At 45.7% G+C, this 133,076-nt stretch overlaps 3 protein-coding genes across 3 annotated transcripts; 2 read left to right on the forward strand and 1 right to left on the reverse strand.

Moving 5' to 3' along the window:
• Positions 1-15,692: 15,692 nt before the first annotated feature.
• Gpx7 (glutathione peroxidase 7) lies at positions 15,693-23,121 on the forward strand. Its single transcript, XM_041652583.1, has 3 exons — positions 15,693-16,005; positions 20,396-20,657; positions 22,420-23,121. The coding sequence occupies exons 1-3, from the start codon at positions 15,871-15,873 to the stop codon at positions 22,581-22,583; spliced, it is 561 nt and encodes a 186-aa protein (XP_041508517.1). The 5' UTR covers positions 15,693-15,870; the 3' UTR covers positions 22,584-23,121.
• Positions 23,122-39,314: 16,193 nt separating this feature from the next.
• Positions 39,315-55,247, forward strand: Shisal2a (shisa like 2A). Its single transcript, XM_041651104.1, has 3 exons — positions 39,315-39,539; positions 45,144-45,283; positions 55,000-55,247. The coding sequence occupies exons 1-3, from the start codon at positions 39,358-39,360 to the stop codon at positions 55,245-55,247; spliced, it is 570 nt and encodes a 189-aa protein (XP_041507038.1). The 5' UTR covers positions 39,315-39,357.
• Positions 55,248-82,845: 27,598 nt separating this feature from the next.
• Positions 82,846-95,154, reverse strand: LOC121448827 (cytochrome c oxidase assembly factor 7). The gene is made up of 3 exons (XM_041653065.1): positions 94,929-95,154; positions 93,045-93,185; positions 82,846-84,969 (listed from the first exon to the last, which is right to left on the reverse strand). Exons 1-3 carry the CDS (start codon positions 95,032-95,034, stop codon positions 84,521-84,523), a joined length of 696 nt encoding a protein of 231 aa, XP_041508999.1. The 5' UTR covers positions 95,035-95,154; the 3' UTR covers positions 82,846-84,520.
• Positions 95,155-133,076: the final 37,922 nt, after the last annotated feature.

Raw genomic sequence — 133,076 nt, forward strand, 5'->3', positions numbered from 1 at the left:
AGAAGAAAGAGATTATGGAATTTGCCTCCATAACTAAGAAAAGCCACTGAGACCAGGCATGTGTCAGGGATCTCCCTGAATGGAGGCCTAGAGAGGTCATTTCATGAAGCTGTGAAGTTGAAACCTGGGTTGCAATGGAGATCCCAAGATGTTAGAGATGCTAGAGCCGTTGGGAAACCTGCTGAGGAAAGATATCCCTGCTGCTAACAGGGAGTGGAACCAGTTCAAGAGAAAGAAGTGTGTTTCAGTCAACAAAGCTGAAAGGAGTTGGAGAGCTGAAGAGTGTCTTGACACCAGACTGAGGATGAAGAGTTTAGAGTTTGCCCAGCTGATTTCCAGTCTTACTTTGGTCCAATAGTTCATCACTATGCTCCCTTCCCTATGTTCTGGAATGATAAAATGTTTATCTTGAACCATTATATGTTGGAAATATGTGACCTGCTTTCTGATTTTGAATTTATAGGGGATTACAGTTAAGAGATTTCATGAATCTCACTCAGAAGATTTGTTTGATTTATGTAAGCGGAAAAATTCTCAAACAAATGAAAGAAAGGCTATATGGGATAAGGCCAAAGGGCATCTCAGCTCGTGAACCAATTTCTGACTTAAGGTAGTTTGCAGGCTCAGAACCCCTGTAACGAAGGGATGGCCAGGTTCCCCTGAGGAAGGACCTTGACAAAATACCTAAGAGTTTTACTGTTAGCCTTTCTCAATCCTTCCCCAGAGGGACCTTTGGTGGTTCACAAGGGTAATTGTACACTAGGGGAAAGGGAACAATCAGCTATTCTGGATCTGCTGGATTCTGGTTCTGAACTGACACTGATCCCAGGACACCCGAAGAAATATTGTAGCCAGCCAGTTAAAGTTGGGGCTTATGGAGGCCAGGTGATTGATGGAATTTTGACTGAAGTATGATTCACAGTAGGTCCAGTGGGTGGGTCCCTGAACTCATCCTGGGGTTATTTCCTCAGTTCCAGAATGTATAATTGGGATAGATACACTTAGAAGTTGGCAGCACTCTCACACTGGTTCCCTAATCTGTGTAGTGAGGGCTATTATGGTTGGAAAGGCTAAACAGAAGCCTTTAGAGCTGCCTCTGCCAAGAAAAATAATGCCTCAAAACCAGTATTGCATCCTGCAGGAATTGCAGAAATTAGTGTCACCATCAAGGACTTGAAAGATGCAGGGGTGGTGGTCCCCACCACATCTCCCTCTAACTCTCCTACCTGACCAGTACAGAACACAAAATGGATACTGGAGAATGGCGGCTGACCATACTCTGTAACGGCGTAAACGAATGCAGACAGATTGTAAAAATATATATAGCTTTAATGGCGAAATAGACTTACAGAACCACCGTTCCCGCGGAGACCAGGAAAGCAGAAAAAGGGACGGCTGGGAGCACGCTTGCCAAATTTATAGGGCAACATTAGCACGAGGCGAACACACCCCCCAAGGGGCGGGACTTATCCCTACATCTCCCCTTTTTGTCTAAATAAGACAGAACCAAACCAAATACAACTATATACAATAACAACAAATAATAAATATAACAAACAATATTGAGAACAAAATCTTTGCTAAACATTCTATCTCAAGGAGTCCAAATAATGTAGAGAGTAACTACAATTATATAATCTTCAACTCCGTCAAAGATCTGAGAAGGGAATAAACACTACTCAACAAACGAGATATATCCAAAATGTGCAACAATTGACAGAGACAACTGACTACCTGGGCAATCACCCAAAGTCTCGTTTGCAATGTTGAGTCAACCAATTTTGGCTAAGGCCTAACATAACTGACATACCATTATTAAAGGCAAGGAACTTTTCAAAACTATCTTACCCTGTCTTGGCAGGATATGACAGTCCTGCTTTATCCATTGATGCACGCTCTGTATCTCTGTCAGTGGTTGAGGTATGGGCATTTCTTTGCCCAAAGGCCAGTTCTGCCAAATAGAAAGGCTCCAGGTGGAGTGTCTTTGGTGCTCAACATTCTCTCGGGAATAGAGCGGTGTTGCCAGGAGCAATTGTGTCTCACTATTACGAAACTCTGAGTTAGATTAAAGGCCATTTTCTATAGCTCTTTGAAGAGGTCGAAGATTATCTATCTATACTGAGTATAATCTCTATATATCTAGAGAACCTGATTAGTCTAATTATAAATGACAAACTTAGATGACTATTTATCTATATAATTCTCAATATCTATCTAACTTAAAGCCTAAGACAATAAACAACTGTGTAACAAATGAGGATAATGACCTCCAAATATAAACACTGTACAAATATACATTGCAATATGGTAAATATATATCAATACACAAACATTATATAAGTATCTTAATCAGAGGTAGAAATGTACACTGCAATATGGTAAATATATACAATATATATTTATCAATACAATATATGTCAATACATAAAAAATGTTTTAAACAGAGATAGAAACATGCATGCATACAATAGTCAATATAATTTAACTTTGTACCAATATATAAGAATCGATACCAATATATTTGTCTAAAAGCAGTAACTCACAATTATAAATCTATTATCCCATCATTCCCTTTTTTTTTTTTCAAAATGATCCCTGAGCTTATAAAATTCCTCCCTCAACCTCCCAACCCCTAAATGATGTCCCTAAACCCAGGGGTAAATTTTACTGGGAGAGGTGACGTCGTCCTCTAGAATTACTTCCAGCTGTCATGGGGGCGATGTTCTTTCTGGGGGGATCCTGTGAAAGTAAAATGATGGTTAAATTTCAAGATCAATGTCTTTTAAAATTGCAAATAGTCTCTGAGTATTTTGTGGAGGTCTGGCCAGAATGTTGTATAAGATGTGCACCATTTCAGCTAACCAAGTTGGAATCGTCTTGTGCAGCTGGTATCCAAAACAGGTCTTGTAGTAGCGCTATCAGTATCATGACGTCATATCAACCAGGTAGAGTTGTTGTTGTGGGGCCCCATCTTCTTCCTGGAAACTTCAAATGTCACTTCAGGAAAAACTCATTGTTCATTGTGAAAAACTTAAACATTAATCATATATACATATATAGACATACATATATATATATTCAATGAAAGGCATGATAGATATATTCAATGAAAAGTATGATAGATATGAAGAAAAGCAAAGATGTTTTCTAAACTCATATTTCTTTCTGTCCCATATCATGGCTCTTGACATGAGACAGAAACTCCAGAAACTCTGGGTTGTTCTCTTACTAACAGGCTTGGAATTGGAGAGGGACTGAGCCAGAGTCCAACTTCAAAACCAGCTCTATATATTTATAAAGAAATGTTTAATAAGACATATATATATGTATATATATATATAAATTAATACTTACAAAATGTGTCCATCCATCAGTAATTAAATATTCAGGGTCCCTCAATTTCTTTGAAGATGAGTATTTTCCTGTGGAGATAAGAAAAGAACCCTGCCTTCAACCTATCTGTATTTCTTACCATCAGTATGTTCGCCATCCTTATGAAAGAATTGTTATTTATCTTTTCCAAGTGTCTTCTCTTCTTCAAACCGAACCTTTATTAATTTTGATGGTATCCACAATTTTTCCTCACCTGTGGAGATAAGAGCAAAACCCCTTCCCCAACGTAGCACATCTCCTGGCTTCCATTGTGAGGTCAGCACATCCTTGAAATAAACTGGTTGATTTAGTTCAGTAGACTTTTCCATTATCCAATGTCTTTCTGCAGCCGTTGTTCCCTTCTCATTAGCGTTGAGAAAATTCAAGGTTAACAAAGCATTATGTAACCTATTTCTGGGGGTGTTTTCCACCCCTTTCTGTTTGTTCAACATATCCTTTATAGTTCGTTTTGATCTTTCTATGACTGCTTGACCTGTAGGATTGTATGGTATACCTGTAACATGCTTGATATTGTAATAATCAAAAAACCGTTTCATTTTCCTAGAGACATAAGCAGGACCATTATCCGTCTTTATTTGTGTAGGTATACCCATGATAGCTATGACTTCTAATAAATGAGTGATTACTGAATCAGCTTTTTCTGAACTTAAAGCAGTTGCCCACTGAAAGCCTGAATAAGTGTCAATGGTGTGATGAACATATTTTAATTTGCCAAATTCTGCAAAGTGGAACACATCCATCTGCCAGATTTCATTCCTTTGGGTGCCCTTTGGATTAGCCCCTGCAGGCAGTGGCGTTTGGTTATAGAAAGAGCAAGTAGGGCATTTCTTTACAATCTCCTTAGCTTGTTGCCATGTAATTGAAAATTCTTTCTTCAAACCTTTGCTATTAACATGATGTTTTTTATGAAATTCAGAGGCTTGTAGTACACTGCCAATCAATAATTGATCAATTTCTGCATTACCTTGTGCTAGAGGACCTGGCAGACCCGTATGGGATCAGATGTGTGTTATGTACATAGGGCAAAGCCTGTTCCTGATCAAATCTTGAACCTGGAGAAACAATGAGGTTAGTTCTGTATCATCAGGTATAAATTCAACAGTTTCAATATGTAAAATAACTCTTTCTGCGTATTGTGAATCAGTGACTATATTAATAGGTTCTTTAAAATCCCTTAGCACCATAAGAATGGCATATAATTCCGCCTTCTGGACAGAATTATACGGACTTTGTTCCACCTTACCCAAGTCTTCTGATTTGTAACCTGCCTTCCCTGATTTATTGGCATCAGTATAGAATGTATGGGCTCCAGTTATTGGAGCATCACGGACGATTCGAGGAAGAATCCAAGAAGTTCTCTTTATGAAGTTAAGCCTCTTGCTTTTGGGATAGTTGTTATTAATGTCTCCCAAAAAAATTAGCACAAGCTCTTTGCCATGGTTCATTATCTTCCCATAATTTCTTTAGTTCATCAGCAGTGAAAGGCAATATAATTTCTGCTGGGTCTATGCCTGCTAGTTGACGAAGTCTCAGCTTGCCTTTTATAATTAACGCAGAGACTTTCTCCACATAAGTTTTCAGTTTCTTACTTGGTTTATGTGGTAAAATATCATCTCTCTGCATTAAAATTCCTGTAGGAGAAATTTTTGATGGTAGTATGACGAGAATACAATCAAGCTCTGGATTCACCCTGTCCACATGTGCCTGTTGTAATTTTTCCTCAATCATTGTCAGTTCCTTTTCTGCTTCAGCTGTTAATTCTCTGGGACTGTTTAAATCTTTATCACCATCCAAGGTTTTGTTCAAATGAATTACTAGATCAGGTGTTATTCCAATAGCTGGTCGTAGACTGGAAATGTCTCCTAACAGTCTTTGAAAGTCATTAAGAGTCCGTAGGCGATCTCTCCTAATTTGTGCTTTTTGTGTCTTAATTTTTTGCAAACCTATTTTATAACCTAAATAATTAACAGAATCTCCCTTCTGAATCTTTTCAGGAGCGATTTGCAATCCCCATTTAGGTAAAAGTATCTTTATTTCTTCAAACAGTCTGTTCAAGGTATCCCTGTTTGAATCGGATAACAAAATGTCGTCCATGTAATGATATACTATAGATTTGGGAAATTTCTTCCGTATTATTTGCAATGGTTGGTTCACAAAATATTGGCACAGGGAGGGGATATTTAACATACCCTGGGGGAGAACGGTCCAGTGGTACCCCCTCGAAGGTTGAGAATTGTTATAAGTAGGCACTGTGAAGGCAAATTTTTCTCTATCTTCTTTTTGCAAAGGTATAGTGAAAAAACAATCCTTTAAATCAATAACTATGAGAGGCCATCCTTTTGGTAATAAAGAGGGCAAAGGAATTCCAGATTGCAGAGGGCCCATAGGTTGAATAACCTTGTTGATGGCCCTGAGATCTGTCACCATTCTCCATTTACCTGATTTTTTCTTAACCACAAATACAGGAGAATTCCAAGGGCTGGTAGATTCTTCTATATGTCCAGCATCTAATTGTTCTTGTACCAGCTGTTCTAAAGCCTGTAACTTTTCCTCAGCTAAAGGCCATTGCTTTGTCCATATTGGTTTCTCAGTCAACCATTTTAGAGGCAAGGCTGTTGGTATCTCTGAAGGGACATCAATTGCTTGTTCTTGTACAGCTCCAATGGCCGGTTTTCTCCGTTTGTAATATCTTTTAATATTATTCTCAGAAATATAGACGCTAGAAGTAGCAGGAATGTTAATTTCGGTATTCCATTGTTGTAATAGGTCACGACCCCATAAATTCATTGCGATATTGGCTACATATGGCTTTAATTTTCCTATTTGTCCCTCTGGCCCTATACATTCAACCCATCTCGTGCTCTGCCTTACTCGAGATAGGGTTCCAATTCCCAGGAGCTGAACATTTACATTCTGAAGAGGCCAATACGGATGCCAAGATTCTGGGGTAATGATACTTACATCAGCACCTGTGTCCAGCAGGCCAGTAATAAAAATGCCATTTACACACACTCTCAGTTTAGGTCTTTGATCATTTATAGAAGTTTGCCAAAACACACGTAACTCATCTTTCTGATCATTATTGCTTGTAACAGTAGGCATGGGGCTTCCTAATTGTCCTGATGAGGCACATTCTCTGCAGAAACTGGAAATGACTGAACCATGTTTGCCATGGGGGCCTGTGAGCCCCCCCCTCACGTTTCCCGACTGTATCAGGTTGCCTTGTCTATCTCTTGAAGACCTGCATTCATTCGTCCAATGTCTGCCTTTTCCACATCTTCTACATAAACCTGAAGGCTGAGTTCTCCTATTTCTGTTATTTCTAGAAGATGCATTATTATTATTATTTCTGAAAATCCGTTGTCTACAATTCCTTTTCATATGACCCATTTTGCCACAATTAAAACATTTGGTATTCTGGTGTCTCCTTTTACCATTGGAAATTGCTTCTTCTACCCATGCTTCAGTGCCATAATCAAATGTATCAACATTGAGTGTATGCAAGACCCATTCTTCCAAGGGTGCTGATCTGAGCTTTAAAGGCCCCAAAATCCTTTTGCATTCCACATTTGCATTTTCATAAGCCAAAGACTCAATCATTATACGTCTTGCTCTGGGTCAGATATCCCTATTTGTACAGCCTTAGTTAATCTTTGTAAAAAATCACTAAAGGGTTCTCTCTGACCCTGTTTAACTCTGGCAAATGATTCCATTCTCTGTCCTGGGTCTTGTACCCTGTCCCAAGCCCTTAAGGCTGCTGTAGTACACATGGAGAGTATGTTTTCATCCAAATTAGCTTGTTCCTGAGGGTCGGAAAAGAGCCCTTCACCTAGAATTTTATCTAGGGAAATGTCAATTCCCTTCACTCTTTCCTGCTGTTCTAAGAGTCTAGCCTCTTGCCTGAATAAGCATTTCCATTTCAATTGTGGTCCACTCTCAAGTACCGCAGAGCTCAGCTGGAGCCAGTCCGAGGGGGTTGCTCTGCTTGTCGTGGCCCAAGATCTTAGCATCTCTTTAGCAAAAGAGGCTTGCATCCCAAAAGTCATGACAGCCTGTTTAATTTCCTTGAGGTCATTCATACGGACAGGCTCCCATGTATCCTCCTTGATGACCCTAGGGTTTCTGGAACCAATCACCGTCTCTGTTGTTATTAATGGAAAGGCAGTAGGTAGAGCTTTGTGGAAATTGTCCTGGAGAGATTTACCCACAGATGTAGTTAAACTTTGCCTTTCTACCCTTTGCTCTTCTTCATCAGAATTTAGAAATTCCTCAATCTTTTCAATTCTATTCACCATTGCCTTCTGCAATGTCTGAATCTCCTGTCCAGAATTATGTTCCAAAGCCTTCACTGAGGATTCTAAAGTATGAAGTTTGTCCGTTAGAGATAACATCTCATCTTTGGACATAATTTTTATGGCATAAACTGTGCCTTCTTGTATTGACAATCTTTCCATCAATCTGTCATAAGCTTTAGACAAAATCCGATTGTCACATTCAGCAGTTTTGATTCTCAGTTAATGTTCATTTCCTACAGAAAGGGACTGAAGCTTACAATCCAAATCAGCTGTTCCCTCTTCCATAGTAATGAATTTCTCCTTAACATCAGCCACTAATGTTTCAGTTCCTACAGAAAGTGACTGAAGCTTACGATTCAAATCAGCTGTTCCCTCTTCTATAGTAATGAATTTCTCCTTAATATCAGCCACTAATGTTTCATTTCCTACAGAAAGGGAATGAAGCTTACGATTCAAATCAGCTGTTCCCTCTTCCATAGTAATGAATTTCTCCTTAATATCAGCCACTAATGTTTCAGTTCCTACAGAAAGGGACTGAAGCTTACGATTCAGATCAGCTGTTCCCTCTTCCATAGTAATGAATTTCTCCTTAACATCAGCCTGGAGAACTTCAAACTGATTCTCAATTGTTTGTAAGCGTTCTATCTCTGCCTTAAGAATCCTGGATTCGTCTCGTAAAGACTTTATCATATTTCTATTATCAAACCATTTAGTGCCAATGAAAACTACGAATCCCAGAAGGATCCATAGATGTGGGGTTATAGACACCTCTTGTAAAATCTCCCACATGGTACAATTAAAAAAAACTGTTAAATTCTTGAATAATAACGTTCAGACATTTTATTTATAAAAGAAAAAATTTTTTTACCTGCAATGATCGATTCCTACCAGTGATGGTCTCTGTGTTTTTGGTTCCTGTCCTGGAACTAGCTCTTGTAGACCAGTCTGGCCTCGAACTCACAGAGATCCGCCTGCCTCTGCTTCCCAAGTGCTGGGATTAAAGGCGTGCGCTACCACTGCCTGGCTGGCCTCAAACTCACAGAGATCCGCCTGCCTTTGCCTCCCAAGTGCTGGTATCAAAGGCGTGCGCCACCACTGCCCGGCCAAGTCACTTTGTATCAGACCAAATCTGCCGCTGTGGCAGCTTTTGTTGCAAAACCGCAGGTACTTGAGCTTCTGCTAATTCAGGCAGTGGGGTTCCACTGCAAACTTAGCGAAGACAGGCAGAATGGGCCTGTGTTGCCGAGTATGTCTCGGACTCGGCACTGGGGCCGGAGTCACGAACTAAAAAACAGCACCCGGGAGGGTGCTGTGTTAGCTAGCGGGCTACCCGCTTGATTTGCGGCAAAATAGCCCACGTTGGACGCCAAAATGTAACGGCGTAAACGAATGCAGACAGATTGTAAAAATATATATAGCTTTAATGGCGAAATAGACTTACAGAACCACCGTTCCCGCGGAGACCGGCTGGGAGCACGCTTGCCAAATTTATAGGCCAACATTAGCCCGAGGCGAACACGCCCCCCCGAGGGGCGGGACTTATCCCTACAATACTCAATCAGTTAGTGACTCCAATTGCAGCTGCTGTACCAGCTGTGGGTCCCTACTGGAGCAGATGAACACATCTCCTGGTATACGGTCTGCAGCTATTGATCTAGCAAATGCCTTCTTCTGAGCACCTTCCCACAAAGACCCCCAGAAGCAATGTGCTTTCAGTTGGCTAAGGAAGCAGGGCACCTTTCCAGTTGTACCTCAAGGATATATTAACTCTCCTGCTCTGTGTTCTAACTTAGTTCCAAGGGATCTTGATCATCTGTCTCTTCCACAAACTATCACATTGGTCCACTGCATTGACGATGTTATGCTAATTGGACCAAATGAGTAGGAGGTAGCCACCACTTTAGATTTGTTGGTAACATATATGCACATCAGCGGATGGGAAAACACCCAACCAAATTTGTAGGCCCTTCTCCGGCCCTCTACCTCAGTGAAATCCTTAGAATGTGGGGCATGCAGAGATATTCCTTCTAAGGTGAAGGATAAGTTGTTGCACCTGGCCCCTCCCACCACCAAGAAAGAAGCTAGTGGGCCTGTTTGGATTCGGGAGGCAGGCATCACATTCCTCACCTTGGTGAGTTATTCCAGCCCATTGAGCATGTGCCTGAGAAAGCTGCTAGCTTTGTGGGGGGCCTGGATCAGGAGCAGGCCCTTCAACAGGTCCATGCTGCTGTGCAGGCTGCTCTACCACTTGGACCACATGATCCAGCAGACCCAATGGGACTTGAGGTGTCAGTGGCAGATAGGGATGCTGTTTGGAGTCTTTGGCAGGCCGCCATAGGTGAATCACAAAAGAGACCATAGGGATTTTGGAGCAAGGCCCTGTCATCATTTGCTGGCTACTTTCCCTTTGAGAGACAGCTCTTGGCCTGTTATTGGGCCAAGTTATCATGTGACCCAAGCTGCCCATCAGGAGCTGAGTGTTATCTGACTCACAAAGCCATAAATAAAGTGGGACGTGCACAGCAGCAACTTCTTATCAAATAGAAGTGATGTATATGTGACCGGGCCTGTGAAAATTTCCCTTCTCTGGAGTCTTTTAGGATTCTCACAGAAGGGGTCATGATGCTGCAGCTGTCCACTTCTGGGTGGTGCCTACATAACGTCAGAACCATCAGTAAACCAGGCCCTAGTCTTCTCTTCCTCAGTCAGCCGATCATAGGGCACACCCCATGAGGCTATAGGTGCATGCTTGGCAGCAGATGGCATTGTAACAGGACTAGAAACCATAGACATCTGGGCAACTTCATGTACCTTGTTGTGTCTTCAAGACCTGCTCAGGCCCGGTCACATATCATACATTTTGCTTGGAAGGAGTACTATGTAATTGTTCACTGATTCATGGTGGCAGATTGACTATCCTGGACCACCTCCTCCCTGGAAAGGACAGGGCTTTGTCCCTACTGGAATAGATCCTTATTCTGGTTATAGCTTTGCCTTTCCTGCACATAATGCTTCTGCCGAAACCACCGTCCATGGACTTACAGAATGCATTATCCATCATCATGATGTTCCATGTAGTATTACTTCTGACTGAGGGACTCATTTCACAGCCTAAGAAATGTGACAGTGAACCCACAATCATGGAATCCACTGGTCTTACCATGTTTGCCATCATCCTAAAGCAGCTTGCATGCTAGAAAGATGGAATAACCTTTAGAAGACAAACTTACAGCATCAGTGGTATCACCCTGGAAGGCTGGGGCAGGGTTCCCCACTAGGCAGCATATGCTTTGAATCAGCATCTAATATTATGGCACTGTTTCTCCCACAGCCAGGATCCATGGGTCCAGGAATTAAAAGGTGGAAAAGGGAATGGTTCTACTCACTGTCACCTCCAGTGACCCACTAGAAAATTTTTGCTATCTCCTCCAGTAACCTTAAGTTCTCCTGGCCTAAAAGTTTTGGTTCCATAGTGGGGAGTGCTCTTATCAGGAGACACAACAGTGCATTGAACTGGAAGCTCAGAATTTCCCCTGAACACTTTGAGCTTCTGATGTCCTTAAGTCAACAGTCTGAAAAAAGAAATGACAGGGTTAGGAGGGGTGATTGATTCATATTATCAAGGGAAAATTAGATTGCTTCTCCACAGTGGAGGTATGAACGATTATGTCTAGAGTGCAGGAGATTCTTTAGTGTGTCTCTTGGTGCCACCATGTCCTGTGATCAAAGTCAATGGGAAACTTCAACAGCCTGATCCAGGCAGAATGACAAAGGGCACAGACCCATCAGGAATGAAAGCATGGGTTACTCCTCCAGGAGATGAGCCAAGACCTGATGAGGAGCTTGTTGAGGGTCAAGGAAATACAAAATGAGTAGTAGAGGAAGGTAGTCACAAATTCTAGCTAAGGCCATGTGACCAAGTTACAGAAATGAGGATTATAATTGACATGAGTCTTCTGTTGTATTTTGTTAAGGATATGCTTGTACAGATATTTTCTTTCTTTCCTCGATAAAGCATGTAATGATGCTAGACGATGGTGGAGCACACTTAATCCCAGCATTCAGGAGGCAGAGGCAGGAGGATCTCTGTGAGTTTGAGGCCAGCCTTGTCTACAAAGCAAGTTCCAGGACAGCCAGGACTGTTACCCAGAGAAACCCTGTCTTGAAACAAAATTTATCATGTAATGCAACATCAACTAAGAGAATATCTGGTTATCATAGTTAAGTTTTGAGATACCAAAAGAATGTCCTTCAAGGAATATTGTCATCTATTCTAAAATTTTAATGTATTTTCAGTTGTACAAGAGATAGTTATTATATATTAGGCATAATTATGGCCTGCTTATTGTTTTATTTGGAAATTAAGCCTGACATAAGGAGATCTGATTGTCAGGTTGACAAGGTGTGGACTTGTGGTGGCTATTCTTGGTTGTCAACTTGGCTACATCTACGTTAACTAAAACCCAAGCAACTGGGTACACCTGTGAGGGGTTATTTCTTACTTAAATTAAGTAGGAAGACCCACTTTTAATCCAGCTCGTTTGAGGTGGGAAGATCTACCTTTAATCTGGGCCACACCTTTTGCTGGCAGCTCTATAAAAGACATGGAAGAAGGAAGTTTCCCCCTTTGCCTGCTTGCTCTCATTTTCATTGGCAAGCCCATTCGAGCCTACTTCAGGATTCCAACACACGATGACTACTGTACTCTTGGACCGTCCATTGGAAGACAGCCATTGTCGGGCTAGCTGGATCACAGGCTGTAAGCCATTATAATAAATCATGTTTGTGTGCGCGCGTGCACGTGTGTGTGTATGTGTGTGAATGAATTCATTCATTCATTCTACCAGTTCTATTCCTCTAGAGAACCCTAATACATATATCCACTGATAATTGAAAAAGAATACATACTGAAGGGAATGGAAGAAGCCAAGCCCTCAAAGAGTGAAGTTCTGAGTGACGGTGTATTTTGGCATGAGCAAGTCCTGTTGAGGACTCTGATACCAATTGGCCCATAGGAAACTGGGAAAGCCATTATCTATGGACGAGGCTCAAAAGGAATGGCAGAGTTTTCTTCAGGGGACTGGGTAAGAGTGTTTATGAAGGAGTAACCGGTATGTGTGAAGACTAGCAACTGCAACTTCCTCCTTTAGGATGCTGACAGCCTGAGACTGCCCGCCTACAGAGACCTTCTAGGAAGACTAAGCCAACCCTTCCCCCTGTGCTGTACCTAATAAACATGCTAAAGTTTCAGGTTGCAGCGATAGCAGTAGTGTTAAAAAAAAAAATCATTGTGTGGTGGTGTGCTCACATTTAATCCCAGTACTCCTGAGTCAGAGGAAGGTGGATCTCTGGGTTTGAGACCAGTCTGGTCTACACAGTGAGTTCCAGAACAGTCAGGGCTACACAGAGAAACCCTGTCTCAAAAAACAAAAACAACAACAAAAACAAACAAGCAAAACCTCCATCATCCAGCTTCATACATTGTGTGTGTGTTTGTATGTCTGTCTTTTCTTCATACCCTTGCCACCCTGAGCCAAGGTTCTAGGACCCAAACTGTAAGGGACAGGGCACCACACAGCATTGCGATCCCTCTTCCTCCCACATACCCCTCTACCCTATCTCTCATCATCTAAAGTACTATAGGTTTCCTATTACATGGTTTAGTCTTTAGTCCTTTTTCCTCCCACAGGAACATAAATTCAATAATTTTATTTTGTTTGTTCACTATATTAAAAATTCTTCAGATAGCTTCCTATTAGGGACCCAATCTGATGAACAAATATTGTGAGATTCTTAAATATTCATGAATAATGTTGTTGAGCTTATTGTAGGAAAGAGGAGGACTAGGGATCCTAGAGTGAGTGCCCAACCCTGTCACGTGCTCAGCTGGGGTTTGGTGTCATTTGTCTGTGTCTTCGGGTCTCCTAGCTGTGAAATGTGCCACTTGGAAATAACTGTGCTCTTTTAAAAATGCCAGAAATATGCAGTGGACTGAGACTAAGGTGACAGATTATATCTGTTGGACAAAATCAACAGCATCTCGTATCGGTCACCAGAAGGGTTACAAAGAATGAACATTTATTGAGTATCTAGCATATAAAAAGAGGATACAAAGATGATCCAGACACAGGCCTTCCTTGGAGGTGCTCCTAGCCTAGTGGGCAAGGCAGTCATGGAAACAGACAGCTATACAACATTGCTGTCGGCTCAACTGTTTATGCTATTACCCATCACAGGTCTCAAGGCTCCCACAAGATAGGGGTAAAGAGGCAGAAGGGCAGGGCACTTGCTTAGGCCTTGGCCTTGCCTGGAACACCTTTGTCCTGTAATCACACCTCTGCGGACAAAGCCGTCTGCTCGTGGAGAGAGAGGCTAACGATGACACAGAAATCTGAGGACCTGGGTTTTAGATCTTGATGTGTAACCTTGTATGCAGCTTCAAGTCTGCTAGTTACAACCTACAGAGTGACACATAGCACACACAACCTTTCCCCAGCTGGCCCCTGAAGACTCATCTGCTCCACCCCTTTCTTACCCACAAGCGGCCAAACCCTCCTCTTATGCTCTGTGCCTTCATAGACACAGCTCCTTACTCTGACACCTTTGCTTAGCCTTCCCAACATTAACAGTCCCATTGCTCTCTCTGGCTCTGCTGTCACCATCTCTGGGCCCTACTGCTCCAGTTTCCTCTCCCCCAACATCTGTCCTTGCCTTTTCCTGTCTACTCACCACAGGGAAGCCAGCGGGATCTGTCTTCAATATGTAGGACTTTATCGTGATGCTTATCCTAGCAGAAACAAATATAGAACTTCATTTCTTGATTTAAAGCCTGTAATTTTTTTCACAGCTCACCTGGATCTATATAGACCAGGCTGACTTCTAACTCAGGGATCTGCCTGCCTCTATTCTTCAAATGCTGGGATTAAAGGCATTGGCTACCATGCACCACAAGTCCATAAACTTTACTGTGGCCCACCAAGCTTTGTAATACCCTCCACCCTGCCCCATCCCCACCCCTGCATTGTTCTCTCCACTCCAGCCAAAATACTCTTTCTTGCCTAGTGTATCATGTTTCCCTCTCCCTGGCGACCTTCGCGCATGCTTCCTGCTTTGACTTGAATAATGTCTACTCATTTGTCAGAGTTCATTTCAAACCTCCTGTCGTTCCCCCAACCCACCCTCAGCTTTGTCAGGTACTAATTTGCCATAACAGTGGTTTCAGAGTTAACTGTGAACCACTTAGTGCCCTATCTCCCTCTGAATAGGGACCACATACCTTGCTCATCACTGGAGAAGAGGCGCCTTGAGCTGAATTTAGCATAGGACAGGTACCCCAAATATGTAACGCACACTTAGTCACCAATAGATGCTCAGCTCCTTGTGGGTATCAAAGAGTTTTCTGTGCCTGCGAAACAGTGTAGTGCGCTGTCCAGATCGCCTGTCACTAAAGATGACATTCCAGCTGCTAGCCATGTTAGTGTCCACAAAAAGCCTTTAGCTGTCAGCTGCTCCAGATAAGGAGCCTTCTTGGCTCCTGTCCCACCTCTTGCCAGGAGACACTAATCAGTGATTGGCAAGACCGCAGTGTAAGGGTCTGCTATCTCAGAGACTCTACAGGGTGAACCCGAAAGCAGTCTCCCCTAAACCTGCTGCACTGCAAGAGTCCAAACCGCTGCAGACTCAGGCTCCTTTGCCTTCTCTGACCTCTCCGTCTTAAGCTAAAGTTTGTACACATCGTTCAGCTATCCAGGAGTTTCCCATCATTTTTCTATTATAGTTCAGGACTCTCGATTCTATACTATGTGTATTATTCCCGTGAAGAAGCAGGATCAGAGTAGTGAGCGATCTGCCTTAGGCCAACCAAGCATTATCTAGGAGCTAATCTCACACAGATTTTCCCCCTTTCTCTCCCTGTTAAGTCGCTGTATCCTGAGCATGAGCAACCAAATTCATACAAGCGAATTTTGGTCTCAGACTCAAGAAAACGGGATCCTTGGATCTCGAGCCGACCGGCGCCGAACATCTGGGGAAACTGAGGTCCAGAGCCAGGACTCCATGCCTGCAGAGGCGACTGCGAAGGGGGCGCGTCCTGGCCCGTGGGCCGCCTCCTTCCGGGCCCGCCACGCCGGGGTCTCCCCTCCCTGTCTTTTCCCTCGCCAAGCCGCCACCTCGGAAGCGAGTCATGGTTGCGACCGTGGCGGCGGCGTGGCTGCTCCTATGGGCCGCGGCCTGCGTGCAATCCGAGCAAGACTTCTACGACTTCAAGGCAGTCAACATCCGGGGCAAGCTGGTGTCGCTGGAGAAATACCGCGGCTCGGTGAGTGACGGCGTCCTGCGGGCCCGACTCGGCGGGGGCAGGGCTCGATGGGTGCACCCAGCCTGGGCTCTTCGAGGGGGATGCTCCCCTCGGGTACATCACAGCTCGGGGATGCTCCCGTTGGGCACCACCCCGGGGATCCCAGCCCCGCGATCCGTCCATCCGGCGCCCCCAGGCCCTTGCCCACTCAGGCCCGCGGCTACGTGGCACAGCCCAGGAACCACAACGCGCTGTCTGCGCTCTCCGGGGCGCAAGATCTCGCCCTGAAAGAGAATGCCCTCCGCCTCTGCTTTGCCTCTTCTAAGAGTAAAAGTAACCCTAGCTTTTGACCCCCCCCCCCCCCAGTCTGACTTTTGCGCCTGGAACAGTGAGAGGGTTGACAAATAAAAGTGCAGGGTAGGGAGTGACCATCTAAGATGGACCTTTGCTTGGATCTTAGAATGCACACTGAGAACGAAGGCCTGGGCACAGGACCACACAACAGTAGAAAGCAACCAACTCCCATCCCTTTGGTCCTCTCAAGCCCCACCCCTTAGAGGGCAGTTATGATGGAGCTATTAGCCATCCAGCAGGACAGGCCCCTCCTTACTAGACTGAGGGAGTGTATCAGGATTGGGTCTTAAAAAAAAAAAAAAAGATTTGAGCAATGAGCAAGACAAGGAGAGCTGGCCAAGTCCAGACGCAAGCAAAACTGCACGGGGGCAAAACCGCACGGGGGGGGGGGAGTGGGGGAAAAGTGGGGGGGGGCAGCAGGACCAGGGCTTTCAACAGGAGTACCTGAAGGATACAAACCCCCAGGCTAATGGTAGTAGACGGGACTGATGGGACCAGGGAGAACCCAGAGGGACTTTGAACTACAAGTTCAGAGACCCAGTGCTATGCTGTTTGTGACAAAGAATCCTCTCAAGGTGTTGCAGGCCTTTAATCCCCAGCCCTACACTAGGGAGGAAAAGACAAGCTGGCCCATGGTTTCAAGGGCAACTTGGTGTCCTCTTAGGGAGTTCCAGCCAGGGATACTATCTCGGAAAAATAATAATAATTAATTTTTAAAAAATCTGTCAAAGTCTTCTGCCTCTTGAGATGGAATGGGAGACCCTGATGTGAAGATGTATGATGTTGGACATTAACGGGCCTGGGAGCCCATCATGCAGGCTTGGACGAATCACAGAAGAAAGGCTGTCAGTGTGCTTTTCTTGGGAGCAGGGCCGTCTTTAAGGACAAAACTGTTTTCAATCGCCTTGACATTCTCGATTATACTGGGAGTCCTTGCTCTGACCGGTGTGAGTTTCAAAATGAGGGGACACTGTGGAAGCACTTGGTGAGCTATTGTAGGTCTCGTCGGTGACCTCATCCAGGATCAAAGAGTTGCAAAGAGCAGGGTCCATTCCTGTCAGGCCTCCCCTCCCCTCTAACACGGCTGGACATAGTCCCCAGATACACCACCCGAACAGCTCCCCCAGTCATTAATTCATTGTTTATTATTTGGCACCTACTGTATACTAGCTAGAAACCCAAGCCCTGAAGATAAATAGTGATGGGCAAAACAAGTTGATGTTTTAATCAAGCTGATAGGGAGGAAAGACAATAAAGAAGACACTGAAAACTGAGTCAGGCAATCCCAACAGCTATAGGAGATTAAAAAAAAAATAGGCGATATTTTTCAGCTCCTGATAGGAATAGTGTGTAGAGTTAGCCTGGAACAGTGATACATACTTTTAATCCCAGCACTTGGGTGGCAGAAGCAGGCAGATAGCTGTAAGTTCAAAGTCGGTCTGGTCAATATAGCCAGTTCTAGGCCAGCCAAGGCTATGTTAGGCAATGAGATCCTGTCTCAAAAAAAAAATTAAAATAAATAAAAAAGGTAACGTTAGAGGGCCAGTAGGATTGCCCAGTGGGAGTGTCGAGGACCTGAGTTCAATTCTCAGGACTTATATGGTAAAAGGAGAGAGCCACTTCCTGGAAGTTACTCTCTGAACTCCGAACAGACATACTGTGGTGTGCAGGATCATCCCGCCCCCGGTTTGTTTTGGTTGTTTGAAGAGGGGTAGCGTTAGAATTTGAACCTCAGCAGTACAACTCAAGAGTCTCTGCCCTTAATCACTAAGCTCAGAAAAAGAACCTGGGAGCAGTCAGTCCAGGGCGGCTGGTTGACCTGAGCTGGGCCGTTGCCTGGGGTATACCTTCATTTGTTCGTTAACAAACATTTGCCCACTCCTACTACATGCCTGACACTGAGTGACAGTCATAGATGTCACGGATGACGTCACTGAGTCCATGGCTGGGCATGAATGTTGAGGTCGTCACTTGGCGGTGTGCTTACTTCCTGGGTGGAATGTGTGAGTGAGAGAAGGGGGTGGGTAATGTGTTTTATTGGCTTGCTTCTCTGTACACATCTGAGTCTATTTCTATGCATGTGTGTGCACATGTGTGGATAAGCTTTTTGGTTTCCTGGATGGAATGAGAAGCAAGATGCTCCCCTTCACAAAGCCTAGGGAGACACACATGATATAGGCTAAAAAGAAGCATCTTAAAGTGCACTCAATAAAGGCCCAGCAGGAAAGAAGGTAGGAGAGCCTTACCTGGAGAAGAGAATTTAGAGTCCCGACTTCTTACCACCCCAGACAGAGTGTGCCGTGGGTCAGATCAGCTCACTGATTCTCAGCAGGGGGTTTTCAGAAAGATTTCTTTTTAATGTTAGCTGGGTGATGGCGTACACCTTTAATCTCAGAACTCAGGAGTTAGAGGCAGGCGGATCTTTGTGAGTTTGAGGCCAACTTAGTCTACAGAACTAATTCTAGGATAGCCAGGGCTACACAAAGAAACCCTGTCTCAAAAATTAAAAAAAAAGGTTTTTTCTTTGTTATTACAGTGTGTGTGTGTGTGTGTGTGTGTTTATGTGTGCTTGCTTTTGTTACATTGTGTGTGTGTGTTTATGTGTGCTTGCTGTTGTTACATTGTGTGTGTGTGTTCATGTGTGCTTGCTGTTATTACATTGTGTGTGTGTGTGTTTGTGTGTGCTTGCCTTTCATGGTGTCCAGGTGGGGGCCAGAGAACAACTTAGGGGAATCATTTCTTTCCTTCTACTTTGTGGGGCCCTGGGATTGAACTCAGATTGTCAAGTGTGGCAGCAAATGACTATCTCTCCAGTTTGTTTTGGTTTTTTGTTTTGTTTTGAGATGCGGTGTCACATTGTGCAGTAGCTGGCCTGGAACTTGCTAAGTAGACCAGGCTGCCCTTGAACTCCTGAAGGTTCACTTGTTTTTGTCTCTGCCACCTAAGTGCAGGGATTAAAGGCATGTGGCATTTTGTTTTTCATTGAAGAGACGGTCGTACTGTGTGGTTTAGGCTTGTCTCCAGTTTATAATTCTACTGCCTTAGTGTCCTTAGAGCTGGGATTACAGGTATGTGCCACAAACCCCACTGGGAAACGTTTTTGGTGGTCAAGCCTAGACATCGAGTGTGTACGAGCTAGGATGATGCCAAATATTCTGCGATAAACAGGACACTCCCCGCAACGAAGACCTGTAATTTCAGAACTGCTGAATTTGAGGAGTCTGTCTAGTGTGTTCCAGACTGACCCTGGGAAGTGGTCAGTAGCCAGGTGACATTATCCCAGCTTGTCTCAAAAGCAGCCACGGAGTTAGGGGGCCCAGGCAAAGGAGTGTAATCTTTCAGGAACACATAGCTAGAAGCTGGGAATGTGGCATTGGTGCCAAAATTCTAATTACATTATAACTCAGTTCCAGCAGCTAGCTAGCGCTGTATTTATTGCCTAAAGTCTTTAATAAAATTAGGGCTCAGTAATCAAAGTATTTGTTTGCTGGAAAGGAGGAGATAAAAAGGACTGTCCTGGGGGTCGTTCTGTCTGTGTACTCATGTACTGGCAGTCCCAACCTGGGGAGGGTACAGGGAGGCTCTTTTGCTTCCTTTTCCTTTAGAGACTTCTGGGAAAGAGCCCGCCTGAATTCCTGGAAGTACCCAGCTGACAGAACCAAATTGAACCCACGTGTGCCTTTCTCCTCCCCAGCATCGCCTACTGATACGTAGTCTCTGTGTGCATGCCTGTCTGTGAATGTACTATATGTACTTGTGGATTTGTGTACTTCTAGCTAATGTAGGTTTGCATCATAGAGCATGTGCCTATTAATTTAGGTGAACTGTGTGCTTACAGTCACAGATACTCATGTATGTGTGTACATGTGTATAGGCCCCCCACATGCTTGATTTCATATGTGGGTGTATTTTGTGGGAACATTATACACATATTTACATATGTTCATAGCATTCTTGCACGTGTGATGTAGGCATATCAGAGTAGACACAGGTGCATGCCTCCTCACTGGATTGTGTATGGTTCTGAGCCTTCTTCTGTTTTGTTTCTACCACGCAGGTTTCTCTGGTGGTGAACGTAGCCAGCGAATGTGGCTTCACAGACCAGAACTACCGAGCCCTGCAGCAGCTGCAGCGGGACCTGGGTCCCTACCATTTTAACGTGCTCGCCTTCCCTTGCAACCAGTTTGGCCAACAGGAACCAGACACCGACAGGGAGATTGAGAACTTTGCCCGCCGTACCTACAGTGTTTCTTTCCCCATGTTTAGCAAGATCGCAGTCACGGGCACCGGTGCTCACCCTGCCTTCAAATACCTGACCCGTGAGTCCTGTCTCTTCTCCCTGTCACCTTCCCTCCCTGGCTATCACCATGACTCCCTGGGCAACAGAAGACTGAGAATAGAGAAACTAAGGCACAGCCATGAGATGCCACACACCTGGAGAAGGGTGACCAAGATTACTGAAAGTCTCTTGTTCTGACTTAAAGTCTATACATAAACAGGGAAACCTCTCCAAAAGAATCAGCTTGATTGCCATGCCTGGAATACCAGTGACAGGCTCGAGGCATGGGCTGTGAATGAAATCACCAAGCACAGAAAGGCAGTAGAGTTTGTTAGGTACCCTGTGGTCTAACTGCAGCAGACCAGACAGTACAGAAGCTGTGCAGAGATGGTCTAAGGGGAGGGGGTTTTTCTGTGCATGGAGAGGGAGGCTCTGGGGACAGTCAGACAGTGTTTCAGTGTCACTGCGCTGTTTAGGTCTTACTCGGTGGGACATCTGCTCAGGGCTGTCTCCCTGGAAGGGTAGGCAGATATCACGTTATTTGGTTGAGGAATAAGTTTTACAGCATAGGTTATCTCTTCTTGGGACTGACTATCTATGTGAGAGGCAGGTTTGGCTCACCAAGGGTCCAACATTGAATGTTCTAAGCTTGCTTATTAAAAACTGGGATGCTCCCAGCAGTGGTGGCACACACCTTTAATCTCAGCACTTGGGGGCAGAGGTAGGTGGGTCTCTGTGAGTTCTGCCAGCCTGGTCTACAAAGCGAGTTCCAGGACAGCTAGCACTGTCACACAGAAAAACCCTATCTCAGGGAAATAAATAAATAAAAAGTGGGATTCTGAGATTCCAGAGGTGACTCCAAGGTTAAGAACACTGGCTGCTCTTCCAGAATCAAACCCAGGTTTGAGTCCTGGTGCCCACATGGCAGCTCACAACCCTCTGCAACTCCAGCCCCAGAGAATCCAATACCCTCTTCTGGCCTCCTCGGGCATTGTACACATATCATGTACAGACAGACATACATGCAAGCAAAACACCTATATACATTAAAAATAGAAGAAGGAGAAAAGAAAAGAAAAGAAAAGAAAAGATAATCCCAAATGCCTGTCTCAGCTGCAGCCCCTGTGAACTTTGGAATCTGGAGAGCTTTGTGTATTTGTTAAAGTCATCCTTTTCTCCCCCTCCTGTGTGTTTTGTTAGTGTTCTCCCAGTTCCCACGATTGTAGATCAATCTGGCCTTGCATTAGAAGCACCTGGAAAGTTCTCATAATTGTACAAGCCTGAACCCTACTCTATCAGAGCCCGGGAATTTTTCCGAAGGCCCCACTTCCTGACAGTGATTTGGATTCAGCCAATACAAGGACTAACCTTTAGAAGCCATTAAGGCTTAATTGGAAGCGGGGAGTTGTGGTGTAGGCCTACACGTAGGAGTTAGAAGCTAGTAGGATACGGCTTTCCAGATCCTCAGCCATGTAGCAAGATGAAGATAGCCTGGTTACATGGAATCCTGTCTGGAAGCAGAACAGCCTTCGAGAACAGGGTGCAACTGTTTGGGGTAATTAGGAGAGGATGACTGGTGGGTTGTACTGTATCGTGTACTTCCCAGCATCCTCTCTCAATCCGGATCCCCCAACTGGAATCTACGGAGAGCTTTTGGAAAGTGCTGGGAGCTGGGGCTTGTTCTCAGTGCCGCTAATTTAAGTGGTCTGGGTGGGGCCTGGTGCGAGATAGACCGATAGTGGGATCCAGGAATTGGGCACGGGGAGGCACACTGTTTGTTCTTCTGCTTCCTTTTTCTTTAGAGACTTCTGGGAAGGAGCCCACCTGGAACTTCTGGAAGTACCTAGTGGCCCCAGACGGAAAGGTGGTGGGGGCTTGGGATCCAACCGTGCCCGTGCAGGAGATCAAGCCGCGGATCACAGAGCTGGTGGCAAAGCTCATTCTTCAGAGACGAGCAGAGTTGTGACCCGGTTCTCTCTTCCCCACCATTCCTGTCCCTCAGCAATTTCAAGTGGTGCTTCACAGGAAGAAAGCCTGGGCTTCTCATCCCTTTGGTCACATAAAGGAAGAAGTCTAAGACTTGGATGATTTGAATCCAAGAGCAAAGAATAGGAACGCCTGGCCAATGAGAGGTCTTAACAGCCAATCAGCAGCCACTAGGCCGATAGCCAAAAGAAACATGGCAGGCTATGAGAAACCATGTAGAAGGGTATGAAGCAATCATCCCCTAGCCAGACTTGTGTAAAGGGAGCCAAGTCTTCCCTCACAGGAAGGCTGTGAGGATTAGCATCTAATACCTGTGAACGTGCCTGGGGCAGTGTTAGCCAAAGATGAAGCATTCAACACATGCTTCTGCCTATAAACAAAACAGCACTTGTGATAATAAAACTTGAACTCAACACGGATTTCTAGCCAAAGGAAATCTAGGCCAAACGTGTTTGTTGTCTTTGTCTTCTGTTCTTGTGTGTATTATTTTATTTAATTACAAAAGATGCCAGTTCTTGGAGTGGAGTGGGAGAAGGGCTCGGAGTTCAAACACTTGCAAGACTCTGGACTCCGTTCTCAGAAAGAAAGGCCTGGAAAGAGAGAGAGCAGCTAATAAAAACCCAAACCAAGGAACGGAGTTAAACCAAACAAGGCTCAGCAGTTAAGAGCACTGGCTGCTCTTTCAGAGGACCCCCGTTTAATTCTCAGCACCCACATGTCAGCTCACAACTGTCTGTAACTGCAGCTGGAGGAGATAAGACTCTATCACACAGACATGCATGCAGGCGAAACACCAGTGCACACAACTGAAAGTAAATAATTCATTTTAAAAAACAATACTGATTAATATAAAATAAAAGTAAACATTAAAGGCTTCCAGCCCTTTTAATTTTTTTCAGTCAAGCTAAGCTTTAATGCTCCTAAAAATGTTACAATCAAACATACATTACAATAAAAATAACAAGTGAAAGATATTGTAAGTTTAAGTGTGAGCCGTCCCCCGTAGGCTCTGTACCTGAGCCTTTGGGTCCCAGATAGTGGCACAGTTTTGGTTGCCGGTGGGCGGGTTATGAAACCCATTATATATGGGGCAGATGTATGGCAATAGGGGCAGGTCTTCAACCAGGGTTCTAGCTGGACCTCAGGCTCTTCTTCCAGACTGCTCTGGTAGCAGGACCCCAGCCATCACACACACTGTGGCCAGGAATCAATCCCACCACTGTGCCTTCTAGGTTATGACAGACTGATATTCCCCAAAACTGTGAGCCAGGAGAAATGTTTTCTCCCTTGAATTGCATTGGCCAGATCATAGCCAGGAGAAAAGAATGAAGACAGAAATCGCAGACTCCAGTCGCTAGTCAGGACTCCAAGTGTGACAGCTCCTTTGGGTGGTATGTTCTCAGGGACCACAGCTGGGGCCAGACTAGGACAAGGCCTTATTTCCCTGTCAAGCTGCACCTAGGGGTTTTCAGAATTTATTTATTTTTAGGCAATGTCTCTCTATGCAGCCCTGACTATCCTGGAGTTTTCTGTATAGACCAAGCTGGCCTCAAACTCACAGAGATCCACCTTCCAAGTGCTGGGATTAAAGGCCTGCGCCACCACACTTGCCTCTAAGAACTTTTAATAAGCAAAGTGGAGTCACCATTTAAGGTTTGCTTTTCTTCTCTTATCCCCAATGCAGGAGAAATTTAACTGTTTAATCCACAGGTTTGTGGACATTGCAATACCTATAGAACACAAAATCTTTTGTGGAAATCTGGGGCTTGCTGATTAAGCCAGCTTGCAGGCCAGTGGCCCTGGGGATCCTCCTGCCTTTGCCTCCCATGGTTCATGCCTGATTTTCTATGCTGGAGACCAAACTCAAGACTTCACGTACTTTATCAACTGAGCCATTTCCCTAGCCCCATTTTGATCCATTTAGAAATATTATCTTCTTGTGTAGCCCCAGTTGGCCTTGGACTTATAACCCCCACCTCATAGTCCCTAGCACTAACTCCCCGAATACCGTATAAAAATGCCTGCAGCTTTGATAAACCAAGTTTTTAAATTATTATTTCTTATTTTGTTTTTGCAAAATTTAGAGTGATAACACAGTTCCTCCTTTTGTCTTTTGAGGAAGAGAATTAGGGGTGTGATGTGCTGAAGACCTGTGTTGGGGTGTGATGTGTTGAAGGCCTGTGTTAGGGTGTGATGTGCTGAAGACCTGTGTCAGGGTGTGATGTGTTGAAGGCCTGTGTTAGGGTGTGATGTGTTGAAGGCCTGTGTTAGGGGTGTGATGTGTTGAAGGCCTGTGTCAGGGTGTGATGTGTTGAAGGCCTGTGTTAGGGTGTGATGTGTTGAAGGCCTGTGTCAGGGTGTGATGTGTTGAAGGCCTGTGTTAGGGTATGATGTGCTGAAGACCTGTGTCAGGGTGTGATGTGTTGAAGGCCTGTGTTAGGGGTGTGATGTGTTGAAGGCCTGTGTTAGGGTATGGTATGTGTTAGACTGTTATGCTGTAGCGATAAATTGGTGTAAAGAATGGAACATACCTTGTCTCAGGAGCCTCACAGTTGGGCACAAGTGAAGTATGAGGGGTTGTTCTGTCCTACCCAGTCCCACAGTCATTCAGGTCCAAATAAACACACAGAGGCTTATATTAATTATAAACTGTTTGACCTATTATTCAGGCTTATTACTAACTACCTCTTTCAACTGAAATTAATCCATAATTCTGATCTATGCTTAGTCATGTGTTTTGGTACCTTTTCTCAGTAAGACATTCTCATCTTGCTTCCTCTGCTTCTGGATGATGACTGACTCTCTGCCTTTCCTCTTCCCTGAATTCTCCTAGTCTGGTTGCCCCCTATACTTCCTGCCTGGCTACTGGCCAACCAGCATTTTATTAAACCAATATGAGTGACAAATCTTTACAGTGTACAGGATCATTATCCTACAGGAAGGGGTTAAAGTTTATTCTGTTTGTTTGAGTTTTGTTGCTTATGCATTTTTGCCTTCTCAAAGAAGAGACAGTTTGCATTATGGAAGGTTTGTACTCATGGCTTTGATTAAAAGGCCCTGGGGCTAGTGCTCAATTTAACCATTCTACTAGGACTGAAGGTGTTCTAAAGAAAGACACCATGTCGTTCCCTTTGCCTCTCAGACTACTGTAACAATGAACTCTAAGAAATTGAAATTCTCTCCCAGCTCATGTTAGTAGAGAGATAAGATGGGGACCCTCAGCCAGAGGGGAGCCGGTCCCCCAAAAGAGATGTCACACTGTATGACACTTGTCAGACCACCTTGCAGGAGACTAGTGCCCAGGCAATGATGGGGCAGTGATGGGTGGGACCACTCCTTTCCCAGAACTCTTCGGTTCTATATACATCTTGCTTTCTATTCAAACCTAAATCTTGCATCAGATTCTGAATGCTAACTTGGGGAAGGGTCACTGGGCTTTGTTCCTTTTCCCAATGTGGCCATATTGGATATATATACGGACACCAAAGATTAAAAAATAAATCATTTCCTCAAAAGTAGTGAGTCCCACTGATGATTCTACACTTCTCATAGGACATGTATTTCTTTTTTTTTCTTTTTTTTTTCTTTTTATTTTTTCTGTTTTTTAGAGACAGGGTTTCTCTGTGGTTTTGGAGCCTGTCCTGGAACTAGCTCTTGTAGACCAGGCTGGTCTCGAACTCACAGAGATCCGCCTGCCTCTGCCTCCCGAGTGCTGGGATTAAAGGCGTGCGCCACCACCGCCCAGCTCAGGACATGTATTTCTATAGACTTTACTAACTTCCGGTTGGCTCTAGTTCCTTCTAACACACATGAAACTCTTCTTAAGAAAATGACATTTTAAATCTTAATCAGCTCTCACCTTAGCCATTAATTAGCCATTATCTGCCAATATCTACATTTTTCAATTAAATCCCTTGACTATCAGTTAACACTTGAGTAACTGATATATGATCATCTACTAATGGTTTAATTATCTCCTGACACTGGCTTATCATCTAGATTCATATTCATTAGGCTGTATTACATGACATTTCAGTTACATGCTCAGCCTTAATTATTAATCAATAGCTTAGTAACTTGCTTTTAACGTATTACTGATACTTTAGTTATCTGCCGTTAATTTAGAGTACAGTAGTCCTCCCTATTCATAGGGACAGTTGGGGACACATGGGAAGAGAGAAAGAACCCCTTCATTTAAGCCTTGGCTGAAGCCTCTAGGCAGCTGACAATTTGGAACACCCGCACAATCACACTTGTTTAAGGTTTTACTTCTTCCCAGCTAGAAACCTACACTTTTCTGGGCATCTCACCAGAAACTTTAAAGGAAAAGGGGATGTCCTAACCTCTTTGTGTCACCCCTAGTGGCTCCTACTTTTATTTTAAAGGATTGTAATCTATCCAGGCCATCCCAGAGTCCCCCTCTAAATTCCACTTATGAAATAGAGAAAGACTGGGGGATGGCAAAGCTGATAAAGACTCTTGGTGACCTTGGTGACAAGCCCCGCCGCGTCGGCTCAATCCCAGAAAGTGGAAAGAGAGAAATGACCTCCACAGGCAGTCTTCTGCCCATGTGCTGTGGCACATGCTTGAGTGTATGCCTGCACACATCAACATACACAGACAGAGGTACAACTCTTTTTTTCCTTTTTCTTTTTTTCTCTTTCTTTCTTTTCTTTTCTTTTCTTTTCTTTTTTTCTGAGACAGGTTCTCACTATACAGTCCTAGCTGGCATGGAACTCAGTGTTTAGACCAGACTGGCCACAAACTCACAGAGTTCCTTCCTGAGTGCTGGGATTAAAGAGTTGTGCAACTTGCCCGGCAGTGGAGGCACACGCCTTTAGTCCCAGCACGTGGGAAGCAGAGGCAGCAGGCAAATCTGTGGAGGTCAGCCTGGTCTACAGAACAAGCTTCAGGACAGCCAGAGCTACACAGAGAAACCCTGTCTTGGGGGTGGGGGGGGGGAGAAAGAGAGAGAGAGAGAGAGAGAGAGAGAGAGAGAGAGAGAGAAAGAAACTTGAGAGCCCTGAAGATGGTATATGTCACTAATGCCAGGACACCTAATTGCTGCTCTCCCTTGAGAATGCCAGGCTCATGTGGGTAGGTCTTAGTCTTCTCCTAAGCACCTCTTTCTCTTAGCCTTTATACTTAAAATCTGTACCTAAATATCTTTAATAAATCTGGCTTCATACAGGCTAGTCCTGGAGTTCTTTTCTGGGTTAAAGCCAAGGATCTGATTTTACCCGAATCAAGGTCCCCAAAAGGTTTTGGGAAATTCTCAGGCTGCTTCTAGTAACAGTGTGGAGTTATTATCTCTAGGTTCCTGCCACCACTGTCACTAAAGACCACGGTGGATTCCTGAAACTGCAGATCGTACCAACCCCTGAAGACTCTGTTTTTTCTACACACACCTGAGAAAAGGCATAATTGAGCACAGTAAGAGAGTAACAGCAGTAGCTACTGATAAACCATCGTAACAGGCTATAATAGAAGCATTGTCTCATTCTCTCCCCCCCCCATCATTAGGTAAATAGAACATATAGTATGAACACACTAGTCACATTTGCTCCACACCTGGGAGAGAAGGAACCAGGATTCCCTTGTGTAATCACAACAGCAATTTAAAAATTATGACTCCGACTTTTATCCCAGCACTCAGAAGAAGGTAGTTGTAGATGGGAATCTATGTGAGCTTGGGGCCAGCCTTGATAACCAGAACAAGTTCCAGGACCACCAGGGTTCCATAGTGAGACTGTCCCAGAAGAAAAAAAGTTACGAATAGGTTAATTCTGGAATTTTTCATTCATATTTTCAGACCATCGATAACCGAAGTTTTGGAACAGGCAGCTGCAGATAAGGGCACTACTGTAGATTATCTGCCACGGATTCTGGTTAGTAGGTTTTAGGGTGAGGGGCCATTGGTGGCTGCAGCCTTTGTCTTTGGTTGAACCTCCCTTGCAACTCCAGATGGTTTCCTTGACGCATCAATGCATCCTGTGGTCCAGGCTCATCACCACCTGTGATTTTGTCCTTGGGTTGGACAGATGGACGATGAAGAGAGGGAGAATGGACAGTCAGGGCACTCCCTGGAGATTGATAGTTAGAGGTGATGGTCACACATCAACGAAGGTTTTTTTGGTCTCTGCTTAAGCGGTAGACTCTTGCTGTGTTCTTAGGGCGCATCAGTGGACAAAGCAGGCACCTTTCCAGCTGTGCAGGATTCACAGGACAGTGGGAAAGACAAACAATTACACCGATTATTTCATTATTACAATTAGGATAAGCACCAAGAGCAGGGAGTCGTGTGTGTGTGTGTGTGTGTGTGTGTGTGTGTGTGTGTGTATAAGTGTTGTCACTTGGCCCGTTCTGGCGTACAGAGAACACCTCCCTGAAAAATGACTTTACGTCTGAGAACTCTAATTTTCCAAAGAACTAGAGGTTAAGGTATGGAAGTCCTAAGTGGATGGAGCATCTTGGGCGAATGCCCTTAGGAGGAAAGATGCTGGCTTTACTGGAGCCAGTAGTACTGCCTGCAGCCGAGTGATAAGAGCCTGGCAAGGTAGCCAGCCAGGCCAGGAAGGACTGTGATCTAAGTGAGCTGATATGAGTCAGCACGGCAGAGCCTGTCTTCCACAAGAGTCTTTTTCCAAACCCTGAAAGGAAACTGTGGGGCAGAGGAAGAGATCGCGGGTAGAAGGCTGCTCTGGGGACTTCGTGGAGCACAGGTAATCCTGGGAACACCGGAAGAAGGAACATCCACCAGGGTCAACCTAGGCATTGCTAGAGGGGACTATTAAAGACCGAATCCTACACATCACACCTTTCCTGGGTCCTGCTGAAGTGGTTATTAAACGGGACATGGTCCAAAGGCCACATTTTAAGGCCAACTGTCCAGGGTATAACAAAACAAGTAAAAACAGCAGGCAAGTTTCCGCTCTTCCCCACAGCTCCACAGCGCCTGTGTTTGGGCTTCATGTGCTGTTTCTATGACTTTATGACAGCACACATTTGCCTGCTCTAAGAGGGACCTAGAGGGGGAGAGGTCGTCTACTCATCCTTTGCTCTGCTGTAACTTCATCAAGGGTCCAGCCTGATGACATCTCTGGGATACTGCTATGAACTGCACGGCCCAAGATGGCTGTCCATCTCAACCATATTCCTCCTATGCTGTGCTTTATCACACAAAATTCAGTCACCTGGCTACGCTCAGCTCTCTAGAACACAAGATGTTTATCCTGTGTGATCACCCAGTGAAAACTGGGGATTTAAACAAGGCAGATGGCACATGCCTGTAGTTTCCAGTACTTGGGAGGTGCAAGTAGGAGGATCAGGGGTCCCCTCAGCCTGGGACACATTAGAACAGAGGAACAGAAAGAAGGAAGAAAGGAGCAGGGCGATGGTGGCACACGCCTTTAATCCCAGCACTCGGGAGGCAGAGGCAGGCAGATCTCTGTGAGTTCGAGACCAGCCTGGTCTACAAGAGCTAGTTCCAGGACAGGCTCTAAAGCCAAAGAGAAACCCTGACTCGAAAAACCAAAAAAAAAAAAAAAAAAAAAAAAAAGGAAGGAAGGAGAGAGAAGAAGAAGAAGTAAAAGAAAAAAGCAAGGATTTCATTAACGCAGAGGGGAGAACAGACGTTGAGGGGGCAGGGACAGAAGTCATCTGTACCTCAAACCTTAACATCCTTCAGATCTCCTCCCCTTTTCTGCCTGCTGCTTCCTGCTTTTATTTGAGACTGTTCACTGTTGGAGCAGCAGCTAAATCTGTATCCCAACCAGAGGCAGAAGCCGAAGAAGAGGATTAAGATGGAAGGATTAAGGGAGACGTGGGAATTCGTCATCCCTGGAACTCATCTCCTTGGTCTCAACGACTCCTCCAATCCATCTTTCCTACTGCAAGGCGAATGGCATTCTAGGAAGCACAAGCAGAGCACCCATCTGCTCCCCTGCACTGTGACCCAGATGGCCTGCTGGGCTCTTTCCCAACTTCTTTCCATTGCCCAAGAGGAAATTCTTCTCCTTCTTGCCTCAACATAGCTTTGTCTTATCTCTCAGGGACGCCCGAGCACAGCAAACAGCTGACTCACAGCAGGTGTTCAAAATACACTGGGGTTGGGGGACAAGACGGTTCCGCAGATAAAAGTGCTTACCACCAAAGATGGTGACTTGAAGTCTATCTGGGACCCACAGTGGAAGCACGGAGCCAACTCTAACCATGGCATGCATGAATCCTCCTCACACACACAATATAAATATATGAAATTTAAAAGTTTATAAGTGCAGTCCCACACACACACTCCCATGGGGTATGGTGGCTCATGCCTGGAGTCCTAGCATTCAGAAGGCTGAGGGAAGATACTTTCTTTGAATTCAAGGCTGCTTGGGTTATGTAAGTCCTAGGCCAGCCTAGGCAACAAAGTGTCTCAAAACCAAAAAGCAAAGAGCATTTGTTTGACCAACTGCCCTTGCTATTATCCATTACAAATGTCCTTGTACCAGCTAGGTTTCCCTGAGACTTGGATGTCCCAGAGAAGGGTTGAGGGCTCTCAGGCACAGGAAAAACTGTTGTCAAAGCCCCTTTCCTCTTAGAACCTTAGACCCTAAGTATTCTCTGGATCTAAGAGCAACTGCCTAGCGTGTGCAAGCCCTGGCTTCGATCCTCGACATCACAAGAAAACAAGCAAAAAAGAACCTGAGTAGTCTCCTCTTGCCCGTGAGCACTTGAGATGGCTCACCTTTCTCCAGAGGAAGTCTCAGAAACACAAAAGACCTAGTATTAGTGTGACATTACATTATGTGTAACATTAAAATGCATTCATAGGAGCCGGGTTGTGATCCCAGCACTTGGGAGGCAGAGGCAGGCAGATCTCTGCGAGTTCCACGTCTGCCTGATCTACAGAGTGAGTTCCAGAACAGCCAGGGTGGTTACACAGAGAAACCTTGTCTCAGGGAAAAAAAAAGTATTCATACTAGTACTCAGGAGGCAGAGGCAGGAGAATTTCTGAGTCTGAGCCAGCCAGGTATACACAGTGAACTCTAGCGTATTTGCAGAGGAGCAAACTAACTTACACTGAGCCCTCTCTCCAGCCCTGGAAGCATTTTTCCCAGTGTTCACACGCCTGTGTCTCATTCTTATGAGGCAAAATCAAAACCACAGGAAGTCAAGTGCCAAGGAGCAATTAGAATCTGTGCCGGTGTGATCTCAAAGACCTTGCTTTCCCTCCTGTCCTCAGCTTCCTAGGTACTGGTGACACTCCAGCAGAGTCAGAGCGGGCAGAAGACTGGAGACACTGATCTCAAGAGAAGGTCAGCTGGGAGGAAGTTACAGAAGTGACTGCACCCGTCCTTGTTTGTATAGTGGTGAGAAATAAATAAAAATAAGTGACTGCACCCGGGCTGAGAAGGAATCAAACAAAAGGGCTTCATAACATGGAAAATGCATCACTCAAGGCTGGACCAGAGAAGGAGAGAGAAACATACAGGACATTCAGGACACAGTCCAGTTCCTGGGACTCCCTCCTGGGTCCTCCTGGAAGGTCCCTCCCTAAGCCTTACTATCTCTCTATATAAATGCCTACTGGGCTGGGGAAAACGACTTGGCACTGAAGGGTGCCCACTGCTCTGTGGAAGACCCAAGTTCGTGTCCAGTACCCACACCAGGCTGCTCACAACTGCTTACAATTCCAGCTCCCATGGCTCCAACAACCTCTTCTGGCCTCTGATGGCTACTTTCCAAGGTCAGACTAGCTGACTCAGACGGGGGTCCCGTAGGAGAAAAGGAGCATTTGCAGAACACCCAGGATTAGAGGTAGGAGATGGCTCGGCAGTTAAGAGCATGCTCTCGACTCCTCTGCTCTTCCGGAGGACCCCGGTTTGAATGCACCCACGTAGCGTCTCACAACCATCTGGAACTCCAGCTCTAGGGGAACCCAGTTCCCTCTCTGGCCTCTGCTGGCACCAGCTATGCAAGTGGTACACAGACATACGTGCTTGCAAAACAACCATGTGTTTTAATCTAATTTAAAACATTTAAAAGAAAGAAAACTTGGGGCTCATCAACAAATTTTGTTATAAAGATGGCTGGCTGATTATGATGACACTGAGTGACACTTCGGGGCTTGATTGAGAGGAGCACAGTGGGAATCTACAGAGGCATAAACTCCACATAGCTGGTACCAAGACAGCTACAGAGGGACACCCACTCTCAAAAAAAAAGTGATAGCCAGGTGTGGTGGCGCACGCCTTTAATCCCAGCTCTCAGGAGGCAGAGGCAGGCAGAGCTCTGTGAGTTTGAGGCCAGCCTGGTCTACAAGAGCTAATTCTAGGACAGCTAGGGCTGGTACACAGAGAAACCCTGTCTCGAAAAAATAAAAAACAAACAATAATGAAATTATGTCATTTTCAGGGAAATGGATGTAACTGGGGCGCTGTAGCACAAATTCAATTGCTCTTAATAACAAAAAGCTATGGGGGACTGAAAGCCGAGAGATCTGAGAGGCAGTGTAATCAGGCACTAGGGAGACCTTTTCCCTCTACCAGGGCTCAGACTGAAGGGGCAACCCCGTCTCTATGAATCCTCAGAATGCATGTTCAGACTGCTTCCGCAGACCCCATCTGTCTCCACCAAACCTCAGACTGCACTGAGCTCCTGTCCCCTCCTGCCTTATGGTCCTCTCTTTACCCAGCCATATCACTCCTGTCTCTACCTCCCTAGTGCTGGTATTAAAGGTGTGGGATCCCAAGTGCTGGAATCACCTTTGTGTGAGCTCTGTTTCTCTTATAGACAGATTCAATCTTGTGTAGCCCAGGGTGACCTTAACTAACAGATTCCTCTGCCTCTCTCTCCCCCGAGTCCTGGGATTAAAGATGTGAGCCACCACTCCCTGGCCTCCAGTGGCTTAGCTCTGCACTCTGACCTTCAGGCAAGTTTTATTTGTTAACACAAACAAAAATGTAACTTCGGAGATTTGAATTAAATGCAATAATTCAGACACAGAAAGACAAATATTAGGGACTAGAGAGATGGCCCAGTGATTAAGAGCACTGGCTGCTCTTCCAGGGAATCCAAGTTAAGTTCCCAACACCTACATGGTGTCTCATAAGCATCTACAGCCTTCACAGATCCAGTTCCAAGGAACCCAATACCCTCTTCTGGCTCTGGCTCAACTGCATGCAAACATATGAACACATTCTCACACATGTAAGAAAAAGTTAAGTAAATCTTTTAAAAATAGAATTAATGAAAAAAATAATGGCTAAAATAAAAATACTGCAGGACAATGGCCTTTAAGAACTATTGGTGAAAAGACAAAACTGTACAAGCATTCTGGAAAACAGTTTAGCAATTAAAAGAAAAAATATTTTGAGATTGGGTCTCACTATGTAAACCAGGCAGGCCTTGAACTCCCAAAGATCTACCTGCCTCTGCCTCTGCCTCTGGAGTGCTGGGGTTAAAGACCTGTGCCACCACATCCCACACTGGGCTTTTTAAAAAGCATCAGTTATCCCAGCACTCGGGAGGCAGAGGCAGGCAGATCTCTGTGAGTTCAAGACCAGCCTGGTCTATGAGCTAGTTCCAGGACAGGCTCTAAAACTACTGAGAAACCTTGTTTTGAAAAACAAACAAACAAAAACCAAAAGCATCAGTTAAAAAAAAAAAGAAAGAAAGAAAGAAAGCAAAGAAAAGAAAGGAAGAAAGAAAGAGAAAAGAAGAAAAAAATTTAGAAGGAACCTAAATGTCCAAGAACTAAACAAATCACCACGTGAGCAGAGAACAGAAAATTAAACCACAGCAAAAATGGATCAACTAGATACAGCAAAGTCTTCAGCATGAGCAAAGTCCACAGACAAAAGGCTAAGTGGAAAACCAGCGCCAGAGGAATTGTGTGACATATTATCCAAGGATTCCAAACAGCATCAGTAAGTGTTCAGGAATTGTAGGCTCTGCAGAGTGGTTCCCTCTGGCTATGTGTGGGGAGGTGGAGGGAGGGGGACTTTACTCAGAGTCCATCTCTGTCTTTTTGTCATTTCGAGTAAAGCAAACAGCAAACCCAAGAAAACCTGAGGAAAGGTTGGAGAAAAACTGGCTGGTTACTGGATCTGGACGCTGAGGTCCCACCACGGCTCTGTCCCTTCTCTCATAAGGAAACAAAGTTTCATTTTGGAATGGAAGGGGAAGCTGCCTCCCTAAGGATTGGCTCACAGTCCCATCCTTCCAGCTGTGTGAACAGCAAGCTGTTTCCCCCACCTGGAGTGGACAGGGTCAGTTTCTGTGTGCCAAACACACACACACACACACACACACACACACACACACACACCAGACCTGACAATTTTAACAGTAGAACTGGTAGGTGCTTGCCTGGAGCAAAATTGGCCACTGCTCCAAAAAAGTGGCCCAGCTATGCAACCCAGCAGTGACTAGAACTTGTTACTTGTGTTTCCTTCAGCAACTTACTTGTCCTGTCTAGGATTTGGTTTTCCTATTCATAAAGTTAAGTTAGTGTGTGATTGGTGGGGGGACAGAGGAAGGGGGTGCATGTCTCAAGATGTATGTGGGTATGAGAGAGAGAGACAGAGAGAGAGAGAGAGAGAGAGAGAGAGAGAGAGAGACTATGGGCCAGTTTTTCTTTTAATTATTGACATTTTAAATGTATTATTTTATAATAGATACTTATGCATTTTGCTAATGCTGTTTATTTGTTTTTTGTTGGGGGATGCTTTTGTCTTCTAAGACAGATTTTCTCTGTGTAGCCCTGGCTGTCCTGGAACTTGCTATGTACACCAGGCAGGGCTTGAACTCAGAGATCTTCCTACCTCCGCCTCTCAAGTGCTGGGATTAAAAGCTTGCACCATCCCTACTACCTTATCCCCAGCTCCTGTTTTTGTTGTTGTTGTTTTAATTTAATAAGATAAAGTCTTGCTATGCAACTCTAGCTGGCTTGGAATTTGCTGCAACCCTTGGAAGGCTATCTCTACCTTCCAAGTGCTGGTCTTATGGGCGCCTACCTCTACACTAGCTAATTTTTTTTGATGAAGGTTGTTGTGAGGAGTAAAGAGACAATGGAAAGCATGAGCATAAATATTAGTTTCTTTCTTTTTTTTTTTTTTTTTTTTTTTTTGGTTTTCCGAGACAGGGTTTCTCCGTAGCTTTTTGGTTCCTGTCCTGGCACTAGCTCTTGTAGACCAGGCTGGCCTCGAACTCACAGAGATCCGCCTGCCTCTGCCTCCCGAGTGCTGGGATTAAAGGCGTGCGCCACCACCGCCCGGCTCATAAATATTAGTGTTTTCAGCAGTTTGAGATCCCCCTGCCCATCCTCTCTATACGCTCCTACACTCTTTGTCCCTTCCGGCGATGGGAGATTTTGGCCCACAGACTTCATCTTGGGAGGGTAAATGGTACAAAACCCTGATGGACTTGTGGCTTTGGAAAAGTCAAGTAGCCTTCTCGAGTCTCAGTCACTTCGTCTGCAAAATGGGAAAATAAGCACCTACCTCGAAAGATGTTTTCAGTTGGCAAGATGGTTCAAAGGTGTGGTGGTCTGAATGTAGTTAGCTCCTGTAATCTCACGGGGAGTGGCATTAGTAAGAGACGTGGCTTTATTGGAGTGGGTGTAACCTTGTTGGAGGATGTGTGTCACTGTAGGGCTGGGCTTTGAGGTTTCCTATTCTTAGGATACCACCCAGTGCCTCAGTTCACTTCCTGTTGCTTGCAAGATATAGGTCTCTCAGCTACTACTCCAGGACCACATCTGCCTGCTCCTCGCTGTGATGGTAATGGACCAAACCTTTGAGACTGTAAGCAAGCTACCCCCGAATAAATTTTTTACTTTATAAGAGTATTGGTGGTGCACACCTTTAATCTCAGCACTCAGGATGCAAAGGCAGGTGGAGCTCCATGAGTTTGAGGCCAGCCTGGCCTACCAAGTGAGTTCCAGGACAGCCAGAGCTAAACAGTGAAAACTTATCTTGAAAAACCAAAATAATGATGATGATGATGATGATGATGATGATGATGATGACAAAAACTTGCCGTGGTCACGGTGTGTCTTCACAGCAATAAATATCCTAATAAAGTCAGAGGGCAAGGGTATTTGCCACCAAACCTAACAACATGCATTTCAGCCCCAGGATCCATATGATGGGAGGATTGAAAAGTCATATGCGCCATGGCTCATGAGCATGCTTACACACATACACACACACAGCCTGGCATACAATACACACACACACAGCCTGGCATACAATAAGTGAGCAATTAATGTCTTCAGAAAAATATTATGAAGGAACATAATGAGTCTATCAAAGGAACAAACACTAGGGAAGGAGCTAGACCAGAGAACGATGATTTTAGCACAAGACCACAAGTGCTCAGAATCCTTGGATGCAGTGAAACGGTCTGAACTTGGAGGGGGAAGTACATCTTTGTTAGCACTAGCCCCAACTGGACTTCAGCACTTCCTTCTAGAATGCAAATAAATGACAAAAGCTCTGTCACTTTAGAAATGACTTCAAAATTATAGTGCTTAGTAGACTCAGCAATCTTGTTGACACTTTACACAGCAGGATTAAATTGCCATTCAATGCATCTGACAGCCTTTATGATCCTAAATAATGTCTCCTTTGCAATTAAAAACATCATTATTAGTAGAGGCCCCTAGGCTTCATCAAGAATCCAAAGGAATTCCTGGTCAGACAGTCACGGCACCCACCGCTTGTACTTGGGCCACTGATGGGTGACTGTGTGACATTGTGCTTGTTTCTCTTGGGGACATAATCCTAAAAGGGTTTGGGGACTTGTCTTCCCAGTTTTGCCAGCTGACCTAGTCTCACTGAGGCCTCATTCCTTCCCAAAGGACTCCCCCGCCCCCCAATCTCCCATTTCCCACCCTACCCCCACCTTCTTCTGGTAGATGGAGGTCAAGGTGCACCTTCTTCAGTCTTCAGTGATCACAGCTCAGGAAAGATTTGTCTGGGAATAATGACATTTCCCCTTGGCTTTGAGGTACTGATGACAGACTCTGGGGCCTCCTGCATACTAAGCAGATGGTACTCTATGCCAGAGGGAAGTTTTTGTTTACTGTTGAAATGAGCTCTGTATTGGCTGGCTGACCTTAAACTCCTGGGCTCAAGCCATCCTCCTGCCTCAGCCTGCTGAATACCTGGGACTACTGGTACATGCCATCAAATCTGGCTCCTTTTCTGTTTATTGTTTTTGCTTACTACATGGTGACCGTCAAAGTCATCACCCTCTCAAACCCTTCCCCGTCCTTTTACATAGAGCCCCTCCACATCTATAATCCCGGTATCCCCCGTCCTCTGCCGAGTCCTGTGTCGATTATTCCACTGACCTCTCCATTATGAATTCACTCTGATTCCTCCACCAAACTATTTCTCTCTCTCTCTTTTTTTTTTTTTTTTTTTTTTGAATTTTCGAGACAGGGTTTCTCCGTAGCTTTTTGGTTCCTATCCTGGAACTAGCTCTTGTAGACCAGGCTGGCCTCGAACTCACAGAAATCCGCCTGCCTCTGCCTCCCGAGTGCTGGGATTAAAGGCATACACCACCACCGCCCGGCACCAAATTATTTCTCAAGGGCAGGCCCAGATCTGACCCTTTCAGGTACCCAGGTCAGGGCTTGAAACACAACAGCATCTGTGGAGCTGCCTTAGAAGACAACGGGGAAAAAGTACAGGGAGAAGCAGGGAAGGAGTCAGCTGAGCTTATACCCAGACCCCTTCGGATTCATGATTACACCACACACATCATACACACACACACACACACACACACACACACACAGCTAAGGCTCTGAGAAACTGGGTAAGTCCTTAGTGATCTTCTGTCTGCCCTCTCAGGGTACGTTGAGGAAACCCAGGCTCTGGAAGCTCCTTCAGACAGGAATGAGAATGTTGCCCTTGTAGTCTGGGAACAAGTTGTGAAGACTGCAGCCCCTAATTGAGGCAGGGAAAAGGCTTCTTACCCGTTGTCCCTGGCCAATAGGGACTGTGTCCGTGTTGTGGGTGAAGGAGGGACCAGGAGAGGAAAGAAAATGCAGGTAAAAAAGGTAGAAATGAGGACTTTTAAAAGATTACTAGAGCGGGGTGTGGAGGCACACACCCGGGATCACAGTATTTGGAAGTGGGAGGCAAGGTCATCAGGACGGCAAGGCCAGTGTGGACTACACGAGGCCCACTGGGAAAGAGGTTTGCTGAGAACCAGCAAGGCAGCAGAAGGGTTGAAATCCCATGGGCTCAGAAGCCTGGGGGAAATAAATGACTTGTCTTTGATCCCCACTCAGTTGCCGTCTATACAGTGAAAATCCCAGTTAAATAGAGTAGTGTATTCCTCAACCCCAGAGGACCCCATCTGCCTGTCTCCTGTGTAGGACACAACCTCCCCGAGAAGGGTCCTGGCGCCTGGGGAAGGTGTTACCTCGCGCAGTCGAGGTCAAGTGTCCACTTTGCCTCCCCAGCCCTGGTGTGGTGTTTCGGGGGACGGAGGCAGGTCTCTGCTCGAACTGGGTCCCCGCGCGCTCCCCTGCCTCCGCGCCCGCGCACCTGTCCACCGGGTCCCCGGGCGCCCCGTCCTCACCGCGCATCCACGCCTTTTGCTGCGTCTTTCTCTGCGCGCCTCTGCCTGCGCGCTTTCCTGCCTGCCTGCCCCCCGCCCCCTCCCTCCCCGTCTCTTTCCCGGGATCCGTTGGGTCTCCCTCAGTCCCTCGCTGGCCTGCCTTCCGTCTGGGGGTCCAAGAAGGCGAGATGAGCGGCTCTTGCTCGAGCTACGTGAGCGCGGAGCAGGAGGTGGTGCGCGGCTTCAGCTGCCCGCTGCCCGGGGGCGAGGCGGCTGCCGTCTTCTGCTGTGGCTTCCGCGACCACAAATACTGCTGCGACGACCCGCACAGCTTCTTCCCCTACGAGCACAGCTACATGTGGTGGCTCAGGTACAGGCTCTGACCCTAATCTCACCTTGAACCCTTAACCCACTTTCCTACCTGTAGGCTAGCCTCTTGCTAAGCCTCCACTTTCATCTAAGTGCCCCTACGGCAAACCATCCTTTCTCCCCATTGTCAATACTGACCCTCCTCTCACTTTATCACTAACCATCGCACTCTTGAAGCCCCATCTCAACTCTTGGACCCCAACCATTATTTGGAACCGTGCCTGAACCTGACTAGCACTGCCCCCGAAACTCTCCCTCTGTCCCTACTCTGAGCTTCTTGCTGCCCGCACCCACCCACGCAACCCAATCCCAAATCACAAGCCAACTCTTGCCCTAACAGCAAATGCTATCTCAGACATACTGAGGCATCCCAAACTCTATCCTTAGTCCTCCCTCAGTTGCTCACCCTTCTGGGGGCTGTCCCAGATGCCAGACCCATCACCATTCCCAGCTTTATGAAGTCCCTGTCCTAACTGCCACCTGCCCCAGCTTTCTCCTCAAGCCTGCCTGCAAACCCCCCTGTTAACCCACATATTGACTTCAGTAAGCTCTAGTCTAGACCCACATGCCTCAAACCTTCATCCTCACCTGATGTCGCATGCCACCCTCATCTCAGCCTAGCCTCAGCTTGTTCCCTCCCTCTCACTCTCTCTACTGGACACTTGCGTGCATCCTGGAGATGTACCCTATGCTTGTACTAAAGCTCCCTGCAAGTCCAGTGTGACACAGTGCTGCTGGAGCAGAGGCCAGCTCCAGCCATTTCAATACAGAGCATGGTCTGGGTGAACACACTTTAGTTTCTCTGGCTGTTCGGGGACAGGGTTGCTTGGGCCAACTCTGACAACCCTGAGACCTAAGCATGGCGCTGAGGGTCAGTAGGTCTGAATCCCTCTGAGTCTCCAAAGGTTTCGTCCACAAAGTAGAGCCTGGTCGTCAGTCTGCTCCGGGAAAGAGGTAATCGAGAGTTTCTGTCCCTAACAGTGTGTGAGCAGAAGACTGTGTGCTTTCTGGGTGGGAGAAGAGCATCGTTAGCTGCTGAACCGGCTGAGTCTTTCTGTCTCTTTTGCTACCCGTGGGGAAAATGACCCATTGCTGTCCTGATTTGTGATTAAGGCAGAGAGAGGCAAGGACCAAGAAAGAGATGAAAGCAACTTGATATATGCCAATTACAACGACAAAGATAGGTTTTTCTAAGGTGTTCAATGTGTAATTTTCAAACATTTTCAGACGACCAGGCTATCGTATCCTGCACATTTGACTGCTGTCTAAAAGCCCAAGGAATCACACTAATAGCCTGTTCCCGTGTATTTATCCATTCACTGTAATCCTTGCTATAGTGTCTTTGTGCAAAGCAATGGGGATAGAAAACCATTTATTCCCTGCAAAAGGACCTTTCATTCTTGTGAGAATCAAACCCTGGGCCTTGGGCATATCATAGACAAGTACTAACACTGAGCATATCACCAAGCCCCCAGTGGTTCTCAGCCTCAGTTCCTCATGTTGTAGTGACCCCAATCATAAAATTATTTTCATTGCTGTTTCATAACTGTCATTTTGCTACCGTTATGAATCATATTGTAAATACGTGCTTTCTGATGGCCTTAGGTGACCCCTGTGAAAGGGTTATTCGATCCCCGAAGGGGTCGAAACCCACGGGTTGAAAACTGCTGGGTTAGAGCTGCAGAGTCTACACTATGTAAAACAGCACAGTGTCTGTTGAGGTCTCGCTGTGTTTAGCACTGTGCTAAGACTAAAGGAAGATGATTGCCTTTGAGGTACAGGAACAGTGTGGGGCTGTGATCTCTTCGGAACCTGGCACAAACCTTGGCGCTAACCTCCCAGTTTGTGAAATGGAAAAGTCCAAGCACAGTTGTTCACACTTGTAAGCCCAGCACTTGCAAGACTTGAGACAGAGAGAACATGGGTGATGTTGTGGCCAGTTAGGGGTACATAGTGAGTGCCAGGCCAGCCTCAAGTCCCCAGGAGATCCTGTGTCAATAAGATAATATAAAATGTAGAGCAGTACAAATGCTTGCCTTCCAGAAGACAAAGTGCAAGAAGGGAGTGAGGTGGTTGTGTTGAATGCGGGGTGCTCAGTGCACTGAGCAGGTACTCAGTAGGAAAGGGTTCCCTTTCGCATCTGTGTGGGATGCGAAGCTCAGAGTTTCAAAGTGAACCCTGACTTCAGCACTATGATGGCAGAGATGGGCTTAGGGTGAGTTACATGTTCCCATGTATACATAACCCTAAGACAAGCTGGGCAGTGGTGGCGCACACCTTTAATCCCAGCACTCGGGAGGCAGAGGCAGGCGGATCTCTATGAGTTCGAGGCCAACCTGGTCTACAAGAGCTAGTTCCAGGACAGGAACCAAAAGCTACAGAGAAACCCTGTCTCGAAAAAAAAAAAAAAAAACCTAAGACAACGCTCCATTTTACAGATGGAGAGACTTAAGAGGGGTTACATTGCTATTGCGAGTACCCCATTGAGAAGTGACAGAGCTGAGATGACCCCAAACCCAGACTAGTCCTGTTCCATGACTGTCTGAACCTTTCTGGCTTCTGACAGACAGCTGATGTCCTCAGCTCTCCCCAAACCATACACTGACTGTTGTCATCTGACTGCTGTGCTCTACCCTGAGGATACAGAGAAGCACAGACCCCAAGCCCCCAAGTAGGTGGTAATCCTTCCCTCTCTTCCATCACTCCCTATCTACTCACCTCTGGGGACCTCTCCTGTTGTCTTGGAAACCTTCTCCCAATGGAATGCTTTAGTTCCTCAAGTTTAGTGGCTCAGACAGGTTTCAGTGGAGGGTTGGATAGGGAGCGCTTTAAGGTCAGATCCTGTGTCAGTGTGACCCCCAAAACAGCTGAAAGTTTCCAATGTGTGAAGCGACTTCCTGGGTTCTTTCGCTGGGGGGTGGGGTTGGGTGTGCCTGTGCACACAGTGCCTGTGGAGGTCGGAAGAGGGCATCAGAGACTGCAGTCCCAGAAGGTTGTCAGCTGTCGTGTGAGTGCTGGAGACGGAATGCTGGTCCTCGGGAAGAGCAGCCAGTACTCTTAACTGCTGACCCCACTTCCTAGGTTCTAACATATGGTTCATAAACATCAAGACAGTTGCTAAGCATAGAGCTGAAGGTCCTCAGGATGATTAGTGTGCTCTGAACTCTGAACCACGTGCTTCTGACAGAGCTCCCGCAGTGACAGTGTCACTGCGGCCGGCATGGAGACCTTGTTTTGTTCCAAATTTCATTTTGCCTTTTTCATGAAATTTCATTCTTGCAGGCATAAAAAAATCTCCAGGTAAACACTGTATCCTTTTAGAGAGTTTAAGGGGAGAAAAAAAGCCGTCTTTAAAAGCTAATCATCTCAGAAAGAAGACATCCCGTAGAGAAGCGGCTGCTATAACTGCGCCATCTGGCCCAGTTACCAAAACCTCCTTCCAGCTTCTTTCTGCCAGAGTGTGACAGAAGGCAAGCAGCTGAAGGGCAGAGTTGGTGGCCAGGTAGTGCAAACTCCATCTCACAGCATACTGTGGCCACCTGGTGAGATAGCAGCATTCACAAATGAAGATCAGAAAAGCAAAGCCGTGTTTTCCCTGACGCATGGCAGAGTTGGGATTCAAACCTTGGAAAGAACTTGATCTTGGAGCCTGTTAGGGCTCCTTCAGTGCCTTCTCAGGGGTCACAGTGGGTCTTCGTCCTTCAGAGTCAGCGCAGTGAAACCTCCTTAGTCCAGAGGCCTCTAGTTTGGCCTCTGTGCAGAGCAGGGTGCTGACTTCATCGAAAGGCAGCTCAGTCTGTCCTGTGTGTATTTCTTCTCATGAGGAACTCACCCCACTCTGGGGACAGTGCCTCCCCCCACTAGACAACGCTGACGGGTTTAAGTTCGTCTGGTACTGAAACCAGGTTTCCCACTCAGAGCCTGTTCCTGTCTCTGTATACCTTTAGTCCCCAGACAGAACACCAAGGACAGTGATTTTCAGAGACAGCATTTGCTCCCTAACTCACCTCCAGTTAGGGACACATCCTCCAGTCTTCTTATCCATTCCACAAAAATTCTCTGGAAAGTTCCAGTGGCCACTTCCCCATCCTGGTGCTCATAGAGGTCACTGGTAAGCATCTGCACACAGGTCCACCAACTGGCAGCCCCGTGAACAATAAGTGTATCTCAGATGAGAAAATTACTGGATGTTCTTTTAATGCATGTGTGCGTATATGTGTGTCTGTGTGTGTATGTGTCTGTGTGTATGTGTCTGTGTATGAGTATGTGTGTGTCTAGCTGTATGTGTGTGTGTCTCTGTGTGTATGTGTCTATCTCTGTGTGTGTGTGTGTGTGATTGTACATGCACATTTGCATGCGTGGGGGCCAGCAGTCAACCTCAGGTGTGATTCTCAGATACACATCCACCTCCTTGGAGGAAAGTTCTCTCCTTAGCCTTGGGCTCACTAGACTGGCTGGTCAGTGGGCCAGGCAGCCTCCTGTCTCCATCTGTGCAGTGCTTGGATTATAAGTGCACACCACCACATGGGTCTGGGTACTGCACTTGAGTCCGCATACTTGCAAGTTGAGCAAGCCCTTCACCAAGTGAGCTACATCCCGGCCCGAGATAACCATTTCAGCATCAACAAGAGCTAAGCACAGCATAACCAGTGCCGGAAATATGGAGGAAGACAGAAGAAAGGAATACAAAAAAAGGGAGCTGGAGTGTGTTGGTTTGTGCAAAGAGACAAAGAGGTTTTGCTGCTTGCTTGGTTTGGTTTTTAGACAAAAATCTCTGTGTGGCCCTGGTTATTGTAGAACTCACTATGGCCAGGCTGGCCTTGAACTTGCAGAGATCCACCTGCCTCTGCCTCCCGCGTGCCGAGATTAAAGGCGTGCGCCATTACACTCAGCTAAGTAGTCTTTTATGGAAAGTGATCCCAGAAAACACTGATAGAGGATGGGAAAATGAGTCAGAGAGAAAACACCAAGGATAGATTATGTTACCAACAAGTCACAAAGCGGTAACCAGCGCTTAGTGTCTGCCAGTCAGCGTTCAATGATTACCTCAGAGTTACGCCCCCAGAAGACTCAGGAGCTGGGGATGTACACACTACTGTGGTTAAGGGCAGGTCAAGGGAGGGAAGCATTAATTATCCCATAGTCCTGACTTGTTCAATGAGTAGAATTTTGTTCTGGGTCTAAGAAAGTCCTCAGGCAAAGAGCTACAGATGCTGGCAACTGAAACTGTATGAGTATCCCACCATGATTGGACCCAAGGGAATATGGCTGGATATCTACAGCCTGCATTATACCCAGAGACAGCTTGGTGGTAGTTTGCTGTATTTCCCTCCAACCTTGAATTAATCTCTATATTTTAGTTAAGCTTGGGCTAAGCTTCATGTGTGGTATTGTCTTGCTATTTCCACTTAACATCATCTTGCAAGAATGTATTTGTATGTGTGCGTGGGTTAGTGTGTGCACATATAATGGGCTGGAGAGCACAGCCAGGCAGAAGACCCCCACTGATATTCCTCAGATATAGCCAGAAAGTTGAAGCTGATTCCTAGCATGCAGGCTTCTGCCTTCCCCAGCACTCTCTCCCCCTGTCATCTTCTCTCCCCAGTGTGGGCGCTCTCGTGGGCCTCTCCACAGCAGCCGTGGTCCTTCTAGCCTTCATCGTCACTGCGTGTGTTCTCTGCTACCTGTTCATCAGCTCAAAGCCCCACATGAAGCTGGACCCAGGCTTAAGCTTAGCGACAACAGGTAAGAGAGAAGCTATCTGGTGTCCTTGTAATGGGCAGGCTCAAACTTTTCTTTGCAGAGGAGGGAGAATTAGAAATGAGATCTAGAGGGCCAGGTATGGGAGAGTGTCCTTTTAATCCCAGCGTTTAGGAGGTGGAAGCAGGCAGATCTCTGAGACTGAGCCAGCCTGCCCTACATAGTGAGGCCTGTCTCAAAGGGGGGGAAATAAAAGAAAGTGAAAGAAAGGAAAAGGAGAAATGAGATCGAGAGCATTCATCTCCTGAGTGTTCTGAAAAGTTCACACTTCTCAGGAGGTCTGGGACCTGACCCTATCAGACCTCGTGTGCTCGGTCCTCATCCGGATGTCGAACACCCTCAACCTCCATCCTCACACAGAGAGTACGCGTGGTGGATTTTCTAAGATAGTGTTTACATTCTAGCCTCAGGGGATGCAAACTGATTTTCGCTTTCTCCCAAACAAAACAGAGCTGGTAAGACAAACTTACTGTTTCTCGAAATTCAACATTTCATCAGAAAGCGAACACAGGACTTTATTTCTCATAGTCTGCTGTCCTGACTACCCATTCCTCCTCGAGCCCGGGGCCATTGGGAACCTCGAAGGGAACAAAAACAAACAAATAAACAAACAAACAAACAAAGATGTGTTGCCCTTGCCTAAGCCCACACTGCAAACTTTATAAGCTCTGGCAAGGAACTGCGAAAGATCCAAGCCCAGGTTAGCCAAAAAGTTCTCCGACGAGTGAGCGGCCAAGGTGGGTGTTGTCTCCACGTCACAGGTGAGAGAATGGGGCGGAGAGAGGGCTGGAGACTCACTTAAGGAGTCCCAGCTGACAATGAAATGAGGTCCAGCCAGGGCTTCTTCTCTCAGAGACACGCTCTTCTGCCTGCTACACAAGGGCTAGGCAGGCGTGTAAGAACAACTCTGCCTGATACCGACTGTGTCTGCTTTAACCAGCCTTGAGTCGGTGAAGACGATGATGAGGTGGGACAGAGGAAGGAAGGCAAGGTGAGTAGGCGGTGGATAAAGGTGTGGGCAGGGCTGACCGAGACTTGTGCAGTAGCAGGATCACTGGTGGCAGTGCCAAAAAGACTAGGGCCAGCAAGGTAGGGGAGGAACTTGAGCAGCAGAGGCAAAGGTGGTGAGCATCAGGGAGGTAGAAGGGCAGGTGGGTAATTCCTCCGTCTCAGAGAAAGCTGGAGAACTCCGAATGTTGTCATTTGTAAGAGATTAATTTTCTAAAAATTTCTTTAAGAATGCAACAAGTGACAGCCCTAAACCCTTCTAGGATTCTGAAGATGGTTGAAAGTGGAAAGGTTCATCTGTCTCCTTGTGGAGTCAGGGATAGGGAAAAAACCTGAGCTGAAGAATAAATTGATTAATTTGCCTAAATCAGATACAAATGATATAAGATATCATATGTGAAGTTAAAAAAATGATGGACTGCCGGGCGGTGGTGGCGCACGTCTTTAATCCCAGCACTCAGGAGGCAGAGGCAGGCGGATCTCTGGGAGTTCGAGGCCAGCCTGGTCTACAAGAGCTAGTTCTGGGACAGAACCCTGTCTCGAAAAACCAAAAAAAAAAAAAAAAAAGATGGACTACAAAGATTGCGTGTGTGTGTGTGTGTGTGTGTGTGTGTGTGTGTGAAACATCTATCTTCATAGTAATCTGATTCTCAGGTTGTATATTTTTGAACTTGCTTACTTGCTAAAATGTATTTGTAACCTCAAAATCAATACTTGAGACACTTATGAGGTTATGTACAGAGTGGCAAAAATTTGAGGTGCACATGTCCCAGATAATGTCATTCAAGGCTACACTCTGTAAGTTTGTGTCCTCTTTGTGTCTGTCTAGAGACACTTTGTTCCATGTTTGTGATGTTCACTGAGAGTCGCTCTGTTGAAATGCCTCTGGATACAGTTCCCAAGCGCTGTCTAGTGCCCCGCAGCATAAGAACACTGTGTGCTTCGTGAAGAACACAGAATGCTAAATGTCTGACCTAAGGACTTGAGTGCAATGTTAATAAATCAAAAATATATAATAAATCATGGGAATGGAGAGATGACTCAGCAGTTAAGAGTACTACTGGCTGCTCTTCCAGAGGACCTGGGTTAGATTTCCCAGCACCCAGGTGGCAGCTCACGACTGTTTATAACTTCAGTTCCAGGGGATCCAATACCCTCTTCTGATCTCCCAGAACACCAGGTGTGCCCATGGTACATAGACATATATTCAGGCAAAACAACCATACACATAAGAATAAAATAAACATTTTTAAAAGATATATATATTAAATCAGGTGTCTTTAATCAACAGCACCTAAATGTTAAGTATTGATTGACAAAAATGTCATGACCAAAGGCACACAGAAACCTCATCTTATATTCTTCCTAGAAGACAAAGTCTCATACAGCCCAGGCTAGCCTGTAACTCATCACGTAGGCCAAGGATAACCTTGAACTCCTGATCCTCCTTCCTCCAACACCAAGTTGCCACCAAGCCTGTTTCAGTGGTGCTTTAGTATTTACTAACTCAGCATTTGTGGGAACTTTATAATACGTAACTACTGTGGATAAGTGGGACTCACTGCATATAAAATAAGACAGGACTGATTTCCAGAATACAGAAACACACCTTTAAACAAATGAGAAAAGTATAATCATAATAAAAGCCAAATACAAGCCTGGTGTGGTGGCACATGCCTGTAATACCAGCCTTTTGGGAGGTAGAAATAGGAAGATTGCTGGGTGGTGGTAGTGGTGTATACCTTTAATCCCAGCACTCCAAGCAGAAGCAGGAAGATCTCTGAGTTCGAGGCCAGCCTGGTCTATAGAACAAGTTCCAGGACAGCCAGAGTTACACAGAGAAAACCTGTTTTGAAAGAAGAAAAGAACAGGAGGACCAGTAGTTAGTTCACTGTTTCTCTTGGTTATAGGTCAGCCTGGAATTATGAGACTATCTCAAACAAACAAACAAACAGCCATAGCACAACAAAATTCACAATGCACATGAAGAGATTAATAGTCAGGAGAATGCAGTTCAAGAATGACAGACCTTTCGGACTGCTGAGATGGTTCAGCACATAAAGCCACTGGCTGGGCTGGGCAAGCCTGACAGCTGATTTCAATCCCTGGAACCTGTGTAAGGTAGGAGAGATCTGACTCCAACAGAGGTGTTACCACACACACACAGACACCACACACACACACACACCACACACACACACACAAGCACACACACATGGTTTTAAAGAAAACAATGATAAACTTAAAAGAAAAGAGAACACTCACAGTTGCAGCACGATTAATATCTTTCAGTCTAAGGATTTCTTAGAGGTAAGACGGTATGAGCTCTCCAGTGGCTGACTGCTTTGCTTTTCTGATCTTCAGGTTGAACCCCAATCTCTCTCTGGGTTTTTGTTTTGTTTTGTTTTGTTTTTCGAGACAGGGTTTCTCTGTGGTTTTGGAGCCTGTCCTGGAACTAGCTCTTGTAGACCAGGCTGGTCTCGAACTCACAGAGATCCGCCTGTCTCTGCCTCCCCAGTATTGGGATTAAAGGCGTGCGCCACCACCGTCCGGCTTTCTCTCTGGGTTTTTATTAGTCACGCTACACACAGCTCACAGGCTCCTTTAATGCCAGGGGATCTGATACCTTCTGAGAGTAATGCACACATGTGGTACACCTATACATGTACAAGCAAACTAACACACATGTAAAATAAAAAGAAATAAAACACTGACAGAAGTTCAGAGATGGGTCACAGTAATAGTGAGAAATTTGGAGGGGAAATGGGAAATATAACACGATGCTGGCAGGAATATAAATTGACTCAACTACTTCGTGAAATGATCTTCTTATGCTAAAAACATGTGTGCCCTGTAACCCAGCAGTTCTATGTCTGATGGTCCATCCTTGTGAGATGACTCCTTTAGATGAAGACGATACAATAGATATCAGGACAGCCTGTCACAGAGGAAGCCAGCTAAAAGTTTATCAGTGCAAGGAGCTAAATGAACTGATGTGCTGGGGTAGTGAGATTTATACAGGAGTTACAGAGACAAACCCTCCCTGAATGTACTCTCCAGTTTCTTCTGCAAGCTCACTGGGCAAGGACAGTTACCACCACTTTCATTGTACAGGTGAGGAAACAGGTTCAAAGTCACCTAGTGATTGAGTGACTGGCCAGCTCCATCTCTCCCTCCCTTTACCCATGTTCTGAGAAAGGGAAGCCCCTCTTGTGCGCCAGATACCACTCTGAAACTGCGCTTGTACCCTCTCACCTAGTCTTCCCCACTGCCCCGGTGAGATGAATGTCACTCACATACAGCTGGGACAGCCAGGTCTCAGAGATGCTGGATGAGATGCCCAAGGGCTCCCAGCTTGCAAGCTGTGGTCCTGGGATTCCAACATGCCTCTCTGCCTCTCAAGTCCTGTCCTCTTTGTGTCAAGCCCAGGATGTGGCTGTTCAGGGTCTTTCTATCCTCCGCCCCCACTACCACCCCAGCCTTTCTGGCTTAGAGATCATATAGCCTGTCCTTGACAATTGAGATGGAGACCACCTTCCTGCTTTTCTGTGTTCAGCAACCAGCCGGGTTATTTAGTCACCAAGGTTTGGGACAGCACATACTCTTTTTGTTTCTTTCTCATTTTTCAAAGATGGAAAATGCATCCGTTGACCTTTTACTAAATGATTGCTTTCGCCTCTGCCATCTGAACAATCGCAGGTCTAGTCCCTAGGTCTCCACTGTGTTGCCCCCCCCCCTTTCCTCTATACCCACAACACTAAGCCAGCGTATGTATGTGTGTATGTACGCATACACACGTGTACACACGCGCACACACACACTGTTTGTTTTTACCAGATCGTCTCCCCTTTATAGTCTCCTGCTTCCATTTGCTTTGCTGTCTTGCTCTTTGGTAAGACAGGAGAGATCATGGTTCCCATTTTACAGGAGAAAAAAAAAGCAAGACTTAGCAGGGAAAGTGACCAAATCCCCACAGAGAGTGAGCGTGTGTGTTTGGGACGCCAGGCAGATCTCCCAGGCTTTCAAGTGCAATCACTGTACTGTGTGTGTGCATATGTGTGTCTGTCTGTCTGTCTGTCTGTGCATGTATATGTCTGTGTGTGTATGTCTGTGTGTATGTGTGTCTGTGCATGTGTGTGTCTGGGTATTTCTGTGTTTCTATGTCTGTGTGTATATGTCTGTGTATGTGTGTGTCTATGTGTGTGTATGTCTGCATATGTTTATGTGTATCTGTATGTCTGTGTGTCTGTATGTCTGTGTGTGTTTGTGTGTGTATGTCTGTGAGTGTGAATATGTGTGTATGTGTATATCTCTGTGTGTGTGTGTGTGTGTGTGTGTGTGTTTATCTCTCTGAATGATGGGGCAAAGGTGGTGTGGTAGGTGCCTTGGCAAGTGGTTATGAAAAAGCCACCTCTGACGGTTTCTTCCCCATGCCTAGTATTCTGCCACCACCCCATCCCATTCTATCTCCCAAACCTGACCTGCAATAGAGACAGAAACTTTCCTCTTTCCCTCCCTCCCTTCCTCTTCTCATTCCCCCCTGGGCTGGGGATCTAATGCAAGGCCTCACACATGCAAAGCACACACAACTTCCTTAGTGGATTCTTTGGGAGGAACCAGCTAGATCAGAATGGTGACTGAGGTCCTGCTCTTGTGTTCTGCCCAGTCCTGGGAACTTCAAACACATTACAGCTCCACTTCTCTGCAGGCAGCTGCTACCCATTCTTTCTGGAGACCAGACAAGGGCAGTGAGGATGGAGATGGTGTCCCACCCCAAGCCAGAAAAATCAGAAGAAGAAAAAAAAAACCAACTTTTGCTTTCACTTTCCTCTGGAAAGAGTTCATCAATCAGCCATTCTCGTCCAGAACCCCCAGGGAACCCGAAACCCAGTTCTGATGCTCCTGTCATACAGGAAGGACGCTTGAGCCCCAAGAAGAGCGGTCAGGCACTCCAGTCCCCAGACTAGCTCACGGGCAGACCTTTGCCTTTCAGGCCACGGACAGTTCTTTATGACAGCTGCCTCAAACTTCATGACAGCTTCCACCACCACCGCACTCTTGGAGAGCTCAGTCACCCCAGATCCCACTGTGTTTTGATGACACACGTAGGGTAACATCTGTGAATCACATAGTTAGTCACAGGTATCAGTGATTAGCCGTGACTCATCTCCGAGCAGGAAAGAACCTTTCAAACCCTGACTAGGCTGGTCACCACGGGCACAAACTGAGGCCTTCGGGGACTAGGGTCTGATGGTGGAGGTCTTTGGAGACAGGTGGACGGGTACCCTGGATCTAATATTAGTTTTCTGTCCTCATGGCACAGCTCCTTTGTTTTTGTTTATTTATTTGCTTGCTTACTTGCTTGCTTTTAAATCAAGACAGGGTTTCTCTGTGTAGTCCTGGCTGTCCTGGAACTCCCTCCTTAGACCAGACTTGTCTAGAACTCACAGAGATCTGCCTCCCTCTGCCTCCCAAGTGCTGGGATTAAAGATGTGCACCACCGCCACCTGTCTTGCTTTTATTTCTTTTTATTGCTTATTCATTTGTTTTGGTCGTGAGCGAGCCATCCCTCAGCCCTATTTGTTTTTTAATCGAGACAGGGTTTCTCTGTGTAGCCCTGACTATCCTGGAACTCACTTTGTAGATCAGACTGGCCTCAAATGCACAGACATCAACCTGCCTCTGCTTCCTGAGTACTGGAATTAAAGGCATGCACCACCACACCCAGTTTATTTATTTGGTTTTTAAAATATCTTTCAGTTATGTTTATATGGGTGTGTCTGTGTGTGGGTTTGTGCTTGTAGATGCAGTGTCTACGGCTGCCAGAAGAGAGAGTGGGATTCCCTGGAGCTGGAGTCACAGACCCACAGCTGTCCAGTGTGGATGCTGGGAACCTAATTCTGTCCTCTGGAACAGAAGCAAGTTCTCTTAACTGCTGAACCATTTCTCCAGCTCCTTGTTTTTGGTTTTTTGGATCATTTAGAGGTCTTTTTATTATTATTCTTAATACCTATTAAGCCATGAGTTCATAGGGAACAGGTTCCGGAAGCTTCGGTTTCACTGCCGCCGACTCACAGAGATGCAGAATGGGCTGGCTCTTCAGTTGAGCCCAGACATCCTTCTCCTGCATCTCCTTCCTTTTCTGGCCGTTTCCCTTCACCATTCAGAATGCTTTCTTGGCCCTGGCACTGCTTCATGAGCTCAACAGCAGCATCCTGGGTGATACCGCAGACTCTTCCTGTTGGCCCGGTAAAGTCAGTGGGGCACGCCTTTTTTGAATGGGACCTATTTCCTTGATGTCAACAATGTCCCTTTCTTGCAGATTCACAAACATAGAGCCAAAGGCCAACCCCAGGCTTTCTAAAACGTTCAGAGGACACGTATCTTCTAAAACGTGCAGAGGACACGTATCAGGTGTCTCTTCCCTCTCCCTTTGTGTTTGTCATTTTGGCAGGTTACTGGCAGGTGGTGGCTCCAGCCCAGACTCGAATGTTAAACAAATTGAATCTGTAAAGAAACCTTTGGAAAAAATTAGAGATAATGTTTACATGGTACCTGGTCGGTCTGAAGTATGTGGCATTATCAATTAAGCGTGTGCCTCTTTCATTTGCGCTGAGGATTGGACCTACAGCCCCATGTGTGTTAAACTTGTGTTCTACCACTGAGCTAAACCCCCAGCTCTAAGTAGCTCTCATTTTAATTAATTACTATTTTCTTTTTCCATGTGTGGTGGCATATATGCACATGTGGTGACGCATATGCTCATGTGTAGTGGTGTGTGGCAGCCCATGTGTGACTTGGTTTCCATCTGGAGTCATTTCTGACTTGAAGAAGTCATTTGTGTTCAAGCCTGCCTGCTCTGCCTGCATCCTTGAGGACTGTGAGAAAGTTCTGATTAAGCCCAGGGGAAAGAGCATTTTGCCCATGAGAAAAGAGCACACTATCTAGCAGAAAGAATACTTCAGATGCCAAACCTCAGGGACATGGAGATAGAAATTGCAACTGCTCACTCAAGGACAGGAATGCAATTGTGGTTAGAGGCTGACTGACTGTGCCGTGCTTTGTTCTGTCTTTGTGTATTATTATAAGTTCTAAAATAAACTCTGAGCTGTTTGCCTGTTTTGACATGACCACACAGACCTCCCAATTCTATCCTGTGTCTTCCGTCTCTCTTTCTTCCATCTGACATTCCCTAGACTTTAATGACCCTCATCCCAGGTACTCTAGCTGACTTTGTAGTAGCGGGCTCCTACAGTGGTGTATATGCACCTGTGGTGGTGGACATGCACACGTGTATGCGTGTGTGGTGGTGTGTATGCACATGTGTGTGGGGGTGTGTATGCACATGTGTGTGGGGGTGTGTATGCAAATGTGTGTGGTGGTGTGTATGCACATGTGTGGTGGTGTGTATATGTACATTGTGTGGGGGTGTATATGCACATGTGTGTTGGGGTATATATGTACATTGTGTGGGGTGGTGTATATGCACATGTGTGGGGTGGTGTATATGTACATTGTGTGGGGGTGTATATGCACATGTGTGTGGTGGTGTATATGCACATGTGTGTGGTGGTGTATATGCACATGTGTGTGGTGGTGTATATGCACATGTGTGGGGGGTGTATATGCACATGTGTGTGGTGGTGTGTATGCACATGTGTGTGGTGGTGTATATGCACATTGTGATGGTGTGTATGCACATGTGTGTGGGGGTGTATATGCACATGTGTGTGGTGGTGTATATGCACATGTGTGTGGTGGTGTATATGCACATGTGTGTGTGGGTGTGTATGCACATCGTGTGGAGGGGTGTATATGCACATGTGTGTGTGGGTGTGTATGCACTGTGTGGGGTGTATATGTACATTGTGTGGTGGTGTATATGCACATTGTGTAGTGGTGCAAATGCACATGTGTGTGATGGTGTATATGCACATGTGTGTGTGGTGTATATGCACAGAGTTTCTCTGTATAGTCCTGGCTGGAACTTGCTCTGAAGACCAGGCTGGCCTTGAACTCAGAGATCAGCCTGCACATTGTGTGAGGGTGTATATGCACATTGTGATGGTGTGTATGCACATGTGTGTGGGGGTGTGTATGCACATTGTGTGAGGGTGTATATGCACGTGTGTGTGGTGGTGTATATGCACATGTGTGTGGTGGTGTATATGCACATGTGTGTGTGGTGTATATGCACAGAGTTTCTCTGTATAGTCCTGGCTGGAACTTGCTCTGAAGACCAGGCTGGCCTCGAACTCAGAGATCAGCCTGCCTCTGCCTCCAGAGTGCTGGGGTTAAAGGCGTGCACCACCACCACTACCACCAGCAGGTCTCTGTTCTTCAAGCAGAGAACAACAGATGTTTTTACAAACAGCCGGGCTCCTCTGCATGTTGGCTGTATAACAAGCCTGTGTCTTCCTCCAAAAAATGGACTTGCAATTTTTTAATGGCTTTTAGGCTTCCTAGGGCCATGGTGAAGGTCTGCTCTTTCTCCCCTAGAAATGGCATCCCTTACTAAGGAGAAACATAGGCGCAATGCTGTCTAGTGTTAAATATTTGCTGTGTGAATGGTTCGCTGAAGACGATGAACACTCTGAGGTGCTCGGGTCATCAGCAGAGAAGTTGGCCAGGGGTGTAACACTGCTGGATAAAGGGCTACGGGAGGATGCCACCTCAAGATTGCTGTTTTTCAGGCGCTAAGGAGATGTCACGTGACCATCAAGGTTTGAGCACAGCAATCCCCATGGAGGTGCCAGGGGCAAACTCTCCCAGGCAGAGTTACTCCTTGAACTCACGACTGGAAAGCAATGAAAGGCTGCCCGTGGGCCCCAGATGTCCCCTCCAGCACCACTTCATGGCCCTGGTGACTGCTAGCAACATTCCAGGCAGCCCTGAAGAGGCCTCTGTCCCCACCCCTGACCCATGTGGATCAGTTCCTTAAACATCCAATAAATGTCCTATATCACCCTTTCTGAGTCTTTTTTTTTTTTTAAGGTGAGGGTGGGAATGGCTAAAGAGACATTGGAGTCTAGAGATTTATTTATTTATTTATTGTAGCCAGGAGGTGGTGGTGCACGCCTTTAAACCCAGCACTTGGGAAGCAGAGACAGGAGGATCTCTGTGAGTTCGAGGCCAGCCTGGTCTAGAAGAGCTAGTTCCAGGACAGGCACCAAAAACTACAGAGAAACCCTGTCTCAAAAATCAAAAAAAAAAAAAAAAAGAAAAGAACTAGCTCTTGTAAACCAGGCTGACGTTGAACTCCCAGAAATCTGCCTGCCTCTGCCACCTGAGTGCTGGGATTAAAGGCAGGTGCCACCACCGTCCGGTTGGAGTCTAGAAGATTAAATGAAAGCTTTTCCCAGCAAAAGCACCCAGGTCTGGTTATGGACCCAGCTGTCTTGCTTGGCCTGACCTACTTAGGACCAACAGAAATTGGATGTGAGTCATCGATTGGGAGCAGGGGAGTAGCAATACCACACAATCCAGAAACTCCCTGTGGAGACTCAGGGAGCCCTTCTGAGAAGTTCTGACCTTCATGTGGGTCTCTGCCCCAGAGGAGGTATTCATAAAAGTCCCTGGGATGGAGAGCCACACTGAAAGGGGTAAATCTACCTGTCCGTCACTCCACCTGCCCTGGAGTGAGCTACTGATGAGCTCACAAAATGGGAGGGAGTACGGTACAGGGCGCCACCATCAGAGTTTCTCAGGCAGACGAAAGAAAGAGCAAGTGAGGGCTGGTGAAATGGCTCAGCAAGCAAAGGGACTTGCAGCCAAGCCTGGTGGATTGAGTTCGATCCCTGGAACCCACATGGTAAAAGGAGAGACCAGATTCCTCCAAACTGTCCTCTGACTGACCGCCACACTTGCACGATGGCTGGGGTCAAACACACACACACACACACACACACACACACACACAGACACCACATTACTAAAAGTAAAAATAGAGAGATAGGTAGATCTCTAGTTCAAGACCAGCTTGGTTTATGTAGCAAGATCCAATCTAGCCAGAACCACATAGTGAAACCCTGTCTCAATACATACGTACATACATATATACACACATGAAATAGGGGCTGGAGAGATGGTGTGGTTAAGAGCACTGCTGCTCTTCAACCTGGGTTGAAGATCTGGCCTTGAGCCCTAGCACCTAGATGGTAACTTCCAACCCTCTGTAACTCAAATTCTGATGCCCTCATCTAACCTCTGTAGACAGCAAGCATACAGGTGGTGTACACACATACATACAGGCAAAATACTCACACATAAAATAAAATGAATAAATCTAATGGCTCTGACTAATTCTTGGGAGGCAGAGGCGGGTGGATCTCTGTAAGTCTGAGGCCATCTTGATCTATACAATGAGTTCCAGGACAGCCAAAACTATGTATGTAAGAAACAACAACAACAAAAATAGACCTGGAGCCGGGCGGTGGTGGCGCATGCCTTTAATCCCAGTACTCGGGAGGCAGAGGCAGGCGGATCTCTGGGAGTTCGAGACCAGCCTGGTCTACAAGAGCTAGTTCCAGGACAGGCTCCAAAACCACAGAGAAACCCTGTCTCAAAACACCAAAAAAAAAAAAAAAAAAAAAATAGACCTGGAGAAATAGCTCAGCAGTTCTGAGTACTTCCTACTTTTTCCAAGAACCTGAGTTCCACTTCTAGTAGCCACCTCCATAAGCAGCCTGTTCCTGCTGCTCTCCAGAGGACCTGACACCCTCTTTAGGCCTCCTCAGGCTCCTTACATACATATACAAAAGCACAAATAAACCTTTAAATATATATATACATATATGCATAATATAAATAAAATACCAAATGAATATGCTTCAGTGTACCACGGTCATTATAAACAGTGATGATAGGCTGGATGGTGGTGCACACCTTTAATCCCAGCACTTGGGAGACAGAGGTGGATATCTGTGAGTTCGAGACCACCCTTGTCTACAGAGTGAGTTCCAAGACAACCAGGGCTACACAGAGAAAACCTGTCTCAAAAAAACAAACAAGCAAACAAACCAACAATAATGATGGAGTCAAACATCCGGTTACAGTCCTGACTCTGCCACTTGTGAGGTAACCTGTGCCTCAGTTTCTCTCATAAGCAAATAGAATAGTAATAGCTTGTTCCTCAGGCACAGGGGAAGATATTTATTCCAGGAAATACGAAACGTTGGAAAAGGGGGAAGTGCCTTACATTATTTTTATTCATTATTATTTATTTGCCTCTAACATTTTGCTTTTATTACCAGCTAGATAGCTAGAGCGAGCCGGAAGCTGCAAGGCAGAAGCTCACTGCCACCCCTCCTGACTGCATTCCGGACTTGGCAGTGGCTTTCGCTTTGCCTGGGATTGTCAGGCCGACCAGAGAGACCCTGTAGCCTCTGAAAGCTCCTCTTGACACTCCACTGTGGTAATGACCCTGTGCTGGGTTTGGCAACAGTGAGACGGTTGTTCTTAGACGGCTGTGCGCAGGTCCCTCAGTCAACAAAACACACAGGATGAAGTGGGAAGCACCCAAGACTGGGTTTTTCTCCCCATCCCACCCCCGCCCCGTCCCCTTGAGGGGTGCGGTATTCTCAGCACAGCCAATACACCTTTGTCCACTAAACATGTACTCCGTGACGTCTTTACCAAACCAGGACCTGTACAATTGCTAAAAACAAAGGGTATTCCTGCTGTTTGGGGGCTCAGATATTTGAGGTAGACACCCCAAAAAAGGCAATTGGCCTTCTGGTGGCCCCCATGCTACAGGAGGGAGCAAAGATGTCTAAGCTGACTCATTAGGCCAGGCAGACTCCGAAGACGATAGGGACAGAGTACAGCCTGTTCCAAATCAGTGAGAAAAGCCCTGTGTAGCCCAGGAACTGCAAGTTCTTAAAGAGGACTCCCCACAGGGTGTGGTGTGGTGTGTGTGTGTGTGTGTGTGTGTGTGTGTGTAGATGTAGAGCGTGGGGCACAGTTGCTGTTTAGCCACTGATTATTATTTGCAGGACAGATTTTCTGTCCTGATAACCCCATCAGTGACTACTTTGGTTTTTTTTCTTCGGAATGTTTTCTACAGTGCAACAATCTGCTGGTGCCTGTCTGGCTGTTTACAAAGAGGGAGAGACAGTGGCAAACCCAAAGAATGCAAGGAAGTAAGGGGTGGGGGGTCTCCTCATCAGTCTGACGGAGCAGTTCTAGAGTTTCTGGTTGCATCCGAGTCAGCTCTGGCTTTGGGTTTGGTTTGGGTGCTGAGGGGGGAACCCAGGGCCGCACACACCCTACACCTCCAACTTTTCTTGTGCCAGGGACCATTTTCCAGGCGAGCCTTGAATTTGTGACCCTCCTGCTTTGATTTCCTGAGTAGCTGGAATTACAGGCCCGTACCCAAACCCGGTGTGAGGGCTCATAAACAAAACGCAGTTTGCTGGTCTTCACGCCTCACCCCAGCCTCAGTCTGCAGGGCTGAAGCGAGTCCCCTAGATTTGCATGTTTAACGAATTCCAGCTGCTGCTGCCGCCGCCGCCGCCGCCGCTGCTGCGGCTGCTACCCTGGGACCTCCCTCACAGCACAAGTGGCCCTGAAGAACAAAGACAAGCTTTGTGGACTCTGGTCACAGAGGTCAGAGACCCCACACAGACCAGAGCCCAGGAATCTGGTAGGATCTGCTCCCCGGGACCCCGTGTCTATGGGATGGACACGGGTGGAACAGAATGAGCTGCCGCCTGTATATCACAGGCTCCATAAAGCTCCCACCCCCACCCGAGTTCAGCTTTTCAGGTTTGAATTCGCTCACCCTGAGCAGGTTTTCACTGGGGTTGGCTGGTCAAAGTCCTGTTTTGGAACCTAACAACCCACCGTTGGAGACAGAATCCCCGCCCCCACCCCCAGGACGCGGAGCAGGGCTGAAGGCTTGTGAGCTGACGCACAAACACAAATACTCCGAGCTCGCTGGGACTGCCAGGCTCACATCGACCAGCAATTCTATCTTGTAAATTGCTTTCCGGGTGATGTTCAGAACATGTACGTGTGACTCCCTGAAAAGAAACGCGCAGAGGACACAGGGCGGGAGTGGCTAGCCTGGGGAGTGGGCTGTCTGTGGAGGAAAGCTGTAGTCCTCATCTTCAGCCAAAATTTAGAGAATGCTGAACGTTGGAATTTAGGAATACTAGAATCTTCCACTCCCCTTTATAGCATCCTGCTAGGTGGTGGTCTAGCCTCTGCACAAACATTCACTTCTCTCTATTCAACACTCATCAACAGTGATTCTTTGCCAGGCTCTATGAGGTCCACAGTCCGCCTTCAAGAAGCCGGTCGAGTCTGGCAGTGGTGGCACAGGCCTTTAATCCCAGCACTGGGGAGGCAGAGGCAGGTGGATCTCTGTGAGTTCGAGGCCAGCCTGGTGTACTGAGAGAGTTCCAGGACAGGCTCCAAAGCTACAGAGAAACCCTGTCTCGAAAAAGAAACAATAAAAACACTGGTTGGTCTTTCAGAGACAGATTCCCAGCACGCACGTGATGGCTCACAACTGTGTAGAGCCCCAGTCCCAAGGGATCCAGTGCCCTTTTCCAGCACCACATCCACACAGATAAACATTCAGGCCAAACAACCACACACATAATAAAATAAATCTTTTTTAGAAATAGGCCATAGCAGTTTGCTTGATAAGCATGCAATAGGTGTCTGCAGGAGATGGCTAACCTGGCCAGGGACTTCGGGAAAGAAATGGTGTCTGAACCAAGTTCCGAGTGTATTGGCAGAACAGTGTTCAAGGCAAGGGAAACATGACAAGGAAGAGCCACAGGTGAGGACAGTGAGCTGGTGGTTGCTAGTTCTCTCTGGGTAACAAGGTAAGGGATGGCAAGAGATGACGTTGTGCTTAGAAGCAGGTCTTGAAGCCCCTGCCCTATTGAGAGGTTGGGAACTTTAACTTGACAGCAATGGGGACACATAGACCAGCAGTTTATGGGAGAACCTGGTCTGACACATAAATCTGCAAGGATTTCTACTTGGGGCGGGGGGAGTGCTATTGAATTCCTGCTGTGGGGAGTCAGGATAGCTCAGAAGTCTGCAGAACAGCATGGCAGCATCTTACCTGCACACAAAAGTGACGCAGGCCCCAGATAGCTGCTCATCTTTGAGGAGGCCACTTAACACTGTCCGCTTTGTGCTGGGGGCAACTGAAGCCGTGCTGGGGGCAACTGAAGCCAAGCTGCAGGCAAGTGTCCAGGAGAGTCACACGAACAGTTGATGCAGGGGACACCCGGTGAGTGGCTTGTAGCACACCTGGCCATACCTCACAGATGGTCACCCCAGTGGATGGGCCACTGGGAGTGTTGATCAAGCTGGTGCTGTGAACCTATGGAAGGAAACCTGTCCATAGGGACCCACTAGGATGCAGAGTAAGTTTGACCAGGGGAGACCCTGAAAAGAAGTCAGAGCTGTCAGGTAAATGTGTAGGGTTGAGGGCCCTTCGAGTGCAGATTCTAAGCCCGTAGATAAGAAATAACCCAGAGTCCTTTGTGATAGAAGGTCTGGTTGAATTTGGCCTTGGTGGAACCTGACAATTTTTGCAGGCCCCAGAGCAAAGTGTCTTTGTTTCTTTGTTTGAGAGACAGCCGCTTTCTGAGTAACCCAGGCTAGCCTCAGAATGAACACCCTCTTGTTGGTGCTCACCAAGTGTTAGGATTACAGGCGTGAACCATCACATCTGGCTTTGACTTCGAATTTTAGAGATAGGGCACCATCCAGGATGGAAGTTGAGGCTAGCTGGCTCAACTAGCTGGCTCAAGAGCACTGACTGCTGTCCCAGAGGACGTGGGCTAAGCTGCCAGCGCCCACACAATGACTCACAGCCATTTTACAGTTACATTACAGATCCAGGGGCTCTGACCCCCTTCATGGGAATTAAATCCACATAAGGGGTACATACAAGTAGGCAAACACTCATACACATGAAATTAATTTTTTAAAAAAAGACTAAAAGCAAAGATGGAACCATTCCTAGCACCCCCCACCCCTTACCACAACAACCAAAACACATTCGAGTCTTTTGCCCTGAGTTCTGTAAACAAATAAATAAAATCGTCTTAATTCCTGTCCTGCAGACATCTCTCAATCTATTGGGACGGACTGGTAAATTAAATAGAAGGTGACATTATAGTACAAAGAGCAATACTAGGATTTTGTCCTTCTCCAGCTCAGGGCAAGATCCCCGCGTGGTTCAGCAAGGCTCCATCTCCAAGTGCCTTTTTTTTCCAGGCCGCGCGGCTCCCTTTGTGAAACCATTTTCCCGGGCCTCACTCCGGGCTCCTTCACCCAGCCTCTCTCCTGGTGCGTTTCCATGGAGACCACAAGCCCCTCGCAGCTTCCTGCGTTTCTGCACCCCTCCCCCCTCGCCATCTCTCTTGGCTGCAGATTCCCAGTGGGGTTGATAATATCCAGAACTTTCCCCAGGCAAGATTTATTATCCGCATTCGGTATCAGTGAAAGCTGAGACCCAGACGTTAAGCGATTTGCTCCTGGCTCCGCCTGCCGCCAGTCTCAAGCTCGGACAACCTCAGCCATGCACACTCCTGCCTTCAGTGTGCAGCTCACTGGGCCTCCCAGGCTTGTTTCTCTCTCTCTCTCTCTCTCTCTCTCTCTCTCTCTCTCTCCCCCCCCCTCCCCCCTCTCCCTCCCTCCCTCCCTCCCTCCCTTTCTCTCTCTTCTCTCTTTTCTTCCCTATCTTTGGTACCTTGGTAGTTCAATTTTTGTCTTAGAAGAAAATCACAACATGTTCTGACTTAAAAGACTAATGACATGAAGTTCAATCCTTACATTAGTGACTTTAAATCTATTCTTGGATTCGCCGTTTCAAGTCCTTTGTGAACTGAAAATAGTGCTGGATGATAAAGACCTGCCAAAAAGCCATCTCAGAATGTACCAGCCCTGATTATGCTCAGGCAACAATGATGATATTTTTTGAGCCTTGCGATATGCCAGAGTGCATTAAGAAAAACCAGGTATGACCATGCCAAATTTACACAGCACACAGGATTTAGATACAAGGCACCAAGTAGTTGAACTATAACTCCAGAAGACAAGAACACCTCGACATATGCAAAATAGACTGTCTTACAAGACTGTTTTCCAATTCCATCAACCCATTCTTTGTCTTCTGCAAGTTAATTTAAAGGTGTCATTCTTATATGATAACCACACAGATATGAAAGGACTATAGATATTTTGATGTGCTGGTTGTCTATCATTGATTGTTATTAAGTGAATATTAGGGGCTGGAGAGATAGCTCAGATGCTAAGTGCTTATAATCCATGCAGAGCCACATGGTGGCTCACTAACACCTGTAACTCCAGGGCCAGAGGATCTGAAGGTGCTTCTGTCCTCCTTGGGCTTTTCCATACACGTGGTACACATACACACACATAAAATAAAACTAATAAACATCAAAAGAGATGACCTCTATTTTCTTCCTCAGTCCCTCCTGTAATAGTCTGTCCTGTCTCTTTAAGAGACAAGCCATGCCCACTCCCCCATCAGCTGAGGCAGGCAGATCTTCCTGCTTGCAGCCTGAGTCTCTATCTTTTCCATCTCCCTGTCTCCCTCTTGAAGAGGCAGCTTTTTCCTCTCTATTCTCCCCTTCCCCCTTCTCTCTCTCTCTCTCTCTCTCTCTTTCTCTCTCTCTCTCCTCTTCTCTCCTTCTTCTCCCTCTTCCCTTCCATAACCCACTAAATAAATATCCAACTTCACTCTGCATGGCGTACCTATTCATGTCTCTTGCCTGTCCGTTGTACAGGACCATCTGCCTTTGGAGACCTGCGGCATGGTCTCATGTACCATCCCTGCCTGGGACTGGCTGCTTTGGGGCCCGCTGCCTACCCCCGCTTGGGGACCTGCGGCTCATGGCCCACTGCCCACTGCAGCCACTCAGGATCCCCGGTATTTTTTATTTAACCTGTTACACCTCCCCCACCCCTTGTCGGGTGGACTCTGAAATAGTCTGTTACTAACATAGGTGATACTGAAAGTCCACGAGCCTGGCATCCTGAGCCAGATTCTAATCCTGTGGCTCCAACTTTCTTGTTGTATCCATCTGGGCAGTCTGCATCTAGAGGCCAGTGCAGGGTGAGGACTAAGGCCAGAAGGACTGGCCTAGTCCATAGGGGACAAGCAGGTGTCTCTGCTGCCCACCACCGGGGCTCACCCATGAAGCTACAGCCTAATCCCTGTCCCCAGTGTGTCCCCCTTCTCCCAGCCAACCTCCTTCAGCGCCTCGTTTTCTACGCTATCAATATTCATGGCATAGTTGTCTTCCATTAATTCCAATTAGACCACTTTGCCAATGCTTCTGGGAATAAACCCTCCCTCACTCAGGGTGGGAGCCAGGAACCTACCTGTCCCTTCCTCACCCTAGACTTCTCATCCATTCCCACGGCTACACTACAGGCCAGAGCAGTGGCTGCAGGAGCATTCCTGTCTCTGCAGGTTCTGTCTGGTACTTGGTGTTCTCTCCCTGATAGCCTCAGGGGAGGGGAGTGAGCTGCTGACTCACCCCAGGGTTTGACTAAAGCTTTGTTGTGTGAACTCCTCCTGGGGAGACATAAACAAAGTTAACTCATCTTAGATAGGCAGCAACCGAATGGCCCAGTTCAGTGAAGTAATGAGTTTATTGGGCTAACTTCCAGAGGCCTGGGAGACCCCAACACAATCACCACACCTAAATGTCTCCGCCCAGCACGGCATCCCGCGTCCAGTTAATCCTCCACACTCTCTGTGTTATTGCACATTGGGAGCTCGCGGGCAGCTGGAGCAGAATTGCAAACAGTTGGATTTGAGTGTGTGTGGATAGAGCAGCTAGAAACTCAGGTGGGTCTCACGACCCTCCCCACCTCCTCCTCCTATGAAGGAGCACCAACCAGCCATATACTATGTTGGAAACGGCATCCCATGATGCTTGGAGGACTGTGTTCCCCAACAGGTATCCAGGTATGTGTTCTGATAGGACTGTGCCACAGCAGGACCTGCTACCGTGAGGTCACGTGTCGACACCACCAGAATGCCAGCCAGGAGCTACTGAGGTACGTGGGTCCCAGTTCACACTGCTTACAGAGTTGCTTCACAGAGCCAGTGCCTCGTTTGGGTGCAAAAGTGTAATGCTTGCCCCACGTTAGAATCACTTGAGTAGGGGCCTCACCGGAAGAACTGTCCCGACTGCCTTCATTGCCATGGGAAGATCCACCCCAAATGTGGCATCTTGAATAAAAAGAGTGTGGCAAAGGGAAGATTGTGGGCCTATTGTTGCACTGGCTTTCCCTCTTGCCTCCGGGTTGGTTTGCACTGTTGAGGCTGCTGCCGAATCATTCGCTGATATCAGAACCAATGTTTCCAGGTCTCCATCATGGACTAGGGACCAGCAGCTCTCCATGAATCTACCAGTCTTTCAGACGAGACTCCTGAGGAACCCAGTCTCCAGAATTGAGCAGCAACCAGCCTCTCAGATCAGAGAAAACTGTTATTTCTATTTATGGATAGTCCTATTCCTTCTATGGGTTCTGTTCCCTTAGAAAACCCCAACTAATACAGGGGACCTCCCTGCCCCCTAAACTCAAGGTTGTTTTGAAAGTTATGAGCAAAGAGCTTAACTCTACAGTGTCAAACAACATTGTATCGTGATAGAAAGTGACGTCTAAGTCGTCACTTAGGCGGGCAGCACTTGGGAGGTGGAGGTAGGAGGGTTGGGAGTTCAAGGTCATCTTTGGTTACAGTGGAGTTTGAGGGCAGCCTGGGCTACATAAAATTTGTCTGAAAAACAGAAACAAGACCGAAAGAGAAGAGTGAAAGAAGGAAGATGTCTAAATACAGTGTACACAGAGATGTCTGTCGTCAGCCCATGCCTGTACCACTGCTCGTCACCACCGCTTGTTGGCTCTTGGCCACTGCAGCCTCCTGAAGTAACCTCTGGCTGTCCTCACCCTTCTGCTTAGTTCCCACCAGACCCAAAGTTCAGACAGTGAGTGAACTTGGCCAAATGCAGGCCCACGCAGGGGCAGAGGAGAGAGTCAGGAAAAGAATTCGGATGTGGAATGACCCAGAGCCATCTGTCTCCACAGCAGTCAAGGATCTTAAAGTAGATGATAGTCCCACTCTACAGACGAAAAGACTGAGGCCCTGAAAGATTTATTTGCTGTCACCCAGCCTTACAGGAATAGAGGAGCCGCATGAGCTACGATGTTCTTCCCCTTGCTATTAGTTCTCGCTCTAAGCATTTGCTTGGAGGAGGTTTTCAAAGGCTTGTCTACATTCCCTGGGACTCTGGAGATGGTTTTTCTCCTGGGCCACAATCACAATTCTGTTTGATCCAAGACGATTTCTGTACAGAGAACCATAGTCGCCACCAGCACCAGCACGTGCCTTCCCCATCACCACGTTGCTTTTTGCTCACCGGAGCCTCCTAGCCTTTCAGACTAGAGTTCCGAGACTTTTTGTGGCTGCGGCAAATTCGCAGGGCGCGTCAGAGCCAGAATCCTACCCAGAGCTCTTGTTTCCAGAGTCCGTTCTGGCATACAGCCTCACCAAGTGGCAGGCTGAAAACAGAACAGGCAGGCGTCCCCGTGGACACACAGCATCCAGGCAAGGAAGAGGCCTGGGCTGTGTTCGCACTCTGTCGAAGGCTGAGTTCCTACGGAAGGTGAGAAGCGCCCTGCCTGACGCCGCACCACCGATGAAGTCCACACGCAAGGGCTCAGGTTTAAATGAAATTCTCTTGCCTCTCAGCTCGGAAGTGTTCACCTCACCAGTATGAAGTGACTAAGACGGACAATGGGGAGTAAATATCCCACCCCGATGTTGGCACAGGAGCTAGTGGAGGTGTGAGTTCACACGAGAAGACAGGGCGGCAGAGTGGCGGGGAGGGAACAGGTTTGCACCTCTGGAGAACTCTGTTCTCTCCGAATCAAGTGATGTCTGCACATGTTAAGAGTCAATTACCGTCCCCTGGTTGGAATTGATTGCCAAGGGCTTAAACCCGTGGGGTTATTGGAATAGCTGGGTTTTGAAAGAAGCCTGCAGGTAATTGACTCAAGTAGGCCAAACTTGCAGAGCCCAGGAATGGGACAGTCGGTGACTGTTAACACCTTGCCCTGAGGCCCGCACCTCCGCACCTGGTAATTTCCATGTACTTTTGCGCTGTCCTCAAGCCTTCCAGAGTCAGCTCAGACATCGCTCCTCCAGGAAATGTCGGTGATTCTCACACCAGGTGGGATCCTCCTCTGGTCTCCAAGAAGCCCCACAGCTTCTGGGTTGTGACTCTATCCACTCTGGCTTTTAGGACCTGTGTGTCTGTCTTCTCCATTCCAATGTGTTAACTCCTGGGCATGGGCGGTAGCTGCCTGAAAAGAGAGGAAAGGAGAAGTACCCAGGAAGCCAGCCCTCATCTTAGCTCCTCCTCTCTCTGCTCCTCCTGAAACCCAGGCTAAGGGACCTCAGGCTCCATCCTACCAGTTCCAGGCTTTGGCTTCAGACCAGGTTTCTCTGGCTATGAATCGCTCATCACCCCCAAATAACTCTGGCTAGCTGCCCTGCTTCTTACAAAAGTCAAGGGTCCTGAGTTGCATAGAAGCTGTCCCCAACCCTGAGTGTTCCATGTGCCCCTGCCAGCATTCAATGAGGTAACCCGAGAGCTGTCACAGGGTTAGCATGTATGCTGTGAAGATACTGAATTCACATAAGTAGACAAAGTCCACCACATAGGCAAACCCGGAGTCGACACTTGAAGCTTTCCTAAGGGCAGTGGAAGAGTCAGAAGGTGATAGGTAAGCAGGCAGGCGCCATTGGTGAGTGGTTCCAGCAGGAAGTGGGTGCTACCTCCATCCCTTCCTCCTCTTCCTCTTTTGAGTCACATGTGTGCCGGGCCAGTCTTAAATTCACAATGTAGACAGGCCTTGTGATCTTCCTGCCTCGTCTCCCGAGTGAGGGGATTACAGTCATGGGCCACCACACCAGCTTTGTGGGGTGCTGGGGGTGGAAGCCGGGGCTCTGTGCATGCTAGGCAAGCACTCCTAACCGAGCAAGAACCTCAGTTCCTCCAGCTGCTCTTTAAGGAGCTCTTACAGGGCACTGACTAGGGCATGCTGAGGCCTCCCACTGAATCCTTGAGATGTCCCTAGGCAAGGAGGGTGGTATCATGTCTGGAAGGAGTTTAGGAGTCAAGTCCAGAACACGCTAACATTTTGACATGCTAACCTGCCAAAGCTGCACACGTCCCCACTTTACCTTCAGGGGACCTTCTGCCCCACCCACACCACCAACCAGCACTACAACTTGAGCTTCCTTCACTACAAGTATTTATTCCTCTCTTCATTCCTTATACCGATAACTTTAATATTTTGCGGAATGTAAACCTCCTTGAAGAAAATGTTCAAACGGATAAAATGTATGATCCTTCTCCCTGGGGGAAAATATACATGTAAATTTTGTATCTCGCTCCATATAGTCAATGATTCTTGGCAGAGTCCACAGACTCTAAGTTAAGAGCTATTTCATTTTACCCTGCCTTGATCCAGAGGACATTTAAAATAAATCATGAAAGGTTTGAGACAGGTCAAGAGGAGACTGGAGAAAAACAAGGTAGGGACAAAATGGAGCCCGGAATGAAACCAGCCCAGACCATTGCGACCTACACAGCTAAGTCTGTGTCATCTGTTTAGCCCTGAAGACTCTGGCAGCCCAGAGAAAAAGGGAAACATCGCTCACAGAGGTCACAGCATCCATGGGATAAAAATAAACCTCTTACTCCTTGAAGATGCACAGCCAGTCCTGGTAGATGGATGAGCTTCCCTTCTGAAAGCCTCCTTAGAGATAACAAAGGACAGGGGTCCCTCTGTGGCAGGGTGACCCCTGTCTCCTCTCCTGCCTGGAATGCTCTTGGCTTTAGTGCAGCCCACACTGTAGGCAGGCCGAGAGTGCTGGTCTCTTTTTGAGTGACAGTTCAGGTAGAGCTGTGTATGGGCCGGTGAGATGGTTTTCTCAGGTAAAGGTGCTCGCTGCCAACCTTGGTCACCTGAGTCTCGTCTCCAGGACCCACATGGTGGAAGGAGAGAACTGAACCCCACAAGTGACCTTCACAAGCATGCTGTAGCATTAAATGACTTTTTAAAAATATTTTTATTGCCGGGCAGTGGTGGCGCACGCCTTTAATCCCAGCACTCGGGAGGCAGAGGCAAGCGGATCTCTGTGAGTTCGAGGCCAGCCTGGTCTACAAGAGCTAGTTCCAGGACAGGAACCAAAAAGCTACGGAGAAACCCTGTCTTGAAAAATCCAAAAAAAAAGAAAAGAAAAAAAATATTTTTATGTATACAGGCATTTTTGCCTTCATATATGTCTATGCACGGCTTGCATGTCTGATACCCATGGGGGAGGCTAGAAGAGGGCTTTGAATACCCTGGAATTGGAGTTACAGACGGTTGTGAGCTGCAATGGAAGTGACGGGAATTGATCCCAGGTCCTCTGGAAGTGGAGCCAGTGCACTCAACTGATGAGCCGTCTCTCCAGCACGCACGCGTGTGCACATACACACATGTGCACGCGTGCACACACATACATACACACACACACACACACACACACCTGCCAAAGTTTTTTTTAAGCTTTTGTAAGCTGGGAGCATAGCTCTAGAGGAGAACATGTTTAAACATATCCATGATTTTCCATTCCATCCCCAGTAGGAAAAAAAAATAACAACAGCAACAACAACAAAACTACTCCCTCTAAGATAAAGTCTAAAAAGTTTTGAATAATTAAAATCATTTTTTCTGCTTTTATATTTGTTTGGTTTTTGTTTTTGGAGACAGGGTTTTATGTAGCCTAGGCTAGCCTCAAATTCATTAAATTCCCAACCTTTCTGCTTCCACCTCCCAAATGCTGGTATTGAGCTCAAAATGATGCCTGTAAAGTCTCTCATTCTCAGCCAAGAGGTAAGATACCACTGTTGCTGGACACACACAGTCATGAGGTAACACACCACTGTTGCTGGACACACACAGTCATGAGGTAACACACCACTGTTGCTGGACATACACAGCCATGAGGTAACACACCACTGTTGCTGGACACACACAACCATGAGGTAACACACCACTGTTGCTGGACACACACAGCCATGAGGTAACACACCACTGTTGCTGGACATACACAGCCATGAGGTAACACACCACTGTTGCTGGACACACACACACAGCCATGAGGTAACACACCACTGCTGCTGGACACACACACACAGCCATGAGGTAACACACCACTGCTGCTGGACACACACACACAGCCATGAGGTAACACACCACTGCTGCTGGACACACACACAGCCATGAGGTAACACACCACTGCTGCTGGACACACACAACCATGAGGTAACACACCACTGTTGCTGGACACACACAGCCATGAGGTAACACACCACTGTTGCTGGACACACACAGTCTTAGGTAACACACCACTGCTGTTGGACATACACAGCCATGAGGTAACACACCACTGTTGCTGGACATACACAGCCATGAGGTAACACACCACTGTTGCTGGACATACACAGCCATGAGGTAACACACCACTGCTGCTGGACACACACAGCCATGAGGTAACACACCACTGTTGCTGGACACACACAGCCATGCGGTAACACACCACTGTTGCTGGACATACACAGCCATGAGGTAACACACCACTGTTGCTGGACACACACAGCCATGAGGTAACACACCACTGTTGCTGAGCATGCATACACAGCCATGAGGTAACACACCACTGTTGCTGGACACACACAGCCATGAGGTAACACACCACTGTTGCTGAGCATGCATACACAGCCATGAGGTAACACACCACTGTTGCTGAGCATGCATACACAGCCATGAGGTAACACACCACTGTTGCTGGACACACACAGTCATGAGGTAACACACCACTGCTGTTGGACATACATAGCCATGAGGTAACACACCACTGTTGCTGGACACACACAACCATGAGGTAACACACCACTGCTGCTGGACACACACAGCCATGAGGTAACACACCACTGTTGCTGGACATACACAGCTTTTCTCCCGTCGATGGAGACCAGTGTGAGGACCAGTGTGAGAACTGATGAAAATGCTGAGCTGCTTGCTCAAGGGCCACACTATAGAGTCATGTTCAGTGTGTAAAATGCACACACATGAAGGAACTTACGAGCTACCTAGTCACTGGGACAGTGGACAGCCAGCTTACCTCTCTTTGACCCGCTAACCACTGCTGATACTGGGTATAAACTATATGCTTAGTACAAATTCTATTTTCTATTTCTGTCCTCCCTAGTGTTTTGTTTGCTTGTTTTTCAAGATAGGGTTTCTCTGTGTAACAACCCTAGCTGCCCTGGAACTCACTTTGTAGACCAGGCTGATCTCAAACTCAGAGATCCACCTGTCTCTGCCTACCGAGTGCTGGGTTTATAGCTGTGCACCAACCCTGTCTAGTCTTTTGATAGCAAATAAAATTGAATTTCTATAAACTAAAACAAGAACTGTATGTATCTCACAAAATTGTTATATGAGAATTAAAAAGAATTGAACTGTGGCTGTGTCTGAGCGGTCATCTGAGCTGGGTTTGGTTTCCCAGTGGCAGCCAATGAAGAGTGAGCTCCAAATGAGCTTGAATACAGGTAGTTTGTTTACAGTTTTGAAACAGGGTTTTATGTAGGCCAGGCTAGCCTTGAGCTCCTGATCCTCTTGCCTTCACCCTTCAGTGCCTGGATGACAGACATTTGCCGCTGTGTGTGGTGCTGAAGGTGGAATGCAAGGTGTTCTTTGTACTTAACAAACCACGCTACCAACCGAGTTACAGCCTCAGTCCACCTGCTGTATTGTCTGTGTAATTCTGCATAGCGCCCCTGTTGGGAATTTGACAACAGACCTTGTGGCAGAGACAGGCTATAGGGCCTAGTCCTCTGTAGTTATAATAGACCGTGACCGCACCTAGAGCATGATGGGTAACCTTCTTCAGATTCTTCCAGAGTGGGGAGACTGACTCTCACGTGGGATGTGTTAAGAAGGAGAGGGGCCCGTGTGGCCTTGCCTCTTTCCCCACGCTTGTTGACTGAATCCAAACACACCCAGACAGCAACGACCCTAATTTCCTGGTGTTTAGTGTTTAGACTGCACAGCCCCCTCCCCTGTGGGCCGAGGGTCCCGGGGGGGGGGGGGGGGGAGCAGGCAGCCCTGACTAGTTGGGATCTGTCTGAGTGACAGAAAGTCGGCCACAAACCGATGAGCCACTGAAAGTGAAAACGGACACCGTGTAATGCTGCCCAGATGTGAGAGGCTGGGACCAATGTGCGGAGGTGAGTTCACAGGCCAGAGAGACCGAGCCTGCAGAGGAGGAAGGAGCTAGCGGACTGATTCAGAAGGCTTGGAGCAGAATAGACCTGACACTTATTCCCTAGAACTTAGAAAACAAAGGTTAGACACTGTTGTAGTAATAAGAGCGGCGGGCTGCATCCCCGGCACCCGGCCGCCCCCAAGGCTAGCTTTACCCGAAATAATTACACGAAAACTGTATTCTTTTAAACACCGCTTGGCCCATTATATCTAGCCTTTTCTCGGCTAACTCTCGCACCTGGACTAGCCCATTTCTAATAATGTATGTAGCCCACAAGCTGGCTTACCAGGAATTATCTTAACCTGCATCTGTCTGGAGTGGGAGAACCATGGCGACTCCCTGACTCAGCTTCTTTCTCCCAGCATTCTGTTCTGTTTACTCCACCCACCTAAGGGTGGGCCTATCAAATGGGCCTAGCAGTTTCTTTATTGCTTAATCAATGAAATCAACAGATTGATATATGACACTCCCACATCAAGACACCGACTTTGGTCGAAATTCTAGGGATAATGGCCATAAAGTGTGACCTAGCTTTTAGGGCCCAACCTTCTGCTCCTCCATTTAAGAGCGCTGTGACCAACAAGCCACTTAACCTCTCTCAAGACTTAGTTTGCCCATCTGTTAAATGGGAATGCTATAACATACGTACTACACTGCAGAATTATCCTGAGAATTGGATGACTCTCTCTACACGGTACTTCGTTTATGTCACCATGCTTTGTGTATGTAAACTTAATCATCACACTAACCCAGGGGAGGGGATATTTTTCTCCTCACTTTCCAGGTGATAAAATGGAAGCACAGAGAAGCCAAGTAACTGGCCGAGGTCACACAGGTGGAGACAGGCTTGAATGTCCTGTGGAGACCGCTCTCCACTGACCTGCTCTTGCCTGGGTTTCCGTGAATTAATTATTTGCACACAGGAAGCGCTGTGTCTATCACTTGCCCACATCACGGCTGCATTTTAACAGCTTTATTGGAGTATATTTTGCATGTTATGATTACATTTTGGCTATCATATCCTTCTGACACCAAGCTGAAGCCCCCTCAAGTCAGGACAGTTTCCAGTTTGACCCCCAGAATCTCTCCAGCCAGATCCTCCCTTGTGTCTGTACGTCTGTCTTGAAGAGATTTGCGGTAACAGGCAGACCTGCCTGGTGGGGCTTCGGCTAGCTTCCTTCCTGTCTGCTGGTGACTCAGCCATTAGCCTAAACGATGGGATCCTGGGATTGACAAGCCTCTGACGAATCCCAGAGCCACCGTGGGTCCGGAGCAGCTGCCTCCCAGCCCAGAGCCCAGCAGCCACATAAATAAACTACAGAATTTGCAGGGTCCAGTATAAAATAAAAATCTAAGTGTTCTGGTGTGGCTTCTGCTGCCCCAATAAACACCATGACCCAAAGCAACCCGGAGGAGAAGAGGGTTTGTTTGGCTTACACCTCCTCCACATCACAGTCCATCCCGGGTGCCGTCAGGGCAGTAGCGCCTGCAGCAGTTGATGCAAACAGAACGGCAGAGGAGCTCTGCCTACTGGATTGTGTCTTCTAGTTTATTTGGCTCCCTTTCCTAGCTAGCACAGGCCTACTTGCCTATGGACGGTACCACCAACAGAAGGCTGGGCCGTCCTCCATCAGTGAGCAACCAAGAAATCCACAGACATGCCATAGGCCAACCTGATACAGGCAATTCTTCAACTGAGGTTTCTCATCCTACGTGTGTAAAGTGGCAGCCACGGTCAAGCACCACGTAGGGCCTCAATATCAAAACCGTCCTTAAGACTTTCAAGACAGGGACCGAAAGGCCTCAGACTCCGGAGCTGGATTATCTTCTTGGGTAAGAGATTTATTTGTTTTTCTGTTTGTTTGTTTGTTTTTGATTTTTGTTTGTTTTTTTTTTATTTTCGAGACAGGGTTTCTCTGTAGCTTTTTGGTTCCTGTCCTGGAACTAGCTCTTCTAGACCAGGCCTGCCTCTGCCTCCCGAGTGCTGGGATTAAAGGCGTGCGCCATCACCACCCGGCTTGGGTAAGAGATTTATTGAGAAAGTTCTGAACGCCACAGAAAGACAACATGGGACTCTGAAGAACTTTCAGGTCCACGCGAGTAAGCGGGGACCCCTTCCTATGTTTCTAAGAGGACGGGGAGGGCTCTCAGCTCACGTGTTAGTAAGTAGCCTGTTGTACAAGCTTAGGGTCAGTTGTCTGATTGCCAGGTGACAGGAGACAGGGACAGCTTCCGCTTTTTAACTAGTTCCTATGTCCATCAAGCAGGGTGTGCCACACGTAAGGTGCCCTGTAAACTTGCTTTGGGAAGCAGGGATTTTTTTTTGCAGTGACTACCAGCCCCAGCAGGGTATGTGCCATGTCTTTTTATGAAGCTCAGGGGGCAGAGAGAAAAAGAAGACCAAAGACCCTCTAGGGCAGTGGCTCTCAGCCTTCCTGATGCTGTAAACCTTTAATTCAGCTAGTTCCTCATATTTGGTGACGCCCAACCCTGAACTTATGTTCACTGCTGCTTCATAACTGTAATTTTGTTACTATTATGAGTTGTAACATACATTTTCTGATGATGAAAGGGTCATTCAACACAAAGGTTGAGGAACATTAGAATCTAGCCCAAACTTAACAGTGACCAGGAGTATTAATCCAAACTGCACCCTTTGCAAACATGCAGGCCCCGAGGGAATCCTTCACCCTTGGCTCCTCTCGTCCCACCTGCAGCCCATCCCACCGCATGCCCACTGGAGGCTGAGTCTAGAAACTGCAGAACAAAGGAACCGCCAGGCTCAGAGGAAGCTAAAGGCTAGCTGGTCTCCTGCCTCTCACGTAAGGCCTGCACACAGCTGCGCTGAGCCTCTACCTGCTCTTCAATACGGTCTTTTCCTTTATGTTGCTGTTTTGAAACCGGGCTTGAATTTATAGCCCCAGCAGGCCCCGAACTCACTCTGTAGGCCTTGGACCTGCAGCAATCCTCCTGCCTTTGCTTCCTAAGTGCTGGGATTACAACTATGTGATACCTCACCCAGCTACAACCTGCTCCTTATAGAATCCTTGGCAGCATTCTATTGGGAAACCAACTCAGAAACCTGGGTGTTTGTCTGCTATGCCCAGGACCCCCTTCAGAGGTCCTAGGAGTACTCTTTCCTTCTCACAGAATCAGGGACACTGGCAGGGGCCGCTTAGGCTCACTCCAGGCGGGCCACATACTCACTATAACTTAGGGCAAACTATATCTGAGCCCCAATCTCCTCATCTGCAAAATGGGCTCCAGTCCCCAATCTTCCTCACGGGAGCTCTCTTCCAGGGGCTCCCTGCAGGCAGAAGACAATATCACCATCCCTATCTACCCCACAGTGACTTCACAACCACATCTTGCTCAGGAGCCAGAGGCAGGAGGATCTTGTAGTTTGAGACCAGCCTGTCCTACAGAAGAGTTCCAGGTCAGCCAGAGCTGCAACACAAAGAAACCTTGTCACTGGGGGATGCAGGCATCACAGCTTGCGGCCACTGATGTCCGGAGCCTGCTGGGGCCTCAGGGAACCTGAGCAGAGGCCATCAGTGGCTGAGGAGCTGTGTCAGCCTCTATTCCTGGAGTGAAGAAACCCAGCTGGTTTCAGGTTCCCTCAGGGAATCCTGGCCCTGACAGTTTGCTGATCAGGTGAGCAGTGTCTGACCTCAGGGTGTTCTCCTGGGCTCTCCACGTGGCCAGGCTGAGCACACACAGTGTGCTGTGGAGACCCCACCCCCACCCCGCGCAGCTGGCCTTAGCCCAGCATCTAGGCCATACTCAGAGATGATGTGTGGCCTTTTGGTTTCCAACGTCTCGAGCGGAAAGATGGAGGCAGGACTAGCTCCTAATTCCAGCCGCCACACTCTCAAGGGTCTGCCTGTGTTCCTAGCAGCTGCTTTGGCTGAGCCTCAGTTTCTCTGTCTGAAAAATGGTGACAGTGAAAGTTTCCTCGGAGGGTTGCAAAGAGGACAAGGATAGTTTGTGCTCAAACGGTGGTCATGACCGAGACCACGAGCCCCTAAAGGACAAGTGCTGTGGGTGCCTCTGTGTCCCCAGTGTCCAGCCTCAGTGCCGCGAATGACTGGGCCATGCTGGGCTGCAGTGGTGTCTCTTCACGTGTTAAAAACCTAATTCCCAGGGTGGTGCTGTTGGGAGGTGGGGAACCTCTGAGGGAAAGGCCTTAGGGGAGCACTTTAGGTCACTGTGGGTGGGGGGATGAGTCTAGTGAAGCTGCTAGTTCTTTTATTTGTAACGTGCATATGTGTGTGGGCTGTGCATGTATGTGCCTTCATGTTTACATGTGTGTGCAAGTGGAGCCCAGAGTTTGATAGCAAGTGTCCTCTCTTTGATCGCTCTCTACCTTGTATACCAGGGCGTGGTCTCTCATTTGTACCCAGAGTTTGCTGATGTGGGCCAGTCTACCTAGTTGGCCAGTTCTGGGATCCCGTCTCCACCACACAAACTGTGGGACTGTGTGAGGGCCATCGCACCTACCTGGCTTTGCGTGGGTTCTGAGGTTGTTTGTACAGCAGGTGCTATACCTGTGAGTCAACCTTCTGGCCTCACTCCCCCTTAGCAATTCTCTCTCTCTCTCTCTCCTTTCTCTGTCTGTCTGTCTTTCTCTTTCTCTCTTTCTGCCTCCCCCTCCCAGACAGGTTTTCTCTGTGTAGCCCTGCCTGTTTTGGAACTCTCTCTGTAGACCAGGCTGACATCAACTCAGAGATCTGCTGGATCAAAGGCATGGGCCACTACCGCCTGGCCCAGCTGATAGTTTGTAAGAATGCTATTACATAGCTGGTGGTGTGCAATCCCAGTGCCACAGGAATTTCACTAATTCAAGGCTAGCCTTGGCTATATAGTAAGACGTGACACCCGCTGCGATCGTTTGAATGAAACAGTTCCAATAGGCTTATATATCTGAAACCTTGGTCCCCCTAGGCTGTTTAGGAAGGATTAGGAGGTGTGGCCCTGTTGGAGGAGGTGTCACTGGGACTGACTTGGGATTGTTTATTTTGTTTTATTTTATTATTATTATTTGTTTGTTTTTATTTTTTGAGGCAGGGTTTCTCTGTGTAACAGCCCTGACCGTCCTAGAATTCACTCTGTAGACCAGGCTGGCCTCAAACTCACAGAGTGCTGTCTGCCTCTGTCTCCTGAGTGCTGGGTGTGGTACCAGCACCTGGCTCTGATCTGGGACTGTAAAGCCTCCCGTCATTCTCGTTGAGCTATCTGCATCCCGCTGAAGAGATGTGAGCTCGCAGCTGTACAGGCCGCCCGCCATGCCTTTGTTCCACCATCATGGATTCTAACCCTCGGAGACCCTAGGCCCAATTATATTCTTTCTTTTTCAAGTTACCTTATAAAGGGTGTTTTATCATAGCCATAGAAATGCAAGCTGGGAGGTGGTGGCTCATACCTTTAATCCCAGCACTTGGGACACAGAAGCAATTGGATCTCTGTGAGTTGGAGGCCAATCTGGCTACTTGGCTAGCCCTGGCTGCCCTGGAACTCACAGAGACCCACCTGCCTTCTGAGTGCTGGAATTAAAGGTGTCTGCCACTATGCCTGGCTTGATCATCAACTATTTTTGTTGTTTTTTCAAGACAGTGTTTCCCTGTGAAGCCTTGGCTGTCCTGGAACTTTCTTTGTAAACCAGGCTGACCTCGAACTCAGAGTTTTGCCCGCCTCTGACTCCCGAGTACTGGGATTAAAGGCGTGCACCACCACTGCCCAGCTATCATCCAAATGTATGATGCTCTCCTTTATCTCAGTACTCAGGAGGTGGAAACAGGAGTCCTATGTGAGTTTGAGCTCAGCCTGTCTACCTAGCGAGTGTTCTAGGACAGTCAGGACTATGTCAGGAGACCCTTTTTCAAACAAACAAACAAAATATTCAAAAATTACTTTTAGCCGGGCGGTGGTGGCGCACGCCTTTAATCCCAGCACTCGGGAGGCAGAGACAGGCGGATCTCTGTGAGTTCGAGGCCAGCCTGGTCTACAAGAGCTAGGTCCAGGACAGGAACCAGAAAAGCTACGGAGAAACCCTGTCTCGAAAAATCAAAAAAAAAAAATTACTTTTAAAAATTTGCAAATAAAAACATCACACATCACATCAAGGTAGTGGCACATGCCTTTGATCCCAGCAATTGGGAGACAGAGGCAGGCAGATCTCTGAGTTTGAAGTGAGTGAGTTCTAGGACAGCCAGGGCTACACAGAGAAACCCTTTCTCAGAAAAAAAAAGGAAAGAAAAAAAGAAAAAAAATTAACCAGAATCAAAATCTATCTAATTCAGTGAATTTCTGTGCAGTGAGACTGGCATTAAGAATGGTGCTGATGGGCGGTGGTGGCGCACGCCTTTAATCCCAGCACTCGGGAGGCAGAGGCAGCAGCAGGATCTCCGTGATTTTGAGGCCAGCCTGGTCTACAAGAGCTAGTTCCAGGACAGGCCCCAAAACTACAGAGCAACTCTGTCTCGGAAAAAGTAAAAAATGAAAAAGCAGAAAAATTAAAAATAGAACGGCACCGATGAGCTTCACATTAAAGTTTACATTTTTGATGTTGAATGTATCTTATGCATTTATCTACCAGCAAAAATAAAAGCCATGAGAGAATTAGAACTAGAAAAGCAATTAGCTTTATATTATCTTTCATAACTCATATCCATCCCCTGCATCCAGTTCTCCCTCAGTTATTCTTAGTATTTCAAGAACATGTGGCCTACTTAGGAGTCTTTGGCCGTGAGGATATTAATATTGGTCTGCTGGCATTAAATGACCAAACACAGGCTTTAAGATGCCAGAGTGGCAATTCTGGGTCCTGTCCCTTCATTATTATTGTTGTTGTTGTTATTATTATTATTATTAAGCTCAGAGCCCAATGAAAGCAGAATTGATTTATCTACTGTGAGCTTGAGCCATATCGGTTGCAGCAGACTGGGGTGGGGGTGGGGAGCCTAGTTTACAGCCCTGTGAACCACACGGAGCCTTATGTACTGAGAAGGAGCCTAGGTCTGATTTGTCTTGGTGGGGGAAGCTATCATCTCAGCAAGTAGCCACTGAAGGCCTGGAATGGGCCCAGCCTCCCTCAGGTCTCAGGGTAGAACTAGAATCGACCAAAGCCCTGCTCCCCAAGAGCTCACTCGGCTCTGCTTGGGTCGGCACGTCATCGGTGCTGTGATGGATGGACGCTACGTGAGCGAGCCGACTCAGGGGCGACCCCACTGGAGGAACGAGCAGCCTTCCAGCCTAGGAGATGAAAGAGAAAGGGGTTCCAGGGAAGAATCCAGCACAGGCAACCCGGGTATTTTTGTTATTGCTTTCTCATTTCATCCATAATAACCGACAAATGAAAAATGTATATACTCAAGGTGAACAATGTGTTGTATGTACACATTATACACCGATGATCAGGAGTTAATGAACACCCCACCCCCACAGTTAACGCGTGTGCCGACCGTCTTTTGTTGTGGGGTGATAGTGCCGGGACTACAGGCAGCTCCCTGATGCAGGAGCCCAAGATGGAGCTAAATACAGCGTCAGGAATTGGCATGGGGGTGGGGAGACATATGCTGGGCAAGGGATTGTCTTCCCCACTTAAACAGTACGGAGGCCTGGTCCATAAACTGAAATACAATCGGCACTCCTCGGGCCTGTGCAGGGGCAACAGCTGGGAATAGTTTCCACTCGAGACCCCAGCAGGTGCAGTTCCCAGGGGCTGTGTTCTGGCAAGAGAGAGAGGAGAGGACCATGGGGCCCCAAGTCCCCTGCCCCAGGCCCACCTCTTGCAGCTGCTCTGAGCCATCAAACCCCCCTGGAAAGCCTCCTCCCTTGCGTCTCTGATAGTAAAACGACAGCCTGTTTTAAAAGCTAGACTCCCACAGAAGCTGACAATGCCTCGTGGCAAGAAACAAGGCTCTAACTGTAGAGGCTGCTTTTAAAGTCCGGCATTCCATGATAAAGGCTATTACTTAATCCTTCCAAGGACCTCTTAGAGGGCTTTCTTATCTCTACCTGAACACAGAAGGTTGGGTAACTTGTCCAAGGTCAGAGAGTCATTAAATGCAGAACAAAGAGTGGAAAACAGCACGTGCCCTTTGTACCTAAAAACTGGTATCTGGATTCCACAACCACCACAAACCATGAGGTGGACTTCAAAGGGGGAAGATCCACACAGCAAAACAGCTTGGCAGCCAAAGCTTTCTAACAATGTAGGTTTTTATCAACACTATCAGTATTAGTATGTATGGGCGCCTGCATGCTACACACACACACACAGGGAGAGAGGAGGTTGTTTATGGGGGTGCTGGGGACTGAAGGTCCATTGTCAGGTTTGGGTGGCAAGCACCCTTACCCACAGAGTCGTCTCAGCCCCTAAAACAATTATTTATTTTTCTCACTCTTTGTGCCCTAAACTGTTTAGTCTGTCTCGCTAATCCAGAATGGCACACACCTGCAAGACACAGTGTCCGGGCGCTTTTTCCGCCCCGCTGGCTTTACAAAAAATGTCAGAAAACACACCAAAAATGTAACTTATTTTTAAATATATTTATCTTAAAAACCAGCAAACAGCTGTTTCTTGTTCCAGCCCTTTCACACAAGCCTCAAATCACTATGAATGACTCCCACTGTCCTTGGAATTGCCCGAGTTAAAATTTATGTCTCTTTAAATTCATGCTTGACTGGACTCCGCGTTTTGCCTATCCTGTTGCCTCGGTCTCTTTCCCGCCCTCCTTCGCCTCACGTTCCTTAGCACAGCCCCACACCATCCATGTGTCCCACACTGGGTTTTTTTTCTCTCTTGAGACAGGGCCTCATTATGCAGCCCAGGCTGGCTTGGAATTCAGTCATCTTGCCTGAATCTCCCCAGTGCAGGGATTACACGTCTACAGCACATCTGGCTGAAAATGTAACATTTTGACAGCTAACCTTCTCTATTGTTCCCAGCTCTATCTCAGGATGTGACCTAATGACACAGGTGCCTCAGGTCCTGGGCAGGAACTACTCCATACAAAAGAGTAAGCACCCAACAGTGAAGTAAACTAACTCCTCAAATCACAAAGGCCATTATTTAATTGAAAGGATATATATATAATTTTTTGTTTGTTTGTTTTTTTGAGACAAGGTTTGTGTAGCCCTGGCTGTACTGTCACTCGCTCTGTAGACCAGGCTGGCCTCGTTTACCTGCCTCTGCCTCCTGAGAGCTGCGATTAAAGATGTGTATTAGCACCACCTGGCTCAAATTCCTAATTTTTTAAAAATTTATTTTTATATGTATGTTCTATCTACATATATACACCATGTGTGCCTGGTGCCTGCAGAAGTCAAAGAGGGCGCTGGATTGGTTACCTGGAACTGCAGTTAGGAATGGTTGGAAGGCACCATGTGAGTACTGGGAACCTAACCCAGGTCCTCTGCAAGAGCAAGTGCTCTCAACCATCTCTCCAGTCCCAATTCTGAACTTGGTTTGTTTTTCGAGACAGGGTTTCTCTGTGTAGCTTTGGAGCCTGTCCTGGAACTCACTCTGTAGACCAGGCTGGCCTCAAACTCAAAGAAACCTGCCTGCCTCCTGCCATTCAGCCCAATTCTTAATTTTAAAAAGAGTTAATCTGGGGGCTGGAGAGATGGCTCACTGGTTAAGAGCACTGACTGCTCTCCCAGAGGACCCTGGTTCAATTCCAGGCACCCACATGGTAGTTCACAACTGTCTGTAACTCCAGTCCTGGGGAATCTGACACTCACATGGACACACACGCAGGCACAGGTCAAAGCTGGTTATATCCCACTGTGTACGGCATCCTGTGTTTTTCACACAGAGAAATCCCGGGGGATCCAGCTTCCAGGTCCTGCAGACAGGTATGCAGGAATGGAATTACTAGCTCACAGGGCTAATTTAAAGTTTCCTCTTCTTACTGTCAGGTGCTCTAAACGCACAGGCTTGGTCTGCCTCTGCCCAGCCCAGAACTGCACACATTCAGAAGAGCAAAGTCCAGGCCTCTCTCTGCTGTGCTAAGAGCCACAGATCTTTTCAAGCAACTTAGTTTATTTCTAAATTTTCACATTCTCATCAGCAGGGCATAATGGTCCCGATTTCTCTATGCTCGACATCTATTTTAATAGTAGTGGTCCTACTGGGTGTGAGGTAGTATCTTGGTGTGACTGTATTTTCAACAGATTTTCTTACAGCTTTTGGTTCAGAGCAAAATTGAGAAAATGCAGCAACTTCTATATGAAGAATCAGCCCTTACACAGAGACACCCTGATACCTTCCCCTGAAGGCCCATTACGATCAATGAACCTCTGTGAGCACATGGTCCCCCAAAGTCCTCACTTACATTAGGGTTTACTCTTATTTCACATTTTCCCAATTTGGACAGATGGCTCATGACCCGTATCCACATCCAGTGTACCAGAGTGGCCTCATGACCTTAACACTGTAACCACCCTACCATGTGAACTTTACATATCTGTGTACCATGTATGTGCCTACTGCCTCTGGGGCCAGAAGAGGGTATGAGAGCCCCTGGAGCTGCCGTAAGAAGGTTCTGAGGCACCATGTGATGGAACCAATCCCAAGCCCCCTGCAGGAGCAGTAGCGAGCGCTCTTACCCACTGAGCCATCTCTGCAGCCTGCCACTTCAGCTTTACCTGTAGTCCCGGAACCCACAGAACCCAGGAACTCAGCCAGCCCTCTTCCAATGAGCCACACTGCCAGGTTCTAACTTACTGATACCACTTTTTTGAGGACACCCGTATCATACAATGGGAATCACGAATGTCACCTTTGAGATTTGGCCCTTCCGTTCAGGAATATCCCTCTGCATCTGCTGTGACTCATTTTTTTTTTAAGTACTAGATATTCCGTTGTATCATTTACCCTTTCATCTACTTTGTTGCTTCCAAGCTTTGACAATCACAAAGCTTGCCACTCACAGCCCTACTGGATTTGAGCCCACGTCTAATGCCCCTGGGGAAATATAAAGAGGCAAGATTGCCAAAAGACGCTGTATGTTTAGTTTTCTTAACTACTGATTGGCTGTCTTCCCAAGTGGCTGAGCCATCTTTTGTTCTCATGAACGATGCTGTCCTTGCCCCGCTCCATTCCACCTGCATGTGTTGTTTTGGCTTCTGGAGTCGCAGCAGTGCAGAGGACATCTCTCACACACATTGCCACGGCTGCTGTTTATTTCTGAGACAAGGTTTCACTATGTACTCCTGGTTAGCCTGGCACTTCCTGCACATGGCTTTCAGTTATCTTGTAATCAAATCAATTGTCTACTGTTTTATTTCTTATTCCATTTATTTTTCACAGTGTGTACAGTCCTGCATGGAGGTCACAGGACAACTTGCAGGATCAGCTGCTTCCTTCCACGCTGTGGTCCCAGGACAGTAGAAGAGTTTGTGTGGTTTTCATGTGTAGTTTCCCCACGATTAGGATATTTGCCCAAGCCTGTTGCTCTACGGCAGCCAATCACAACAAACGCTATTTTCAAGACGTTCTAAAAACAAACTTGATGTCTTTTAAAAAGCTCTCTCCACACTCAGGAAAGGCCCTCCCCTGTGTCAGCTTGAGGGGGCAGCTGGCTGTGTGCACAGCCCTCAAAGGCAAGCTTGCCTTCTAGAGCAGCCAGCTGCCAGACCAGAAGGGAAGCCAGGGTAAGGATAGATACACTGGTCCAGCTGTCAGAGGAAAAGGACAAGCTCGCCCCCTAGTGACAAGTAGAGACAATAGAAGGAAAAAATATTACAAAGGCACATGCAAACACAAAGACAAAAAAGAAAACTGCACAGCCACCATGATGAGTACATTCCATCCTGCCAGGATCTGGAGAACAGGAGCACAACAGATTAAAAAGTCAACTGAAATAGCTCATTCATCTGGACAGTTTAACAAGTTCAGTCCTGCCTGACACAGTGGGCTGAGGCAAGGCTGGGAGTTTTAAGGCCAGCATAGATAGCACAAAGGCCTGTTCAAAAAAGAAGCAGCCAGACAGTTAATCCCAGCACTTGGGAGGCAGAGGTAGGTGGATCTTTATGAGTTCAAGGTCAGCCTGGTCAACAAGGCAAGTACTGGGATAGCCAGGACTGTAACACAGAGAAATCCTGTCTCGAAACACTCTGCCCACACTCCCAAAAGGAAAAGGTTCTGTTCAGTGCACAGCTTTGTGCTGTTGTCAGATCCCAAGTGGCAGCTGCTTCAGGAGTCATCTGTCTTCCCATGAGGAGCAGAAGCAGCTGAGGAGGGTAATTTTGAACTACAAATGTCTTGTCTAGAGGAAGGGACGCTTAGGTTTTGTTTCCTAACCACCAGGCATACTATAACCACCTTCAACCTTCACTTGGCACACAGCTCCTGATCCGTGTAAATCTGCTGAAAGGCCTGACTGGAAAGGCAAGAAGCCCACACCGTGGTTACATAAGGTAGAGGGCGGCAGTCGTGACTGCGGCTGTTCTTAGCTCCTCAGGACCTCTGTTATGCAAATTAGGACACTTTCTAATTTTCAAGCTCTTCTGACTGATTCTTTGAGGCCTGTGGCTGCTAAATTTCCCAGCTTCTCTTTGTTTCCCCAACCCCAAAAGGCTCCTCAGTTTGCCCCTATTTTTCAGAGGTCCAGTTTAGAAATTAAGGCTCCCATAACACAGGTGTCTTCGCAGAATACCCACAAAGGATTATTTACTAAAACACACACTTCCAGCCCCTCCCAGCAGGTGACACTCTGGAGCAGATGGCACTGACTGACATAAGGGCTCATCCGGTTTCATAGCAGAGGTGTCAGTGTCAAGCTGTCCCTTGCTTGGAAGGGAGGGTGGGCCACACATTACCCAAACGTTAAAGGTTGGACGTTTTTCTGTTGTTCTTTGTGGAGCTGCTGGGCCCTATTTTTCAGCATTTCGGCCTTGGCCTCGTCCTTATCAACACCATCCCCCAGTTTATACATGCGGCTGGCATTGGCGCAGGCCCAGATGTGGCCCAGGTCACAGGCCTTCATTGAATATTTACACGCCAGAGCCATGTCCTTGGGAAAGCCAGGGGCACCCTGTAGAAACATGGCGCTGAGGTTGAAGCAGCTGGCTGCATAGCCGCCATCACAGGCTCTAGTGTAGTAGTCCCTGGCCTTCCCCAGGTCAGGCTGGCCGTCCTCGTTGACCTGTCCATCGTGTGCCAGGAGCCCAACATTGTGACAGGACTCCACAGACTTCTTCCCTGGCTTCTCACAGGCCTTCAGAAAGCAGGCAGACGCAGCCTTTAGGTCCTGACTCAGGCCACCTACAGACACAGAAAACAAAGGAAAGGTACGCTCAAGGGCTGGGCAGAGAGCTCAGTGGTAGAGCTCTTGCCTAACAATATCAGAGGGCCTGGGTTCAATCCCCAGTACCTCTACCACCCCAAAACCAGGGCTGAACCTATTTGTGTCTGGCCAAGGTTAAAGAACCATCCCTGAGTCAAGCCCTGTGAGCTAAAGTAAGATGGAGGAAGGGAGCCCTGGACTCTTTGGTTCACATGATCTCTTATGAGGAAGCCAAGCCAGGAAGAGACAAGTCAGCTTAGAGCACCAGAGACTACCATGTGAGGCTACGGTGAGAACACTGCATTTTAAAATAAGCAACTGAATGTTTCTTAATCTAAATATACAGTTGGCCTCCATATTTATGAGCTCTGCATATGCAGATCCCATCAGTTATGAACACGATTACAGCATTCAACCCAGACACCAGCTGCAAATTTATCCGACCACGGACTGAAAATATTCAGGGAAAAAACATGTCTGTGCTAAAAATGTATGGACTTTCCCTGTCATTCCCAGCACAGTACATGGGGCAACTATTACAGTAGTGTTTACACTGTATTAGGTAGCACAGCTAGAAATGATTTGAAGGGAAGGAAGGATGTGTGGGTGTTTATGCCAATTCTCTGTGTGCAAGATTTGGAGTACCTAAAGGAAGACTCTGATCCTACAAAGCTCCTGGAAATAATCTCCCAGGGCAGAAAAACAACAACAACAACAACAACAACAAAAAGCTAAAGCTAAGGTGTGTGTGGCTTAACACCTTTAATCCCAGCACTTGGGAGGCAGAGGCAGGGGGATCTCTGTGAGTTCCAAGACAGTCAGAGCTACCTAATAGAGAGACCCTATTACAAACAAAACAAAACAAACTAAAAAAAAAGACAGGAATGACTTGGAGCTGGGAATGGTGATATATGCCTATAATGCTATATTACCCTAGCACTGAGGAAGTAGAGGCAGGAGAATCCAAAGTTTGAGATCACCTAAGCTACATAATAAAGTTGTTTCAAAAAAAAAAGTTGCAATCAACCTTTTCTTATTTATTCACAGTATGGCGGTATGAAAGCAAATGCCCCTCAAAGGGAGTGACACTATTAGGAGGTGTGGCCTTGTTGGACAAAGTGTGTCACTGTGGAGGCTGACTTTATATATATGCTCAAGTCACACCCAGGGAGACCACTTCCTGTTGCCTGCACAAGATGAAGAACTCTCGGCGACCTCTCCAGCACCATGACTGCCTGCACGCAGCCATGTCCCATGATGATAATGGACTGGACCTCTGAGTTGTAAGCCACCTAATTAAATGTTTTCCTTTATAATAGTTGCTGTGGTCATGGTGTCCCTTCACAGTCACAGGGACTGCGGTATTGCTGTGATAGGCTGGACCACGTTTCTATTTGGAGTAATAAGGACTTCGTGAGTGTGGGTTAGCAAAGCATTAAGTGTTGCTAATGGGCCATACTAGTAGGAGCAGGGGAGACAGTGGTGCTGGGAGTTATCTGAACCATCGGGTCCTGGCTCAAGAGGTTTCAAAGAAAAAGAATATTAATATGTAGCCTAGAGATAGTTCTTGTGATATTTTGGTGAAGATTTTGCCTGCTTTTTGACCCTGTCTGAAGAATCTGCCTGAGACAAAAGTGACAAGGTTAGGATTAATTCCGATGGCAGAGGAAATCTTGAAAAAGCCTAGTATTGTTATTGTATGGTTATTACTGGTCACTCTTATAAAGGTTTATAATGAGAAGGAACAGGCTGAGCATGGAAAAATATTTGAGAAAAGGAACATCACAAAGTGGAATGAGTTGGGCAGTGGTTGCGCATGCCTTTAATCCCAGCACTTGGGAGGCAGAGGCAGGAGGATCTCTGTGAGTTTCGAGGCCAGACTGGTACCAGGACAGGTCGGCTCCAAAGCTACACAGAGAAACCTTTTCCTGAAAAAAAAAAAAAAAGAAAGAAAAGAAAAAGTGGAAGGAATTTCTCTGGCCAAGAAGATAAACGGATTAAGAAATGGAATAAAGGGAGTGGTGACCTCCGAACAAGATCCCACCTAGCTAAATTTCCAACTTGTGAAAAGGATTAAAGAGAAGCTTAGAGCTGTATGTAGTGATGCAGGCCTTTAATCCCAGCTCTGAGAAAAGAGAAGCTGGAAGATCTCTGAAGCCATCCTAGTCTACAGATCCAGTTTCAGGACAGCCAACTTAGGCCGTGGAAGAAATGATCAAAACCAGAAAGTTGATGAAGATGTAACTGAATGAGCCATGTTCCAGCCCCAGCAGAACTTGGCAACTTGAGACACATGATTCTGGCTTTAGAGTTAAAGACAGAAGAAAGGGGCTATGGAATTCGCCTCTGTGTCTAAGGGAAGCCGCTGAGACCAGACATGTGTCAAGGGGGTCCCTGAATGAAGGCCTAGAGAGGGCGTTTTGTGAAGCTGTCAAGTTGAAGCTTGGATTGCATTGGAGACCCCAGGATACTGGAGATGCCAAAGCCATGGGATACCTGCCAAAAAAAGCTGCTAACAGGGAGTAGAACCAGTCCAAGAGGAAGAAGGGTACAGCAGTCAACAAAATTGAAAGGACCGGAGATCTGAAGAGTATTTTGACATGGAGATGCAGAGTTTGGAGTTTGCCCAGCAGGTTTTCAGTCTTTTCTGGTCTAATATTTCCTCACTATGCTTCCTTCCCTATGTTTTGGAATGGTAATGTATAACCTGTGCCATTATATGTTGGAAGTATGTGACCTGCTTTTTGATTCTGACTTACAGGGGATTACAGTTAAGAGACTGCACGAATGTCGGAAGAGACTTTGAACTTTCTTTCTTTTTTTTTTTTGCTTTTTCGAGACAGGGTTTCTCTGTGGCTTTGGAGCCTACCCTGGAACTAGCTCTGTAGACCAGATTGGTCTCGAACTCACAGAGATCCGCCTGCCTCTGCCTCCCGAGTGCTGGGATTAAAGGCGTGCGCCACCATCGCCCGGCGACTTTGAACTTTCTAAACTTATTTTCTGAGGGCAGGTGAGCGCCTGCATGTATATATGTGTATCACATGCATGCCAGGTACCTGCAGAGGCCAGAAGAGGCATCAAACCCCTAGAATTGGAGTTATGGATAGTTGTAACTGCCATGTGGGTGCTGGGAAAGAAATGCAGGTCTCCTAGGAGAACAGCCAGTTGAATCACTGAGTCATTGCTCCAATCCTTTTTGGATTCTCTGTTGGGTTACTTACCCTGAAGAAAGCTAAAGGTAGATCATTAGGAGACTTGAGCACAGCAGGAGGGCATAGAGAGCTCACAGTCACTGGGATCAGAGTCCCCAGACAGCAGCTGACCAAGCCAAGGCCTTTGCAGTCAGGCCAGGGAGTAAGTCAGCATCTAAAGGGCAACTTCAATCCACTGCAGTACTACTTCCCTTGCCAGTGTTTTGACCAAGGCACCCAGCTAAACCAACCCCAAATTCCTATAGAATTTGCCATAGAAACAAAGAGGGAACCTTGGTATCTGGCAAAAACTTAGCATTACTTAAGATCTAATGCCAACTGGGGCGTGAGAAGAAATATAAGGGCACAATTACTCAGTTCTTATTCTGTGCTCAGCACATCCTGACAGCTTTACTGTATTTTATTTTTAAATCTTATTTAGAGTATTCTGCTTGTGCATATGCGTATGCACCGTGAGTGCACCTAGTGCTTGAGGTCAGAAGTTGAAGTCCCTGGAACTGGAGTTACAAATGGTTGTGAACCTGGGTCCTCTGCAAGAACAAGTGCTTAACAGCTGAGCCACCTCTACAGCCCACATACTAATATCTTTACCTGAATTGCCCGGAGTAACTCCATTTTGTCCTAGATTATCTAATGACACCCCGAGCGCCACATCCTGCCAAGCAGAATGTTCTCCTGCGGCTTCCGGAGGGCCATTGTCTTACAACATCAAACAAACTGTTCTAACAAACTAACCTCCTCAGACAGGCACACAGACATCCCACCCCACCCTCCCATGCCTCTGACGTGATGTGATTGTGTTTTGGATGTTAGAACCCCACCATGCTTCAATTTAGGTGGAGTTCTTTCTGGTATGAGCTTGTTCTCAGTCAGTAGCAAATAAAGGATTCTTCATTGGCCTTGTATTCTCAGTGGTCTGTAATCTGCTCAAGTGTGTGTTTCATACTGACACTCTCTATCTTTCACAATAAAACTATGGAGCAAGAACTATTTCATTTCTTTTTCTTTTGAATTCTGAGGCAGGATCTCAATCTGTAACCCAACTACATTAAGTCCAGGCTCTGTAAACCCCAGTTTACAGGTGCTAAAACTGGAACACAGAGTTAAAAGTGACTAGCTAAGGCTGGGATGGTTGTCATGCCTAATTGTCAGGGGTCATGCAAGGGAACCAACAGGCAGCATGGAAGGAACCCATGGAACAATGGCTGGGCGGGCAGCAAAGCCATGTCCGAGTGAGCCTTCAAGCGGGAGAGCCGCAGGGACTACATGTCCTATTGAGCACAGCTCTGCTCACTGCCCATCATAATCTATGGGTTACATGAAAACTCTCCGGGGTTTCTAGCCCCTCACTGGGCAGTGTTACTGGTACTTAAAATAACAGTGATTGACTTTTTCCAAGCACTGCTGCTGGAACAGATTGACGACTCAACCACCATTCTGAGAAAGACTCTAGACATATGAATTGCTGGTAATATTAAGTTAAGATGTTTTTGTTAATGGCTTTGAGATAGAAAATCTTGGGGGACAATTTATAAAGTTTAGAAAGACACACTTTAAATAGTTGAATAAGGGACTCACTGATGTCAAGGAACAAAAACAATTGCAGCCTGGCCACTGCTGGCTGATGTATCTTTCTTGCAACAATAGCCTGATGATCAAAGACAATGATTAATTACTTGTAACCATTTCTGCTCTCAACTTCCTGATAGGATTTAATAAAAAACACTGTTGATGAGTGGTTATGCACCCTAAGGACTTAAAGCAGAAATGACTGATTGTTTTTCATATGTGGAAGTTTAGATTTGTGATTCTTTTCAGATTTTTATAAGATTACCTTTTGAGATAATTAAATAACTGATTTTTTTTATTTTTGTTTTTTGGTAACTGCAAAATGCAGCCTGCTGGTAAAAGAATTAGCTAAGTAAGGTACTGTTGGGAATATTATTTTAAGGTGTGTTACTTTTGTTTATGTTGCATTTGTTTAACTCCATGAAGCTGTGATACTTTTTCTGTCTAGGAAACCTAATATTCAAATAAAGATCTGAATGGCTAATAGCAAGGCAGGAGAAAGGATAGGCGGGGCTGGCAGGCATAGAGAATACAGAAGGAGAACACTGGGAGAAGGGATTTGGAGTAGTAGCCCAAGAAGAAGAAGGACTTCAGGGGTCAGGCACCCAGCTACACAGCAATCCACAGAGTAAGATTTAAGCTTGGTGGTGGTGGTGGTGGCACACACCTTTAATCCCAGCACTTGAGAGGCAGAGGCAAGTGGATCTCTGTGAGTTCAGGGCCAGCCTGGTCTATAAGAGCTAGTTCCAGGACAGCCAGGGCTGTTACACAAAGAAACACTGTCTGGGGGGGGGGGTAAGATTTAAAGAAATAAGTGAATAGTAGAAACACAGAGGCCAAAGGGTAGATGGGATAATATAAGTTAAGAAACGCAGGCAAGAAACCAGCCAAGCTAAGGCCGGATGTTTATAATTAAGACGCTGTGTGTGATCCACTTTGGAGCTGGGTGGTGGGCCCCTAAAAGAGTTCAAATAGCATAACATCATATTACTACAAAGTATCTTGCTTATTCACACTTTGTGAGTCTATAACAAGTTGCTTGAGCCGGGCGGTGGTGGCGCACGCCTTTAATCCCAGCACTCGGGAGGCAGAGGCAGGCGGATCTCTGTGAGTTCGAGACCAGCCTGGTCTACAAGAGCTAGTTCCAGGAGAGGCTCCAAAACCACAGAGAAACCCTGTCTCGAAAAACCAAAAAAAAAAAAACAAAAAAACAAAAAAAAACAAGTTGCTTGGATATGAATGTATGTGGGTTCTTAGAGATAATTTGTTTCACCTGTAATATATAAGATGTTTACATAAGGGAAATGGAAAACATGATGTCTTTTATTTGTATTCATTGTAATCATTCTCTTAAAAATAGAATATAACCATACTGTAATTTTTATATTGCTTGAAAGATTTTTTGGGGGTATATACATGCTGTAAGGGAAAAAATAAAGAGACACAGAAGGGAAACATCAGGGTAGAAGGACAGAAAAAGAATAGAGTAGAACAAGCAACAGAAAGAATAATAAAAGGAAGAACTAATCTTTGGTCCGCAGAAAAGTCCTCAAGTGTCTGTTTGTCTGTCCAGCAGTTTGCCTGCTCTGCATTTCCTCTTCAGTTTCTCTGACCTGCTGAGGGCCTGCTATTTATCAGCACCCTAGTGAGATGCTGACATGTTGGAGGGAGGGTGTGTGTGTGTGTGTGTGTGTGAGAGAGAGAGAGAGAGAGAGGGGAGAGAGTGTGTGTGTTTCCAGTTCTCATTGGCCCCAGAGAATTAAGTTTTACTCCTTCAGATAGAAAGGTCAATTGAGTGATTAGTCCCACTGACTCCATGGCTCCCCTTCAATTCCTGAGCTACCAAAGGCTGGTCCTTCCAACAGCACCTAATCTGTAATTTCTCATTCAGGAAGCAGAGGCAGGAGGTTCCTGAAAATTCCAGGCCAGCTTGGACTACAAATTGAATTCTAGGCCAGTGTCTTAGGGTTTCTTTTTTTTTTTTTATTTTATTTATTATGTATACAATATTCTTCCTGTGTGTATGCCTGCAGGCCAGAAGAAGGCATCAGACCCCATTACAGATGGTTGTGAGCCACCATGTGGTTGCTGGGAATTGAACTCAGGACCTTTGGAAGAGCAGGCAATGCTCTTAACCTCTGAGCCATCTCCCCAGTCCCTGTCTTAGGGTTTCTATTGCTATGATTAAATACCATGACCAAAAACAAGTTGGGGAGGAAAGGATTCATCTGGCTTATTCTTCCATATCCATAATCCCACCCTTGGCTTTCTTTTTTCTTTTTCCTTTACTTTTTTGAGACAGGGTTTCTCCGTGTAACAGTCCTGGCTATGCTGGAACTCATTTTGTATACCATAGCCTGCTTTCTTATAGAACCCAAGACCATTACCTGCTCAGGGGTGGTCTCATACACAATGGGCTTAGCCTTCCCCCATCAATCACTAATTAGGCAAATGTCCTACATGCTGAGTGGTGGTGGCAACTTAACTTTAACCCCAGCACTTGGGAGGCAGGGGCAGGCAGATCTCTGTGAGTTCAAGGCCAGCCTGGTCTACAGAGCAAGTTCCAGGACAGGCTCCAAAGCTACACAGAGAAACTGTCTCAAAAAACCAAAACTCAATCAATCAAACAAACAAAAGCTAAAAACAAACAAACAAAAAAACCCAAAACAAAAAGAAAGAAAAAGAAATGTCCTACAGGTAGCCCTACAGCCTGATCTTATGCAGGCATTTTCTCAATTGAGATTTCCTTTCAGAGACCCTAGCCAGGGCAGCCAACAAAACTAGAGTAAAATCCTATCCTAAATAATGAGCTAGACCTGGTAGCTCATGCCTTTAATCCCAGCACTCAGAAGGCAGAGGCAGGCAGATCTCTGTGAGTGTGAGGCCAGCCTGGTTTACAGAGTGAGTTCCAGGACAGACAGGGCTGTAGAGAGACCCTGTCTAAAAATATTTTAATCATGAGCCAGAGACATGACTTGCTGCTGCCAACTCTGATGACCTGGGTTTGATTCCCAGAACCTACATGGTGGAATTGGAGAACCAACTTCTGTCAGTTGTCCTCTAATCTCCACATGTAGGACATGGTACATACCTGCCCCACACCAAAATAAATAAGTAAATGTAATTTTAAAAACTTCTTTAAGAAAAAGAAGAAAATTGGCTCAAGGTCCCACAATGTGCAAACAGTAACCTCAAAGGCTGCTTCACTTAAAGGGCCACTCTCTCCCACCACCTGCCTGTACTCTGTGAGGCATGTGGAGACGGCATCTTACCTTTTCCAGTCACATAATAGGCCCCCAGTTTATAGCAGCTGTCACTGTGCCCATTGTCCTCACAATTGAACTTCAGCACCTTGGCAGCTTCATCAAAATTCTTCTGGATCCCCTCCAGATAGTCCACCAGCCGATAGCAACCTAGGAGAGGGAAGAGTTGTTCATGCCAGCTGCTGCTGTTCAGTGGGTACAGGTAGAGCCAGATAGAGCCTAGCTCTTACTCAAATGGCTGTGTGCCGCTAGGCTGTGTGTAGCTAGGCTGTGTGCAGTTAGGCTGTGTGCCGCTAGGCTGTGTGTAGCTAGACGGCACAGCACTTGTTAGAGCGTGGGAGGCCCTCTGTTCAATCTCTAGCTCCGCAATAAAAATAACACAAGTAAGCTACAAAGGAGGGAACGGGCTAGGATTCGCTTTGCCTTTGTAAAAACATTACACAGAGGCACATGTTTGCACCTGCCTGGATGACTACAGGATGACGGGACATTCTGACACCGAAAATCATAACACATGTTATCTTTGTTTGTTTAATTCTATTTATTTCCTTGAGACAAGGTCTTATATAGCTTAGACTGGACCAGAACTCACTACGTCGCTGAGGCTGTCCGTCCCTCTGACCCTCCCTGCCTCCACTTCCTAGAGTGCCAGGATCACACCCAGGCGAGGCATGTGCTACCACACCCAGTTTAAACCAGGAACTGAACTTGGGGTGAACACGAGCACCCACATCCCCAGGCCTCAGCCCGTTCTCCACTCACAGCTCTGTATAGTCTCCACATAACACACACCAACTACCATGAACCCCTCAAACATCTCTACAGGATCAAGTTCCTGCCTTAGAAGGATGGACACACTGCAACCCAGGCTCCCTGTACAAACTTCATTCTGGAACCAGAGGCAGAGCACAGTGGTGAAAGAGTTGCCTAATACACGCAGAAGCCCTGGGTTTGAGTCTCAAGACTGCACCACAAGAATTAATTTGACTTAATTCTGACAGATCCTGACTTCGACCTTCCAAAAGAGAACTCTGTTTTCCCACCTTGCCTCCACTGACTACAAAATATATAAAACACTAGGAAAACAACTCTGCTTCTCTGGGCGTCAATCAATCCTACACTCAACCACCTCACTCACTACACAAAAGACGCCAGTTCTGTCTCAGATTTTTTTTTTTTTTTGGTTTTTCGAGACAGGGTTTCTCTGTGGTTTTGGAGCCTGTGCTGGAACTAGCTCTTGTAGACCAGGCTGGTCTCGAACTCACAGAGATCTGCCTGCCTCTGCCTCCCGAGTGCTGGGATTAAAGGCGTGCGCCACTACCGCCCAGCTGTCTCAGATCTTTTTTTTTTTTTTTTTTTTTTTTGGTTTTTCGAGACAGGGTTTCTCTGTGGCTTTGGATCCTGTCCTGGAACTAGCTCTGTAGACCAGGCTGGTCTCGAACTCACAGAGATCCACCTGCCTCTGCCTCCCGAGTGCTGGGATTAAAGGCGTGCGCCACCATCGCCTGGCTTCAGATCTTTTCATTAGCTATTACCTCTGCCTGGGAAAGACCTACAATGGTTTGTCCCCTTCTTTATAAGTTTATTCAAAAGCCATTCCATTGTGCAGTACCAGTTCTTTTATCCTAACCTGATTCGCATTTACTATTATCACATATTTCACTTATTTCCTTTGCGTGTTCACCATTGCAGCTCCGGTCCTTCCTCCCTAAACCCGCTGAGGGCTCCGCCCCTCCGCAGAAGCCCCGCCCCTGATACACCCCAAGTCCCCGCCCAAAGCTTGCTAGTGTCCCTTGACCGCGTCCTCAGGCGTCCTCCACCTGCCACGTGACCTCGTCCTAGCCAAACGCTCGCGCCCCTTCTCGGCACCCCAGCTGCGCGGGAGACGCTCACCATCCGGGTCCTTCTCGCGGTAGCACTGGTAGTGACACTCAAGCTTCATGTTCTCCAGGAAAGACTTCACCTGCTCCTCGTCTTGGAAGTCAACCAAGCCCGCCATGGCTCCGAATCCCACGAACCCGGACGTGGTCCCGCCCCCAAATCACGTGAGCTGCTCATTGGGCGGGGCTTGCCGCCTCGCGAGTGAGGTCAGCGCTCTGCGGGTCTCCGGATACAGACGCTCCCAACAGCCTTTGCGGTGAGGGCGGCTTTCTTCCCCATTTCTTCGTCTTTGTTGAAGGCTCGCTCCCGGTAGTCTACCTCCGCTTAAGTGAGGTAATTCTGCCCCATAGTGGTTTTCTCCCTGCAGTCGGGATCAGCCAGCCCTCCTGCAGTCCCAGTTCTAAAGCCGAGACAGCCGGGAGCTCCGATCCCTGTCTTCCCAGAGCTTGCAGCGTTGGGCTGGAGCTCACCGCCAAGTGCTCCCAGCCCTGCAAAATACAGAACTTGAGATTCATCAGGAAAGCTTTTGCGTATTCAGGCAGCATGCGTTTTGAGTAACTTGTGTGTCCAACATATGGCTGGAACACCTGACGAAAATAAGTCTCTGCTAGTGCCACGGGATGCATTTATCTCAATATTCTTTCTTGACCCATCAAGGTCACCACCATTAATGACGTGAGATGTGAAGGTGACCGCGAGTGATGGTAGTGACGTTGGTGATATCTGGTGCCGAGTGCTGAGTATTGAATCCGGCTTCAGAGTTTAACTTTTTTCCAAAGAGAAAGAACGAAGAGCTAGGGCTGGAGAGATGGCTCGGTGCTTAAGAGCACTGACTGCTCTTCCAGAGGACCCAGGTTCAATTCCCAGCATACACATGGCAGGCAGCTCACAACTACCTATAAATCCAGTTCCAGGGCGATCTGACACTTTCACACCAGTGCACATAGAGTAAAGTGAAATAAATCATAAAAAGTTAAAAAAAAAAGAATGAAGAGCTAGAGAGATGGCTCAGAGGTTAAAAACTCTGACAACACTCACAGAAGAGGGCACCAGATCTCATTGCAAATGTTTGTGAGCCACCGTGTGTCCTCTTCTGGAATGCAGGCAGAACGCTATATAAATAAATAAATAAATAAATAAATAAATAAATAAATAGTTATTTTTTAAAAATGTATTTAAACTGGGCAGTGATGGTGCACGCCTCTAATCCCAGTACTCAGGAGACAGAGGCAGGCGAATCTCCGAGTTCGAGGCCAGCCTGGTATAGAGTGAGTTCCAGGACAGCCAGGGATACACAGAGAAACCTTGTCTCGAAAAACCAAAAGAGATGGAGAGAGAGAGAGAGAAAGAATGAAGATTTAGCTTGGTAGCAGAGGGCATCCCTAGCATGTGCAGGAGTCCTAGGTTCGATCCCCAGCACCACGCAAAAGGAGAAGCGTGTCAAGGTGGGGCAAGGGGCTTCACCTGGATTTTTTTGTTTTGCTTTTTATTTTGAGTCTAAGTAAAATTTTTACAAACTACCCAAAAACAGTTCCTCCCTCCACCCACTAGGTCTAGGGCTTTTCTGTGGAACACAGTCCATGTTTTCCCAGTATCCGATATAGCGTGGCCTCACCACTAACTCATTTTAATGACAGATGGGGAGCGACTTACTTCAGCTAGTAAACGTCTTTGGAAATTCCCGATTTACTTATTTATTTATTTGGTTGGTTGGCTTTGGTTTTTTGAGGCAGGGTTTCTCTGTGTAGCAGCTCTGGCTGTCCTGGAACTCACATTGTAGACCAGACTAGCTTTGAACTCACAGAGTTCTGCCCATCTCTGCCTCCGACGTGCTGGGATTAAAGGTGTACGCCACCATTTTCCTTGGCATAGAATCTCACCGTGTAGTTCAGGACTACCTTTAACTTGAGAAGATCCTCTTGCATCAACCTACAGAGTACTATTACAGGTATAAGATACCACATCCAGCTACCCACATTCTTTTTTGTATCCCTGACCACCAGAGGGAACCCTCAGGAAACATGCCCCTGGAAGGGAAGGCCCGACCTTTGGTTTTGAGACTTCCTCCTTAGCCTGACCTTCAAGGCCCTGTGAAATCTTATCCTCTCAGTAAAGTTTGACATATATAACGACTACACCAACCCAAAATAGATCTAGAAACTTCTTCCTCAATGTTCCATATTACTTGATATATTCTGTATAATATGTTATGAAAGGACTAGTTTTGGAGGGTAGACAGATCTTAGCTGAGAATCACTATCCCACCCTGAGAGTGGAGCTCAGCGTTATAACTCCTGCCAATCTGCTTGAGATCCTAGGTTCAATCCCGGGGTGGGGGGAGGGGGGGAGTCAGTGAGATGGTGTGGCTCAAACTCCCCTCCTCCCACAAATAAACAAATATAAAAAAGTCCTTATCCTGTCCAAAAGCTAGGTGTAGCAGCTAGAGGATCAGGAGTTCAAAGTCATCCTGTTTTTTCTTCAGAGTCATCCTTGACTATATACTAAGTTGAGGTCAACCTGAGCTATGTAGTGAGACACCGTCTCAAAAAAACAGAAACAGAACAAACAAAACCAGTGTGTGGAGGGAAGTAAGACTTCCTGTGGTGATATTTTGTTTGTGCTATAGCAAATAAAGCTTGCCTAAGAGTGAGAGTGTGGCCATAGAGGCCAGGCAGTGGTGGCTCACACCTTTAATCCCAACACTAGGGAGATGGAGGCAGGAAGGGATATGGCTGGGCAGAGAGGAATAAAAGGCTGGAGGAGACAGGAACTCAAGGCAATCAGTCTGAGAACTTGTAGAGACAGGATCCCCGTTCAATCTGAGGATTCTTAGAGACAGGATTTTGCCCTGTTGGTTCTGAGGATTTCGTAGAGGTAAGAACTAGTGACCGGCTGCTCTGCTTCTCTGATCCTTCAGCTTTTGCCCCCTACTATCTGACTCCGGGTTTTTATTATTAAGACCAATTAGAATTCGCACTACACATTTGCCTGGCATGGTCAAGGTCCTGGGCTGGTTCACCAATACTATGAGAAAATAAAATAATAGAGCAGGGTTCAGCGAGGATGCTACACATAATTAAAGTCAAGCCTGGCCACAAGTACTCCTTCTCAGTCATTAAACTGTGCAGTGAGACCAACTGAGCAGTAGAGGGCAGTAAAGGGTTGGCAGAAATAGAGGCACCACCAGGACAAGCACAAAGTCACTTAATCATACTTTTTTGTTGTTTTGTTTTTGTTTTTGAGACAGGGTTTCACTGTGTAGCCCTGGATGTCTCAGAACTACTCTATAGATCAAGCTGGCCTGGAACGCACAGAGATCCACCCGCCTCTGCCTCCCCAGTGCTGGGATCTAAAGCGTGCTTCAAATTTTAAAAAGAAATGTAAGATCTTCAAAAAACAAAACAAAACAAAAAAAAAAAAAACGGTATGCTGCTGCTTTATTATTATTATTATTTTTAGTCCTTTCATTATCTCTGTAGGATTATTTCCCTCGGTTCTCTAGTGCTGAGATCACAGCCAGGGCTTCACATGCTAGGCATGTTTTCTTCCTCTGAGGCATACCCAGATCCTCTGTATTCTTCCAAATGCTTGTGTTTACTTTGTAAATGTATCAGTTGCCCAATGAATACATTGATCTGTGTTTATCACAAATTAATCTCTTATTTTTCACCTAATAGCCCTTTTCTGTAAGTGTGATTTGTAGCTAGCAGGCATGTTTCCAACTGTTGCAGATAAAGTGAAGCCATTTTCTGGAAAACAGTGTTAAGGAACTTCCCCCCACCCCACCCCCAGACAGGGTTTCTCTGTTTAAAAGTTCTGGCTGTCCTTAATCTCACTTGGTAGACCAGGTTTGTCTCTAACTCACTGAGATCCGCCTGCCTCTGCTGGAATTAAAGGCGTGCACCACCATCGCCTAGCCACTGTTTTTTTTTTCTTATGGTGACTATTAGTGATCTTTGGATAGTAGTTAATAATATGAAACTGCTTCATTTAGTATTTATTGTACTTTAAAACAGCCTTTAAGTTGGGCAGTATTGGCATGTGCCTTTAACTCCTGCACTTGTGGGGCAGAAGCAGGTGGATCTCTGTGAGTTTGAGGCCAACCTGGTCTACAAATCAAGTTCCAGGACAGCCAGAACTACAGAGAGAAACTCTGTCTCAAAAGCAAAACAAAACAGAACAAAAACCTAAAAACTAAAAAAAAATCAATTTAAAACAGCCTTTAATATGCTTCTAGTACATTGATTCTCAAAACTTTTTATTTAAAACTCTAAAAGATAATTTTTTTTCAAATACCAAATTCAGTTAAATTTTTTTCAGCAATAACACCAAATGATTTTCGTTTTCCTTATATGGATAGACTTCTCCGTGCTGGCAGGAAGAAAGTCATCACCCTTGCTGGCATCAGCAAAGTGGTCCAAAGAATGTAGGCTCTGAATAGTGGACATTCAATATGACTCCTTTTCCTGGGTGGAAATGGCCAGCAGAAGATGGCTGTGGGTGTTGGGGAAGAGTGTGGGGACGTGAAAGGACTCTAGGGGGAGGCAGCTGAGTACCCGAAGGTGGGCCAGTGACTCTTTTTTTAAATCGCATCCATTTATATGTGTGTGTGTGTGTGTGTGTGTGTGTGTGTGTGTGAGGCCAGAGAACTTTGGGTAATGTTCTCAAGTATCAACTGAAGTATTTTTGTTGTTGTTTTGTTTTTACATTTAAAAAATTAATTTTGTGTTGATGAATGTTTGGCTCCTCTGTATTTGCACCGGGTGCATGACCGGTGCCTACAGAGGCCAGACAAGATTGTTGGATCTACTAGAACTGGAGTTACAGGCAGTAGTGTGCTGCCATGTGGGTTACCACTGAATCCGGGACCTGTGCAAGAGCCAGGAGTCCCCGCCCTGTCCCCACTGTCGTCTTTTGTGGTAGGGCCTATGTGTATAGTCCAGGTGGCCTCCAATTGTTGTGTGTTTGTTTTTGAGACAGGGTCTCAATGCATAATATCAGCTGGCCTGGAACTCACAGAGATCCTCCTGCCGCCACCCTCTCCCCAACTGCAGGACACGGTTCCATCACACCTTCCACCTGCTTGTACATGTTATTAATCTAGAGGCAACACAATCCTTGAACTCCTGATCCTCCTGCCTCCACCTCCATCTCCCCAGTATTAGAGTCAAAGGCTGTTTGCCGCCACACCCAGTCTAATAGTTCTAAATAGGCATTCAGTCAAATAAAGGTCACACAGCATGCTACCAGGGTCCTGCCTATGGCAAAGGTGCTGGACCAATTATGTATGCAGTCATTTTGGAGGCTTGGGATTAGTGTTTGTGTCTTAACTAGCCTTTCTCAACAACAGGTATACTAATACTCCCAGCTCCAAATCCTTGAAGATCTCCTGGGAACCTTCTAGACTGGGCAGCACAGAGGTGGGGGTGACCTGCCTTTCTTGCTGTGGCCAGTCAAACCTCAAGCCCAGGAGCCCTTCCTCACTGCACCCTCTTCCCACTCCAGGCTATGACAGCCGCCACCCCTGCCCAGACTGCAGATCAAGAGTGATTGATTCCAAGTCACGCTATCCTCAAGTGACCTGGCTGGCCCAGAACCCTCTTAGAGCAGCAGATCTATGAACCTCCCATGCTAAGCCTGTGCCTTACTTTACAAGGGAGAGGACTGGAGTTCACCGAAGAAGAGGGTTGCAATAAAAGTTAGTGACAGCCCTGAACTCCTTTTTTCCCCCTCAGGGTAGCAAGTTGTGTGGGAACCTTTCCAACTTCATATTTGGCCTACTCCACATTAGGTTGTGGAGAGAGACAGAGACAGAGAGAGACAGAGACAGAGAGACAGAGAGAGACCCGCTTTTAAAGGCTACCCAGTCAGTGCATGCACAGGGGGTTGATGTGGCTACGTGTGTGTGTGTGTGTGTGTGTGTGTGTGTACGCAGATGATGGGGCTCACGCATGAGTGCAAGGGCTTAGCTGAGTCATACGTGGATGATGCAACCATGCATGAGTGTGGGTCACGCGGGGCCCCAGGGCCATTAGGCACTTCTGCCTGAGGGCTTGTCCACATATGCATGGCCCTGGAACCCAGAAGTGTCAACCTTATTGTGGCTGAAATCATAACACCCAAGCCCCTTTTGTTTGGGTTAAGGCTTCACCCCAGCCCCTGGCACCCCTATGCCCAAAGAGTATGGAATGTTTGGGTTAACATTGTACCTCAGCCCCTGGCATCCATATATCCAAAAAGGGTCTGGAATGTTTGGGTGGAAAGTACCCCAGCCTCTTCCCCTGGGCGTTGCCTCAGTATAGACTCCACCCCCGAGAGAGCCTGCCAAATGATGTCCCCTCCCCAGAGATGCTCAAGACTACTCCCACAGGGTATGTAAACTGCCCCCCAGAGAACAAACACACTGGTTCCTGTTCTTCCTTCCCCATCTCTTCTCTGAGGGCCTGGAAGGCCACCCAGGAGTGCTGGCATCCGTTAAACTTGGGCTTTTTCTAATTTGATTTGATTTAGTCTAATTTGGATTATTGCATGGGCGGAGATGTTTATTGGGCCGCAAAAACTTTTCATGTTTTAGTAAAAACTTTACATGAGCCCAGGTCCCTAGCTATATGTAATAGTATACAAACAAACATTTGCTGATAATAAACCATTAAAATGTTTTTGTTTTGTTTTGTTTTGTTTCTTGGTGTATATTGGGAAGTGAGACAGGGTCTCTTCAGCCATGCTAGCCTAGAACTTACAATATAACCCAGAATCAACTTATTTCAAAAACCTTTTGCTGGATGTGGTGGTTCACACCTGTAATTCCAGGACTCAGGAGGTGGAGGCCTGATCAAGGTCATCCTTGAGTTTACGCTAGTTCTAAACTAGCCTAACTCCCTTTAGCCTAGTCCTGAAACAGCTCAGAGTTCTGAGAAGAAGACATTTGTCTGAATTAGCAATTAAAAATGGCGGAAACTTACCTGCTGGCTACCTAGACAGCCACTCCCCAGGGTCCTCCATGATCACTGAGGGCAGAGGTCTCAGGGCAACATCAGTCTTTGACTGAAAGACAGGCCTGGCAGGTCTCAGAAGATCCTGTGGATTAGGAGTTGGGGAAGACCAGCCTACCTTTGCCTAGGCAGCTTGAGGCAGTTGATTCACCAATGTCCTGTTTTGTCCCTAGTCTAAAGAGGGTCTTTGTAGCAGTTGAGGTAAAGAGCAGTTTCACTCAGTGGCTGGCGTTGCCGGGTTTTTTTTTTTTTTTTTTTTTTTTTTGGTTTTTCGAGACAGGGTTTCTCTGTGGTTTTGGAGCCTGTCCTGGAACTAGCTCTTGTAGACCAGGCTGGTCTCGAACTCACAGAGATCCGCCTGCCTCTGCCTCCCGAGTGCTGGGATTAAAGGCGTGCGCCACCACCGCCCGGCATATTTTTTTTTTTTTTGGGCGTTGCCAGTTTTGAAGGAAGTTTCAGGCAGACGTTCTTCTGTGCTCAACCATCTTCTTTTGAGGAAATGACAGTGACTAGGGAAAGATCCCAGGGCAAAATGGGAGCAGTAGAAAGGAGAAAAGGATGTGGTCCATGAGCAGGCTGAGGGAGCACAGAGGCCAGCACTGCCCTTGACGGACCATGGAGGCCTCTGTTTAAATGCCCAACTCTGGGAAAAGGACCCTCTTAGGAGGCCAGGCATTCCATTATAGAATGTATATCTTATTTATCAAATCTCTTATTTATCAAACATATATTGTCATTTATCTAAGTTCTCTAGAAGTTTGATGTTCACTTGGCAAAAACATAAGTACTTAGATGTAAATCCCTAGGTTAGCTTTTGTTAATCTAAATATATCTTTATAACCTTAAATTTTATCATCTTTTAGGATATATTTTAAAGCAGAATTGAATCACATATACAGTTTGTTGTAACAGATCTAGCCATATATTTTTATTATCATACAAAAGTCCATATCAATCCAAAATGTTTGAGACTCATTGCTTTCTTAGTCTAGGAGATACTATGAGCAGAGCTCATTAGGACTAAGAAGTGTACTCTTTAACCTCAGTGAAAGATGGCTGCCAGTCATGTGGCTGCCTACATCATGATGAGGCCACCAGCCAACATGGATTCGACCAAGACACGACACCAATGTTGTAATTTCAAAAAACAGCAGGAGCATGCGCAAGAAAGAGATGTTATGTGACATCTTATGTGGAGAGTTTATTGGGGGAGGGAAATGGAGAGGAGGAGGAGGAGGAGGAGGAGGAGGAGAGAGAGAGAGAGAGAGAGAGAGGTGCAAAGCTGTGTTAAATCAATGAATGAGCACCTTAACTACAGGGAATAGAAAGATGTGAGAATTCATGCTTGGGGTACACACCAATAATCCCAGTATTCAAGAGCTTGTTACTGGAGAATTGTGCATTATAAGTAGGCAGAGGCTACATCCTGTTTTGTTTTGTTGAGAGAGATAGGGGAGGGAGAGATAGTGATGCAGGAGGAATAGCACTGGACAGTTCCAATTCTTGTTCTTTTGTTTTGTGTGTTTGTTTGAGACAGGGTCAGGTCTCACTGTATAGCTGTGATCTGGAACTTGCTATGCCTGCTGAGGGAGCTGCAGGCTGCGTTTCTGCCACCCGGCTCCTGGCCACCAGCTAGCTTATGCCCTGAAATAATTACACGGAAACTGTATTCTTTTAAACACTGCCTGGCCCATTAGTTCCAGCCTCTTATTGGCTAGCTCTTACATATTGATCTAACCCATTTCTAATAATCTGTGTAGCCCACGAAGTGGCTTACCAGGAAAGATCTTAATCTGCGTCTGTCTGGAGTGGGAGAATCATGGCGACTGCCTGACTTGGCTTCTTTCTCCCAGCATTCTGTTCTGTTTACTCCACCTACCTAATTTTCTGTCCTGTTAAAGGGCCAAGGCAGTGTCTTTATTTAACCAATAAAATCAACACAAAACAGAAGACTCTCCCCCATCACTTCCCCTTTTTCTGTTTAAACAAAAAAGAAAGGCTTTCACTTTAACATAGTAAGATTACATATAACAAAACAGTTATCAAGCAAGAATTACAGTTACAATATTTATATCTATTTTATCTTTTATCATAACTAAGGAAAACTATAATTATCTATCCATTCTTCAACTCCATCAAAGACTCCAGAAGGATATATTACCTAAGTAAACAAGAAATAAGAAACTTCAAACTCTAGAAATGACAGAGACATCCCACTGCCTGGACAATCACCCAAAGTTCTTTTGTACCGTTGGGGCATCCATCTTCAGCCTTTAGGCCATCCAACTCCATAAGGAGCCTCTTTGATGCCCATCATCTTCTTGAAGTAGCTTGTGTTGCCAGGAGCAGATGTGTCTCATTGTCATGAAAAGCCCTAAGTTATTAAAAATATTTTAAATACCATATTCTGCAGTCTTTGAGAGATATGAAGAATGCCTATCTAACTGAAATATATCTCTATGTATCTAGAAAATCTAACTAACATGACTACAAGCTTGACTATTATTGTTGATTATCCATTAACCACCTATATTTCCTAATTATACATTACATTTTAGATGAACTACAAATCACAATACCTTAATCAAGATCAGAAATACATATACATATAACAAAATTGACCTTAAAATCCACACCAATGCAAAATTATTCATATCTGTATCATATCCCCCTTTAAATGTGAAAAGAACATTTATAAACAATATTTGGGAATATGGGCGCAGTTATTTCTCTCCAAACTGCTTCCTGCTGAATGGGGGCGCTGTTATTTAGGTCTTTTATGGTATAACCTGTATGCGAGGTTCATCTCAGTCAGCAGTTGAGCAAAGTAATTTTTTGAGGGTGTTCACAGCAACCTTTCAGGAGGGCGTGGTCTGTCATACCATATTGGGACAGACACAATCCACAGGGTCTCATCCTCTGTGAATACAAAAGAAGAAACTCCTTTTCAAAGCATCATGTTTTTAGATCCAAATTTTGAAGTCATACCCTTGTGATATCCATTTTGGTTCCATTTGGCAGCTCATATAATGAAATGTCTCTCAGTACTTAGCTCCTTTACAGTTAAAAATTAAAAAAAAAACATAATGTACATAATCCAGACTCTCTGTGAATTTTTTATTTTTATGTGGCTTATTTTTTTTACTTTTTTTTTTAATCTATAACTATCTGTACTCTGTCTCTTTAAAGACTTTACCCCCTTTTTTTTAAGGGCATTACCTTCATTCTCTCTGTATATATATTTTTCTCTCTCAAGCCTACGTACAGTCATCCAACATTGTGATCCATTTAGTGGTCTGAATCTGTCCTATTGTGAATCTGTAATTCTTTTTACTATCCAGGAGCAGTTCTTAAAATGCTAAGCACTTTTTAAAAACTATTTGCACCATGTAGGGGTAATATGGTACCGCCTGTGTCCTGCCCAGTTTAAACCTTAACTGTGCTGTTATTACAGTAATTACGATAGTTCCTGTCTGAGACCAGCACAGTTCAGCATGGCAGAGCTGAGCCGCTGCTGCCTCAGAGCCATTTGGTGCCCCTGAGCCACACACAGTTCCAGGTACACAGCAGTCCACATTGGAGCCGCACTCAGCAGTTTAACTCTGAGACTGAGCGTACAGCACAGAAACTCTTTTTTTTTAATATTTATTTATTTATTATGCATACAATATTCTGTCCAGACCTCATTACAGATGGTTGTCAGCCACCATGTGGTTGCTAGGAATTGAACTCAGGACCTTTGGAAGAGCAGGCAATGCTCTTAACCGCTGAGCCATCTCTCCAGCCCCCCAGAAACTCTTTTCATCCAAATTACAGCCAAATCTGACACGCAGAGCATTGCGTAGCCTGGAAACATATCTCTGTATGGCAGCAGGAATCCGCCATGCTCTTCCGCCTGCCTAAGCCTGATTCTGCCGTCTGCCCAGATGCAGGCGGGCAGTCTCAGAGCACTCTCCTTCCGATCCCAAGCAGGAACATAAACATCCAGTCCCATAAAAGCCATTGAAATGCTTTAAAGTTAGAGTTTGCACTGGCAGCACAGCCCCAGGAAGCCGCGCTTTAAAATGACGCAGTGTTTTTTCTGCTGCTGTTGCCGAATCAGGAAATCTCTCTACAGCACTCACAACAAACAGCAAAAATCTGTGTTAAACTCTCTCTACCCCCCTTTTTTTTAAGCCCTCTCAGGTTTTTAAGTGGATTTAGTTCATCATGTTAGCTCAGTCGGTAGAGCATGGGACTCTTAATCCCAGGGTCGTGGGTTCGGGCCCCACGTTGGGCGCCACTCTGCTGAGGGAGCTGTGGGCCGTGTTCCTGCTGCCTCGCTCCTGGCCGGCAGCTAGATTATGCCCTGAAATAATTACACGGAAACTGTATTCTTTTAAACACTGCCTGGCCCATTAGTTCCAGCCTCTTATTGGCTAGCTCTTACATATTGATCTAACCCATTTCTAATAATCTGTGTAGCCCACGAAGTGGCTTACCAGGAAAGATCTTAACCTGCGTCTGTCTGGAGTGGGAGAATCATGGTGACTGCCTGACTCGGCTTCTTTCTCCCAGCATTCTGTTCTGTTTACTCCGCCTACCTAATTTTCTGTCCTGTTAAAGGGCCAAGACAGTTTCTTTATTTAACCAATAAAATCAACACAAAACAGAAGACTCTCCCCCATCATATGCCACTATATAACTGTGGTCTGAAACTTGCTCCATTGACCAGGCTGTCCTTGAACTCACAGAGAGCTGCTGCTGCTGCTGCTGCTGCTGCCATCGCCACCGCCGCCTCTTGAGTGCTGAGATTGTAGATCTAGGTGGGTGCGTAATGGGACTCTGGACTCTGGACTTCTATGCTACCCCAAGGTTAAGAGGATACATACTAACCTTAATTCCTAAAGACTGTTAGTGTTTAATTATGTGTAGGTGTGTGTGTGTGTATGGGTGAGCATGTGCATACAATTACAGAGGGAGGTCAAAGGTACCAGATCACTTAGAGCTAGAGTTACAGGTGGTTATGAGTCACCTGATATGGAAGCTGGGAACTGATCTCAGGTGCCCTGAAAGTGCAGGTCCTTAGCTCAGCTCCAAAAGCCCTCCCTTCCATCAGACAGCCAGGGCCACACCACTGGAAACTCCCTCAGACACACCCCATACTTTGCCCAGAACTCAGGCTTTCTTCCTGGGCTGTCCTTCCTGCATGCCCCAAGCCTGGGCTCAGGCTGTGATACCACACCCTTGACCTCACTCAAGGTCTAGTTCTCCTTTGAATCTTTACTGCTTGGTCTAGGGTTGTGGGCACACAGGTGAGGTCTCCTTTTCTTCGATAATTACAGTTATTTCCTTTTTATCATTTCAGTGCCAATGTTACCAGATTATGAGCTCCTTAGGGTTAGGAACTCAGTCTGATCTATTTGACCACTTGATCCCAACATGTCACTAGGACCTTGATAAGTATTCAATCTATTCCTCAGGGTCAGTGACTTCCCAAAGGTTTTCTGGGTGTAATGTACATCTTTGAAGTTTTAGATCTGAAATACCCGAGGGCTAGGACCTGCTACTCATTTCCGTTCATCTCACTTGGGATCCTCTGTGCCTGAGCACAGCAGGCTCTGCTCACCAGGCATGCTGATGGCTTCAGCTGGGGATGGCCCCCAGGCTCACAGTGTGAATGTGGACTCAGGGAAGTTCAAATGGCCCAGATGACTGCAGATCTAAGGGTTGGGAAAGAATTAGGTTTTGTAGTGAATTATCTCGAGTTTCAGCTGAGATTTAATGCCTTCTAAAAAGGCTTGCAAGGTGTTTGCTTTAGCAGTTCATCTGCTATAATTGGAGTGACACAGTGTTGTGGGATATTTGTACACCATGTGAAAATGTATTGCTGTGCTTAGTGTAATAAAAAAACTAAATGGCCAATAGCTAGGCAGAAGGTATAGGTGGGGCTTCCAGATACAGAAAGAGGAAGTAGGAGGAGATAATTGAAGTACAGAGAGACACCAGTGAGACCTGGAGGGACTTGGACATACAGAGTGAAAGAAATATAAAAAGCCTAAGGCAAAACGTAGATCAATATAAGTTAATTAAGTTATAAGAATTCATGAGACAAGCCTAAGATAAGGCTGAGCTTTCATAATCATTAAGAAGTCTCTGTTTTGTTATTTGGTAGCTGGCTGGCAGCTCAAAAAAAAATCCAACTATAAATGGTACCCAGAGCAGTGACACAGAGCTCACTTCTCACAGCGTACAGGAGCACAGCTCTCTTCAGAGGCCCTGGCCATGCATCAGGGCACTTGAGCAACTGGCCTGCTAGGAAAAAAAGCCTGCCACTCTGACTCAGCAAATTCTCAGAGCTGGGGTGACAAACAAGGCTCCTGTGGGTGCTGTCATGAGACAAGGCTCTCAAATAACCAAGAGGGCAGAGCCAGCCACCAGAGCCCTGGGGCAGCTGGCATGTCTGTGTAAAGATTGTCTGTGGTTAGAGAAAACTGCAGATGTGCAGAAAGTCAGATTCTGATGGAGAAAACTTCAGAACAGGTAGAGAACGCTTAGAGATGTGCTTAGATGCTAAAGAATGAAAAGAAAATGGGCATAGACAATCAGAAAAAAATAAATAATCTAAAAATAATGCCGTTAAAAAGAGAGTAAGGGGGCTGGAGAGATGGCTCAGAGGTTAAGAGCATTGCCTGCTCTTCCGAAGGTTCTGAGTTCAATTCCCAGCAACCACATGGTGGCTCACAACCATTTGTAACAGGGTCTGGTGCCCTCTTCTGGCATGCAGGCATACACACAGACAGAATATTGTATACATAATAAATAAATAAATATTTTTTAAAAAAAGAGAGAGTAAGGTAATGCACACACACACACATACACACATAAAACGAGTCACATAATGATAGAAAATATTATCACGCAGGAAGTTTGGACCTTATGTGGTGTTTTATTAATTTTGAATTTTTGAATGCTGTAATTGGAGACTGCTTTTTCATTTCCAGCTCTCCAGACCTAAATAATCACACAGAAACTGTATTAATTACAACACTCTTTTGCCAATAGCTCAGACATATTTCTAGATAGCTCTTATATCTTAAATTAACCCATTTTTATTATTTTGTATTTTACCTCTATGTTTGTGGTTTGATACCTCTTGCTTCTTAGGCAGCTACATGGCATCTACCTACTTTGGCAGCTACATGGTGGCTTTCTGACCTTTCCTACTCTCTCTACATATAGCTCTTCCAGCCTGGCTATATTCTGTCCTGCCATAGACTAAAGCAACTTTATTCATTAACCAATAAAAGCCCGGAGAATGACTGTGGTCATGTCCACACCTTATCTATGTCCATTTTGTCATGTCTTCCTACCTGTCTTCCTGCTCTGTATGCCTGCTCTGTCACATAGACTGAATTAACACCTCTTTCCAGGTGACAGCCAGAATTACAAAGAAGGAACAGAGTGACATTAGCATATCCTGACCCTTTGTTTAGATGGTATCAGTTTGTCTCAAAAGGCCAGGTGACCACCCCCTGTGTGGCAGATGCTAACTGTGGTCTGAAATTCTGGCCACCATACAATGTAGAAATATGGCTGTATAATATGGCCCTACATCCCAGCACTCAGGAGGCAGAGGCAGGTGGATCTCTGTGAGTTTGAGGCCAGCCTGGCCTACAAGAGCTAGTTCCAGGACAGGCTCCAAAGCTACAGAGAAACCCTGTCTCAACCTCCCCTCCCCCCGAAAAAAAGACAAACGGTTCCCTACAGAATAGGAACAGATCTTCACCAACTCCACATCTGACAGAGGACTGATCTCCAAAATATATAGAGAACTCAAGAAACTTGACAGCAAACTACCAAATAATCCAATTAAGAAATGGGGTACAGACCTAAACAGAGAATTATCAACAGACCTAAACAGAGAGTTCTCAACAGAAGAATCTCAAATGGCCAAAAGACATTTAAGGAAATGCTCAACATCCTTAGCAAATGCAAATCAACTCTTGAGATACCATCTTGTACTGATAAGAATGACTAAGATCAAAAACACCCGATGGCAGTTTATACTTGCGAGGACATGGAATAAGGGAAACACTACTCCATTGCTGGTAAGAGTGTAACTTATACAGCTGCTTTGGAAATCAGTGTGGCAGATTCTCAGAAAATTATGAATCAATTTACCTCAAGACCCAGCAAGACGACTTTTAGGCATATACCCAAAGGATGCACATTCACACCACAAGGGCATTTGTTCAACTGTGTTCATAGCAGCATTATTCGTAATAACCAGAACCTGGAAACAACTTAGATGCCCCTCAACTGAAGAATGAGTAAAGAAAATGTGGTGCATTTACACAGTGAAGTACTACTCAGTGGTTAAAAAAAAACAAAACAATGACATCTTGAAATTTACAGGCAAATGGACAGAACTAGAAAAAACTACCCTAAGTGAAGTGACCCAGATCTAGAAAAACAAATATAGTATGTGCTCACTCATAAGTAGATATCAAAAATAAAGCAAAAGATAACCATCCTATTGTCCACAAACCCAGAGAAGCCTGAACCCTCATCTAGAAACAGATGGTTACAGATGCAGAAATCCACAACTAACCACTGCTCCTGGAGTACAATCAAAGAGAGAGAGGAGTGATGATATGAGCAAAGGGGTCAATACCATGATGGGTAAACCCACAGAAACCACTGACTCCAGCTAGTGGGAACATACTGACTCTAAATTGAGACAATTGGGGAACCTTTGTAGGACTGAACTAGGCCCCCTGAATGCAGATGACAGTGTTGTGGCTTGGGCAGAATATGGAGCCACTGGCAGTGGGACCAGGATCTAACCCTAAGGCATGAACTGAGTTTGCAGAGCCCACTCTCTGTAGAGAGATACCTTGCTCAGCCTAGGCATAGGGGGAGAGGGGTAAGGGACTTGGTCCTGTCACAAGGAGGTAAGGAAACAGACTTACTTGACTTCCTAGGGGAGGCCTTACCCTCTCTGAGGAGCAGATGGGAGATGGGGTGGGAGGAAAGTGGGGTTTGTGGGAAGAGAGGAGGGAGGGGGATTCATAGGTAAAAAAACAAATACGTTTTTAGGTATCATGCATCTCTCCAACTTCAATCATAATATTTTGTGCTTGCTATAAATCTTTTAATGGTGCAATTAAGCTTAAGTTTAAATTAATAAAAATTAATTTTAGTTGGGTAAAAAAAAGAGAAAAAAGGAAAAAAGAAAAGTCTGACTACAACAGAGGTTAGCATGACTCCTGTCCATGGATGACACTCAAATTTATTCCATAAATTTAGTTAGAAATGGTAATTCATGAATTCTATGATTTAGGAGGCTGAAGCAGGATTGCCTTGAGTTGTGTGGGCTACACAGTGAGAGCCTGTCTGAAACATACCCAGAGCTGTTAATCCCGTGGGTGAAGAATAAGGCCACTACCACAGGCCACAGTTTAAAGTCAAATTTGAAGCAAGCCCCCACCCCCACCCCCACCAAGACATGGTTTCTTTTTGTAGCCCAGGCTGTTCTAGAACTCTCTTTGTAGACCAGGTTGGTTTCAGACTCACAGAGATCTGCCTGCCCCTGCCTCCCGAGTGCTGGGATTAAAGGTGTGCTCCACCACCACCAGGCTCTTAAGCAAGCTTTAATTAAGTAATGGTCGGGGCATGGGCTCTAACCAGTTCCACACCCAGGTTTCCAGGAAATGTCCCCAAGACATGGTTTTCAGGGGCTTAAAATATTTCTTCTCGTGCCCAATCAGGAGCAAGTGTACATCCTGACGTACTTCCTCCCCATTGTGATGAAGCCCATCTGGTGCACATGAGTCAAACAAACTGGTTTAGGGGAATGAAAACACGTGACTTGTTATTACCCATGAAAAACAGCCTCCAACGTTTCAGTGACTGTCCTTGGGCAAGGGACTTGCAGATCAGAGGCGATTTTTGTTTCATGGATCTCTTAGGCATAGTAATTTAAACGTCTTTGTAACTTTGGCTCTCACAGAGCCTAGATTGGTGGCTCAGTGGTTAAGGTTGGGTGCTGTTTGCTCAGATAAGCTAAATTAGCTTCCCTACACGCATGCACAACTATCTGTAGCTCTGACTCTGCAGGATCCCATACCCTTTCCTAGACTGGTTGGGCATCTGCACCCACATGCACATACTCCACCACACACATATAAACACATAATTAAAACTAAAGAAAGTAAATCTTTAAATGGAATAAACACAAACAAGCACAACTAACTAAGCTCATGGGATCTTAAGCTATGACCCCCAAAGTGTCTTCCTGAATGGATGCAGGTAAGTGCTCAAGCAAGAGGGAATAAGTTAATAATGGGTTAATAGGGACCTCTAAATGTCATCAAATTCTGACTATCAGAAAAGAACTGGTGCCAGTAGGGTGTTGTAACCAAGTGTCATACAACACTGAAGATGAAACAAGAGCTAACTCTCCAGAGTGATCTGCCCCAGCCTGCCTTTCCAGCTCTGTCTTCTCCACCTGGCCACACTCTGTTTGTAGATTCCAAGCACATCATCTGGTTTCATGCTCCAATGCCTCCACATAAGTGAGTCTTTATACTTCTTCCATCTTCCTGAAATTTATTTAATTCTTCCTTGTCTTTCAAAACCCAGGAAAAGCAGTGCATCTGAAAAAAGTGACATGGAAACCTTCACTGACCTCTGTTGTCTACCTGGGCTGGGTATATCTAGGTTCCAATAGGTTTCAAGGTTTTGTTTTTGCAGTCCTGACTGTCTTGGAACTTGCTGTGTAGATCATGGAAATCTACCTGCCTCTGCCTCCAGGGAGCTGGAATTAAAGGTGTATGCTGTAGTTGTGGTGTTTTGTTTTGTTTTGTTTTTACTCCTTGCTCTTTGGTTCTTTGTTCTTTTGGGGGCCCACCACCCAGCTTCCAATTCCAAATAAATCACACAGAGTCTTATTCTTTTTTATGAATGCCTGGCCTTACCTTGGTTTGTTTTTAGCCAGCTTTTCTTAACTTAATTATCTTGTCTACCTTTTGCCTTTGGACTTTTACCATTTTGTATTTCTTTTTTTTTTTAAATATTTATTTATTTATTATGTATACAATATTCTGTCTGTGTGTGCCTGCAGGCCCGAAGAGGGCACCAGACCTCATTACAGATGGTTGTGAGCCACCATGTGGTTGCTGGGAATTGAACTCAGGACCTTTGGAAGAGCAGGCAATGCTCTTAACCTCTGAGCCATCTCTCCAGCCCACCATTTTGTATTTCTGTATATTCTTTTTTTCCTTCTTGTCCCATGTCTGGCTGTGTGGCTGGGCCCTGGCATCCTTCTCTCCTCCTCTTCTCATTCCCTCATCCTCTCCTCCCAAATTTTTCCTCCTATTTATTCTTTCAACCTGCAAGCTTCGCCTATCCTTTCCCCTGCCTTGCTATTGGTCATCCAACTCTTTATTAGACCAATCAGATGTTTTAGACAGGCACACTAACAGCTTTGTAGAGTTAAACAAATACAACATAAAGGAATGCAACACATCTTTGCTTCATTAAACAAATGCTTCAAAGTATAAACAAATGTAACACATCTTAAAATAATATTCTACAACAATACACTACCACACAAGGTTGATTTTTGTGTTTTTTATTTGTTTGTTTTGTTTTGTTGGTGCTGAGACTAAAACCCAATGTCCTGTGTAAGGTAAGTGGTAACTCTTCAGCTGACCTATATTCCATATTCTAGCTATGCAGTAGGCTTAGGGTTAGGGTTTGATTAGGGTTAGGCTTAGAGTTGGTTTTAGCATTAGGGTTTGGGTTTGGGTTGGAGCTAGGGTTAGGGTTGTGGTTGAGGTTAGGGTGAGGCTTATGTATATGGAAGTTTCTGTCCACCCATTCCTGAAGTCATTCAGTCCCAAATAAACACACAGAGCCTTATATCAATTTTAAATAGTTTGGCCTATTGCACAGGCTTATTACTAATTAGCTCTTACAACTTAAATTAGCCCATATTTTTTTTTATATTTATTTATTTATTATGTATACAATATTCTGTCTGTGTGTATGCCTTCAGGCCAGAAGAGGGCACCAGACCTCATTACAGATGGTTGTGAGCCACCACGTGGTTGCTGGGAATTGAACTCAGGACCTCTGGAATAGCAGGCAATGCTCTTAACCGCTGAGCCATCTCTCCAGCCCTAGCCCATATTTTTTATCTGTGTTTAGCCATATGGCTTACTACATTTTTTCCAGTAAGGCATTCTTAACTTGTTTCCTCTGCATCCTGCTTGTCTGCCTTTCCTCTTCCCAGAATTTTCTTAGTCTGGATGCTCTGTCTATACTTCCTGCCTTGCTACTGGCCAATTGGTGTTTTATTAAAACAATTCTAGTGACAAATCTCTAGAGTGTTCAAGAACATTATCCCACAGCAGGGTTGGAACTAGAGTTAGAGTTAAGGTTGGATGTAGGCAGAACTCCTACACAGTTGCAGCTGGTTCCACGATGTCAATTTATAGCCTTAATCTGCCCTTTGTCTTCAACACCTTCTGTTTGACATATGTAAATCATGTCTGAGAGTTTCCCACGGCTACAGAGTCTAAGCAAACTTGATTGGGAAAAAAAAATCTGGCAAACTGTGACATGCCTTAATGGAGAATTTGCATTTGATGTTGTCCCTTTGGAAGCTTAATTAAGATGTTTTGGGATGTGGAAATCAACTTGATAAAGGTATAAATTGGAGAACAATTAAAAAAAAGACCCTTGTTTAAGGGAGAGGTCTCAGTACTCAAGAGGTTGAGCCCCCAGCAGCTGGAAATGCTAAAATCATCCTTAAGGATCTTTGTCTTCTTCTATGGACTTGTGTGAATCTACATCCATTCTACAATAATTGGAACTTGTGTTAGGGTTAGGTTTGGAGGCAGGGTTAGGGTTGGAAGAGCTAGGGTTAGGGTTAGATTTGGGATTGGAAGTAGTGCTGGGTTTAGTTAGACTTAGGGTTAGGGTTAGGTTTTGGGTTGGAGCTAAGGTCAGAGTTGGGGTTTCAGCTAAGGTTAGGGTCGGAGCAAGGGTTAGGGTTAGAGTTATGATTGGGGTTCAGTTTTGTTTGTGCCTAGGTTTAGGGTTACGGTAGGGTTTAAAATTACGGTTATGTAAGCCGGGCGGTGGTGGCGCACGCCTTTAATCCCAGCACTCGGGAGGCAGAGGCAGGCGGATCTCTGTGAGTTCGAGACCAGCCTGGTCTACAAGAGCTAGTTCCAGGACAGGCTCCAAAACCACAGAGAAATCCTGTCTCAAAAAAAAAATTACGGTTATGTTTATAGTTAGGATTGGGGTTAGGATATGGGTAAAGGAAGCAGTCAGGGTTATTGTTAGGATAGGTTTAGAGTTTGGGTTGGGTTTAGAGTTAGGCTGCCATTAGGGCCCAGGGCCTCTACGTTTGTCGGGATGTCTGTTGAAGTCAAGAATGAGCCTGTGCCCGGCACCTGACACAACCAGGCGGGACAAGGCACTCCTTGCCCCTGTGATGCTCTTTCGGGTAGGAGATGTCCTTCCAAGAAATCCCCCACACCTCTCTGTTTTTGACTCAAAAGTCTATTATGGTTGACATATTGTGCTAAGCTTTGAGTCCTGAGTCTTGGCACAGACTTGCTAGATATCCACCTCCAATTTGAAGCCATATCCTCAAATGCTCCTGGGCTGCTTTTTACAAAAATTCGTTTAAATTGGGGCTATCTGACACCATGCATCCCTTAATGTCTAGCATAAAACAATCAAGCCCCAATATGCCCATGGTTTCTGGATGCTGTGCTCCCACTCCCCAACCTACGTCCCCCCTTCTCTAGCTATTTATTGTCTGTCTACATTCCTGGCATTAATCTGGTCATGCTGAGATTCTCCACAATGAATCCATTTCCCCCATCCTTCTACTCTAAAGCTATATTGTGGCACCTGCACCACCTGGAACCATGGTCAGGCAAGGGCCTGGGGTTTAAAAAACACACAGAGATGTGGGTTACTCTTGAAGCAAGAATGCCAGTTTTATTATGTTCCAAGGCAGCTTATATAGTGCTCTCCTTGACCAGTGGCCACACCCTAGCTCTGGGGATTTTCCACTACAAGCCCACCAGAAACCACTTTCTTGTTTTCAGGAACTTGTGAGGGTTCCATGCTAAGAGCAGCTGTAAGCATAGAAAAACCAGTTGCTTACTCCAGCAGGCAAGAGGTCATAGCAAGTTCAGGGTCTGAGGGTCTGCAGCTCCCAACACTGTATAGGTGTTCTATCCTTATGTTTCTGTTCCTTCTTACAGTGTCTGCTAATCTGGTCCTTGATGGGACCACCTGTGTGCTTCCCTGGCTTCTGCTGCCTACACCAGGATTTTTTTTTTTTGAGACAGGGTTTCTCTGTAGCTTTGGCACCTGTCCTGGAACTAGCTCATATAGACCACGCTGGCCTCGAACTCACAGAGATCTACCTGCCTCTGCTTCCCGAGTGCTGGGATTAAAGGTATGTGCCACCACCACCCAGCAACACCAGGATTTTTTTTTAAATATTTTATTTATTTATTTATCATGTATACAATATTCTGTCTGCGTGTATGTCTGCAGGCCGGAAGAGGGCACCAGACCTCTTTACAGATGGTTGTGAGCCACCATGTGGTTGCCAGGAATTGAACTCAGGACCTTTGGAAGAGCAGGCAATGCTCTTAACTGCTGAGCCATCTCTCCAGCCCCACCAGGATTTTTTTAAAAGTGAGTTTTTAATATTTATTTATTTATTTATTTATTTATTTATTTATTATGTATACAGTATTCTGTCTGCTTGCATGCCTGAAGAGGGCACCAGACCTCATTACAGATGGTTGTGAGCCACCATGTGGTTGCTGGGAATTGAACTCAGGACCTTTGGAAGAGCAGGCAATGCTCTTAACCACTGAGCCATCTCTCCAGCCCCAACACCAGGATTTTTAAGTTGGCCAACTGACACAGGTTCCTAAAAAACGTTTTATCTGTCTGTCTGTTAAAATAATATGACCACACTATGCTTGCTTTATGTCTATGTGTGTATATGTGTTTGTTTCCACAGTATGCTTATCTTATGTGTGTGTGTATGTGTGCTGTTTTATTTATTTTTTTAAATATTTATTTACTTATTTATTTATTATGTATACAATATTCTGTCTGTGTGTATGTCTGCAGGTCAGAAGAGGGCACCAGACCTCATTCCAGATGGTTGTGAGCCACCATGTGGTTGCCGGGAATTGAACTCAGGACCTTTGGAAGAGCAGGCAATGCTCTTAACCACTGAGCCATCTCTCCAGCCCCCTGTGTGCTGTTTTAAAATCTGTAAAACTTGTAACTCCAGATTATAACAATTCTGGAAAAATACAAACTTGTGGGTAGCTGCCATTTTGGCCTCAGGGTCATCTTTGGTAAGAGTATTCATGTGTGCTGGACCTACCAAGGAGACATTCCACCTACAATATTATTTAACTTATTAAAATATTCCTTTTAATCTTCTTACATTTACTAATATTGGTAAGCTGTAACTGATTGGGTAAAGTATATGCCTAAATTTAACTTATGTCTAACTTAAATATACCTAACAAGTAATGGTACCCTAATTCTCAAGTGCCTTTACAGATCTGAGAGTATGACATTTGACAAAAGAGCTTCTAACACAGAAACATGCCAGCTCCTGCAACATCCTATAGCTCCCCCAAGAAGATATATAGTTTCAGAAGACCCTTTGCCTGGAGGCTTGCCTTTGGGTATGGCAAAGCCACCCACACAGTAAAAAGTGGCCTTCCACCTCATCAGCTTCCTAGACATTACAGGGGGTGGGGGGGATCGATCATCTCATCCTGCCAAGACAGGTAAACTAAATACTCCCCCACAGGAAAATCTTCCAGCCTCCTGGACTCAGCAGCTAATGGCAAGCACTGTTTCTAGACTGGTGTTCACCAAAGACTACAGAGAGACTTGGGATTGCCTGTGTAGCCAAAAAAGCTGTCTTGCTTCTGCTCATTTATCCCTCCCAGATCTGTCTGATGGCATTTGATGACTTAAGGTACTAGTATCTCATTACTCATTTCTTCATCTGTTAAGTTTCCTGCTAAAAATACAAACAGGTGTGCCTCTTTCACAGGCTTCGTAGTCCAGGATTAACAGGTTTCAAATGTATCTTCAAAGATCCAGAGTTCCCAATTCCCTTTGTCTTCTAAAATGTTTCTGTTCCAGTTGTCTTACAGATACCTGCAAGTTCCTGGGGAAAATTCTGCTGCTTTATCAAGAAATCTGGTCTGGTAAAAAACTAACAGTCTTCAGAGCCAATTTAACCCCACCCATTTTCAAGCATAGTTTATAGGTCACTTCTGCTGTCTGGGCCAAGACCAACTTACAAAGGGTTCTTCAGTTAGTGCCAGCACCTACACCAGCTCCTGGGTCTTCACCATTGGTACCACCTTTCCTGGCTCAAATAGACACCTACCCAATGACTAAAATCTGGCTTTAAAGGGCATATCTTCTCTCTTGTCTCACTTATTCATCTGTGCCTCTCCTGTACAACCAGGGCATTTCTCTGTCCATTCTTTCTGGCAGTTAAAGACCCTTCCCATGGCTAGCTCCATTCAAAGGGCCGGTAATAACAATCTATTTTTTTTTTCTCCTAGCAACGTGCTGGTGTAGGAGGTCCTTTTGTCTTTGTGCTGCTTCCATTGGTTAATAAAGAAACTGCTTTGGGCCCCTGAAAGGGCAGAACTTAGGTAGGTGGAGAAAACAGAACTGAATGCTGGGAGGAAGAAGAGCCTAGAAGGAGAAGCCATGGATCCTCCACCATGAGACGGACACCAGTTAAAATCTCTGGTAAGCCACTGCCACATGGCGATATACAGATTAATGAAAATGGGTTAAACTAATATGTAAGAGTTAGCCAATAAGAAGTTAGAGCTAATGGCCAAACAGTGTTTTAATTAATACAGTTTCTGTATGGTTATTTTGGATGTAAGCTAGATGGGCGGCCGGGACAAACAAGCAGCCCCTCCATGCAACAACGTGCCTTCTCATCTCCCTCAAGGAACAGATGTCCGAGGATTCCAGGATGACAGTAAACTGGATGCCTCTCCAGCCACACCTCCTGCTGAGTGTGAGCCCACCAACTCCCAACTTTATCCTCCCTCACATTGTCCCATGCTTACAGAAAGTAGCCAGACTTGAGCCAATGCACCTATACCCAAAGAGTCTGGGATGTTTGTTTGAAAGCTTCAACCCAGCCGCTGAGATCCGTATATCCGAAGAGTCTATACTATTTAGGTCCAGGCTTCACCCCAGCCCCTGGCATCCATGAAGCTGGGGAGTCTGAAATGTTTGGGTGAAAATTCCCATTCCAAGCCCCCTCCTCTGGGAGTTGCAGCAGTCCAGACTCCACCTCCAAGAAAGCCTGCCAAGTGGTGACCCCTCCCTAGGGAGGGTCAAGACCACTCCTACAGGCTATTTTAACTGCCCTCCACCCCAGAGAATAAACATGTGGCCTTTCCGTTTCTCCTTTTCCTTCTCCATGGTTTCCCAGTCTTCCTTCCTGTCTCCATCCCTGGGGGACCTGGAAGGCCACCTAGGAGCACTGGCATCCATTAAACCTGGGCTTTTTCTAATTCAGTTTGGTCTGGTCTGATTTGGATTCTTGCATTGGCTGAAAGGTTTATTGGGCCATAAAAACTTTTCATAGGGTTAACATTAGGCTTGGCGTTTAGGGTTAGGTTTAGGTTTACAGTTAGGGTTAGGGGATTAGGTTGGGGTTTGTGTTTCTGTTGGTGTTAAGGTTAGTGTTATGAATAGGGAAACAGTGTTAGGTTTCAGACTGGGTTAAGGTAAGGATTAGTGTTAGGATTATGAGTTAGGATTAGTGTCAGGGATAGGGTTAGGAGTTAGGGTTTGGGGGTGGGTTACTGTTAGAACTAGGGTTAGAGTTAGTATTATGGTTAGTGTTAGGGTTTAGGGTAGATTTTTTGATTGGGTATAGGGAAGTTGTCAGCATTAGGGCTAGGGTTAACATTAGTGGTTAGGGTTAAGGTTAGGGTTAGGTTTGGGGAAGCAGACAGCATTATTGTTAGGGTTAGGAGTTAGGGTTAAGATTAGGTTTGGTGTTAAGGAAGCAGTCAGTTTGCTATGGATTGGATTAGCATTAGGATTAAGGGTATGGTTGGGATTAGGAATGCAGTCAGCATTTGGGTTAGGGTTGGTGTTGTGTTAGGGAAGCAGTCAGGGTCAGGTTTAGGGTTTGGGGTGAGAGTTACTGCTAGGGAGTAAAGTTAGGCTAGGGTAGGGTTAGATTTAAAGAAGCAGCATAGTTTGGGTCAAAGCAAATTCCTGTGACTTCAAGGCCAGTTTAGGCTTTCTGAACCACTCCCTTAAACCAATCTAACAACAAAAACAAAAAACCCTCACTAATTTCAAGCCATTTTAGGAAATAAAATTAATTTTTCTAATGAGAAATGCCTTTTTTCATATTTCTAATTTAAGAGATCCTATTATATATTTTGATTATTTCTTTGTATTTATGTTTTTGGTTTGTTTGTTTTGTGTACTTCTGGTTGTTCAAGAACTGGCTTGAAGACCAGGCTGGCCTCGAACTCACAGAGATCCACCTGCCTCTGCTTCTCAAGTACTGGGATTAAAGGTGTAAGCCACTACATCTGACCTTGTTATGTAGTCTTGGCTTGATGAAGGAAGGTCATTGGCTAATAAAGGAACTGCCTTGGCCCATTTTATTGGTTAGAGGATAGGTGGGAGGAGTAAACAGAACAGAACGCTGGGAGGAAGAGGAAATGAGCTCAGAGTCTCGACAGCTCTCCTCTCGGGAGCAGACGCCTGAGAGAGACGCCATGCCCCGCTCCCGGGATGAAGCTCCGACCCAGGATGGACAGAGGCTAGAATCTTCCTGGTAAGCGCACCTTGGGGTGCAACACACAGATGATTAGAAATGGGCTAAATTAATATGTGAGAATTAGCCTAGAAGAGAATGGGCCAAGCAGTGTTTAAATGAATACAGTTTGTGTTGTTATTTCGGGGCATAAGCTAAGCTAGCCTAGCAGGCGGCCGGGGTGCTGGGAACGCAGCCCCCCCGCCGTCCCTATTACTACATTGGCTGACCTGGTACTACCTAACCCAGACTGATCTTGAACTCACAGCAAGTCTCTAGTGTCGTCCTGAAGAGTGTTGGGATTACAGCCACCTTCATATCCTTGCTGGGTTCATCACAACTAGATTAGCGGTGACACATCACAAGGCTGTCAACCATAATCAACCTCCTTGGGCAAACAGGGCTTGTAACTTATGGGGACAAATAGTCTTCTCTAACAGTTTAACAAAATTGCTTCCAAACAACTAGAATAAGCTTTTTGGTATTTTTGGAAAGCTGTCCTCATTTTGCTGAAGGAAGGATTCAAAGCATATTTTTAACATAAATCCAGTAATAAGTGATCACCAAGTCTCCACTGTTGTTTCCTCTTATCTTTTAGCAACAGATGTTAGTGGTTAATCCAGTGTTCTGTGCTCTCAAAACTGCTGTGCCTTCCGAGCTTGTAGCTACTGATCTCACACAATTATAATCAAGTCCCTCCTATGATATTCAGGCAGTATAAATTATATCTTCAGAAAATCCCTTGTGTTCAGAATTTAGAAGACTCTACTTTTCTTTCTTTCTTTCTTTCCTTTTTTTTTTTTTTTGCAGTTTTGGAGATCGAACCTAGAACCTAGTTCATTCTAGGCATAAACCAGTACACCCTGCTCAATCAAGTCTTCCAACTCATCCTGTTGTTGAGAATGACATTGAACTTGATTCTTTTGCTTCTGCCTCCTAAGTGCTGAATTTACAGGCATACACTGCTATGCGGGGTTTAATGGAGTTGTTGTTGTTGTTTTAAACTACTGTTGTTGCTTTTTTTCTCCAATAACTGTGGCTGAAACCTAGGACTTCGTGTATGCTCTCATCCATGGTAGAGCACTCAATAGCATGTATGAGAGCTACATGGTAGAGCACTCAATAGCATGTATGAGAGCTACATGGTAGAGCACTCAATAGCATGTATGAGAGCTACATGGTAGAGTACTCAATAGCAAGTATGAGAGCTACATGGTAGAGCACTCAATAGCATGTATGAGAGCTACATGGTAGAGCACTCAATAGCATGTATGAGAGCATGTTGTTCTACCATAGGACAACATTGCTGGCCTACATTGTTGTTTTAAATTTCAGTTTACTTTTAGAATAGAAAATACATTCTCACAAATAAAAAATACCAATCTGTGGAGGCTAGAACGAATGGCTCAGCAGTTAAGAGCACTTGTTGTTCTTCCAGAGGAACCAAGTTAGGTTCTCAGCACCCAAGTCACATGGCTTGCAACTCCAGCTCTGGAGGATCTGATGCTCTCTTTGTGGCTTCTGCAGGCCCTCTCACACATAAACACACACACAAAGTAAATAACCTGAGCTGGTGTCGCATGCCTGTGATCCTAGCACTGCAGAGGCAGGCCTGGTCTAGAAGAGCTAGTTCCAGGACAGGAACCAAAAGCTACAGAGAAACCCTGTCTCGAAAAAAAATAAAATAAAATAAAATAATTGAATTGCTACATAATGGGTCAAATAGTTTAGGATGCAGGGGCCTGCCATTAATCTAATCAGAAAGAGAATTAAAGGCCAGCCAGGGCTGATAGCAGAGTAGTTATTCAGAGGAACCAAAAGAACAGAGACTGGTACCAGTTATTTCTCCAACCATGACATGATTTTTTTAAAATAGTCCTGAGGACTATATGCACAATGAAGTTTTCAATCTATGTCTAAACTCTTTACCCAAACTCTCTCCTCTGTATGGTGTATCTGTCTCCCACCCGCTAAGGAGACCCACTGAGGCCTTGGGTGACCCACCGCTGCCCCTGTGGGACTGGCTTCCGGTCCCCCATGTCTTTATAAATGATAACACTACCTACCTAGAAAAGGTATCTATGAAAACGAGCAAGCGCTTTATCTTCCCCCAGCAGACTGGATCTTGGATCTTGATTTTCCTAGAGCCCATCAAGGTGTTGGTTTCTTATCTGGACCCCTGCCTGGGTAAGGGCTCTCTGTTTTATGTTTACTTGTGCACAAACCTAGCCTCTGGCTAAAACATCCCATGCTAGGCTGTCCAGTCTAGCATAACATACCTTAGTCTAAGCAACCCAGAAAGTTTTGTGGATACCAGACGAATAGCCTGGTGTAGCTTAGTTTCAGGAGAATGATCTTTCCCTCGGGTGTCCTTCAGCCTGAGGGATTGATTTGTTCATTATTTCTTTACCATGAATGTAGGACCCCGAGCATCTTGGTACACACCTGCCAAGACAAGTTCTATAGAACAGGAAGGTAGGCCGGAGTCTCATTTTACCCTCATGCTCTACCCAGGAACAGACCATCCAAAGGAAATTCCTAATGTTCCAACTATTGTCAATAAGATCACTTGACACCCCTTAGCCCAGCACACACCCATCCCCTTTTCGCCAGGGCACCCCTAGACAAATGTCAGTCAATCAGGGGTCCTGGACCTTAAAAAAATCCCTCTGCTATTGTAAAAACCCCACCTCAGCTGTGCTCAGGGCTCTTGGATCCAGCCAATACATTGGGCACTCAGAGTGTAAGAACAAAGGTTCTTTACTTTTACATACAGGACTTGGTCTCCTTGTTGGTTCTTGGGGGAGTCCATGGATCTGGGTCTGACAATGGAGTCTCAGGCAGCACCAGGTTGTGGTGGACTTTGCTTTCCCCATCTGGAAACCCAGGTCAGATCAGTCTGTTCGCTGGGTTTGAGGCACCTGGCTAGGGCTCAAGCTCAAATCATTTGGTTGAAGTAACTACCACAGCTTCCGCTGCCTTTCTCTGTCCATCATGGATGAGCACCTGTGTCCTCAGGGAAGCGGATAGCTGAATTGATGGCAGAGGGTTTCTCAAACAGGACTAGAGGGTGGGCCAGGGGTAGGGCCTGTTACAGGGTCGCACCGTGATTAGACAGTTTGTGTTCTGGTGCTCTTCAGAGGAGGGTGTTGTGAGAATAAGAACTTGACCCAGAGTTAGCTTGTTTAAGAAAGAAAGCAAAACAAGCTAACTCTGGGTCAAGACCTTAAAAAGCCCTGTGTGACCTACGTGTGGCATGGTTGCATCACCTATGAATAAGCAGCTACGTAAGCCCTTGCGCATATGCGTGAGCTCCGTCATCTGCCTACGACATAGGTACGTCAACCCCCCTGCGCGCAGCCTCTAAAAGCTGGACATGCCTCCCAAGTGCTGGGAAGATCTCTGTGAGTTTGAGGCCAGCCTGGTCTACAAGAGCTACAGAGAAACCCTGTCTTGGAAAACCAAAAAAAGAAAAAGCTGGATGTGCCATCTTCAAGCTCTCTTTTCTGCATACTGACTTCCCCAGGCCTGTTCACGTGTCTCCTCTAATAATGAACTCTTAAGCGGGTTTGTTGCGTGTTTCATTCTCACGGACGCCAGGTAATTTCAGGCATCCTCTGTATCGGGCCCTATAGTTCTGATCTTTGAGTACAACCAAATTGTAATTATAATCTTGAATGTCCTCTGGTTCTGTGGTTCTGCATAAAGAACCAAAGTGTCTTTTTATTGTAGGACCATTTTAGTTAATAAAACCATTAAATCCATTAATTGACATCTCTGGGCTTATTTTTCTGGTATATCAATGGGCACAATAGGTAGTCATTTTGTCCCTCATGCCAGGGAGTTCACCCTCGTCCCAACATTTCAACCTATTCTGGGCAGGAAGCCTAGGACTTCGTGTTTCTTTCTGCAACTAATTAAAGCTGACATTGGGGCATTGTCATCAGGGCCCAAGAAGGCTGAAAGGCTAGCCAAAGGTAAGGAGAGAATTTGGACAATGGGGCACTCATCAGAAGCATCTGGTTCACAGACTCTGTTGAAGAGACAGGGAGCATTCACATCAGCTGGACTGGTCCACATCAGCTTTCAGCAAGTCCAGGCTTCACTGTCATTCGGGGCAGGTTGTAGTCAGCAACGCATGCTTAGATGTATCTGCCAGTCAAGTGGAAACCTATTGAGACAAGTTTAAACTAGGAACAGAAGTTAAAATTTATGTACTTAAAGAAAAATAATACATCTGTAACTTCCAGGCCCATTCTGAAATCTGTATTATAGATAAAAGCAGATCTGTAAACAGCAGGCTTAGGCTTATACCTTTAAGTCCTAGCAAAAACTACAGATTTTGGTTAGAAGCATGTATATTTTTCTAGTGTCCAGATATCCAGGTATGGATTGTACAGAGATGTCTTTGGCCTGATGAGAAACACCTTTAAATTCATATTTAGAAGGCAACCAGAATAATTCTAAAATCTTGAGCTTGTGACCCAAACAGTAAGCAGTCATTGCTCTATCAGCTTATCAGAACTCTACCATAGAAGGGGAAAGAAATCAGAAACATTTTCCATATCTTAAGCTGTATTTACATCTTAAATCACTTTTAGACCATCAGAGAAGGTGATCGTGGCTTTCAGTTCATGCAGAAGGTCTCATCCCAATCAGTTTTCTGTTGTTAAATACCCTTTAAGCTGCTTCCAGCAGCTGGGACCTACTTACATATCTTTATTTTTTTTTTAACTTTCATAACTTTAAAAAAAAATATCTTGGACCTTGGGTTTCTCTGGGTGACCTGGCAGAGCAAAAAGGATTCGGGTTCCTAACAGGATGTGTCACAGGTCTTAAAGCCGGGTCAAGGGAGGTCCTCATACCAGAGAGAGCCATTGGTGGAGACACAAAAACAAAATTAACAGTAACACATAGAAAGGCACACAGACACACACATACATACAGAAACACAGTAAAAACAACTAGGGGTGGCCACCACATATTCGTACACCTGAATGGGCATAGGAATCCTGTGATGTCTCACATGGATCCTGGACACTGGATCAGCAGCCATGTCCAGCCTCTCCTATGTGTCCAAACAGAAGGTGATTTAACCAGACCCACCTCTGAAGGTGACAGATCAGGCCACTTTCTAATTTTAAGTAAAGCAGATCAAAACCCTTATGATTCTGTAGAAGGACTTTTGGTGCCTTTGAAATATCAACAACTATTGTGCCCTGTTCTTGTACAACCTGGATGATCAGTGACTGTTCTTTAAAAATCTTGCAATATTTTTCCCAGAAACATAGTTTAATTTATGGTTTGTTTCTAAGATTGGGGGAATGTTAATCTGAGCATTCCATTGCTCTAACAAATCATGTCCCCTCAAATTCATTGCTATGTTAGCCACACATGGTTTTAATATTCCTCTCTGTCCTCTGGCCCTATACTTTTGACCTATCTCACACTCTGCTTTACCTGAGATAAAATTTATATCCTGAAGAGGATAATTTGGATGCCAACATTCTCATGAAATTGTTGTTACATCTGCACCTGAGCTTACCAGACCTTAAATGACAATGTCATTTATTCATATTTTCAATTTTGGTCTTTGTTAATTTATAGAAGTTTACCAAAATATTCACCTTATGGTTTCTTCTGAATTTTTTGTTCTCTCCTATAACTGTTCTATTATCCAGAGCAATATGGTTTCTTACAATAGGCATTAGGTTCTTTAATTGGTCTGGGAAGGAGTTTCCTGTAATATGGCAGGAAACGACTGGATTTAGCATAGAGACCTGTGAGAGGACCCTCATGGAGTTTCCCTCAAGGATTACCTTGAATATCCCTTATTGGCCTACATTCATTCGTCTAATACCTGCCTTTGCCAGACCTTCCGCATAATCCGGAAGGGAGGGGCGTTTTGAATGGATTATGCTTTGAAAAAAAAAATGCTTCTAGGAACACCTTTTACAAACCCTTTTAAGGTGACCTTGTTTGCCACAATTGAAACACTTGACATTTCTATTTCTCTTCAAATTTCTGGAAATCACCTCTGCTATCCAAGCATCATCATGGTTATGTGATTCAATTCAACTCAGTTCATTGCATGTCAGATCCATTCCTCCAAAGGTGCCAACCTTGCCTTTAATGGCCTGATTATCCTTCTGCATAGAGAATTAGCATTTTCAAAACCCAGAGATTCAGTTAATATTTGTTTAGCTTCTGAATTTGGTATCATTCTATTTACTACTGAAGTCAGTCTTTGTAGGAAATCTATAAAGGCTTCCTTTGTGCCCTGTATAACTTTAGTAAATGACTCAATTTTTTTTCTTACTTCTCCAGTTCTGTCCCAAGTATTCAAAGCTACTATGCAGCATAAATCCGGGGTGTGGTCATCATATACAGATTGCCTTTCTATAGTAGCATTATTTCATTCTCCAAGAATCTGATCTTGGGAGATTTTCATACCTCTACCTTTACCCTGTTGTTCAATAATCTTAGCTTCTTTTCTAAACCACATACTCCATTGTAATTATGGACCAGGCTCTAAAGTACCTTTAAACAGTTCTATCCAGTCTTTAGGGATAATTCTATTACAAACTGACTACAGGTTTAACGTTTGCTTCACAAAAGGTGAATGAATGCATGAGACTATTGCTTGTTTAGCTTCTGAATTTGTTATCATTCTATTTACTGAATTGGATCTCCTTAAATCTAACATTGGCACAGGAGTCCATTCTGCTCTCACGCTATCATTTGGCAATTCCTGTATGGTTACTGGATATATTAAGGTTGCTTGAAGACCTTAGGCTGTTCCTTTCCATTCTTATAATACAACACTGAAATTGGTTCTCCATTAAATTTCTGTCTAGATTTGAATATCTCTGTGGTCTGTTTTATTAGCTTTTTCTAAGTCCTGCATCTTAGCACTCAGATTAACTAACTTTTTTAGTGATAAAACAAAAATGATAATGCTGATAATGTTTACAATTGACGTTACATGAAATCCCATCTAAATTAGTGATCCTCTCATTTAATTGTCCCATTTTCTAACAAATCTCTCCAATGTAATGGTGTTTCTCCTTTCCTTTCTTTCTGTTTTTTCTTTTTAGTTTTTCGAGACAGGGTTTCTCTGTGTAGCTTTGGAGCCTGTCCTGGCACTAGCTCTTGTAGACTAGGCTGGCCTCGAACTCACAGAGATCCGCCTGCCTCTACCTCCCAAGTGTTGGGATTAAAGGCGTGCGCCACCACTGCCAGGTTTCTTCCCATTTTTTAATGTGGGAAAATTTTTCTTTTTTAAGGAATTCCTCCCTTTAAGAATTCCCAGCTGTCTGGTATACCAAATCTGCGGCTGATGATGAAGACGTGAGGTTTATTGTTGCTGCGTAGGACAGAAAAGCCTGGATTTCAAGGCAGCTACCTAGTTTGGCCGCAGTTTGAGAAGGGGGTTCAGGGAGAGCCTGCCAGGAGAGAAAAAAGGGACAACTAGCCAGGAGAGCAGCGACTCCAGCCACGTGTAGCTCCGGCTTATGCCAGTGGCTGTAAAGCACAGGCAAATGGCTTTTTCATGAAATCACACCCCAAATGTTGGGTGCCAAATATAGCCATGAATAATAAAATCCAGAGAAAGATATTGGGGTTCAACCTGAAGATCAGAAATACAAAGCAGCCAGCCACGACTCTTACGTCTACCTCAGACCGAAAATGGATGAGATCCTGTCTCCATAAATCCTGAAGATTCCACACACCACTGAGTTCCTGTCTCTTCCCCTTTATATTCCTCTCTCCACCCAGCTATATTGCTCCCATCTCCACCTCCCTAGTGCTGTGTTAAAGGTGTGTGCCACCACTCCCTATCCTGTATGGCTGACTAATATGACTGCTTTGCCCTATGATCTTCAGGCAAACTTCACTTACTAAAACACAAATAATATACTACTATAGACTATCTTTGGGCTGCCAGCCTGCCACTAATGACCCAGAGGCTTATTATTAATTATGAAAGAATGGCCTGAGCTTACACTTTTCCCCAACTAGCTCTTATAACTTAATTAACCATTATTTTTTGAATCTATATTCTGCCATGTTGCTTGGTTACCTCTTAGTATGGCACATCCAACTTGTTCTGTATCTGCTGGCAAACTCCTGTGCCTAGATTCCTCTCCCAGTTTCTCTCTCTCTCTCTCTCTCTCTCTCTCTCTCTCTCTCTCTGCATGAAAGTTCTGTCTATCATCTCATCTCCTCCTAGCTATTGGCCATTTAACTCTTTATTGGACCAATCAGAAGGCACGTTAGGCAGTGACACACCTTTACAGTGTAAACAAATATTCTGCAACAGTATTTACCTTGCTTTACAGTTTCTGTAGTTCTGTGTCTGGCTGACTGTTCTTGTTAACTGAAGCATGTCAACCCAGGACACGGTTTTAGTCCTTACAAGTTTACCCCGAGAAAGGATCCCAAGCACCCAGTGTAGTTGCCAGCCATCTTTTGGCTTTGTTTTGCTTTGTTTTGTTTTTTGAGACAGGGTTTCTCTACAGCTTTGAAGCCTGTCCTGAAACTCTCTCTGGAGATCAGGCTGGCCTCTAACTCACTGAGATTCACCTATTTCTCTCTCCCGAGTGCTGGGATTGAAGGTGAGCGCCACCACCATGCAGTGATTGCCGGCCATCAAATAAAGACTATCTATTGGCTTAAACCCATGTCGGAGCAGTCGTCTCTGGTGAAACCCAACATCAATACTAAATGTATCGATTTTTCTTTATCGCATTAAGAAAAAGATTTATTTTATTTTTAACTATGTGCATGTGGGTTCCCTTTGAAGCTGGAGGCATCAGATTCCCTGGAGCTGGGGATATAGACAGTGCTGGACAGGCAAATTCTCTGGTTAAAAGCAGTCTAAGCTTTTAACCCTGGAACCATCTTCCCAGCCCCTCTTTAATGGAATTAGGTTTTGTTTTGCATTTAAAAATACTTTCCTCCTTTTTAGAGTATAAAAAATTTCTCTTACACAAAGAAACCCTGTCTCGAAAGACAAAAACAAAATGAAACAAAATTCTCCCAGTGTCTTTGTTGCTTTTTTCTTTACATTTCAGTTTATCTTGCTGAGTAGCATGTTGTGTAGATTCATGTTAACCATTACTAGATAGTTGACTAGTTATCCCAACCCCATATATAGTCCCACCCTTTTCTTACTGATTTGGTATTATATCTTTTTGGTTCGTTTATTTTTCAAAACAGGGTTTCTCTGTTTAACATCCCTGGCTGTCCTGGGACTTGCTTTGTAGAACAGGCTGGCCTCGATTGGTATTATGTCTTGATCATGTTATATTTCCATGTATATTGGATATATTTTTGGACTTTCTAATTGGTTTCATTGACTACACATCAACTTTAGCCTCATTTTTTTGTTATTGTTTTCGGACAAGATCTTACTGTGTAGCCCCATCTAGTCTAGATCTCATTGTATAGAGCAGGCTGGCCTGGAACTCACAGAGATCCACCTGGCTCTGCCTCCTGAGTGCTGGTATTAAAGGTGTGCACGGCCACTTCCTGGACCCCAATTCCATTTTTTAATAAGAAGAACAAAGTGTGATGATACACAATTTTAATTCCAGCACTTTTGATGCAGAATTAAACAGATCTTTGTGAGTTGAAGGCCAGTTTGATTTTTCTAATGAGCTACAGGCCAGCCAGGGCTACATAATAAGACCCTGTCTCAACAAAACAAAAAGCAAAACAAATCATCATCATCGTCTGAGTGGTCATACAGTTCAGTGGTAGGGCACTTGCCTAGCATGCCTGACCTGCTGGAGGCCATAGGCTCAATCCCTAGCCATACACATACACAAATGCACACCTCTGACCTAGAATGATCAAAATCACAGAGATTAAAAAACAGGACTATGCTAGCTTTAGGGTGTGGCTCAGTGGTAGAGAGTTTGCACAGCCTGTGTGAGGCCATCAAGTTAATATTCAGTGCTACGACAACTCAACAGAAAGGTAGCCTAGTGCTTGCCAAGGGCTGGTGAGAGAGAATGGGGAGTTACTATTTAATGAGCACAGACATGCAGTTTTGTAAGAGCAGAAGACTTCCGAGCAGCTGAGGATGTTGCCCAAGACGAGGACTCTTGCACGGTACGTGCAAAGCCCTGGGGTTAATTCTCAGTACTACAAAATGAAAGCAAACAAACAAGTGGCCGATCTGGAGCTGCATGATTGGTGATGGTTACAGTGGTACTTAATGCTACCTGAACCGTACACTTGAAAGTGGGTAAGATGGGTAAGAAGAAAACATGCACGCTCACACACGCGCGCACACACACACACACACACACACACAGAGTTTATACTTGGTATCCCTGTTTTTATTTTTATTATTTTTTTAAATTTATGTTTATTTTACATCCATTGATGTTTTGGCTACATGTATGTCTGTGTAAGGGTGTCAGATACCCTGGAACCGGAATTACAGACAGTTGTGAGCTGTTATGTGTGTTGGGAGTTGTACTCAGAGCCTCTGAAAGAGCAATCACAATCACTAAGCCATCTCTCCAGTCAGTTTACCTGTTTTTAAATTTTTATTTTTCTAACCGGGTGGTTAATTCCAGCACTTGGGAGGCAGAGGCGGGCAGATCTCTGTGAGTTTGAGGCCAGCCTGGTCTACAGAATGAGTTCCAGGACAGTCAGAGCTACACACAGAGAAACCCTATCTCAAAAACAAAACCCCAAATTATTTTTTCTGACAATTTCTTTTTATTCTAATTTACAAAAATATAGGTCTACCCTGAAGAAAAAAACTGGAGTTACACCCCAAGTCCTTTTTTACAAATTTTTAGTTGGATACAGGATCTTTTGTTTTGTTCTGTGTTTGTTTTTTTGAGACAGGGTTTCTCTGTTTAGTCCTGACTGTCTTGGAACTAGCTCTGTAGATCAGGCTAGCCTTGAACTAACAGAGATCTGCATCCTGAGGACTGGGATTAAAGGTTTATGCCACCACTGACAGGTTAAAAAAATTATTATTTCTTCTATGTGTGCATGGGTATTTTGCCTGCATATATATGTATGTACCATGTGTGTGCCTGGTGCCCTCAGAGGCCAGAAGAGGGTATCAGATCCCCTGGAACTGTAGTTATCCCTGGTAGTGAGCTGCCACGTGGGTGCTAAGAACTGAAGCCGGGTCCTCGGAAAGAGCAGTCAGTGGTCTTAACTGTGAGCCATTTTGCAGTGCCTGGAGCTTTTCAATAGTATAAAGGAGAGAGAAGGGATGCAGAAAGAAAGGGAATGCTGGCCACGTTTTCATCATGGGCAACAGACACTAAATGAATTTTTGAAACGAGATACTGAAAGCAGTGCGAGGAAATAATGAAAGAAGTGGGCCAGTGGCTTTCGGGTCCTGAATGAGTTGATAGTTGGAGTATTGGAGAGTGAGCTAGAAAGACAGGAGGCTAAGGAGAAGAAGGCAGGCAAAACTGAGATTGTGGGGCCAGAGGATGGGACTCAGGCAGAAAGAGCACTTGTCTGATATTTTAGAGGCCCTAGGCTCATCCTCAGCATCACAATAAATGCATACATAAATAAAAAATATTAATGGACTTTTCGAGAGATCACAGTCATTGGTAGTAAGAAATGTGGCAATGAGAGGCAAGAACAAGGGTGATCCCCAGAGTAGAGGAGCCAGAAAGGCCGGAGCACCACAAAAATCCAACATCTTTGGTTGGAGAGAGAGTTCAGCCACGGAGAGCACGGGCTGCTCTTCCAGCACACAATGGTGCGATTCCCGTTCCCACACAGCAGCTGTAGCTTCAGGGCTCTGCTTCCCTTTTCTGGCCTAAAGGGCACCAACCCACAAGTGGCATGCAGAGATATATGCAGGCAAAACACCCATACTCATAAAATAAAATTTAAAAATACTAAATGACTTAGAACTGGTCAGATGATGTAGTGGTTGCCTCCGAAAATGATTATCTGAGTTCAATTCTCAAGACCAACACGGTGGAAAAGAACCAACTCGCTCAACTGGAAGTCTTCTAACATCTACAGGTACTCATGTCCCATACACACCCAAATACACACAAAATAAATAACTATAATTTCGTTTATAAGTATTTGAGCTGGGCAGTGGTGGTGGTGCACATCTTTAATCCCAGCACTCAGGAGGCAGAGGCAGGTGAATCTCTCTAAAGTTCCTGGCTAGCCCTGTCTACAAGGTGAGTTCTAAGCCAGCCAGGGTTACATAGCTTGTCTCAAAAAAAGAAAAAATGTATTTGGGAAAAAAATCATTCACCGAGTGTGGTGGGGTAT

This window comes from Microtus oregoni, unplaced genomic scaffold (genome assembly GCF_018167655.1).
Source record: "Microtus oregoni isolate MIOR12 unplaced genomic scaffold, Mior012 000005F_ref0000423, whole genome shotgun sequence".
Taxonomy (NCBI): domain Eukaryota; kingdom Metazoa; phylum Chordata; class Mammalia; order Rodentia; family Cricetidae; genus Microtus; species Microtus oregoni.

What these genes read in the sequence shown, in the direction of transcription:
- Gpx7 (XM_041652583.1), top strand. Translation starts at nt 15,871, where the DNA reads ATGGTTGCGACCGTGGCGGCGGCGTGGCTGCTCCTATGGGCCGCGGCC. An exon ending in TGGAGAAATACCGCGGCTCG is followed by an intron (nt 16,006 to 20,395) that starts GTGAGTGACGGC and finishes TCTACCACGCAG; the next exon opens with GTTTCTCTGGTGGTGAACGT. An exon ending in TGCCTTCAAATACCTGACCC is followed by an intron (nt 20,658 to 22,419) that starts GTGAGTCCTGTC and finishes CTTTTTCTTTAG; the next exon opens with AGACTTCTGGGAAGGAGCCC.
- LOC121448827 (XM_041653065.1), bottom strand. Translation starts at nt 95,034, where the DNA reads ATGGCGGGCTTGGTTGACTTCCAAGACGAGGAGCAGGTGAAGTCTTTC. An exon ending in CCGCGAGAAGGACCCGGATG is followed by an intron (nt 93,186 to 94,928) that starts GTGAGCGTCTCC and finishes TCCCTCTCCTAG; the next exon opens with GTTGCTATCGGCTGGTGGAC. An exon ending in CTATTATGTGACTGGAAAAG is followed by an intron (nt 84,970 to 93,044) that starts GTAAGATGCCGT and finishes CTGTGTCTGTAG; the next exon opens with GTGGCCTGAGTCAGGACCTA.
- Shisal2a (XM_041651104.1), top strand. Translation starts at nt 39,358, where the DNA reads ATGAGCGGCTCTTGCTCGAGCTACGTGAGCGCGGAGCAGGAGGTGGTG. An exon ending in AGCTACATGTGGTGGCTCAG is followed by an intron (nt 39,540 to 45,143) that starts GTACAGGCTCTG and finishes TTCTCTCCCCAG; the next exon opens with TGTGGGCGCTCTCGTGGGCC. An exon ending in CTTAAGCTTAGCGACAACAG is followed by an intron (nt 45,284 to 54,999) that starts GTAAGAGAGAAG and finishes GCTGTTTTTCAG; the next exon opens with GCGCTAAGGAGATGTCACGT.